The 144,179-nt window shown below is 38.0% G+C and overlaps 4 protein-coding genes across 6 annotated transcripts in view; 1 reads left to right on the top strand and 3 right to left on the bottom strand.

The window, feature by feature from the left end:
• The first annotated feature begins 10,931 nt into the window (after positions 1 to 10,931).
• LOC112862739 (uncharacterized) lies at positions 10,932 to 15,682 on the top strand. Its single transcript, XM_086708395.1, has 3 exons — positions 10,932 to 10,970; positions 11,717 to 11,727; positions 13,848 to 15,682. The coding sequence occupies exons 1-3, from the start codon at positions 10,932 to 10,934 to the stop codon at positions 14,440 to 14,442; spliced, it is 645 nt and encodes a 214-aa protein (XP_086564521.1). The 3' UTR covers positions 14,443 to 15,682.
• Positions 15,683 to 18,120: 2,438 nt separating this feature from the next.
• Positions 18,121 to 24,716, bottom strand: COX7A2 (cytochrome c oxidase subunit 7A2). Its single transcript, XM_025925308.2, has 4 exons — positions 24,537 to 24,716; positions 22,983 to 23,072; positions 19,631 to 19,715; positions 18,121 to 18,319 (listed from the first exon to the last, which is right to left on the bottom strand). The coding sequence occupies exons 1-4, from the start codon at positions 24,699 to 24,701 to the stop codon at positions 18,261 to 18,263; spliced, it is 399 nt and encodes a 132-aa protein (XP_025781093.2). The 5' UTR covers positions 24,702 to 24,716; the 3' UTR covers positions 18,121 to 18,260.
• Positions 24,717 to 34,011: 9,295 nt separating this feature from the next.
• Positions 34,012 to 75,845, bottom strand: CDC50A (cell division cycle 50 P4-ATPase accessory subunit A). The gene is made up of 7 exons (XM_025925978.2): positions 75,487 to 75,845; positions 49,545 to 49,652; positions 46,544 to 46,651; positions 41,282 to 41,369; positions 40,019 to 40,162; positions 39,149 to 39,355; positions 34,012 to 36,693 (listed from the first exon to the last, which is right to left on the bottom strand). Exons 1-7 carry the CDS (start codon positions 75,721 to 75,723, stop codon positions 36,500 to 36,502), a joined length of 1,086 nt encoding a protein of 361 aa, XP_025781763.2. The 5' UTR covers positions 75,724 to 75,845; the 3' UTR covers positions 34,012 to 36,499.
• An 8,875-nt stretch (positions 75,846 to 84,720) lies between these two features.
• Positions 84,721 to 144,179, bottom strand: part of FILIP1 (filamin A interacting protein 1) — a 222,715-nt gene continuing 163,256 nt past the window's right edge. For 2 of the 3 annotated variants that reach the window (XM_086707253.1, XM_025925728.2), the window contains exons 5-7: positions 107,132 to 109,937; positions 103,045 to 103,268; positions 84,721 to 88,546 (exon numbers count right to left, since the gene is read on the bottom strand). In XM_086707253.1, coding sequence (XP_086563379.1) covers positions 103,062 to 103,268; positions 107,132 to 109,937 — 3,013 coding nt within the window. In that variant the 3' untranslated portion in view covers positions 84,721 to 88,546; positions 103,045 to 103,061. The remainder of the gene's footprint in view (positions 88,547 to 103,044; positions 103,269 to 107,131; positions 109,938 to 144,179) is intronic. The other variant, XM_086707254.1, reaches the window with a different exon arrangement.

Below are 144,179 nucleotides of genomic sequence, written 5' to 3' on the forward strand. Positions count from 1 at the left end.
TTATCCTCCTGAATCTCTTTTTATCAAGGAAGACAGCTTTGCCCAGAATATGCTACCTCAAAATATGACTGTAGAAGTCCGGGACGTGTCACCCCAAATCTGCTACTTTGGTACATTGATTGTTTTGAGTTATAAACACTTGAAAAATAGCAAATGCAGGGAGAGGCTTTCTCTGAACTCCCTTTTCAGTCTAAAGACACATGGTCCAAAAGGAACTCAATTGTTTTAAATTTCCTCCTTAGGAGTTTCAACAACCATGAAAAAATGGTAAAATTAGACACCACACCCAGACAGACTTTGTCACAAACTACCATACCTCCCATCTATTCTTCTAAATGTCCATTTGTCTTTCCTAAAAATGATTTACTTTCCCCTAAGAGGCCTACATTCCTCCTCTTTGCTGATTAAAATGGTATTTCAGCCTGAATCTTAAGCCATCTCAGGGAGTTACTCATGTTCCCCTAGTTATTTTCCATGTATACATGAGGTATACATAATAATCAACATTTGTCTATCTTTCTATGTTGTTTATTATAGGGGTCTCAGCCAAGAACTCAGAAGGGTGGAAGGAAATTATTTTTCCTCCCCTGTAGTCCCAACCTCCCCTAAGGCATCCCTGGTACAGAGAAGTGGAATTTACTCCATTGCTTTTCACACAAATACACAACAGAGATGGTCATATGCCAGAGAGAAGTGCTTCCTAACTAATTTTCTTACGAGAGCAACATCCACTTCAGCAGGAGTGGAATTTATTTGCATTTCACCTGAATCTTTGAGAGAACTTGAGTTTATCAGCATTATTCTGTTTTAGTGCCTTGTTTCAATTATCTAATGCTGAAAACATGGCTTAAAAATAGTATTAATTTCTTTTGCTGACTGATCTTGGGCTGAGTGGACTCAGCTAAGCAGTCCTTACTTGGCTCTCTGTGCAGCTGCGGTCAGGCAGCAGGGGCAAGGGTCACCCTGAAGCTTTCACACGTAGCTGGCACTTGGGCTGAAGTCACTCAAACAGCTATGAGTAGAACAGCTGGGGCTCCTTGGTCATGTCTCCATGTTTCTCTCTGGGAGACCTCCCCACATGGTGACCTTAGGGGGACATTTTGCACAGCAGGGGAGGCTCCATATGCAAGTGTACCAAGAGGAACGATCAGAAGCTGCATCGACTTTTCTAACCTAGCTTTGGAAGTCACACAGTATCGCTTTGGCCACATTTATTCGTCAAGGCAGCCACAAGACCACCCAGATTCAAGAGGTGGTCTTGAAAGGAGAAGTCTCAAAGAATTGGTGGACATATTTTAAATACCACCACACACCCCTTCAAGATTGGCCCTCCCATCATCTATTCAGCTGGACCACCCTCAGTTTACCTGTGAGTCCACAGAACCTGCTTTCCATGGCCATCTGCACCTCTAGGCCCTCATCTCTCATCACTATCCTTGTGGACAGTTCCCACTTTCATTTCACACACCTCCCTTTGCAGGATGGACTGTTTAGAGAGTAAGGTCTTTGTGAAAAGGAACCAGGATTTCTGGTTATCCATAGCTAAGACAAAGACTCTCATAACCAGTGTTTCAAGTTAAATTTTAGTCCTTATTTCCTCTCATGCTTTTTGGTTTCCAAAGAAGGAAAATGCAGAGACAGCCAACTAGCAGTGGGGAAAGCTCTCCTATGCCAGCGAGGCCCAAGCCGACCAGCAGTCAGTGGATATAAACACAGAAACAAAAAGCAGTTGGGGTAGTGTGGAAGGAAATGGCTGCCTGTCCTCCTAACCCTCTGAAGGTGGACTGCTTGTATATAGCTTTGCCCACCTGAGCAGAAAAGATGAGCATCTGGAATCTTAGCTTTCTCCCTTGAATGCCTCTCCACTCAGTATCAGTCAAGCTGACCAACTTTTCCTTGAATAAAAAATTCGAGTGAGAGCCTGAAGTAATGAGTATTCTTCAAAAACAATTTCACCAAGACATATTGAATGAAATTTCCAGTGGCAGCTTAACCATTTTAGGAAGAAAAGAACCTTATATAATTTACGCATGTTGGTAAAAGGAAAGGAAAGAAATTCCGTGATGCTCAATCTAGGACATAGAGTCCATTATGTGGAAATAAATTCCTCAAGACCCCAAATATCTTTGGTTCAGTCTTAATTTATATGAAAGTTACCTTGTTTGTTCATTTGTTTGTTTTGTTTTGTTTTAAGCAGGAAACATTGAGGGATGTGTTAGGAAGCTGTTTCGGTGAGCACATTTAAGAATGCAAACCACAAGATTTACAACTGGCTTTGTTTGGATAAAATAGAACTGAGCATATATACTTGTCAGTTACCGTAAAATATAAGTAAAACTTACAGTTACTCTCTATTTTGTCATTACAAAATTGAGTTTCTGTGTAACTGACTATGAGGAGGAAAGAGTTTTCCTATAATCTTCAAAAAATTATCTTACTAGTTTTTAGGACTTCTACTTGTAACCTTTAGGTTATAAATATTTGTTTTGAGAAACTGCATTCGTTAAAGTGTTGTAGGGAACTGTTCATGCAGAGTTATAAACTCTGCCAAAAAGGTTGATTTTATCCACCAATCTTGAACTACTGGTTCACTACTTTTTGACCTTGTTCAGTAGTAAAACAAAAACACTATGAACAGTTTCTTAAAATTACGAACATTGCCAAAAGCATTCTTATTTACAAAAACCGTATTGCAAAATAACTTTAATAGGCCAACTTTAAAACACGGTGTAGAATCCTGATTTGTCATAACCTGAGCATGGAGCCCTGGCGAGATGCCCTTTGATTTCCTGACATTCCACCTAATAGATGTCAAACTCTGAAAAAGAAGCATATTTGGAGGATTTGGGGAGAATCAATGTCAAAAGAAAAAATGGGTATGGAAACCTCAGAAACATGGTATAAAGTGAAGAGATAAATATAGGGAGTTAAATTGTGAAATGTCATGATCCTATTTTTTTTTTGACAGCATAAAACTCACATCAAGATTAAAACTGAAAACAAAGGAAATTCGTGTCTCATAGAAGGTTCCTAACCACCCTGTCAAAGGGTGCTCCCCAGTTCCAACCCCAAGCATTGTAGTTACACCGAAGTTTAAGTTTATGGGTGTTAAGAATATTTGATTAAAAAAAAAAACGACCGGATTGACAAAAGAAAAATGGGGAGGAGGAACACTGTTTTAGCTTAATAACAGTGTTATTATATTAGGACATAACAAACAGATACAGGATACGGTCTTTGGTAACAGCCTGACTTGAAAAAACATATAAAAACATTTTGGGGTCACTTGAGGCAATTGAAGATAGCCAGTATATTAGGAAATAATTAGGAGTGATAATGGCACCATGTGATATAGGATTATATGCTGACATATTTTGGAGTGAAACTTCATATAGTCTACAATTTAAAATGGTTTGGTGAAAAAATACATAGATGAAGTGTATGTGGTAAGACAACAATTGGGTATAAAAGTGTTGAGTATACTCTTTCTTCCCATTTTCTTTATGTATGAAAAATTTCAAATTAAAGTTTTTAAAGTACATGGATGTTACTCCTGTCCCCAGATTTTTTTAATTCTTAAAATAAGAAGGAAATGTGTGTTAAATTTGGCTTAAGAAGATGGGACCTGTAAGTTCAAAGAGCTAGCAAATATAGCCAAAGTGCTGTTGTTCAGATGTGAAGGTCCTCACCATTGAAACAAGTCTAGAAATGTTGCATCACCCTTTGATTTCTGTGGACAGTCTTATGCCAGCTATGCTTGAATTTCGGGCTAAAAGGTAAAGTGTTGTTACCCCAGGAGCCAAACAAGTCCACCAGAGATCAAAAGGGTGCACTCTCAACATGGATGGAGCTAGAGGCTAAGTGAAATAAATCGGTCAGAGAAAGACAAATACCATATGATTTCACTCATATGTGGAATTTAAGAAACAAAACAAACAAAGGAGGAAAAAAAGACAAGCCAAGAAATAAACTCTTAACTATAGAAAACAAAATGATGCTTACCAGAGGCAAGGTGGATGGGAGAATGGATGAAATAGGTGAAAGGGATTAAGGGGCACGCTTCTCATGATGAACACTGAGTAATGTATAGAATTACTGGATCACTATATGGTACACCTAAAACGAATATAAGACTGTACGTTCACAACACTGGAATTAAAATTAAATAAACAAATAAATAAATAAATAAATAAATAAATAAATAAATAAAAGTGTTGGACTCTATTGGTTTCAGTGTTTCTGTCTCTCAAACTAAATGAAATAATTGGTCAGAATAAGCCTCTGTGTTATGATGTAACAATAATAACAATGAATAACACTATAAATAATAATAATAATAATAATAGTGAATTACTGGGACCTTATGAAGATAAAAAGCTTCTGCACAGCAAAGGAAACAACCAACAAAACTAAAAGGCAACCAACGGAATGGGAAAAGATATTTGCAAATGACATATCGGACAAAGGGCTAGTATCCAAAATCTATAAAGAGCTCACCAAACTCCACACCCGAAAAGCAAATAACCCAGTGAAGAAATGGGCAGAAAACACGAATAGACACTTCTCTAAAGAAGACATCCGGATGGCCAACAGACACATGAAAAGATGTTCAGCGTCGCTCCTTATCAGGGAAATACAAATCAAAACCACACTCAGGTATCACCTCACGCCAGTCAGAGTGGCCAAAATGAACAAATCAGGAGACTATAGATGCTGGAGAGGATGTGGAGAAACGGGAACCCTCTTGCACTGTTGGTGGGAATGCAAATTGGTGCAGCCGCTCTGGAAAGCAGTGTGGAGGTTCCTCAGAAAATTAAAAATAGACCTACCCTATGACCTAGCAGTAGCACTGCTAGGAATTTATCCAAGGGACACAGGAGTACTGATGCATAGGGGCACTTGTACCCCAATGTTCATAGCAGCACTCTCAACAATAGCCAAATTATGGAAAGAGCCTAAATGTCCATCAACTGATGAATGGATAAAGAAATTGTGGTTTATATACACAATGGAATACTACGTGGCAATGAGAAAAAATGAAATATGGCCTTTTGTAGCAACGTGGATGGAACTGGAGAGTGTGATGCTAAGTGAAATAAGCCATACAGAGAAAGACAGATACCATATGGTTTCACTCTTACGTGGATCCTGAGAAACTTAACAGGAACCCATGGGGGAGGGGAAGGAAAAAAAAAAAAAAAGAGGTTAGAGTGGGAGAGAGCCAAAGCATAAGAGACTGTTGAGAACTGAGAACAAACTAAGGGTTGATGGGGGGTGGGAGGGAGGAGAGGGTGGGTGATGGGTATTGAGGAGGGCACCTTTTGGGATGAGCGCTGGGTGTTGTATGGAAACCAATTTGACAATAAATTTCATATATAAATAAAAAAAAAATAAATAAATAAATAAAAATTAAAAAAAAAATAATAATAATAATAATGCCTAACATTTCTTAACCACTCAGGGAAAGGCACCATAAATTGGTTTGGACATTACAGATGATGCTTCAATATTATGATAGATAAAGCATGTTGCACACACTGAGCTATGTGGTCATTATGAATAGTCTTTCCTTAAGCCAGGTGTTCAACAGAAATTTATTAAAGTCTTTCATAGCATCTAAATGGGCAAACTCCCAAGGTTCAGCACTATTGGCCAACTGTATAGGGGTTATATGGGCAGCTGAGACACCCTTCCCTCCTTATACCTTTTTATCCTCTAACTCCTGCCTGTCCTGACTTCATCCTTCTGCCTTCCAGAAGGACTTCCTCCATTCCAAGCTGGCTGAGGCTGTCTACATACTCTCTTACTCCACTTGTAGCCCTTATTATACATCTAATCCTTTGAGCCACTCCACACAGTTCAAGACCAACATGTTCAGATCTCTATTAATTTTTTTTCATATCTCTACTGATTCATCAACTTATCCCTCCTGCCCTCACTAGCCAGAAATACTGTGTCTTCCTTCTGGGAACCTCCTTTATGCACAAATGCTCAGGAACAGAAGGAATTAACACAGTCTGAAGAAAGGAGTGGGGGTGTTCTTCAGTCTGGCCTCCCCATCCAGAAACCAGACTGAGTCAATCCCTGAGGGCTGTGGCTTCTCATAGACATCTGGAGCCACCAGCTCAGCTCCCAGGGTTATTAGGAGGATCAAATGACTTAAAGTAGGTGGCAAAACTCCACAAAGAAATAACTATGGCTATGTGACTTGTTAAATAGCCCATGTTGGGTTCATTATGTCTTCCTTATTTAATACTTTCTACTCTACATCAAAACTTCAACATTTTATTTTTATAAAACTTTTTTCAACTGTTAAGAACCTGGCATGTCTTCAGGAGGTGCTCATAAAATATTCACCTATTCAAAAAATATTCTATAATAGACTAAGGAAGCATAAGACAGTCATCTCCAAGGAACTTGCAGTTGAATGGAGAAAATAATGGATGTAAGACATGCTTGCTGTTACATGGAAGTACATGTAGGCAGTACCATCGGAGTACAGAGAAGAAGTAGACTTCTGACGGGCAAGAGCCTCTTAGTGTAAATTGAGGTTTACTGAAACGTTATTTCAGTCTACAGTGATAGGAGGAAAATGTGAAGTTTTCCTTTTTCTCCCTATCCAACACTGCCTCCTAGTGGTGCCATGGCCCCTTTGCAGTGCCTCTCAATTCCTCCCAAGGGGGTATAGGGAGGGAAATGGAAACATCGCATCAACAAGTGGTTATAGAATCTGAATCGATTTGTGAACATCACTTTTAAGTTGAGCCATTGTAAGTGAAGCCTTCATTTCTTTTGTTCTTCCCTTCCAGGAAAACTGTGTTCTACCATAGAAGTGTCACCTACTATGGGTCCTGGCATTTTTATCACAGGGTGCACTGGGAGAAGCAAAGCACCCTCAAAAAAGGACATAAAAAGGAAAAGGAGAGCTCTTCCACTGCCCTCATGGAAGGGCCAACTCCTGTTCCCAAGCTGCAATGAGAGAAGCCTCCTCGTGGAGACTGCTCAGGGGAAGAGGAAGGTCACAGTTCCCTGAGTTTGAGTCTGGGAACTGAAATATGGTCCCAAGAGCATTGAAATCTTGATGCATGTATCAAAAGACAAAAATGCTGTCATGTCAAGAGTGGAACTGTTTTCTGTTTTGGAGGAAGTGATGGCTTAGGCACTCTTTGGGGGCAGGCTGTTACTTGCCCTGGAAAGACCCCCACGATAGGCCAAGTGACTGTTCAAGGACAAAGCTGAGGCTCTAGAATCATGTGAAAGGTTGTCAATGAAGCAGATGGAATTCCAGCTTTGAATACTTTCTGTTCCATCAACAAAACAAAAATGTTGACATTTTCTTTCTAAATATGTATGGGTTGGGACATTGTGTGCCTGAAAATGGTTATTTCTTTTTGTGGCACGTGAAGGTTTTATTGGAGAGGCACTAACAGGAGCCCAAAGCTGGAGAAGTCGTCTTCACCAGAAACTTTGCAACACTTGGTGCAAGTCTTGCACCAGAATTGCTGCCTCCAGGCCTCACTGAGGAAGTGTGGCTCAGAATGTAACTCACTGAGAGCAGGAATTTTGTTCCATGGATATACACTCCAGGGACTAGAACCTTACTGGGTTCATAGTAGGCATTTCAATGTTTGTCGAATGAACACATGAAGGAAAAGTGCTACCCGTTTCCCATGCAAACCAGTTCTGCCCTGGGACAACAGGGAAGGGTAGGTTTGGGAACAGAAGACAGAACCTTAGGCAGAGCAGTGCCTAGCTGAGTTGAATTTTCGTGGTATTGGTGAAGTAGTCTGACAAGAAGGGCAAAAGGGAGGAATATGGAAAATCATATTCCTGGTCATCTGTGAGGGCCTGATGACACAGAAATGAACTAGGACACCTTGAAGTACAGCAGTGCTTCTATGTGGACAGGTGGGAATTTTGGTCATTTGGACACTAATGTAAATGTGGCCTCCATGGGCTCCCAAGCTGGGTGACCAGGTTAATTGGTCAGCATAACTAGCACAACCCAGCACTAGCCACTTCATGTGTCCTGAGCAGCTCTCTTCTGGTCTACTATTCCCATATTTTAAAATTGGAGTGCATAGACATTGGGTCTCATTTTTGAAGGAACATGCTGTAACTATAAATTATAATTTCTGGTCTTAGATTATCTCCACCATCAGCTTTCTTTTTACCTGTGATTATTGAAGGTAGAAATCTAAGAATAATGTCGCTGGCCCTCTTCACAAATTCACCCATTCTTCTATTACTTCTGCTCTCTTCATGGTGCTTATTCTGCTTCTCTCACAAAACGTGACTCGTAAGACTTTAGGTTATTATTAATATCCTTACTAACACCTCCTGCCACCTTTAACTTACTCTCACCCCAATGACCCCCATGACAATTCACTTTCCTCAATATTTTTATTTTTTCAATGTTTATTTATTTTGAGAGAGAGAGTATGAGCAGGGGGAAGGGCAGAGAGAGAGGGAGAGAAAGAATCCTAAGCAGTCTCCTCACTGTCGGTGCAAAGCCTGATGTGGGGCTCAATCTCACGAACCGTGAGATCATGACCTGAGCCAAAACCAAGAGTTGGATGCTTAACCGACTGAGTCACCCAGACATCCCTTCCCTCGATATTTTTTAATCTTGCTTAGTCTACAATAATATCCTCCTTATTAACCATTCTATCTCCACTCCGGTCCATCTTCAATGCTACTGCTGAAACCTTCTGAAGGTCCCCAGTCATATCTCCTTCTGCCCTCAGGTTTACCTCCTAAAAAAAAAAAAAAAATCAAGAAATCCTGCAATGGATCCTTGGATACCAAAATATCATAAATTTCAGATCCCATACATTTCAGAATTTCTCTTTTCCTGCCACTAAAACTTTGAGCAGAATATTCTACACTTCTAGAATTAACTTACTTATCTCATATCGAGATATTTTTCATCTCTCAGTTACTCTTGAGAAAAAGAACCATATACTTTTAAGTATGCTTACCTCCTACGCACCCTTGATTGCACACACCAGGTGCATACAGTATCAAATCTATAATTCTATATTTTTTGAATACTACATGTTTAATCCATGAGAACCTCTTCAGAGTAGTATTTCCTTAAACAGAAGCTATTGATTGGCAAGGAGTGAGCCCTAAAACAAATAGGGTCAATTATGATACTTTTCAGATTCACTTGATGAATGCTGGACTAGTCAGAGCCCTTTCCTGAAATTTTTGAACATGGAACCAGAAATAACCCTCATTTTCTTTCAGGTGTGTTTCTCAATATTCATATGTTTAAGCCCTAACCTTCAACATGACTATTTGAAGAGAGGGTCCTTATAGAGGTAACTAAAATTAGATGAGATCATGATCCAGTAGGATTAATGTCCTTATAAAAGGAAAATACACCGAAGCTCTCTCCACACCACAGAGGAAAGGTCATGTGAGGATGCAGCAAGAAGGGAACCATCTGCAAGCCATGAAGAGAGCTCTCACCAGAAGCTGACTTGGTCAGCACCTTGACTCCTACCCTCCAGAATTGTGAGAAACTAATTTCTCTTGTTTAAGCCACCCAGTCTGGTATTTTGCTATTACATCCTGAACAGACTAACTGCAGGCGGTAAGACTGGAAAGTACGTGTTAACAGAAGACATGTTTCTGCCATAGTGAAGAATGGATTCTGAAAGGATAAAGCTGACAGAGAGAGTCCTAAAAGGATAAAGAGATAGAGATAAAAGGATAAAGAGACAGAGAGAGTCCTAAAAGCACACCTGTCCTCCAGTTATTTATACATAGAACAAAGATTAGAACATTAACAGAAGCATTCTTCTTTATTCTTTTTTGTACTTAGTATACATGAATTGGTTTCATATCAAGAAAATGTTTCTGGGGCACCTGGGTGCCTTAGTTGGTTGGGTATCTGATTCTTGATTTCAGCTCAGGTCATGATCCTAGGTTCATGGGATAGAGCCCCACATCAGGTTCCATGCTGAGTGTGGAGTCTGCTTAAGATTTTCTCTCCCTCTCTCTCTCTCAAAAAAAAAAAAAAAAATTAAGAGAAATAAAGTGTTTCTGAAATGGTAATATAATACATTGTACTTGTATAATGTATAATACCATTATACATTATACATTATACATTATACATTATATTACCAATGGTAATACAATACATTGTACTTGTATAATGTATAATGTATAATGTATAATACCATTACTGTAATGGTAATATAATACATTGTATTAAGTGTTCTATACATATCCATTTTTTTCTTTCTCATCATGTTTAAAATCATCTATAATAAAAACAATTCTACCAGTTAAAAAGCTTGATTTGGAAAACAATGATCACAGATGTGTTATTTATGCTAGGCTGCTGCCATTTTGAGAAATGAGGCTAGGGTATCTTTTAAGACTTGAGAAATGAACTGATATTTAAAATTGCTTCTTGAGGGGCGCCTGGGTGGCGCAGTCGGTTAAGCGTCCGACTTCAGCCAGGTCACGATCTCGCAGTCCGGGAGTTCGAGCCCCACGTCAGGCTCTGGGCTGATGGCTCAGGGCCTGGAGCTTGTTTCCAATTCTGTGTCTCCCTCTCTCTCTGCCCCTCCCCCGTTCATGCTGTGTCTCTCTCTGTCCCAAAAATAACTAAACATTGAAAAAAAAATTTTTTTAATAAAATAAAATTGCTTCTTGAGAAATGTATCATTTTGTTTTGTTTTGTTTGTTTTTACATCTTTCAATCCTATGGAGGGATTTTGTTAGCTGCTTTTTGTCCAGATCTTTATTGATAAATACAGAGTTAAACAAAAAAGAGACTCCTAGTTTCTCATCTATGACAGGCATTTCTGGCCTGTTTTTTTCTAAACGTGTTACAGCTAAATTGGAAAGAACCCTTTAAAAACAGTCATCCTGATAGTAGGATAGAATCAAAGTGGAAAAATTACTGTTGTATGTACGATGAAAGTTTTAGCTCAAGTGCATTAATTGAGGTAAAATGGTCTGGAGAGATGTAACAAGGCCAAGCAAGAACATCAGCCAAGAGAATATTTTTAGCAACTCCCCAGAAGGAAGATGATGGCCTCCTATAAGAGGTCAATAAAGATCTGACATAGTCTCAGAATTCAAGGAAAGAGCCCATCTTTGATAATATATTAATGACACATTTATAATTGGAGGCCAATACTCAAATCCAAATTTATTTACACACACACACACACATTATATTTGGGCATGAAGGCTACAAAAATGTAATATAAATTCTTCTTCCTCATGTAACATAGTCCATATATGCTTTGAAATTACCATTTCAATACAGAGCTCTCTACTTCCAAGCAATCTAATTGTAAACATGTAATCACTTTTTTCACTGGTATATTACACTAGGACAAAAAATTGGAAACTGTCTTGTGCTTTGATCAGTTTTCTGCATTAATGAGATGAATGCTGCAAAATATCCTTGACTTGAAAAAGTTGCTTTAAACAAAACATAAGTAGCAGCTATGAAACTATAATTTCAATAGAGGTAGGCAATTGGAGTAGATACGTGGCTAGATTCATGGAAATCAGAAAAAAAAGAAAGGGAATAAAAAATTGCCTGTCTGTAAGACACAGATCTATCAAACATAACATAATATTGAATCAGTAATGGAACAATGTTCAAAGACAATAAAGTCTGTGGGGGGGATAAACCAGTAAAGTTTTCCTAAGTATTTTTCTTTCTTCTTTCCTCATGTAGGAAGTACCAAGGTAAGTAGCAGATGAAGAATTGTTTTTGGAATAAGACACATCTATATTTAAAGTCTAGTTCCAATGCAATTGCTGTGTGTTTGATCTCTCACTATTTCCTCAGTTTCTAATTCTTGCTAATAATAGTAACAACAACTGGCTGGGATCAAACGTCCATGTGTTTGTTTATGTTTAAACTTCTTGTTAAGTTAGTTGTATGGCTCTCAGATTGTATTGCATTTTATGAAACCAAAAAAGACCAATCTAGGGACTGTATGTAGGGACATGGCCATTTGTTGTGTTAGTCTCTGGAAAGAGATCACAATTGCTGCTTTCTCCATCTCCTATGTTCCAAAAACATTGGTCCTCTTTTTGCAATTCAACCATGCCAAGCAATTTCTTTTCCTTGGGATGCTTTTCTCCTGACATTTATCACACAGCTGGCTCCTTGTGTGTGTGTGTGAGTGTGTGTGTGTGTCAGTTCAAATGCTACTTCCTCTGAGGCCTTTCTAGCTTTCACTCCATCATTTTTCCTAAGACATCACACTGTTGATTCCTTTATGGCAGTTCCCACTATAGACAATTATCATGCTTATTAATTTATTTACTTGTCTGTCTCCACTGACTAGAACAAAGTAGGCTTTCAATAAGCAATTGATGGTTGGATAGATGGATGGAGAGATGGATGGCTGATGGATAGATGGATGGATGGATGGATGGATGGATGGATGGATGGATAGATGAGGAAGGACACAGTCTGATAAAGATCCTCCTCCTCTGTCCATAATCTGACCACTTCTGATTACCTGTATGACTAACACCTACTCATTGTCTCCAATATTTCCCTCCTGGGTGATTACAGTGGGCTTCTTAATGGATCAGTCTGCTTCTACCCCTGGGTCCTACTTCAACACAACAGTCAAGCTAATCCCTTTTATAATATATGTACATCTGTATTCTATAAAAACAAAACAAAACAGGGGCACCTGGGTTGCTCAGTCAGTGGGGCAACTGACTCTTGATTTTGGCTCAGGTCATGATCTTAGAGTCCTCAGATCAGGCTCCACGCTGAGCATGGAGCCTGCTTGGAATTATCTCTCTCTCCTCTCTCTTTGTCCCCTCCCGTCAAATAAACAAATAAATAAACTTAAAAAAAAAAAAAACACAAAACAAAACCTGCAGTGGTTTCCCACATCCCTCAGAGTAAAAGTCAAAGTCCTTATAACAGCCTACAAGTCCCTTCTTAGTGTGGTCTGTCCTTTTCTCTCTGACTTCCCCTTCACTCTTAGTGATAACTGCTATTGCCTTCCTGTTCCTTGAACATGCCAGGCACTTTAGGGCATTTGCTCTAGACTGTTCCCTCTTCCTATAATGCCTTTTCCTCATATATCTAAGTGACTAACTCCTTCACCTTCTAGTCTCTATTTAAATATGACCTTCCCATTGAAGTCTATCCTCACACCTTATTTTCTGCTGCAACCAATCACCCCAACCTCATGCCAGCTCTCCCTGTTGGTCTTGTTTTCCATAGAACTTACTGCCTTCTGACATATTATACAATTTATTTTTATATTTTATTAACTGTCTTCCCTGCTACCTCTCACTATAATGTAAACTCAGTTCATCCATGATTCCCAGGTACATACAACAGTGTCTGGCACATAGTAGGCACTCAATATCTGTTAAGTTGAATTATTAGTCTCAGTGCATACAAGTCCTGATGAACGGATTACAAAATGTTGCTCTCTGGGTGGATGCATCCAGGACCCAGGAAGAGGGAGTCCAAGTTAGATGCCTAGAGAATTGCCAGCTTTGGGGAACTTGTGCAAAACTCTCAAACAGCAGGAATGGGTCTGCAAACTCTAAACCAAACTGCCTATAGCAGCAGCATCATTCTTGTATTCTCCACATCTACTTGCATTTGTGTTCCCTAAGGAAATCTTTTTGAAACATTCCTGTCTGCTGTAAGACACCAGTAATGGCCACCATTTATTAATCCTCTAAGTACTGTTCAGGGTAAATGGTAGAGTTTACCATTGGATGGTTCCAGTGGTTCCACTGGATGACACAATAGGTGGGAAAGTCAGGGAACCCTGCTTTGGTTGGCTCCTGGCTGCGAAGCCTACGTGAACTAATATAAGCAAAACGGGAAAAGATATTTGCCAATGGAAGCCTAAGTACAGGCACCGATGTGCGTCACATCAGAAATTAGAGCCACGAACGGAAGGTTCCTACAGTGTTGACTTTGTTCTTTTAAAAAAACAAGCTAGAAGCGCGTCCCCGTCACTCCGAGCAGAGTCCCTGCGGGAGCCTCGGACCGGACCGCAAGGCCCTGTTGCCGGAGCAGCCGCCCGCCTACCACCTGGAGGCCCGGCCGGGGGACTTCGCCCGCACAGCCACAGGACCGTCGCCGCCGCGCCCCCGCCGCCGCCCTACACCCACCCGGTCACAAGGATACCTACCCGCCGTCCCAGGGTCTACGTTTCTATCCACCGTCGAAATGTCACCAGGTACCCTGCCCATTCCATTGTCGTTGGAGGCCACCCCAGTCTGCAGAGTCGGGTTTGGGAGGACTTCTTCACCTTCCTGGGCATCTTCCTGGGCATCATTTTGTTCCCATTTGGGTTCGTCTGCTGTTCTGCCTCCAGGAAGCAAAGATACCCCAAAGGCGGAGCAAACCTTACTTTAAAGGGAACGATACACCTGACTTTCCTACATCCTGACATCTTTTCGTAATGTAAATGTGTACAACAGCTTTGTTTGATTAAACTTTCAGGATTGTTTTGTAAAGTGAGGTGGGATAGATCTGGCTAGTGTGAGCTGAGGTTTCGTGAGCACAGGAGTCATAGCCGTGGACACGCAGCAACACTGCTCCCAGGGTAAATGACAACCCAATAAAACACTGCTTTTATTTTTTGCAGTGTTCAATTTGAGAAAGGTGAGAAATAACGTTTTAAATAAACGAGATTCATACCATTGTGAAACACACACACACACACACACACACAACAAAACCACACCCTGGGGAAAGACTCTTAGTTGCTAACTTAATACCTGGTCTCCTCTCCTTACTATATAGAACTCCAATTTTACTTGGCCATCTGCCCAGCTAAGACATTTCTTGGCCTCTTTGAATCCAGGCATGAACATGGGACAAAGTTCTGGCCAAAGACATCTAAGCTGAGGTCTTTGGAGCTTCTAAAGCTCTTTAAAGAGTGCTCACTTATTTGGGATGTTCTCTTTCACCAATCTTTCTTCCTGCGGAAAACAAAGAAAATGGCTGGAGCTTCAGGAGTCACCTTACAAGAAACAAAACCACACACTGAGGAGAGCTGAATGACAGCTACACTTAGGATGTGGGTGAAATTGTGAGCCTGCCCTACCAGCCCTGACCAGCCATAGACCCTGCTTTGTGTCAAGTTGTTATGGATATGAGATGAAAAGATACATTTCCTTTTCTCAGAGAGCCAACAAGAGAAGCAGCTACCATTGCACACTTGGTATGTACCAGAAACCATTCTTTGTACTTTACATGCATTAGAATAACCATGTGCATTAAGTATTTATACAGATGAGGATACACATCTAGCAAGGTTAGCTATTCATGGTAATCCAAGACTTGAAGCTGGATCTTCTATCATGTGTGTGATTAACTACAATGCTCTACTGGTTTCCAGTCTTATCAATTATAATTCAAATTTGAACTCAAATTCAAAGGGATAAAAGTCTTGATAAAGAGGAGTACAGGGAACATAGGGGACAGAGGGGAGAATGTCAAAGTTTCCAGCAGAATCTTGGGACTTAACAGGGTGTCAAAAATGAGTATGCATGGGGCACCTGGGTGGCTTAGCTGGTTGTGTCCAACTTGGGCTCAGGTCATGATCTCACGGTTTGTGATTTGCAGCCCCACATTGCCTTCTCTGCTGTCGGCACGAAGCTCATTTTGGATCCTTTGTCCCCTCTCTCTCAAAAATAGTTTTTAGGGGCGCCTGGGTGGCGCAGTCGGTTAAGCGTCCGACTTCAGCCAGGTCACGATCTCACGGTCCGTGAGTTCCAGCCCCGCGTCAGGCTCTGGGCTGATGGCTCAGAGCCTGGAGCCTGTTTCCGATTCTGTGTCTCCCTCTCTCTCTGCCCCTCCCCCGTTCATGCTCTGTCTCTCTCTGTCCCAAAAATAAAATAAATGTTGAAAAAAAATTAAAAAAAAAAAGTTTTTAAAAGTGAGTATGCATTCACCAAGAAGCAGAGCAATATGAGATGTGATGAGAGTGCTTAGTTTGGATCTCAAATATGAAGACAGATGTTAAATAGGTAGATTTTCAATTATAACAATCAATGTGAAATGGACAACGGACTTAGAGGCTGTACTGATCGCTCTTCCAAGAAACTTGACTGTACAGGTGAAATGGAAATAGGGTATTCATATTTGTAAAGTATTCATATATACACTGCTATTAACAGTGTATTGAAGCTATCCCAGTCAACATTTAATCAAACACGGAAGATAAAGTATACTGGAAAGTCCATGAACTTTAAGAATCAGGTAAAACTGGATTTGAAACCTTGTGCTGTCATTTATTTGTAGCTTTGTGTAAATTGCATGCCTTCTGTGAGCTTGTTTCATCTGTAAATAATTCAACTTCATATAGAACAGCTACAGACTACAAATGTGATTTTGAGCATTAATATGAATTATAACAAAATTTCACTTAAATATATCTCAAATGGTCTTTATTAATGGAATAACATCACGGAATTTCTATTTAGTAACAGATACTAATCTCAAAGAGATACTGTATGGTAAAGATTAAAAAGGAGATTGGAATGAAGGTTTTGTTTCCTGATGGCCACATTTCAACACTTCTAATGGACTCTGTTCATGGGACTTTTGGATAGGTCTTGCAATCTATCAGTAACTGTTAACAGATCTCTCACTAAATTGTTAAGTATAGCAGACATTTTCACTAAATTCTGTCCAGCAACCTCTATCCTGGGATCTTGCCCCTCAACCCCTCCCCATCTCCACTGCTAGTTACAATGCAGATTTTTAAAGTGAAGGGCAAATATTTAAACTTAGCATCAATTTAAAGAATTTTTCAAGTATCTTAAGCATTCAACCTTTTACTTTATCCCATCTTGCCATGGTAACATAGCCCAAACATAACATTTTCACATGGAAACTGTTTTATAAATTGTGTTATGTCAGAAATAGTAAAGCACCTCTCAATATTGAGATGAAGGCTATCAGAGGATATCAGGCTGTTTTTCTTTTTACTACAAAACAGTATCTTTCATATCATGTCATAAAAGCATTTCAAATCACTTTATGAAATTTGTAATGGAAGTTAAATTCTCCTCTGTAAAATGCTGACAGATATAGCTTGTTTCAAAATATCAGTGATTGCTTTTTAGCTCCAAATCATCAAATTGGACCAAACTCCAGCCCAACTTAACTTTCTCAACATTTAGAAATGTCTGATATTTATTCCACTCCCTTCCAAAGCAGTATTCTCTGCTGTTATTAGTAATAAGATGCTGTCAGAAGTTGGGAAGATCCCTGTATTTAGTGGCAGGTTAGATGTGGCTACCAAGATCCTTTCAAACCTTCAAGATTCAAGGCTGAGACATCTTTTATTAGGTACCTTTTGAGATAGATTTATACTTTAAGCCTCAATGTTTCCACATGAAGACTTCGATTGGCTATTTCAGATTTGACTCATTTTTTTCTACATATACTTTTCTCAATTTTATGCAAAAATTGAAGTTTATAAAACCATTACTCATGGATTTCCCCTAGACTGAATTGCACCTAGACTAGTGTTACAAATGTACACCTAGTAGAGGTAACAAAGTATGACTCCTTAAGTTCCCCTAGAAGATAGCTTTTAGAAATGAATTAAGTGTTTTAAGAGAAGTTACACTTTATGTTATGGATTATAGTAACATAATAGAAGCCCATCGTTAGTGTAAAAGAACAAGTCGTAAATTATTTTATAGTTTCTCTACTGAAGCCTAACTCTAAGCTGTGGAATAAATCCGATATTTGGACATATGCTAACATAGCTGAGAGAAAAAAAGAAACTCAAACCCCAGGAACCAAAAAATGACCTGTGTCCACTAACCCCAGGTTCTAGCATATCCTAAGAGACAGTACAGCAGGGAGGGGAGGGATTCGAAGGAATATGCTTTCAAGTGTTACATTCATTCACAGCTGAAAACCATCCACGGTATAATTCTGAGCTGTTCTATTACATAATTTATTTATAAAAATAAAATTTCACCAGTATCACAATGGTATTTTATACAACCCTAGTGACTAAAGAACCATTTTTTTGCTCCCTACCTAAGAGTTACAAGGCTGATCAAAAACTGAAATTATTGGTATAATGTATCCTAAAGTGATAAAATAAGACAAAGCATGGTAAAGACTGCTTTATTGGCGGCAGTTAGAAGTCAATAAATATTGTTCCCCGAAGAACTCAGTTATGTATCAATTATTGGTCCAGAGAGAGCTGAATGAAACTGAACCAACTGCCTGCTGAGATGATAAACTGAAGTCAGTCTTGCTTCTTGGGAAATGAAGCCATAGCTAGCTGATATATGGCATACGCTGTTCCTGAAAAAGAAACAAAAAAAGAACTTACAAGAAATTCTGACATTTACATGTATAGACATAATATTCCAGGTAAAAGTTAACAGAAAGGGAAGTGTGGCATTAAGACTACTTTTATGGAAACACAGAAAAGTATTTTGATAGGTGCTGGTAAAATTTAAAATAACTTCAAAGGAAAGTATTAGATACAACACAATAATTTATTTGTCAAATTGACAACATGTAAAAAGTTTTTAAATAAGAGTAAGAACATATATAAAAGTTATTTCCATACTAAACTAAGATGGTCTGAAAAATGCTAAGAATGATTCAAAAACCAAAAAAAGAGCTCAAGATATACAAGCACTCCCTAAAGTATATTATTAGTATTAAACCAAGAAGAATGAGACATCATTTTTAAATTATCAAATTTGATGTAAGAATAGCCAATAAGTGAATATTTTTAAAAACTAATTACCAAAGAAACAGTCATACTGACCAAAAGAATTTAGGACTCTAACAGTCACTATCTGATTGTTGTCTTCATCATAAATGCCTCTTCACTGTACTCAACCCAAGGCAAAGAAAGCACCTTGGTATCAGCCTGGGGACTTTGTAATTAGGGTTGAAATTCCAGCTTTTCCACACAGAGGCAATATTACCTTGGGTAATTAACATAATTTCTTCGTCTTTAAAATGAGGACACATTACAGACTTAATAAAAAAGGTTACAGAAATCCATTTATGGGCACTTCTATCAATAAGATGAGCACACAGTAATCAAATAGTTCCCTTCCTCCCCCAGAGAGCAATCATTTAAAATCTTAACTCTGCTCCTAGCCTACCAATTTGTAATATTACATTGCTAATACTGAACAATGGACCTGCCTAATCCACAGAAAAATCTATCAAAGCACTTTGTGTACAGTAATAGGTACTGTTCTTTCCATAGAGGTTTTGTTTCTGTCATAAACATGTATGTTCAGAGTTTAGATGTAAAGTGTTTTTATTATGTATCACAGTAAAAATGTTTAAAAAGCCCCTGTTATAGGAGATGGTGTAGAGAGATGTGTAAGGCCACCAGTAGCACACTCTGAAAGCCACCTCTATCATAAATACTCCTATCAAACTTTATTGGTTTAATTTTTTAAGACATTAAAATGCTCTTCTACAATATGTATCGATCATCCTCTTGAGTCCTTATATGTAAAGCAGTAAGATCTCAGATGCTGGAGACAGTCTTTCTAGTTAAAATACTGACATAGTAAAAGGAATGAAGTTGTTAGTAATCCTTATTGTTACCTATCTGTAAGTCAAGCATTCCAAATATCTTACCACCAACTGTAAGCATCATAGTGGCTCTATACAGAAGGGCATCAGCTATTCCACCCTTTAGATGCACTGGAATTCCATTATCCTCCTAGATTAAAAAAACAGTAATAATTACTATATGCATCATTTGTTTTCAACTAAGTTCAAAAGACTAATCCATTTATATAAAATTAAGCACCTCCTCAAACCCCTGGAATTAAAATATTGTCAATATCAAAATTAAAAGACTACAATTTTCCTGACTCTGTACCTACCACCACTAAAGTATTAAAATAAGAACTCCTAAAAATCAACATTCTTTCTCTCACATTTAATGAGATCCAGTAAAGATTTGCCTTCCAAGGAATATATAAATGTTAAAGCTGTGAAAATATACTGATTGAGTCCATCAGCTGAATTATTAAAAAGATCAGGAATCCTCACACTTTTTTATTTCTTTATTTTGAGAGAAATAGAGAGCAAGCAGGAGAGGAGCAGAGACAGGGAGAGATAGAATCCCACGTAGGCTCTGAGCTATCAGGGCAGAGGTGGAGCTCGAACTCACAAATTTTAAGATCATGACCTGAGCCCAAGATCAAGAGTAGGACCCTTAACCAACTGAGCCACCCCCGCATTCCTCTCCTCACACTTTAATCATAAGGTAGATTTGGTTCAACTTACGATTTCTCAACTTCACATGTGAAAGCAATACACGTTCAGGAGAAACTGTACTTTAAATTCTGAATTTTCATCTTTTGCCAGGCTAGCGACATGCGGTACGATCCTCTCATGATGCTGGGCAGTGGCAGCCAGCCACAACTCCCAGTCAGCCACACGATCACCAAATTTAACAACCAATGTACTTATCACCATTCTGTACCCATAAAACCATTCACTTCACTTTCAGTGCAGTATTCAAGAAATTACATGAGATATTCAACACTTTCATTATAAAATAGGCTTTGTGTTAGATGATTTTGCCCAGTTCATGTATGTGTTCTAAGCATGTTTAAGGTAGGCTAGGCTAAGCTATATTTGGTAGGTTAAGCATATGAAATGGATTTTCAATTGAACATATTTTCACCTTATGATGGGTTACTATTTTATGACCTAACTCCATCATAAGTCAAGGAAGATCTGTATAGGATACAAAATTTTATTTGGGAAAACCAGGTATTACCACAGTAAAACAAAAAAAGCACTAATAATGTAACTACTTATAAAGGTAAACAACTCTGTCCCACCATCTTTCCTCATAAGAAAACCATTATTAACAGCATAGTTCATATTCTTCAATATTTTTTAATGCTTACGTTGTCTTACCTTCTAATTTACACACACACTTGTTTAATATACCAAATGAGATTACGCTATATAAGGGTATGCTATATTCTATTTTTCACTTAATGCTGTCTTAAAAACTTTTGTTACTCCCTTTAAAACTACCTTATCCTTTTTAATGGCTACATAGAATGCCACTCTGCAAAAATATCAGAACTGAATAAGCCAGTCCTCTATTAATGGGTATTTAGGTTGTTGGAGTTTTAGTGGTATTAAAATTCTATGACAAATAACCTCTATCCTTTTCTTTATATATTTAAGCTACTGTGTCTGCAGAAAAGATTTTTAAAAGTGGTAGTCCCCAGGGGCACCTGGCTGACTCAGTCAGTGAAGTATGCGACTCAGTCTCAGGGTTGTGACTTCAAACCCCACGTTGGGCATGGAGCCTACCTTTAAAAAAAAATAAAAAGTGGAAGTCCCTGATAACAGGGTATCTGGTTTATTTTTAATAATACTCTCAAACACTCTTTATAACTTTTATACCAATTATACTACTAACTATTATGTATGAAAGTACTGTGTACGAAATTAACTATCTCCCTTATGTGGCTTACATAGCCTATTTTAAATCCTTCTATAATTCTAACAATCAAGTAGGGGGAAAAAAGTTGTAATTTGTCATTTTAATTTGCATTTCTTACTGATCTGTAGGACCTTTTTTTTTAAAATTTATTTTTAACGTTTATTTATTTTTTGAGAGAAACCGAGCATGAGTGGGGGAGAGGCAGAGAGAGAGTCACAAAATCTGAAGCAGGATCCAGGCTCTGAGCTGTCAGCACAGAGCCCGACATGGCCCTCGAACCCACAAACCGTGAGATCATGACCTGAGCCGAAGTCAGACCCTTAATGGACTGAGCCACCCAAGACGCCCCTGTAGGACCGCTTTTTATACTGGGGATGTTAATCTTTTGTTATATTTTAAAATTTGCTCTCAATTTGTCACTTGAACTCACAAATGCAATTTTTGTCCTTTACAGCTTCTAGGCTTTGTAAAGACTTCCTTAGGAAGACTTCCCCACCCCTAAGATATAAAAAATACTCTCCTATGGTGACTATAACTAATAGTACTGTATTGTACACTTGAAATTTGCTAAGAAAGTAGATCTTAAGTACTCTCACCAAACACACAAAAAGATCAAGTATTTGAGGTAATGGATGTGTTAATTAACTTAATTACAGTAATTATTCATAGACACATTGAACATCACACTGTATGCACCTTTTTAAAAATAAAACCCATCAGGTACAACCTAAATATATACAATTTTTATTTGTCAATTGTACCTCACTAAAACTGGAAAAATATATTTCATTTTAATATTTTTTGGCAGAAAAAGCATTTATATCTGCAATTTACTTTTTAATACACAATATAGAGGGACAGAACTTTACTTTCTTTAAAATAGACAATTTTTCGGGGCGCCTGGGTGGCGCAGTCGGTTAAGCGTCCGACTTCAGCCAGGTCACGATCTCACGGTCCGTGAATTCGAGCCCCGCGTCGGGCTCTGGGCTGATGGCTCAGAGCCTGGAGCCTGTTTCCGATTCTGTGTCTCCCTCTCTCTCTGCCCCTACCCCATTCATGCTCTGTCTCTGTCCCAAAAATAAATAAAAAACGTTGAAAAAAAAAATTAAAAAAAAAAATAGACAATTTTTCTAACGCCAATTTATCGTATCCTTTCCACACTAATATGAAATAGCACCTTTAACGTATATTAAATTTCTACATACATATTTGTTCTGTTTCTGGGCCCTTTCTATGGTCTATTTGTCTATTCTTATGAAACTACCCATAGAGTGCCAACCCAATGTAACTTCTCCAAACAAAGTGTCTTTGACCTACACCTTTTCCCTCTCATTTCTTCTACTTCCCCAAAGTCCTCCTGGATATAGGCCCAAGTAACTATCAATAGGCGGTTTATTATTTTGCTAATACAACAAGATGAGTAACAACCAAACATCTCCAGATTTACTTCTTATCTCCAACTTTTGGTAAATATTATTACAAGTAACAACCTCCTATAAAATATTTCAGTACCTGAAATAGCTTTTGCTTCTCTGGAACCTTATTTTCAATCTGCCTGCGTGAAGCAGTACTTATGGTCCTCTGGGCAATCTGACGAAGAGCCTGAAATAAAAAAAATCCATATATACTGAGCAGATTTAGGTCTTAAAGAAACTTTCAAAACCAACTATTTTCAACTTCTATTATTACAGAAGAGGGAAACTGACAGTTAAAAACATACCCGATTTGTCAGTAACAGAGTCCTAACTAAACCAACAGCCAAGTTTTCCAACTTGTTGTCCATCCAACTACTCTTTTTTTTTTTTTTTCAGTTTATTGGGGGGGGGGGGGGGGTTTTCCCAAGCAGGTTCCAAGCTGTCAGTGCAGAGCCTGATGCAGGGCTCAATCTCATAATCTCACGAACTGTGAGATCATGACCTGAGCAGAAATCAAGAGTTGGACGCTTAACCTAAGTGACTGAGCCACCCAGGCGAACACATCTACTACTCTTTACATTAAAATTCTACAGTCTCCAAAGACCACATTCAAGTAGCAATTCATACAGATTCTGAGAAAAAAAACAAACAAACATCTTTACCTGAATTGAACTAGTAGTATCATATAATCCTTGAGTAAAACATACTGACATACAGATATTATGAGAATAAAGAATGGTTACAAAATACACTAAAAGTTCCAATGTTTTCATTTATAACTTTACCATATTATTAAAAGATCTATTCGACACTAAAATAAACTGACATGATTCCTACTTAATCAAAATGCTTTCCCCATTGCATTTTTCCTATAAAGTAGGGAATAATTAATGGCGTACAATTCTTTTTAAAAAGTGAGTTGCATTATATATCCAGTTGAATTAAATAACGAAACAAATATGCACTCCACATTCCAAAACAAATCATATGTTGAGAGCTAAGTAAAACCTTATTGAATAATTACAAAAGAGAATGGTCACTGTTACATTTTCCTTCTCTTGTTCGAAACTTTGGGAAATTATTTCACATGCTCAAAGCCGATGGATGGGTGAAGGACACTGCAGGACCGCCTGATTGAAGCAACACTACACTTTCAACCATGACGGCTCCTGAAGTCCCAACAGAAACCGAATGACTTGCTTTTTAAACAGCATCCTGATGCTCACAAAGCTCAGAAACGTTGAAACTTTAGGCCTTTCAACGTACCAGTGAACATACTTCTATCTGAAGCTTCCGGGTATCAGAAACGTCCCACTTGGATCTTGAGTTTACGCATATCAAAATTAGCGACTTCATCAATAACCCATAGGGTTAGAGGTGACCATTAAGAAACCAAGGCTGTCTAACCCACCATCCTCTGGTCATTTCCCCAGCCTCTTCATTCCCTATATCTACTCAGCACAGCGGGGAGCAAGAGGAATAGTTAGAAGGGAAAGTAACGTCAGGCGAAAAGGACACGGACCAAGGTGACCTCAGAAGCCGCCTTCTCCCACCCTCCTTCCCTCTCAGGAGAGGCTTTTCAGTCATCCCTTAGCCTCCGCTCCCAACCTTCCCGCCCCACATCAAGAATGCAAGCCGAGAAGCTCCTTACCAGCAGATTCCGCAGCATCTTGGCTCGGTTACTACCCACCAACCGCAACAACCGAACACCAGGAACGAGAACGGCAACACCGGAACCGGAACTGCCTTCTGGCCTTGCGCAAGCGTCAGGGAACTTAATACTTCGGGCGGAGGAGGGGCTTGAGCCTCTAACCATAGAGAGCGAAAGACAAGCGAGAGCGGCCGTACGGCTGTGGCCGCTCTAGCCGACCGGCCGATTCCGTTCCTTGCTCTCGTTCCTAAGCTGGCCGATGCTATTCAGGGGGCTGGCTCCTGGAGCTAAGGCTTGGAGAAGTAAACAACTTTTGAGACCGGAGAGGCAAGGAGTGACGTGTTATGTACTTTGTAACTAGCTTAGATGAAATTAATGTGAGACCAGGCTATCATAGAAAATTAGTATATTTTGAACGAGAAGGTATTTTAAAAACTTCTGAGCAAACTTTGAACCATTGTTTAGATGCTGAAAGAACACTGGGTTGGTCTAACTGTAAGCTATGAAGCTGGATGCAATACAAAACAAAAAGGTTAGCTCCTCTTACACGGATACAATCAGTTTTTTTCCGTAGAAGAAACTTTGTGAGGGCGTTATTGTTCCTTGTGCTGAGAATATGCTGTAAAGAGCTGCGTCGGGGTATCGTCTTGTACCTTTGGATGCTGCACAACTCCCCATGCAAGAAACGCTACCAGCGTCCTGAAATTGTGAAAGCTGTTCGCTCGTTTCTCCGTGTCTGGGGAAAATGCTGAAAAGAGGGGAAAATTTTTAACTGTGGGACAAGAAATGGGATGGCACATCGGTATTCTTTAAGTCTTGCTGTCCCAGGGCACTTTCCATGATTGGAGTCGCTAGGCAGAGCAAATATTGGATAGGCTGCCAGTGTACCTTGCTTCTAGCAGTCTTGCCTAAATAATGCCACTTACAGAGATCTTTAGTCTTTGTGCCCACCGAGTGTGTATAAATGTAAACATAAAAATACTTATTCTATACTAAAATAAATCTTTCCACCTTTTTTAAACAAATTTTTTATAATTATTCCATTGTCATTTCAAATAGAAAGTGGATGATGTATGGGTTCAGCATAGGTGAAATGTGTAGATAAAAATTAGTAATATCAAAATCACTATTCCTTCTAATCTTTTGGGTTAGATCCACCAAGTTATCTGTGCTCAGTCTTCCTCACCAAGGTTTGTAAATACCCAATTCATCTCTTCTCTAGATAGGGACCGAAAGTTTCTGGCTTATTCTCCCTTCTGCATTATGCACTGTGATGGAATCCTTGAGGACAATTACCAGGCACCAATAGTTGGAACATACCAATTTTTAAAAAGTGTACTCTGAACTTGTTAAAGCTGTATGTGCTCTCTTACATTTTCTCCATCTAGACAACTAGATTGTAAACCTCTCAAGAACAGAGATTATTGTAATTTTTTACCAATCCCCTAGTACTGCTTAAAGGGTTATAGGTTAACCAGCAGATGAATTAATGACATATATTGGGTGATTGATAGATCTATATATTGGATAAAGGACATTTATGGCTCTGTCCAAAAAGAACCAAAGATTCACATAAAATAGATTCTGAAATAGATGCAGATCCTTATTTGTATGTTACCTAGTACAATTTTTCTTCCCTCTTTCCTAGATCATTCCATCGGCATATAAGCATATTCCCATATTAAACAAACAAGCCTTTGATTTCAGTTACCATACTATTTCTCTTCAAAAGAAAACAGATTTCTTGCGGCGCCTGGGTGGCGCAGTTGGTTAAGTATCTGACTCTTGATTTTGGCTCAGTTCATGATCTCACGGTCTTGAGATCAAATCCCCCATCAGCACAGAGCCTGCTTGGGATTCTCTTTCCACCTCTCTCTGCACCGCCCTCTCAAATAAACAAACAAACAAACATTTAAACAATAAAAATAAAACAGATTTCTTTATATTTGTCTTCTTCTCTTCCTCTCCTAATTTTTTAAATTCCATTTTGGGCAGGCTTTTATGGCTTTTCCTAGGATCCCCAATAGCTTCTACATTATTGAATAAACTGTCAACCTCAATTTTCATTTTTTCCCTCTATCAGCAACTAAATTTAACATAATTGATCATTCCTTCACAATATGCTTTGTTTTTAATTTGGAAATAAGCCACAAATGCCATACAGTATAACATACAACATGTATGTACAGTTTCATACATGGTCCTCCATCCACTACTCTTTTGATGGTTTTCCATTTCAGTAGTGTTTTTAGTCTCCTGAAACCTCAAACTCTCAATCTCTAAATTTCGGAGTACCACCTTTACATTCATCCCATCTGTGATTTCATCTACTGCCATGAAATACCATTTGTGTGCTGGCAAATTCTCTAGCCTGACCTTTCCCTTTGACTACAGACATCTCCACTTACATGTCTAATGAGCATCGCAAACTTATGACCAAAACTGAATTCTACTTTCCAGTCCTTTATTTTCAAGGCTTCTCCTCTGCAGTTTTCTTCATTTCAAGCCCCAAACTTTGACTGTTTTCTATCATGCCCTATAAACTAATCCATTAGAAAATTCTGTTGAATACATACACCTTCAAAATGTAATCTGAATCTGACTGCTTTTCATTTATCTCCACTGCTACCACAACTCCAGGCCAAGCCATCATCATCTCCTGTTTACATTACTGCAAAAGCCTTTTCAATTAGTTTTCCTACTTGTACTTTTACACTCAGTCGATTTTCCACACAGCAATGATCATTTTAATGATATAAGTTAGATAATGACTGTTTATAACTGTTTTCTTCATTGCTGTACTTGCAGCATCTAGAATAGTAACTGGCAGATAGAAAATATTCAGTAATTATTGGTTAAAGGAACAGTATGCTGCATAAAGAATGAACTTATTGGGAATAAAAATTCAAAATATCTTTGATACTCATTGTGCTACTTTCAAACAGCTTTTAGTCCCAGGATTCCTCACTCATTGTCTCCTTGCTCCTGTTCTATAAATTGTGATTATCCTGACAGAAAAATATACCTGAAATTTGCCTGGATGCCTATCAAACTTTATTGGATCATTTCAAGCACACTTGAAATTTGTTACTAGATTTGTAAACTCATGCTCTGCAGCAGAGCAGAAGAGTTCTTTCCTTTTTTTTTTTTTTTTTTTTTTTTTAATTTTGAGAAAGAGAGGGAAAGAGAGAGCATAAGCACAATCGGGGTAGAGGCAGAGAGAAAGTGAAAGAGAGAAACTTAAGCAGGTCCCATGCCCAGGGCAGAGCCTGATGCCAAGCTTGATCTCAAGACTGGGATCATGACCTGAACCAAAATCAAGAGTCAGATGCTTAATCAACTGAGCCACCCAGATGCCCCAGAAGGGTAATTTTCTAAAGTTTCCTTTCCAAAACATCAGTTTGAGTTTCTTTGTAATATTAGAAAATTATTATTAGATTATTGGAAATGATTAGGAAGTATTTCCTTCAGAAGGTTTTTGAACACTGTTAACAGAACTGGCAGTACTCTATTTAGATATATAGATGGATAATCTGAGATAAGTAATGGTTAACTAAAGCCTGAAATAAGTTTGCGTGAAAATAATTCACAATTACTGATGTAAAGTTGCCAAATGACATAGTTACTCCATCTTCCTTTTCCTTTAGAAAACAAACAAGATTACAACCCTTACTCTGATCCTGCCTATAGCATCTATAAATTTAAAAAGGAAAGCCAGAATAGTGTTTTGTGTAATTGGGATGTGTGTTTTAATTCTGGAAGCATGCTTAATCCATTTCCAGTTTTACAAAAGCAAATATAGTAGAACAGTTTCGTGTGAGGTTTAACGTACAAAAATTACTAGTCAGATAAAAGATAGCACATCACTATAATTCCATGTTCTCTGATTACAGCTAGGAATCATGAAACACTTGGCTATCACTTAATTGCTGTATTTATTATTAAATAATTTATGTAATTGCAAGCCTCATCTTTTCATCATTAAAGTTAAGGGGTGGCTTTGGACTAATAATCATCTCTGGCTCTAAAATCCTTTTGTATGGAAAAATAATATATACAATATATGAATGAGTCCACTCCTTGTTTAACAATAATTTATTGACCATTTAATATGAATCTAACACTTTGTAAGATGCTCTGGGGAAAACTTTTTAAATCCCTGACCTTCTGGAGCATAAAATCTAATTAGGAAGGTAATAATAAACACATAATAATAAATCATGATGTGGACATGAATGCGAGGTTTCCGACTTAACTCTTAAGATGGTTGACCATACCATTCACTATGTCAAAAAATGTAAGAGAAAGCTAGCTAGAATGGCTTGGTTTCTGTTTGGGCCTTACTAAGCTTGAGAAATCCAAGGACAATCCAAGAGATCCATACTGAACAATCTAGAACTCTGAAGAGATGTCAAGGCACAAGAAAAGATAAACTAGTGCAAAGATGGTAGTAGAAGTGATTAGGAACTTATGATTGCTCAGGGAGTATAATCTCAAAGAATTCCCACCATTTTATATGGTGAGCATAACCAAAGGATGTATAAAGGAGACTAAAGACAGGTAAGTATGAAGAAAATCAGGAGTTATCCACAAAGCCACATGCTAAGAATGAAGAGGGAAGGATGGTGCCAAATTATCAAATGGAGCAAAAAGCTCAAGGGTGAGTTTACTTCCTGTGACAAAAAAAGGGGGGTGAGAATTGTTCATTGTCATTTTCCATACTTTCTGTTAAATATTTGTCATCTATCACTTCCCTTATTCCTCAAAACAAAAATCTGTCAAGAGGGTATTAAAACTCCCATTTCACTGACAGGAAATGGTAAATGATTTAGGAGATAAAATAATCTGAAGGTACAGTTTACAGACATAAGAGCCAAGTCAGCCTCCTTCTAAAACCCATACTCTTTCTACTGTATCTTTCAGACAGAGATGATAGTAAACAGAATACAGTGTGACTGTGAAATAAATCCTTAGCTAAAACTGAAGATGACAAAAAATATAAATTACTCTTTTACAAGCTTTGTTGTGAAAAGGAAAGACAATACACCCCAGGGATTACTTCAGACCATTAATTCAACTGCAATTAACATGTATTTTTAAAGCCATTTTTTTCTGTATTTCTGTTCCTTAAAATAATGTGACACACAAATCTTGATAGTGAAAGTAATATACAATGAGTTCAATCTTCTTCATTACCCTGGATGAAAAAGCTTGTCACACATCAACAGACAAGCTCCCATTAATATCATTTACAGTAAATAACAAGTTTATCTTTTAATATTTTTAAAAATGCTACAAAAGCACCAAAAGGTACTTCAAGGTGTTTTCTGGTTTTAAAAAAGTGGATGGCCCCGAGTTTATCTCTTCTCCCTTTCACTCCAGTAACATGAAAGGGAATTGAAAAAGTAGGAGGTATTGATAGGCATCATTACCTTTCATTACCTTAGGTGAATCTCAAAGGCATGCTAAATGAAAGAAGCCAGATTCAAAAGATTAAATATGGTATAATTCCATTTATGACATTCTAGAAGAAAAACTATGGGGAAGGAAAAGACATCAGTGGTTGCCAGAGAAATAATGAGTATAAAGGAGTAGTGTAAGGGAGTTTTGGGGGGTAGGGGTGATGGTATTGCTCTGTATCCAATGGTGGTTACACAAATCTATGCATAAGTTAAAATGCACAGAACTACACACACACACACACACACACACAGTAAAGTTTACTTTATGATAATGTTTCTACCTAATTTTTTTCAATGCTTATTTATTTTGGAGAGAGAGAGGGTACCACCTGGGGAGGAGCAGAGAGTGAGAGAGGCAGGGAATCTGAAGCAGGCTCCACGCTGTCAACACAGAGCCCAATGTGGGGCTTGAATTCAGGTGAGATCATGTCCTGATCCAAAGTCAGATGTTTAAATGACTGAGCCACCCAGGCGCCACCTGTTTTATGATAATCTAAAACAATTTTTAAAAATTTACTTACCTGTTTTTGGAGAGAGACAGCACGAGTGAAGGAGTGGCAGAGTGAGTGAGAGAATACCAAGCTGGCTCTGTGCCATCAGCACAGAGCCTGATATGGGGCTCAAACTCATGAACTGTAAGATCATGACCTGAGCCAAAACCAAGAGTCAGACGCCTAACCAACTGAGCCATCCAGGCACCCCTAAAACAAATTTTTTAAAGATATGAGTCAAAAAGGATAGAGAGTTGATAGGGGGGAGAAAACCAGAAAAGCATTTTCAGCAGATTTCTAGAAAACAGAAAGCAGACGGAATATGAGCAGGACAGAGGAAGCTGTAATCTAGAGATACTGTAAGGGGGACACCAGTGAGAAGCACGCTGATTGGCCCACAGCCCCTGAGAAGTTCAGACTTGGATGTAAAAATTATAGCAACAAGGAATAGGCCTGAAAATGACTAGTTGAAAATTACATACAACAGAATGGTCAGATCCCAAAACCTCTGCCCTCCCCCTCTCAGCCAAATACAATCTCTCACCTCCTTCACTGTCTCCCATGGGTAAGAGATAATTTTTCTCTCTATAAAGTAATGGAAGACAACCACGCAGAAGGGATGTGCAGAGGGATAGGTATAAAGAAATATGTATAAAGTAGAAAACAGAAGGTGAGGTGGAGGACAAGGCAGGAGGGAGTTAAAAGCAAAACAAAAAAACAAACAAACAAAAAAAACCCCAGACCCTCCTTGGACCCCTTCCTTCTGAAGAGGACCAGTGAATTCCTTAGAGAGACTGAACAGTCCCTGTCAAAGAAAAGGCCTCCAGCCAAATGACTGGCTCCCTGACAATCATTCCCTAATGCAGTACTTCTCAACATTTGATCCCCTTACAGTTGCTGACCTGCCAACTCTTTATTACTTGTCTACGCTTTTCATAATGAATAGGAACAAATAATTCACTGAGTGGCATTTCTGAGTAGCACTGTGCTAGTGAAGCCCATCACTTGTCAAGCACTGGCCACAAACAAAGAACTTTCAATTAGTCTTTTGGGGGCCATCCATATATAACAGATGGTCAAGACTAGCCAGAAACACAAAAAAAGTCACTTAAATGATCGAGAAAAAAAAAAAAAAAACAACCTAAAACTTAAAACAACAACAAAAACCGATGCTAACAGAATAGGAAAGAAAAGCATATATATCCTCAAAAAATATTTAATTTTTTAACATTTATTCATTTTTTGAGAGACAGAGAGAGGCAGAACATGAGCAGGGGAGGGGCAGAGAGAGAGGGAGATGCTGAATCCGAAGCAGGCTTCATGAAGGCTCTGAGCTGTCAGCACAGAGCCCGAAGCGGGGCTCGAACTCACCAATGGCGAGATCATGACCTGAGCCAAAGTAGGACACTTAACCAACTGAGCCACCTAGGCACCCCCTCAGAAAAATATTTTATCTGTGAACTAAGATGAATATTTTTTAGAAACAGAATAGAAATAAAGGAAGCCTTAGAAATTAAAATACTTTTTAAATATACATAAAATTCAGTAGACGATAAGGCTGGAAGATCAAAATGAAGAAATCTTTTAGAAAGAACACAGACAATAGTGTTGAAACAACTGGAGAAAAAGAGAAGAAAATTAAGCATCAGTCTAGGAGGTCTAATATCTGATTAGGATAGAAACTGAGTTCTCAAAACCAACAATGAAACCTAGAAGAGGGTGGAGCAATACCTTCAAAACTCTGAGGGGAGGGGTGCCCGGGTGGCTCAGTCGGTTGAGCGTCCGACTTCGGTTCAGGTCATGATCTCACCATTGGTGAGTTCAAGCCCCACTTCCGGCTCTATGCTGACAGCTCAAAGCATGGAGCCTGCTTTGGATTCTGTCTTCTTGCCTCTCCCCTGCTCATGCTCTTTCTCAAAAATAAACATTAAAAAAATTTATTTAAAAAAATCTGAGGGTAAATTATTTTAAACTTAATATTGTATATGTAGTCAAACTATCAATGAGATGTGAAAATTGAAAAAAGACATTTTAGACACAGAAAATTTGCCTCTCAGCTACCACTTCTTAGGAAGCTTTAAGTGCTTTAGGTAGTGCTCCAGTAAACTACAGAATAAACTAGGAAACAGATCCAACATAGAAAGGTGACAAGAGGAGATCATGGGATAATGGCTGTGTAACTGGTCAAGAAAACAACCAGTTCAGATTGGCATAAAAGGACAAATACAGAATAGATCTCCCTAGTAAAAACAGGGAATCAGATTATCTGATATTTGGGGACAAAAACCCTTCAAAACTATTGATGAGAATATGGTGGACCTGACAGAATAACTGGAAAAAGCTTAAGATAGGTTTCTAGAAATTATGTGTTAAAAATGAGGCAATTATTAATTCTAGGATAAATAAAATGATGTGAAATGTAATCGTGGTGCAATGCTTTGCTCCACAGTCATAAGTAATAATAGCTGTGTTTCCCAAATATGATATAACTGTAATAATAATGGGAGAAGGAAAGGTATGTTAAAGAGCTTTAATCAGCAGGTTAACATTATCAAGAAGATATTAATGATGACTAAAACCATTAAATCAAGCAATAGCAGACTAGGCATATTGTTTAGATACACTAAAACAAATGCCAAAAGATAACTTTTGGACTCAAAGTGATTATCTCTAAGACTTAAAGAAAGTTGGGACAGGGACTACTGGTTTTCATCATAAGGCTTGTCGATTTTTTTTTAACTGTATATACACGTTACTTTGATAAAATATAAATTTATTTATTTACAAAGCTATAAAATCAAATAAGGTCACCGTGATCGATTTGATTTTAGACATGATGTTTATTTTGAAATTTTGAATGACATTAGGGGAAATATGATTTTTATGTTTATTGAATGGAGCATGGGCTAAAAAAAAGCTCTAAAACACTTCCTTAGATCATCCAAACTCTACAACAAACATTTATGCATCAAAACTCCTCTTGAAACAGCACTCCTTTACTGCCTCTCCCCTCCTTTCAAAAAACACATGTTTATAAATAAGAAGACTTTTCACCTTAACCAACAAAGGACGATACAAGAATTCTAAGGCATTGTTTCCATGAAGATAGAAGGTGAGCATTCATTAACCCTCCAGTCAGCTGTTCTCTTTCCTGGTCTGGCTTTTTGTTTCCTGTATGCCCCACCCTCTTCATTATTTCATCATCCTTACTTCTCTACCACTTCTTCCTTTTCTATTTACTAGACATTTCCTTGATCTAATACCAAATTTAGCCCATCTACCTATAACTCAGGTGACAATATGACCACCTCCTGGTAAGAACAGATGTTTCTAAGTAATATATACAAACCTTGCAGTTAATGCTGTCAAAATGATTAATATATATCCATAATGGCAATCAAATCTAGACACAGAAATGTTAAAACGTGGGATTTATTGACCTTGGGCTAAAATTTAGTGCTTAAACATTAACAACAACACTGAGGCATTATTATTTTAGCAAGACACTTGAACATAGCAAAGTTAATTTTGTTCATTTTTATTAATACAGAACATACTAACAGAACTTATCTTTAAATATAATCAAGGTTACAAACAAACTGATAACTAACCAATAAACAAAAAATATTCACTTGACTCTCCTCTTGGTTGAATAATTCTCCATTTGGTAGTACAATTATTTTTACCAATTCATTTTTAACTGCCTTATGATTTCAATGAAACTTCTTAGCTTTTACATATTAAATAATTCCTTCAATTGGGAAATGTCATATATCAAAATACTTCCTGTAAGTCAATGCATTCTTCAATGCCTTCTACTTAACCTGAATGCAATAAAATGCAGTATGATTCTCTAAAAGTTGAATATGACATTAATATTTCCAAAAGATGAGCATAAGCCCCATAAAAAAAGAAATGTTTTTCCTTCCCACCAGGCTTCGCAGAGGCCATATGAATGTTCCACATTCTTCATAATTAGTAACAGGAATCCCTTAGCGCTCAAACGGCAGGAGACGGGAAGGAAATTAGGCCATCGATGAACTTGTAAATAGATAAAACTCCAAATATATCTTAAGATTCTGTCTTCACCCCAGATGAGAAAGTGTTGGAAGGGTCTTCAACTTTTCTTTCGTGGCACCTTTGGTCCCCTAATTAGAAAAAGAGACGCAGGACGGCAGTCCTCCTTGAACAAAACAAACTCAATCTGGGAAGACTGGCAAAAACCTTCTCTCCCAGTGATGTGTCCCAGAAAATAAACTGCCATGTGAAAGAGGGTCAATGGTCAGAATAAATAACAATATTCTGAAGGACTGACAAGACAAAGAATATTTTTAGACAAAGAATACCCTATGCACTCAGAAATTTCAGGATAATCATACATTAAGTACCTCATGCAAGTGATATTCTACCAGTTAAAAGTAATTATGAATTACAAGTTCTTTTAACTAAATTTCATGTTATACAAAACTTAAGAAGTGTGGCACATTTCTATTAACCATTACATTATTTTTTGTTGTTGTTTTTAAAAAAAAAAAAAACATATATTAATCAAAACTGATACATTACCCAGACCTTTTGATTTAAAATATAACTGAACAAAATCATCACAAACTCTGAATAAACAGCCATTCTTCTATACAAATATAGGAGTTATTTTAGTTAAAAAAGAAAAGCCATTTCTATGCAATTAAGCCACCTCTGATTAAGACATACATTTTCATGCATGTTGAAAAAGTAAGTTTACATTCAAGAGTAAGTTCCATAGCAAACAAATTACAGCATTTATTCCATAAGGAATATTAAAATAATTCCAGTTAATAGAAAATAAAGTAACTTCAACCATATATATTATAATTTATCATGTGCATACTGCAAAATCTCCAGAATTTATTTAGGAAATTTAAAGAATTTATTTTTTAAGTGTCTTAGGAGAAACCAACCAAAAAAATTGGTACCTTAACCAAAGAGAATGTGCATACATCTCTATATTTGACCTATATGCAAAAATTGAATGAAATATGAAAGTCACTGTTTTCTAAATTTTCTGCAATACAACATTAGTACTTAAATCAAAACTTACCTGCAAAATAAAAACAGCCTGAGGTATTTCCAATGCTGAAGCAAATTTCTGAATGTTAAATACCACAAGAATGAAAACAGTTTCCTCTGAACACTTACATCTGGCAGAAGATGAAGGTCTGCCAAGAAATTTTCCCATCTCACCTATATTCTTTTGTCCCTTATGAAGTATAAGCTTCAAGGGAAATGATCACATGTAAAAACATATCAAGTGAGTTGGGGTTCCTGACTGCAACATCTTAATCAAATGGAAAAAGGAATTTTAAATTCTCCCACCTGAGACCCATCTGACCTCTTCAGACATGACCGTTAATTCCTATGCTAGACAAGGTAAGCATGTCCTTTCAAATCAAAGCTATACTTGACAAAGAACTGTACTGGATAAATGGAATACTTGAACAACCTCAACAAAGATGGCACTTTAAGCCTTTACACATGACACATGAAAATGATGAAGCGTTTTATTTAGATTTAGATCTTTTTTGTAACTCTGAATCCTGCAAGGTTAGCAAGGTGTTATATTCATACATCTTGTAATCCCTTTCTTCACACAACAGGCACACATATACAGCATCACATGTCAATATAATATTATCAACACAGCATAAATATTTAAGCAATAGATGCATTTCACATAAGAGAGACTATGCATCATATGGCCTGACCCAACAAAAAGCAAACATTAGAATGCCATTTCAGCAGTTACAGTGTTGATATGATCTATATAGTTAATTTGTTTCATACCCGTCATATAGTTCCATAAGACATCCATAAGGAAGAAGCAAAGGACAAAAACTGTTTTTTTTAAAAAAACCAAAGTTATGTGCCAACTTCAAAAATGACATACTAACCAGACATCAGCATTCGAAAGCTAGGTTGAATAGGACTGGCCTTGATGCACATGCAGTAAATCTGTTTTCAGAATATAAAATTAAATGGTAATGTCAGCAGTATTACTACTGTTTCTATATTTATGATTGATTACTAGCAGTACAACTCCTAGAAGGAAGGAGATGGATCCAATAGTGATGTAAGCAATCCCCAAAAATGGATTTTTTCCTCCCATCCATGAAATAGTGCTCAAGATCATCCGTTTTCGTCCATCAAAAGAGTGTACAGGGTAATCTGAAGAATGTATAGGAAGGCTTTTCCATGTCTAGTTACTTGATTTTTAAAACACAACTTAAAAATTTAGCATTTAATTGCTTGTAATTCACTGGTATAATTCTATGATACACAGGCACCTTACTCACATTTTCCGAACCACAACATAATTATATGACTATTACCTTGAAGCACTGATTTAGCAAGTTAAACATTAGTAGTGAAAACCAATATAGTTTACAAGCAAAAACAACCGAATTTAAGGGTTAAATGGCTTCTTAGGTACTTTTACTCTCATTACACAGAAGGGGCAAAAGACACAAAGAAATGTAATGTGAAAAAAATATTTCAGATGAACAGCAATAAAACCAACAGAGGAAGAGAAGACTGACAGACCAGAAGAAAAAGGAAGAATGAAGAGGTTGGAGGGGTCTGTGAGCTCAAAGAGCATGTGTAATAAAAGAGTAATTATGAGAATACAAGAGGGCTCAGAGCACAAGGTCAAAGAGTATGATATTGAAGTTTTAACTTGTTGATTTGGAGCAATGACAAAACTCATAGTGTGACACAGAGGTGATGGCTGAAAGAGAGTAGAAATGAAGGGTGAACTGTTAAAGAGATTTAAGAAATGGGACACCAGTATATTGGATGAGCTATCTACATGGACCAATTCTAAGATTTTGGCAAGAATTAGAACAGAGAACACAGAACTAAATCCCTATGTGAAAGGTTTACAACCTTTTCAAAGACATCTTTGGAATCAAGTTTAGGCCCCATTTGTTTCTCTCTGCAATTTCCCATCCCTACAGATGTGCCCTATTACTCCAAATGGCAGACACTGCCAGTTTCTTAAATCAACCCTAAACCTGAAGCAGGAATGATTATAATAAGAGTTCTAACTAATATTAACACTCTGGGAGACAAACTATCAAATCACTCATGCTAGCCTCTCTATATCCCAACCCCCCAAAATGGGCTTCTGTCTTAATTCTGGTGTCTAGTTCCCACTTGATACCTCATTTTTATAATTACCTTTGATGCTTCGCAGACCCAAATTCCTGTCTCGTCAGTCTTTGAGAGCCTACGTTCTTTGATTTCTCTTCTCAGTGTCTTGGATGCAAATAGTCTCTTAACTAAGACAAAGTACTAAGTACTCCAAAGACTTCCCTAAATTATGCTCTAGGCTACAGGGTGGTATCTGCCCTTACTCCTTACTAGATCTTCTGGATGCTGTAACAGAGCTGCCTTCTACTCTGGCACTAGCCTCAGGATAATTGCTCCTATGTGGGCCTCGTTTCCAAAACGTGGCTACTTTTAGTCTGTCATTATCAGGTCATATTCAGTTGCATACTCAGGTGCAAAATTAAGAGGCTAAGGATCCAAGAAGACATTTGTTTTGAAATTAGGTCTGTTAACCATTCACTAATACATTATAAAACTAAAACTATATTTAGTTTTAATAGCTCATTTGGATTATGAAAAATCAAAAATGCAAAGCATTAGCAAACATTCAAATGCTAATATTTGAGAAAATTTTCATTCATGATATATGTAAGCAATGGGCTACAGATTAAAAGATGTAAGGACTTTGTTTAGAATAAAGGGTAGTGTCCCATTATTGTCAGCTAAAGAAGACTTTGTAACCAAGCCAATATGGCTATGGCTTGGTCTGATTACTTGAGTGAACTATCTAGGGATGCGGCCTGTAGTAGTGGCAGATGGTAAAGTCATGGCCTTTGGAGTCAATAGCTTGATTAGGAACCCCAACTCTTCTACTTATTATCTGCATAACCTTGGGTAAGTTACTTAAATGCTCTATGTTCCTATATACGTGGCTACGCACATGGAGATGATGATACCCATCTCATAATGCTTCAAATAAAATAAAATAATGCATGAACAGTACTTGGTACAATGTTGACATATAATCAGAATGAAATAAATTATATTTATCAGCACTGAAAAGTACACCTGAATTATTAACGTAAAATAATACAGCTAATGATAAAAGTGTTTTGGTACCATGAACATAATAGTTACAAACAATTATATTGATGTGAACTAACATTCACTGATTCTTAATATCTAAAGAATATATAAAAGTATATATAGATACATATATCTAAATAAGCTGAATGCTAATTTAGCATCAGTTGTGTTCACTGGCCTTTGCATTAAGCTCAATTACAATTTCCATTGTAGAAATATCTAGCATATTAATAAATCTACCACCAGCATCTTAAATAATTTTATCAAATAATATGCCTGAATGCTAGTACAAAGCTTATAAAAATTTAAGACTTCTGGAAGATATAAGTGAAAAGATACCCTCTCATATGTATACACACATACTTTTACAAAAATGAGATCAAAACTAAAACACAGAATAGCATGTCACATAAATGAGATAAGACTAAACTATACTCTTTCTCTTTTCAAATCCTATGAATCTGTGCACATGGCCAAAAAAGGATACTGTATGTGATATTCAAATAGTATCGTCCAGCTGGCAATGTTGGATGTAAATCACTTTTCCGCTCTATTAGACGATATAACTTACGAAAAGTAGGTAATGCTGCAGTTCGCATCCAAACAATAAAATCCTCATTTATGAACCCATTATTATCTGGTTCAGAATCCAGCATGTACACTGGTTTAACCCAGTTTACTGGCTTTGTTGTATCTTAAAAAAAGAAGAGAAGGGTGAGGGGACAAAATATTCAATTCTATTAGGAGTTTCACTGAAAATTCACACTCAAATAAAATAGATATGCAATACACAATCTGAATATTTTTCCTATTCTCAAAGGTATAAATATAGGCATATTCCAAGAAAGTCTTGAAATCTAGAGACAAACCAATTCCTCATGTAATAACAAGTAATTACAAAGATTTGATGGCTATCTCCATTAAGAAAATACTAAAAGTACGCTATGAGGTACATACCAAAAAGCAGATGATTTAATGCAAAGATATAATGGTAAAAAACATTACATTGCAAAATTTAGGAGGCACAGAATCAAAACTAAATTTAAATTTATAATTATAATAAAAAATTGGGTCTTGTTTAAAAGAAACTTGCCTGCGATTTGTAAAGACAATGGCTGAAATGCTTATAAGAAAATACCAGAAAAATTCAAGATTAAATGTACATGCACATTTCCTTTAGAATTTCAGTACATTAGAACATCCTACATATTTTACCTAACTTGGTATGAAGTTAAGAAAAGTTGCTGTTTTTAAAAAAGCATAAAAGTTTTTAAGATTCTAAAGATAGAAAATTTTAGGTACTTCATTAAAACTCCTTGCTTATATCATATTTGAAAGAAATATTAGTAAATTTTACCTTTAAATCGTTCTTCTAGACTTTCTCCTCCAGGGGGATTTCTGAATTTTACATTTTTATCTGTCCACCAAGCAATACCTTTCTTTTTCAAAGGAATAGGTGTAGGATGAGATTCATTGCCAACCAGAAACAATTCTAATGTATCTAAACACACAAAAAAGAAAAACTTGCTAAGTATCTACTGAATATCCATAGGATCTACTATACTCTGAGAAATAAGGATCTGGTATCTGCTCCCAAAAGGGGTTATAACTGGGTAAGCAGGCATATGACATATATTTGCTCTTGACTACTTATATGTGAATTATCTATGGTAACTTTATAATCCTAGATGGACTTCTCTTCCCTCAATATAGTTATAAGTCACTTCTCCTATATGGCTAGCTGGTATATGATAAGGCGAAATGTTTTAGTATTAACCCAAATAAAATAATTTGCAGGGTAAATTTGCTTCTCTTCCTTTTCTTTAAAAAATGCACTCCTAAATAGTTTCTAGCTTATCCATTTCTCTACCTGCACTGTGCAATATGGTAGCCACTAGCTACATGGCCACAGAGCCATTGACATTATGGCTGGTCCAAATAAATATGTTTTGTAATAATATATTATTATATTTTTGGAACAATACATTTCAGAAATTAAAAACTCAGTACAAAAAAAATAAAGTATCTCAACTTGAATTTAAATTAAAAAAAGAATATAAAATATCTCACTCATATTTTATATACTGAACACAATTTATACAGTAAAAAGGTAATAATATTTGGGGCATATTGGGTTCAATAAAGTATATTAGCAAAAGTAATTTTACTTGTTTCTATTTAGTGTTTTTTAATGTGCCTATTATAAAATTTTAAATTATGTATACATGTCTCACAATGATGGTTTACATTATATTTGTATCAGACAGTGCTGCCCTAAAAGATCAACTATAGCTCCTTTGTAATGGTATAAATATTTGAAGTTGGTGGAAAAGGCAGCCTGGCTTTTATTTTATCATATATGAAATGTGAAAGTTAGCAGAATGTCTCCGTTCCTTTCTTCCCAGAGAATTCATTCTTAAAGTATAAGAATTCTCAAAAAAGTCCCAAATCATTATGACATTCCATTGAATAACTAGTTGATATATTTATTTTAAAGTTGCTGAATTTTTCAATTTCATTCATGTTTACTAGACTACCAAATCAGTATCAATAAATTATGCAAAGTTTTGTAATTATATATATTTATAATCCATATCTTTTGTTTATAACTATATCATACCATTAAACATGCTGTTGGCAATAGCTCCACAAGGAGCAATTGGTTTGTCTTCGTTTCTTCGATAAGGCTCACATTCTTTACTGGGATTCTGATGTTTGAAAGGAAAAGAAGAAAAAATTATTACACAGGCCTCCAGGAGAACTATGAGCTAGCCATACTTACTGATTAAAAATTCAATCCCTACATGTGTCTCACCTGCAATGCATACAGAATAGATCTGTATTGTAAAGACTATAAATAACACCACATTTAAATACTCAAATTATTTCTTAACATAATTACCTTACATAAAGGTAATAATTGTATTACCTTTATAATGTAACCCTTCCTTGCATATATTTTGTCATACATGCATATATCAAACTGACTTTTTAAAAATTTTCATATCAATACAAAAATCATACCACAAGGAGTTTTCTGTGCAAGAAAAATTAACAAGCAGTCTGTTGTCAATCTTAAACCAAAAGTAGACTGGAGGCTCTAGGTCCAGCTATATACTACATGCCTTTGGGCAAGTTCCTTGATTTCCCTGGGCCTCACAAAATGAACATGTTAAAACTAGATAATCTCAAATTGTGTAATTCTAGGTTAATCCCATGGTCCCATGTCAAAGGAAGGAAGGAGGGAAGGAGGGAGGGATGGAAGGGGGCTAAGGTAGATTCATTCCTAGAATATACCGCTCTTCTTTAAATTGTGCATCCAGATACTAGGAAAACAAAAATGTTTTGACTTAGTCCCTACTGAAGATTTCAAGGAGATGTAGCAGTTACAGGATTAAACCAGAGATTCTACCAAGTCTGAGATTAGGTATATGTCCGGGTTGTTCTGAAACTCCGAAGCTACAGTAAGCCATGTCTCAAAACACATAAAAAAATTAAAAATAAATAAATAATAAAATAAAATAAAATAAAATAAAATAAAATAAAACAAAACAGACTAAGATATTCTTGATTGGAAATTAACTAGACCCTAGTTAGTCCTTTTAGGGCTATTCTATTACCAACCAACACTGGCTTGTATCCAACATTCTTTGTGTCTAGACTGGATAAAGAACTGCCTGCATGGGAAAAAAGGCTAAAGAAACATGTGGCAGGGATCTCATTAAGTCTCTTTAATATCTGACTTCTCAGCTTTCTGTTCCCTAAGCCTTCTAGATTTATAAAGTTAGTACACTGAGACCTTGAAGACAGACAGTATATAACTGGCTTATGACTACTGGAATGTTTTGATGGACACTGCGATTTCGAAAAAAAAAAGTTTTAAATATAAATAAACTCTCAGAAGGGAAAATATATCCTAGTCACTAAATTCTTCAGTAAGTTTTAAAAGAAAGGAAAATATTATTTACTACCTATGCATCAGGTACTGAATGCTAGATACTTTCCAGTAACTGGCTTAGGAAAGCCATGTAATGAGTACCTAATATATCATGTACCATGCAAGGTGCTAGAAACAGAAAAAAATTTTTTAAATAATAAAGTCACAGTGTAACAGAGGAAACAGACCCATACACAACCAATTATTATATGAAATAAGAGTCATGATGAAGGTGTCAATATATGTGTCTATATTCGTTCAACATATATTTATTAAATGTCTTCCATGTGCTAAGCTCTGACAAGGTGTTTGGTATATGATGGTTAAAGAAAGTCATGCTCCCTGCCCTCATGAGCTTACAGTGTAGCTGAAAAAACAGAAGACAAACAACTAAATATATAATTACAAATTACAGTAAGTGTTATGAAAATAGTGTGCAAGTGATTGTGGGGGATGGCAAAATAAATTACTTTGGAATCTATGATAAGGAAAAGTTGGCTCTGGAGGTGGTATCATATAAGTTAAGACCTAAAGGAGACAAGCATGTGAGAAGCAGGCAGAAGAGGGTTTTAAGCAGAGAATAATACATGCCACTGAGAAAAAACTGGATATTTCTGAGAAGGTAAAAGGTAAATGTAGTTAGAGTATGGGAACAAGGAGAATGACATGATGACACTGGAGAATTATGCATAGTTCAGGCCATCCTGAGATTTACTCCAAGTGCTAGTAGACCACTGAAAAATTTTAAGCAGAAAGTGGCATTTACATTTTTTTTTTTTTAAAGATCACTATAGTGACTATGTAGAAAATGACCTCAAAGTAGGGCCAGAACAAATGATGTGGAGAGAGTTTGGAATGAATGATATGGAGTTTGTTAAGCAAGGTGAGAAGTGACTTGGGATAAGGTATGAATGAACTAAATATGTAAAGAAGTTATTTTGTATCAAAGGGCACTAGACAATAGCAGGCCTCCAGATGAGAGGGCCTCCAGGGGAAGAGTTAAACCAGCATCCTAGGCAAATAAAATGTAAAATGGGCAGATTACTTGGTCCCAGGAATGGTTAGGGAGCGGCTTACATTGCCCAGGGCAGCCAGGTCATAGGTATGTTAAAGACAGAGTATGAGCGGCTGCACCAGGTTCCTCAAAAAATTAAAAATAGAGTTACCCTATGGCCTAGCAATAGCACTGCTAGAAATCTACCCAAAGGACACAGGAGTGCTGATGCATAGGGGCACATGTACCCCAATGTTTATAGCAGCACTTCCAACAATAGCCAAATTATGGAAAGACCCTAAATGTCCATCAACTGACGAATGGATAAAGAAGATGTGGTTTATATATACAATGGAATACTACTTGGCAATGAGAAAGAATGAAATCTGGCCATTTGCAGCAACGTGGATGGAACTGGAGGGTATTATGCTAAATGAAATAAGCCAGGTAGAGAAAGACAGATACCGCATGTTTTCACTCATATGTGGATCTTGAGAAACGTAACAGAAGACCATGGGGGAGGGGACGGGAAAAAAAAAAAGTTAGAGAGGGAGGGAGGCAAACCATAAGAGACTCTTAAGGAATGAGAACAAACCAAGGGTAGATGGGGGTGGGGGAGAGGGGAAAGTGGGTGATGGGCAGGGAGGAAGGCACTTGTTGGGATGAGCACTGGGTGTTGTATGGAAACCAATTTGACAATAAATTATATATTTTTTAAAAAAAGTATGAAACAATGAAGCTAGAATAGCAGGTTGGTAGCAGATTGTGAAGGATCTTACATATAATACTAAGTAACTTGGACTTCAATCTGTCCACTCTTAAAATCTTTAAAATTTTTGAAAGCCACCTGGTTTTAAAATCATGTATTGTTGGGGCGCCTGGGTGGCGCAGTCGGTTAAGCGTCCGACTTCAGCCAGGTCACGATCTCACGGTCTGTGAGTTCGAGCCCCGCGTCGGGCTCTGGGCTGATGGCTCAGAGCCTGGAGCCTGTTTCCGATTCTGTGTCTCCCTCTCTCTCTGCCCCTCCCCCGTTCATGCTCTGTCTCTCTCTGTCCCAAAAATAAATAAACGTTGAAAGAAAATTAAAAAAAAAAATCATGTATTTTGATCTAGCTCAGGGATCAATAAATGATAGACTGCAGGACAAATCCAGCCCACCACCTGTTTTTACAAATAAAATTTTACTAGAACACAGCTACACTACACCCATTCATTGTAAGTACTATCTATGGCTACTTTCATTCCGCAGTGGCGGAAGGGGGTAGCTGTATCAAGAGACTGTAAGACCTACAAAACCCAAAATATTTACTATCTGGCCCTTTACAGAAAAAAATTCATCAATTCCTAGTGTAGTCTAAAAGCTTTGCTTGAAGCCTGTAAGAAAAGAATCAGTCTCCACTTCTTTTGCCCTCACTAAAGACAGGGTGTATCTAAATTTAAAAAAAACTATAAACTATAAATCAACCCCCATTTTCTGGGTCTCTGAACACACCCAATTCATAATCCCAATCAACAAATTCAGAAAGGACTAGGAACCTGGTGTGTCTCACAGAACACCATCTTCTCCAGATTTGAGTCCTAACCCCACATGGATTGCAGAATATTGCACACTTAACCAGAACCTTTCTTTTTTTTTTTTTTTTTTTTTAATTTTTTTTTCAACATTTATTTATTTTTGGGACAGAGAGAGACAGAGCATGAACGGGGGAGGGGCAGAGAGAGAGGGAGACACAGAATCGGAAACAGGCTCCAGGTTCTGAGCTGTCAGCCCAGAGCCCGATGCGGGGCTCGAACTCACGGACCGCGAGATTGTGACCTGGCTGAAGTCGGACGCTTAACCGACTGCGCCACCCAGGCGCCCCCCAGAACCTTTCAATAGATTCACTATTTCTTAAGATCTCAAACATCAGGGACCAACAATAAAACCAGTAAAGATAACCTAGAGCAGCTATATGGTCACAGGACTATTCTGGTTACAATATAGTCTTAAATTGCATTCTAAGAGATTCACTGTTTCTTTTTTTTTTCAATGTTTATTTTTTTCTGAGAGACAGAGCGTGAGCAGCGGAGGGGCAGAGAGAGGGAGACACAGAATCCAAAGCAGGCTCCAGGCTCCGAGCTGTCAGCACAGAGCCTGACGCGGGGCTCAAACCCACGAACCATGACATCATGACCTGAGCCAAAGTCCGATGCTCAACCGACTGAGCCACCCAGGCACCCTGAGATTCACTGTTTCTAAGAAATCCTCAATAGCTCTGGAACTCTGAAGATTTGCTGCATTAGCAACAATTACATAAAATACTTGGGCACCACCCACCACTATGAAAAGTTGAACAACAGTCAGGAAACTAAGATCCTCTAGCCCAAATAAGGCTGGGCATCAGAAAGGAAGCTTGTTAAAAAGATATTTTAGAGCTCCACCCCTGCAGAGACTGGTTTACTACACTTAGGAGAAGTCGGGAATCTGTATTTTCAAAAAGGTCCTCAGACAATTTTTCGGTAACCCATCCTTTGAACTTTACTACTCAGGCTTACCACAAGTTAAAAAACAGACAGCATACATGTTCAATTCTAAAACATAACCTCAGAAACTAAAAGTAGTTTATTTATACATTCTTACCGAGTATAACAGTAATGAACAAACTCAAAAAAGAACCAATTATATACCCAGAATACTAGACTCATCAAAATTCCATTACAGATTAATAAAGCAAAAATCCAATGGCAGTACTAGAAAGAAGCAGGTAGTAAGAAATTGTAAGAAATCATTAATCTGTGCAAATTACAGGCGAAAAAAAATTTTTACTAAAAACCCTCACTAAACAAGTATAAATGACAAGTAACACTTTAATTTCATCCTAACATTATTAAATTTAACATTTGTAACTGAATAATTATTCCACATTCTTATTTACATCTATCACATTTTCATATTTCATCATTTTACTTACAAGCAAAGCACTAGCATCTCCATTTAGCTGACTGTCATCTCGAGATTTCACATAACGACGATGGTTTTGATAGAAATTAGACAGTCCATAATACATAAACACATTACCCTAGAGAAAGAGAAGGGAAACAATTTTCATATGCAACTATTAAGTATAAACTTGTTTCATGCATACTTAAAGGCTATGTCATTTGGACTATATTAGTTGAGAATTTGTGGTAACTTAAAATAAGCACTAGAGTGAACCCTACCAATCCTTAACAATCTAAAGCAGTACAAATTGTAAACAAAGTTATAGAAGGTATGGTACAAAAATCAAAGAGTAAACTTTGAAAATATCCTTAAAGACTTCAAAGAAGTACTATCTGCATTAAAAAAAATACCTCAGGGAACCTTTTAGCCTATTCTCTACTTTCAACTTCAAATTTTTTACAATTCAGATTGGTTTTCACCCAGAGTCAACTTTTCATTTTTTTCTTATAAAACTTTTTTAATGTTTATTTATTTTTGAGAGAGAGAGAGACACACACACACAGAGCACAAGAGGGGGAGAGGCAGAGATGGAGGGAGACACAGAATCCGAAGCAGGCTCCAGGCTCCACATTGTCAGCACAGAGCCCATCGCAGGGCTCAAAACCACGAACCGTGAGATCATGACCTGAGCCAAAGTCGGACGCTCAACTGAGTCACCCAGGCACCCCCCCCAGAGTCAATTTTTCAAAGGGACAATGGTCAACTTTTATTTATTGCCCAAGTAAATTCTGAACTTGAATTGAGACATAATATATTTCTCAACAAGATACTACATATAATATAAGTAATTAATAAATTAATAATTAGTAAAGTATCTAAGATAATGAGTCAATGTGTAACAATAAAAAAATACTTTAATATAGCTGGAGGAGCCAATTAGAATAACTTGTGAAAGAAGGGTAATCTATATACACTACAATTGTTGAGAAGGTACCACAAAACCATCTTGAATGACTTAGGGTTATATACAGGAGGTAGCAGAAACAGTAAGCTATTTTCTCATTTCTGGTTGCCACCTCCATAGTCTATAATCAAAAGTAACTCAATAAAAAAAGATTCAATAACATTTCAAGTATGCTTTATTTGATTTGCTATTTTCACATACACAATTATTTATTTAAAATTTGATTTTCAAATGTCAAATTATGCAAACTTTCCCATTCTGTATAGAGAAAATGTTTATATACATAAAAACTCTTTTTTTTTTGGTTATCAAAAATATCACAGAAACAAAGAATATGCTTAAAAATATCTCAACTAAGAAACAGTATAGTAAATTCAACTTATAAACTGAAAAAGAAATCGTTTCAATGAATACTAAGGCAAAATAACTTTGAAAAGGCTGTTAATCCAATTCAAAGTTTGGTCTTGTGAAGGGACACAGAGCCCACAAAAGAATGCACTTTTCAGAAAGAGAAGCTCTGAAATAAGTGTTTTTGGATGGGGACAGAAACTACTGAAACTACTAATCATTACAAGTCTGTTTTATCTCCTTAATTCTGTCTGTTTTGACAAAAGCAGAAATTAATGCACCTATCTTTACAGTTTTCTTGATCACAGTGAAAAAGAATAGAATTTTTATGTTTTAAATTTATATGGAGGCGCCTGGGTGGCTCAGTTGGTTAAGCGTCTGACTTCGGCTCTGGTCGTGATCTCACAGTTTGTGGTTTGAGCCCCATGTCGGGCTCTGTGCAGACATGCTCAATGTCTGGAGCCAGCTTCTGATTCTGTTGTCTTCCTCTCTCTCTCTGCCCCTCCCCTGCTCACGCTCTGTCTCTGTCTCTCTCAAAAATAAAATAAAACATTAAAAAGAAATTAAATTCATATGTTATTTCTGCTGAAACATAGTAAAATAATTAGGGGCGCCTGGGTGGCGCAGTCGGTTAAGCGTCCGACTTCAGCCAGGTCACGATCTCGCGGTTCGTGAGTTCGAGCCCCGCGTCGGGCTCTGGGCTGATGGCTCAGAGCCTGGAGCCTGTTTCCGATTCTGTGTCTCCCTCTCTCTCTGCCCCTCCCCCGTTCATGCTCTGTCTCTCTCTATCCCAAAAATAAATAAACGTTGAAAAAAAAAATTAAAAAAAAAAAAAAAAAAAAAAAGAAACATAGTAAAATAATTAAATTACTGTCTTCTCCCAAATTTATTTTCATGTTTTTTAAGATAGTGTTATTATCCTTTATCTCAGTGCAAGAGCATCTACAACCACTAGATGGCAACCATCTACCAGAGACTATAAAAGTCACTGAGGCCTTTAAAAATATTTTAAGTGTGAAAAAATCTAAAAAGTTGACATGTATTAAAGTAGTTTGGCTCCCTGAAGAATAAAACAATAATTTTTTAAGCTCAATTTTTAGGTAAAGGAAAGCCCAAACTGGTCATATAATGCCTATTCTAAATCTTCATGTCTTTTATAGCATCTGCTCAATTTCCAATGACAGATAAGTATGAAAGCAAAAGACACACTGACAACTACACACACACACACACACACACACACACACACACACACACACACACACACAGTGTTCTAACTGCTTATCAAGACATAAAAGATCAATAAGGTTTCACTAATTGTTTGCATTTATGGTTATTCATATCGGATACAAAATAATACAATTAAATGATGAATGAATTAGTAAATGTTCTAAAGTAAAACTTGCTTTAGAATTAAAAGTAGGTTAAACTATTTGATATAAACATGATAAAGCCTTGATTGTATAGTAATAAAATTTTCCAGGGAAAAGATAAAAATTTTAAATTTAGTTTATAAAGTACTAACTAAACTACTTAAATAAATACATGTATTTAATTACTAGAGAGCATAATGCAACAGCCAAACAAAGCAATCTTGCTCAAAAGTGTATGCACTTGAAAAAATTTAAGTGATTACAAAAAAATGAAATAACTAGTAAAAAATTTTTAATGAAGTATTTTTTAAAGCAGGCTTTTCTAACACATTGGGAATACTGACCTCAAATGACTGTTCCAGTGTGAAGTTAATGGTACAAATACAAGGTGTCACATTCGGAGACAAACATTTATTGCAGGGACTGGAAGGGTCTGTTCCGGTATAATCAATCTGTAAGAGAAAAATGTAGGTAAGCACTCCCTTGAAGAAAGTGGATACACTCTGAAATAAATTGCTATTCAAAGGAAAAATGAGTCCAATGAAACAACTTATAGTAGAGAAAAAAGTTGTTTTTAAGGTATCTGTTTATATTGACAAAGTAAGGTAATAAAAACTGGAAAGAGTCCTGTATTATTCTACTGGCTCATCTTTCCTAAATTCATCTCTCCTTTTTACCAAGAGAAATATAGTTCTACATAAAATCAGATACAAAATTCTTTAAAAAAATTTTTTTAATGTTTATTTATTTTTGAGAGAGAGAGAGAAAGAGAATGAGTGGAGGAGAGGCAGAGAGAGAGGGAGACACAGAATCTGAAACAGGCTCCAGAATGTCAGTGCAGAGCCTGATATGGGGTTTGAACTCACAAGAGGAGAGATCATGACCTGAGCCAAAGTCGGACGCTCAACTGACCGAGCTACCCAGGCGTCCCAGATATAAAATTCTAACTACATGATGTATAAAGATTTACACTGCTATATAAAGTCTAAACAATTAAAATACCAAACTGATACAGAGATCAGTAAGCCAATCATTGCTCTCAAATCTTCCCATCTTCAATACTTTTCAGTCACCTCAGCTTTCCATGGTACATTTTCAAAAAAAAAAAACAAAAACAAAAAAACTTGGTGTTGTAAAATAAAGAATTTGTGTTGTCTGTGTCCTGGTTTTCTGGCAGGGAGCTTCTAAAACCCTTGGAATTTCCTGAATGACAGGAGTATACTTGTTTTTGATAAGCCTCTTGATTCACACACTAGAGTTTGTGCTAAAGAGATGGCTCAAGATGGGGGCTGGTCACCAGAAAGACTGTATGTGGTTAGGGACTTTGGCCCAGCCCGACCTCTGGAAAGAGGGAGAAGGATAGCAATTTAGTTCAATCATGTGGGCTAATGTTTAATCAATCATGCCTGGCCATGAAATGTCAATAAAAACTCTGGAAATGGAAGCACAGGGGAGCTTCCTGGTTGGTTAACCACTGATGTGCCAAGAGAGTGTGATGTGCCCTGATTCCATAGAAAGGCAAAAGATTCTTCTTTCAGGATCGTCCCAGACCTCAACCAATGTGTCTTCATTTAGCTAGCCCTAATTTATGTTGTTTACAGTAAGAGTGCAATCCTAAGTATAGCACTTTTCTCAAATTGAGTCATTCAGACAAATTATTGAATCTGAGAAGGGTCATAAGAACCCCAGATTTATAGTCAAGTGCATATGGCCTGGAGACCTCTAAACTTGCAACTGACATCATAAGGACAGTTGTGTGTGTGTGTGTGTGTGTGTGTGTGTGTGTGTGTGTGTGTGTGTGTGTTGGGAGGGGAGGTCTTAGGAAACCCCCGGATTTGTGCTAGTTAACCAGAAGTGTGGGTAGCCTGGGGACCTGACTTGCAGCTGGTGTCTAAAGTGGTGGCGGTTTTGTTGAGAACCATGCCCTTACACCTGTGGAGTTTGATGCTAGCTCACAATGGTTAGTGTCAGAGTTGAATCCTCTGTACTCTACCTATACACCCCTCCTTCCCCTAACCACTGGCAACCGCTGATCTTTTTACTGTCTTCGCAGTTTTGCCTTTTCCAGAATGTCGTACAGTTGTAATCACACAGTATGTAACCTTTTCGGATTGGCCCCTTTCACTTAATATGCATTTAAGGTTACTCCATGTCTTTTCATGGCTCAACAGCACATTTCTTCTTAGTTTTGAACATTATTCAATTTTCTGGATGCACCACAGATTATTTATCCATTCACCGACTAAAGGACACCCCAAGTTTAGGCAATTATGAGTAAATCTACTATAAACATCCTTGTGCAGGTTTTGTGTAAACCTATGTTTTCAGCCAACTTGAGTAAGTAACAGAGTAGGGATGCTGGATTGTAAGGTAAGAGCACACTCCATTTTGTAAGACTGCCAAACTATCTGTATTATTTTGCATTCCCACCAGCTGTGAATGAGTTCCTGTTGCTCCACATTCTTGCCAGCATGTGCTGCTGTCAATTTTTTGGATTTTCACCATTCTATTAGGTGTACAGTGGTATCTCGTTTTAATTTACAATTCCCTAATGATGTTATGTTATCTTTCATATACTACTTGCCATCTGTACATTAAGGACAAAATATATCCTCCCATAATTCACATGTTGAGGCACTAATTTTAAATGTGATTATATTTGGAGGTGGGACCACTGGAAGATAATCAGGTTTAGATGATGTCATGAAAGTAGGGCCCCCATGATGGGATTAGTGTCCTTATACGCAGAGACCAGAGCTCTCTTTCTCTCTCTCTCCTGTAAGAACAAATTGAAAAGGCAGCATCTGCAAAGTCAGGAAGAGGGTCCTAACGAGGAACTGAATCTACCAGTACCTTGATCTTAGACTCCCCAGACTCCAAAACCATAAGAAATTAATGTCTGTTGGTTAAGCCACCTGGTCTGTGTTTTTTGTTTGTTTTTTTGGGTTTTGGTTTATTTTTATTTGTTTGTTTTTGCAGCAGTCCAAGCTAAAACAGAGTTTGGTACTGAAAGGTGGGGTGCTGCTATAACAAATACCTACAAAGAAAGAAGTGGCTTTGGACCTGTATAAAGGGTAGAGGCTGCAAGAAACTGGAGATCGATGCTAAGAATATAGACATTAAGAGTAATTCTGCTGAGACCTCAGAAAGAAATCTGAAGAGTCAGAAAGAAAGCTACCATCCTCTAAGAGAATGCATAAATAATCATGAACAGAATACTGGTCAAAATAATAGATGGTAAAAGCCATTCTGATGAGGTCTCAGACAGGAACAAGGAACATGTTACTTGGCAATGGAAAAAAAAAAAGTGATCCTTATTATGACGTGGCAGAGAACTTGGCTAAACTGTGTTCTAGTGTTTTGTGGAAGGGTATTTTGTGAGAGATGAAACTGGATATTTAGTTAGAAGATTTCTAAGCAAAGTGTTGAAGGAGTGGCCTGGTTCCACCTGACTGCATATAGTTAAATGCAAGAAGGGAGAAATGAATAGAAGCTGAAATAATGTTAAGCAAAAAGGGACCAAAACTTAAAAGATTTGGGAGATTCTCAAGGCTATCCACGTTGCAAAAAATGAGAAATGTTGTACTGAAGAGAATACTATGGGTGTGGCTGAACAACCACTAGGTAAAGCTGTTAGTGTGGGTGTGAACCATGGACGTAAGCAGCCACGCCAGCAGAAATGATACCAGTTTGAACCAAAGAGGAAAGAGTCGGGACAAAATGAAGAGGGCTGTGGGACTTCTTAGATCCTACCGGAATGATCGATAGAACCAATTCACTGCAAACATGTGCTATTATTCTTCAAAACAAGGGAAGAACTACCCCAAAGATGACTCAGAGACCATCAGGACTTCATCCTCAGTTCAAAGATGAAAAAGGGTTCAACAGGCCAGATGGCAGCAGCCAAGAAAGAGCCTTGCAGCAAGACTGACAGCCTGGTGGATCCTGAAGGCAGAGCATCAAACCAGATGATTACACTTGAGCCTTAAAATCTAATGGTATTTGCCTTGCTAGGTTTTGAAGATGTGCTTAGAACTTGTAACCCCTTTTTTCCTCTCATTTTCTCCCCTTTCATATAAGAATGTCTATGCCCTATCAGTTCCTCTACTGTATTTTGGAAGCACAAACTTCTCATCTGGTTAAATAGGTTCATAGTTGGAGAGAAATTTTGCCTCAGAATGAATGAAACTGAAGTGTCACCCATATCTGACTGAACTGATATTCAGATGAGACGTTAGAGTTGATGCTGGAATGAGCTGAGACTTTGGGGGACTGTTGGGATGGAATCAAAGTATATTTTGCATACAAGAAAAACATGAACTTGAGGAGCACAAGGGTGGAATGTATGAACTGAATTTATCCCTTCCAAAATTTGTACTGTGAAGTCCTAACCTCCAATTATGATGGCATTTGGAGGTGAGCCTTTGGGAGGTAATTATGTTTAGATGAGGGTTTTAGGGTGGGGTCCCTATGACAGGATTAGTGTCTTTAATAAAAAGAGGAAGAGAGACTAAAACTCTCTCTCTGCCCTTGTAAGGACATAGCAAGAAAGTGACATTCTGCCAGCCAGAATGAGGGTTCTCACCAGAAAATGAACCTACCAGCACCATGATCTAGGACTTCCCTAGTTCAAGGACTGTGAGAAATGATTATCTGTTGTTTCAGCCACCTAGTCTATGGTATCTTGTCATAAGAGCCCAAGTTAAGATATTGTATACTTTCCTGGGTGAGATATCTCTTCAGGTCTTTGCTCATTTTTTAATTGGGTTTTCCATTTTCTTATTGCTAAATATTAAGAGTTCCTTGCATATTTTGGATAATAGTCCTTTGTCAAATATATCTTTAAAAAATTGTTTTCCTAGTCTGTGGTTTGTGCTCTCACTCTTTGGATAAATAAGAATTTAATTTACCTCAGTAAAGTACAAAAATAGCCGTTTAATTTTTATTTCTGAAACTGAACATTTAAACTTTACATATGGATGTTCATTTTTTCTTTATAATTGGGAAAAGGTTAAAAGCAATATATAGAAAATAGAGCCAGCATCTAATTGCAACATCTGACTGCTTTTCAAAAAACACAAAACTGCTTCATCTTGGTTTTGTCAAATTCTGATATTGAAATGTTCTCCATCAAGCTTATTTGTTTAATAACAAAACTTTGTTTAGAGAAAATTTTTTTTAATTAAAAAAAAATTTTTTTAACGTTTATTTATTTTTGAGACAGAGAGAGACAGAGCATGAACGGGGAAGGAGCAGAGAGAGAGGGAGACACAGAATCAGAAGCAGGCTCCAGGCTCTGAGCCATCAGCCCAGAGCCCGACGCAGGGCTCGAACCCACAGACCACGAGATCGTGACCTGAGCTGAAGTCGGACGCTTAACCGACTGAGCCACCCAGGCGCCCCAAGAAAATTTTTATTCACTGCAAATATCTAGGAAAAGTTAGGCACATAAGCTAAAACACAGCTAAAAACACAGGTCTCCTAAATGAAAAGAGGCAAAGCATATGTAATTTAGCACTAGACCTATTGGGCCACAACCTTTCATTCAGGGCCTCTACATGCACAATATTCCATTGAAAGCCAAGTTTTATGATACTGAAAAGATGAGACCATTTAGAAGACAGAACTGTATTTTATTTTATTTTATTTTATGTTTTTAATGTTTATTTATTTCTGAGACAGAGAGAGAGAGACAGACAAAGCATGAGTGGGGGAGGGGCAGAGAGAGAGGGAGACACAGAATCAGAAGCAGGCTCCAGACTCTGAGCTGTCAGCACAGAGCCTGACGCAGGGCTCGAACTCACAAACCGTGAGATCATGACTTGAGCCGAAGTCGGTCACTCAACCGACTGAGCCACCCAGGTGCCCCAAGACAGAACTATATTTTAAAATCTGTATTAAACTTCATTAATTTTTTTTCAAATTTTTATTTTAAAAAATCTCCACACACTTTCTCTCTTTTTTAAGACTAATTTAAGGATTTAAAAAAAAAAAAGTTGCCAGCTGGGCATACTACCATTTTGTATGCCTTTGAACAAAATCCTCTCAAATCACTCTTTCAAATTAGTTTCTAGGACAAAGTAGGAAAGAAGGATCATTAGCTGTGACTAACCAAGGGTATACATTATTTATTTATTTGAACAAACATAATATGATAGAATGTTAAATCTAATCAATTATACTACAGTATATTAAAACTGAACATTTTATTGGAACCAAGAATAATTGCTGAATATTAAGTTATACTTCAACAAAATAAAGGGATAGCCAAAACATTTACATTACAATCTTTTGATTACAGTTTTCAAAATGTACAAAAAAATTGCATGTCTTTTGAGTTCAGGAAATCTGAAAGGAATTTTTAATTTTTTTTTTTTTAATTTTTTTTTTTTCAACGTTTATCTATTTCTTGGGACAGAGAGAGACAGAGCATGAATGTGGGAGGGGCAGAGAGAGAGGGAGACACAGAAACAGAAACAGGCTCCAGGCTCTGAGCCATCAGCCCAGAGCCTGACGCGGGGCTCGAACTCACGAACCGTGAGATCGTGACCTGGGTGAAGTCGGTCGCTTAACCGACTGCGCCACCCAGGCGCCCCTAATTTTTTTTTAATATTTATTTATTTTTGAGAGAGTGCATGCAAGCAGGGGAGGGGCAGAAAGAGAGGGAGACAGAGAATCCGAAGCAGCCTCTAAGCTCTGCACTGACAGATCAGATCATGACCTGAGCCAAAGTTGGATGCTTAACAGACTGAGCCACCCTGATGCCCCTGAAAGGAATTTTTTAAAAATCACTATCATTAACATATTAAGCCTTACTACACGCAAGGCATAACATATGGTACAAAGTAGATACAAGTATCTTATACTTCAATACATTTTACACATTCCTTTCTATTATATACATACTGTATATCATCTGATCCTCACCAAAATTCTGTATTGTTATCTCCCTTGTATGCAAAGAGAACACATTGAGAAACCTGCCCAAAGTCATACAAATAGCAATAGCTGGTGGTAGACTAGAACCGAAGATTTCTGACTCCAAACCCAATGTTCCTCCCACTAAATTTTTTCTGAAGACTCATCAGTCCTCTTTGCCTCTAGAAGACTACTTTATCAAAGGTATCATGTGAATACAAAGAAAACTACTATAAATGCTAAGTGCCAACTGAATGGTAAAGAGGACAGTGAGTACTAGGTGAACCAAAACTTTCTTAGAAGAAAAAAGAGGGGCACCTGGGTGGCTCAGTCAGTTAAGCATCCAACTTTGGCTCAGGTCATGATCTCACAGTTCGTGGGTTCGAGCCCTACCTTGGGCTCTGTGCTGACAGCGCAGAGCCTGGAGTCTGCTTCGGATTCTGTGTCTCCCTCTCTCTCTGTCCCTTCCCTGCTGGCACTCCCTCTCTCTCTCTCAAAAACAAATAAACATTTAAAAGAAAAGTGAGAAGGAAAAAGAATTTGAACTGAGCCATTAAAAAAAAAGTAAAAAGAAAAAAAACATTTGTACAAGTGAAAGAGGGGGAATAGAGAAGCAAGAAAATAGAGAGCACAGACACTATAAACACTTAATACACACTGTCTGTTAAAAACTACAATAGTCCTGGCAAAGTCTGTTTTTATTCTCCTTATTTTAACCTAGGAAACTGTTATTTAGGAAAGTTCAATAATTTTCACAAGATTACCCTGTTAGGAATGATGAGCAAGAATTTGAACCCAGCTCTGCTTTTCTCCAAAATCTATGTTCTTTTCACCCTAGTAGGAAAGTAGGGTGCACTGTGTGAGTGACAGAAGTAACAGGGGTACAATAAGGCAGCAGGGTATCCTTACAGCACTGAATAATATATTTTCAAGTATTTAAAATGTTTTATTAATAGGTAATATATCACTATAGACAAATTCCTGTCAAAAATGCTCACCAGATAAAGGGAGTAAAGGAAAGAAATAAACATCCATATTTAAATTATTTACAGCCTCTTAAAAGCAGTTGAATGATTTTTTTTTAGGTTCAGTCACTCCATTTTAATCTTTTCTGAAGATTACTTTTTAAAAAATCAAAAGCTTAATTCTAAACTTACAGCTACAAAACAATTTAGTCCTTTATGTCTTAATCAAACTGTATGGATCATATGAAATCTGTTATATGTTTCTATAAATTAGAGAACCTAAGTAGGAACCACAGACAAGGATTTTACTACTAATTCAATCAGTAAGTTTCAATCTCACACTTGGAAATGATACACTGATGAAGTAGGTAATAAATAATGTAAATTATGTTTGAAGAAAGGACAGCAATATCAAAACTAGCTTATTAATTCCCAAATGTCTTCTCCATGCCAATACATTCTTAACCTTTTACAGAAAAATTGAGATTCAGAGGTTAAACAGCTGTTATGTAACTATATTAGTTTCCTAGGGCTGCTATAACAAACAGCCATAAACTGGGTGTCTTAGAACAAGAGAAATTTACTCTCTCACAATTCTGGAGGCTAGAAGTCTGAATTCAAGGTATCAGCAGGGCAATGCTCCCTCTGGGACTCTGGGTAGATTCCTTCCTTGCCTCCTTCTAGCTTCTGGTGGTGACCATCAATTCTTGGTGTTCTTGGACTTGCAGCTGCATCACTCCACCTCTGCCTCAGTTGCTGTATGATTCTCCCTATGTCTGTGTCTTCACATCACCTTCCCTCTATGCACATCTGTCTGTTCGCATAAGGTCACCAGTCATATTGCATAGGAGTCCACTCAAATGACCTCATGTAACTTGATTACATCTTACTCTATTTCCAAATAAAGTCACATTCACGGGTTCTAGGAGTAGGATTTCAACATATGTTTTGGGGGGGACAAGATTCAATCCACAACAGTGATAGGTTCATATCTGTCCAGCTCCAAAGTTGCTGTTCTTTCCATTACACTGCACTGCTGCTGCCTATAACCCTGAACAGCATGCACCACAGGACAATTTACAAATATGGAAGTCAATTAAAAAAAAAAAAATTAAAATATTTATTTATTTTTGAGAGACAGTGCATGAGCGAGGGAGGAGCAGAGTGAGAGGGAGACGTGGAATCCCAAGCAGGCTCCAGGCTCTGAGCTGTCAGCACAGAGCCTGATGTGGGACTCAAACTCACCAATCATGAGATCATGACCTGAGCCGAAGTCACACACTTAACCGACTGAGCCACCCAGGCGCCCCGGAAATCAATTTTAAAGTCATTCATTGTATTTTAAAATAAAATTGGTTATCAATTGTGAATACACCACTGTTTTAAACAGTGCTACCAAATCTTCATACTTTGCAACTAAAATATAGATTAAAAACAACTTTGCTATGATAAGTAGATATTGTAGGGGCCAAGGGCAGGCAGCCCCAAGATGGGTCACTTTGGCATGAACATTATTTTAAGTTAAAAGCAATCAAAACCCAGCAGATTGAGGAAATGCCCTTCACTTCCCCCTCAAATGCTTACTTATACCAGGAAGAGAGCCTTAACAGAGATTCCTCTTTACCTAAGAAACTTACCTACACAACAGGGCAACCTTTGCTTTCCCAACACCTCCTTTCACCTTCCTGCTAATGGTTTTTTTCTCCTTTGTATCCTCAGACCCCTATTCCTCTCCTTCGCTCATATATAAACATCATGTTGCTTGACTGCTGGGATTTCGATGACTGTATGCATTCCCTGTAGTATATTATCAAATTTTATTTTCTCTTGTTAATCTGTCTCATGTCAATTTGATTCTTAGTCCAACTAGAAGGACCCTGAAGCGTAGCAGAAATTCTTCCTCCCTGACAATATAATACCAGGACCATCTTAACTTTTAGAGTTTGAAATAGAATTTTATAATACAAAGTTTTTATGTATGGCATTTAATCCATTTCTACCAACAAAAAAAAATTACTTTCAACAAAGTTTTAGTGTATACCTTAAAAGTCTTACTAAGGTATCAAGTTACAAAAATTGCCTAGGAAAAACTAATGAAAAGGGCATTGCTAATTATGCTCCAACCTATATAATAGGGTAGATTAAAGGAACAGACAAACTAATATGAATAAAGCAGACCTTTCTATTTTGAGGAAACACATGATCACCTCTATATAAAATACTGTTTTTGTATAGTCATACAACTGATGTCCAAACATTAGTGGCTTTTACCTATGTCTCAAGCGCTATTTTCTGACAATAACCTCATGCTACCTTGTATCATGTGGCATCCATTATACTCCCCTCTCTAAATTGTCACTGGTCTTATCTCTACCCCCAGTCCCATTTTATTTTCATAGATGTTGAGTTCACTTGGTTGTGTTTCTTCCTTCCTACTTGGAACTCTTAACCATCTCTATTCAAATTTATGGTGATCTTTTGAAAATTAACCCATACATATATGATTTTTTAATCCTTTTTGGTTGTGCTTCCCTAAAAATTTGACTTAAAAAAAAATCAATACTGATGATTCATTGAATCCCTTAATCTTACACCCAACTGTTTTTGTTTGATGTCTGTAAATGGTACTGAAAAAGGACTTCAACTACCTCCATTTTGACCTCAGTCTGTACTTTCTAATTGATTAAGTTCTTTCCAGCTTATCTCTTAACTCAAGCAAAAGACCCTCTGGGAAAGCATCCCCAAGATGGGAACTGAAACGACCGCCCTTTAAGCAATAAGGAGTGCCCTGAGCAAGCAAGAGTCTGTAAGACTGACTCCAAGACAATGACTGCCAGACCTTTACTGCCCACCGGCATGTACCCACTGACCTTTGTCCCACATTTTCCTTATAAAAATTTTTTTAGGGGCGCCTGGGTGGCGCAGTCGGTTAAGCGTCCGACTTTAGCCAGGTCACGATCTCGCGGTCCAGGAGTTCGAGCCCCGCGTCAGGCTCTGGGCTGATGGCTCAGAGCCTGGAGTCTGTTTCTGATTCTGTGTCTCCCTCTCTCTGCCTCTCCCCTGTTCATGCTCTGTCTCTCTCTGTCCCAAAAATAAATAAACGTTGAAAAAAAATTTTTTTTTAATTTTTTTAATGTTTATTTTTGAGAGAGAGAGAAAAACAGAGAGAGAGAGTGGGGAGGAGCGGGGGGGGGGGGGGGTGGGTGGGACATGGAGTCCAAAGCAGGCTCCTGATGAGGGGCTTGAACTGAGAAACCCCAAGATCATGACCTGAGCTGAAGTCAGACGTTTAACTGACTGAGCCACCCAGGTGCCCCCCACATTTTCCTTATATAAACCTAGAAGTATTTTCAGCACTTTCGGAAACTAGTCCACTATCTCCCCAGTGTTGATCACACTAAAATAAATTGCTCTCTTATTTCACCACCACTCATTTTTCTGTCTTTGGATTTTGTCAGCAGCCACTGGCTGAACCTGATCTATTTGGGACCCCTGGAGCCAGGTGTTCTTGCACCCCTGTGCCCTGGCTAAAGCATCACCATTGTCCCAGGCATCTAAACTCAAAATCTCAACTTTGGCATTAGCCCCCAAGTTCTGCAAATTCTTCCTTAACAATATATTTAGCATCCATGAATTTGACTCTCATTGCTTCCACTACAGATCAAACTTGAGACCTCATGCTAATTTTTTTAAAGGAAGGGGGAAAAATTACATTATAGCTTCTAAAAAATTAAGTAAAAATAAGTCACAAAATTTTTTTCAAAACTAAATATAATCAGGGGCACTTGGGTGGCTCAGTTGAGAGTCCAACTCTTGATTTCAGCTCAAGCCATGATCTCATGAACCATGAGATCAACCCCACCATAGGACTCTGCACTGACACTGTGGAGGCTGCTTGGGATTCGCTCTCTTTCCCTGTCTCTCTGACCCTCCTGCCACCCCTCCCCCTCAAAATAAATAAATAAACTTAAAAAGAAAAAAAAAAACTAAATATAATCGTATATAATGTGAGACCTGAGAGCTGAGAACAACAGCCAACTTAGTGTATTGATGAACAATGTTATTAGATGCTCTAATGTCATATAATCATCCTTAAATAAGTTTCAATTAATTTTAGAAATCAAACTACAAATCCATGTAACTGGTAGTTGGTCTTTGGCTTCCAAATTTTCAGAACTAATATGTATACAACAGCACTTACTTTTTTTTTTTTTTATTTATATATGAAATTTATTGTCAAATTGGTTTCCATACAACACCCAGTGCTCATCCCAAAAGGTGCCCTCCTCAATACCCATCACCCACCCTCTCCTCCCTCCCACCCCCCATCAACCCTTAGTTTGTTCTCAGTTCTCAACAGTCTCTTATGCTTTGGCTCTCTCCCACTCTAACCTCTTTTTTTTTTTTTTTTTTGTTTCCCTCCCCCATGGGTTTCTCTTAAGTTTCTCAGGATCCACATAAGAGTGAAACCATATGGTATCTGTCTTTCTCTGTATGGCTTATTTCACTTAGCATCACACTCTCCAGTTCCATCCACGTTGCTACAAAAGGCCATATTTCATTTTTTCTCATTGCCACGTAGTACTCCATTGTGTATATAAACCACAATTTCTTTATCCATTCATCAGTTGATGGACATTTAGGCTCTTTCCATAATTTGGCTATTGTTGAGAGTGCTGCTATGAACATTGGGGTACAAGTGCCCCTATGCATCAGTACTCCTGTGTCCCTTGGGTAAATTCCTAGCAGTGCTATTGCTGGGTCATAGGGTAGGTCTATTTTTAATTTTCTGAGGAACCTCCACACTGCTTTCCAGAGCGGCTGCACCAATTTGCATTCCCACCAACAGTGCAAGAGGGTTCCCGTTTCTCCACATCCTCTCCAGCATCTATAGTCTCTCGATTTGTTCATTTTGGCCACTCTGACTGGCGTGAGGTGATATCTGAGTGTGGTTTTGATTTGTATTTCCCTGATAAGGAGCGACGCTGAACATCTTTTCATGTGCCTGTTGGCCATCCGGATGTCTTCTTTAGAGAAGTGTCTATTCATGTTTTCTGCCCATTTCTTCACTGGGTTATTTGCTTTTCGGGTGTGGAGTTTGGTGAGCTCTTTATAGATTTTGGATACTAGCCCTTTGTCCGTTATGTCATTTGCAAATATCTTTTCCCATTCCGTTGGTTGCCTTTTAGTTTTGTTGGTTGTTTCCTTTGCTGTGCAGAAGCTTTTTATCTTCATAAGGTCCCAGTAATTCACTTTTGCTTTTAATTCCCTTGCCTTTGGGGATGTGTCGAGTAAGAGATTGCTACGGCTGAGGTCAGAGAGGTCTTTTCCTGCTTTCTCCTCTAAGGTTTTGATGGTTTCCTGTCTCACATTCAGGTCCTTTATCCATTTTGAGTTTATTTTTGTGAATGGTGTGAGAAAGTGGTCTAGTTTCAACCTTCTGCATGTTGCTGTCCAGTTCTCCCAGCACCATTTGTTAAAGAGACTGTCTTTTTTCCATTGGATGTTCTTTCCTGCTTTGTCAAAGATGAGTTGGCCATACGTTTGTGGGTCTAGTTCTGGGGTTTCTATTCTATTCCATTGGTCTATGTGTCTGTTTTTGTGCCACAACAGCACTTACTTTTAAAATAAACCCCCCCCAAAAAATCTGTGTTGGTGTGCAGAGCAGTGAGTGTATTTTATGCCATTTTTAAAATCATGCACCCCCCTCCCTCGCTGCAACATTTGCCAATCAACTTGTTTGCTAAATTTTCGGCACTATCTAAATACTGTTCAACAGGCAAATGTGTTTTGCCTTTAGATATAGATGGATGTAGAGAGCAAAATGGAGTTTCTTATGACAAGCAGGAGCCTGTGTCAAGCAATGATGCAAGTAGTTAAAGGTACTGCAGCTAGGAGATATCGCCAGGACCAGCATCAGCTGACACCCCAGAACTGATAACAAGCAGAACCAGAGGAGATATGCAGGGGCCCAAAACTGATTAAATTCCTTTAAAAGGGAGAGGATTTTTGCAGCAAAATGTCACTCTTTAGACTTGACCTCTATGTCTGACCACTTAAAAAAGGCAACTGCCACCAAAGGCTCTGCCTGATTATCTCTGAACAGAACTGAGATCCTTCACTGCTTGAACATAATAAGCAGCAAGTGCCCAGAGCTGACCTGGACCAGATGAGGTCTTATCTCAACTGCGCATCCACAGACTGACTTTTTAACTTCCTATACCCTTCTGTTATCTTGTTTGTTGTATGGCTTATCTTATGTTCTGCTCTGTGTGCTGTGTAAGAAGTCAGGTTTAATCACATGGTGAAATGACACTGAGTTTGGAATCCTGAACCTGCTTTATAATTGTGATTAACTCTGTTCTATTATTGAATAAAGCTGAGATTGTGGAAAGAGACAACTCATGTGTGTGCCGTCATAGAGTGCTCTTGACAATGGATATCATATCATACAAATTTCATCTTCTACTCTATAACATCTTCCTTGGCTAATTTCAAGAATTCCTTCAGACCCACAGTACCATTCAGATGATCAATAAACTGTTTTAAAATTTGATTGTACTTATTCGGTTTAATGAATTTGTTCATTAAAACGTCTTACCCCCTATTAGATGCCAAGCATTGTGCCACAGGATGGAAAAACATAATGGAAAAATACACTATTCATACTACAAAAAAATGTAGACTAGTGAAATAGAAAGTCATGTTAATAATTACAGGATATAATTTGATAATGTTATGTCAGGCCATAAGCTAGTACTTATGGAACCTGAGAAACATATATATCAGGTGGGAAAAGGGAGGAACCAGGCACACTTTCCACAGTGTTGACAGAAATGAAATTTGAAACAAATGGCAGAATAAGAAAAGGAAGGACATTTCAGGTAGACCTGGCAGCATGCCACATTCCAGAAACTACAGTAGTCTGCTATGGCTAGAGCAAAGGGTCGGGGAGTGGTAGGAGGTGAGGTTAGAGAATAGAGAAGTATTTATGATAGCATAAAGAAAATTACATTCGTTAAGGGGTCTGAACATTAGCCTGAATACTAGAGGGGGCCATAGGAGAAACTTTAAGCAAGAAAATGAAATATTAACTAGTCTTTTAAAAAGTTCACCCTGCTAAAGAAAATACCAGACTAGGGCGCCTGGGTGGTTTAGTCTGCTGAGTCTCTGACTCTTGATTTCAGTTAAGGTCAAAATCTCACAGTTCATGTGATCAAGCCCTGTGTCGGGCTCTGCACTGACAGTGAGGAGCCTGTTTGGGATTCTCTTTCTCCCTTTCTCTCTCTGTCCTCGTCCCACTCCCCCCTCAAAATAAAGTAAACATTTTTTTAAAACAAGGAAAAGAAAATATCAGACTAGAAGCAAAGAAAACAGAATGTCACCGCAACAATCCAGGTGGGAAATGTTGAGAACACAAACTAAGAAAAGGGCATTGGAAATGAGGAAAAGACAGATTCAAGATACATAAAGTAGAATCTAGAATCTACAGAACTTTAGTACCTAGAGATGGGATGATGACAAATAAGTTTAGTTTGACTTCCAGGATTTCTGGTGTGGAAAAACCCGGTAGATGGTGACAGCATTCACTGTAAGGCAGGTGCACCATGCTTTTTATGTTGCTAATACAAAGGTCAGCTCTCAACACTCCCTTCATATGAACTAGCAGCAGCAGCAGCACTGGGCATTGCTGTTCACCTACTCTTCCTCAAAACTGGTTTCTAGGACACCACACTTACCTTGTTTTTCTCCTACTTCACTGGCTGCTCCTTTCCAATCCCCTTAGCTGTTCATCCCCATCGCCCCAACCTCTATATACACTGGAGTGATTCAGGGCTGTCTAGATGCTCTCACTTTTCTTTGACCTATAACCACTCTCTTGACTTCATTTTATCTTGTCTTTACTATCATCTGTGTTAATTAACCTTCAAAATAGGTAACCAAAGTATTAACCTTCCCCCTAGACTCTTATATTCAATTGCCTGCTCATTATTTCCAACTTGGATGTCTAAAAGGCATCTCATCCTAGCAAGTCAAAAATGGAACCCTTTTTTTTCAGCCTCTCACACTCACACCCTTAGTACTACACCAAAACTTCCTCTATAGTCTTCCACCATCTCAATAAACTACAACTCCATTCTTCCAAAGTAGGTCAAAATATCTTAAAGTTATCTTTGATTCTATCATTTCTCTCACCACCACCCCCACAAGTCTACTACCTGAGAAAATTCTATTAACTCTATTTTCATAATATATCCTAAATCTAACTGCTTTTCACTGCAACCATTCTACTGTGGCCACCATCATCTCCTGCTTGAATTATTGCAATAGACCCTTATCTCTTTTCCCTGTGCAGGAGCCAAGGGCAAGCTGCTCCAAGATGGGTCACTTTGGCATAAAGATTACTTGGAGTTAAAAGGCCATCAAAACCCAGCAGATTCAGGAAAAGGTCTTTACTTCCCCCACAACTGCCTAAAAATAATTTAAATAGAGGACCTGCTCCAGGAAGAGAGCTATCATCATAGATAACTACATTATACTATGAACTACATATGGTAGACAGGGAGGAACCTACCAAGGCCTGTTTGATCAAAGTCTTCTATGCCCTATTGTTTCTGAATGGCCCAGCAAACATTTGTTTACCAAACAATTATGTCCCTGTGAACTACATTTCTTCCCTTTAAAGTTCCAAGCTTCTATCCCTTCTCCTTAGTTTATTATGACACATATATCTCATTTTGCCTGTTTTTGGAATTTCCATATCTGTATGGATTCCCCACATGTACACTGTTAAATTGGATCATCTCATGTCAGTTTGATTCTTAGTCCAGCTAGAAGGACTTTGAAGAAGACAGGACACTCTTGCTTCCCCCAAACCCACTTCTACTCTTATCCCCACAGGTAATATTCTCTGTATCATGGCCAGAATGACTCTTTTAACCATAAGTAAGATCATGTCACCAATCTGTGTGAAACTTTTCAATAGCTTCCAAAATCCTTATCCTTACCCATATGATGTGCACCCCATTACTATACCACTCAAACCCTATCTTCTACTATTCTTTCCCACTTCTCACTCTACTCCAGCCACATTGGCCTCTCTGCTGTTCCTCAAATATCCTATTAAACACACTCTTCAAGACTTTTGCTCTTACTATTTCTTCTGCCTGGAACATCCTTCCCTCAGTTATCAATATGGCTCATTCCCTGACTTCTTTCAGATCTTTATTCAAATACCACTTTACTGAGGCCTTCCCAGACTATTCTATTTAAAATTGTCAATCATTCTTCAACCCTTCCTATTCCCTTTCCTTCCTTTATTTTTCTTCATAGCATTTTACATCCAACTATCCAATATACTTCAGATATGATAAATTAAGGAGCAAGTTAATGAAAGATAAGAATGGACATTATCAACAAGTGTGGACCCTTCTTTTCAAACAGACTGTGGAGAAAAAAAAGAATACAGAGCAGCAACTACAGGAATGAAAACAAAGGGTAAGAGTGCTAGGATATGAATTCTAGCTATGTGATTAAGCAAACAACTTAATCTCAGAGTTAACATCCCCTTCTTAAAAAAAAAAAAAAAAGTAATAATAACATTACCATGTATCACTATATCAAATGACACATGGATGTAAAATTTTTAGCAGGGTAAACACTCAAAGTTAAGTCATTAATATTTTTATTACTACACAGAATTAAGATAGGACTTTTCATTTTTTAAGAGGTAGAACTAGAACACACTTACATGTTGAACAGAAAAGGAAAAAAGAGAGTCTGAAGAAAATAAGAGGGAGGTAATGATATTCAATATTCCTTCTATTAACATATTTTTAAAAAATTTATCAACAAAGTGATACACCTGATTTGCATTTCACATATAAAACAACACATAATGGCTTTTACTATGAGATCAAGTTCAACTCACAACTATAATCAATATAAAAATGCAATCTATTTTTCAGTGTCTAAGCTACTAGACTCATACAAGATGATTTAGCTCCATCTAGCCAACATATTACTACCAGACAAATCTTCCTATATATAGCCCAATTTTGCAGAGACTCCTAACATCCTCCAACCTCAAGCTCTGTGCTACCTTTCTTCCATAGTTGAAAACTCAATTACTAACTATGGAGAACAAACTGATGATTACCAGAGGGAGGGCTGGGTGGGTTGGATGGGTGAAATAGGGGATGGGGATTAAAGAGTACACTTATCATGATGAGCACTGAGTAATATATAGACTTGTTGAATCACTATACTGTACACCTGAAACTAATAAAACACTTTATGTTAACTACACCAAAATTAAAAATCTTAATTAAAACACACACACACACCCACACACACCCACACACACAAACACACATACACAGGGGTGCCTGGATGGCTCAGTCAGCTGAGCATCTGACTCTTGGTTTCGGCTCAGGTCATGATCTCGTGGTTTCATGAGTTTGAGCCCCACATCAGGCTCTGTTCTGGCACGGCAAAGCCTGCTTGGGATTCTTCTCTGTCCCTCTCTCTCTCTGCCCCTCCCCCGCTTGCGTGTGTCTGTCTCTCTCAAAATAAACTTTAAAAAAAAAGAAAAGCAATTTCTCTAAAAACAAAACACACACACACACACACACACACACCCCAATCTTATTATCAAAATAAAGACCACATTTCCAGCCTCTAGCCTCCTTTATAGTCATGTGGTCTTGTTACTAAGTGGAGGAGTACGTGGCAGCTTCCATGAACCTTCTTTAGAAGGCCTATCCCTTTGTTCTCTATCCCTTCTTTCATACCTCTGTCCGGAAAAGGATGTGACAACAGAATTTTCTCCTCCATTCTGGCCTGTCAGCACGGGATCCAATCCCTAAGAATGGCAGAGCAGTAAACTAGACAGAATGAGGACCCAGTAAAACAACCTCTACAACTAGCCAGAAACCAGGTTTCTAAGGGATTTTTACATGAGAATGAAAATCTTAATTCCTCCTTGTTGAATCCAATCCTAATGGATACACACTGTATCAATCACTGTCACTTCCCTAGTTCAATATACTCATTATCAAATACTCAAGTCTATCCACAACCTAGCACTGGGTTATTTGCCCTTATTCCGATTTTCTCTATACGTTTTGATTTCCTGTCACTACATCTCTGTTCATACTAACCTTCTTTCTTGGAAGGCATCCAACCTCCCATTTAGAAGTGTTATTTATCCTTCCAGTTCCAGCTCAAAGCCCACTTCCACCACAAACCTTTCCATGGTTATTAAAGACAGATGTGATCTTATCTTCCTTTGAAATATTAAGGCATATTCTATTTGTGCCACTCAGCTAGCAATGCTTAGTTTTCCTTTTAGGTGTATAATCTCATCTACCCGCCCCCTCCCCCCACCCATCCCAAAGGATTCTAGGCGCCTTAAGACAGGCTCTCTGCATGAGAAAAAAAAAAAAAAAATTAAGAGGCCCTGTCCAAACATTTTTCTAACATTCACTATATCCAGAACAGCACTTTGTGTACAGAATGTGTTCAATATCAATTAAAACTCCTGATAAATTTAATTCAGCCTATAGAGTTTTTACCACCAAAACCCATTATGTCCTTTATCAGCTAAAATTCAAGGGTAGCCTGTCCTAATGTCCAGATTGTAATAAAATCTGTTGGATATAAACACAGTTTGTGAACATGGGAGTGTAGCTATCTCTTTCAGATACTAATTTCATCTCCTTTAGATATATGCTCAGTAGTGGGACTGTGGGATCCTATGGTAGTTCCTTTTTTAATTTTTTGAGGATCTTCCATAAAGGTCGTACCGATTTACATTCCACTGAGTTCCTTTTCTCTACACCCTCTCCAACACTTGTCATTTCACATCTTTTTGTTAAGAAAGTGGACCTTAAGTGTTCTCACCAAAGTGTTTACACTAAAAAAAAATTTTTTTTAAACAGGTAATTGTAGGTGACAGATGTGCTTATGAGCTTGATTACAGTGATCATTTCACAATGTACACATATATATATCAAACCATCACACTGAACACCTTAAAACATACAATTTTTATTTGTCAACTATATACCTCAATAAAGGTAGGGAAAAGGTTTATACTAAAGACAATAGTCCATAACTTATCCTAGAAAGAAAGAGGCTACTGGGGGAAGAGGAACTACATACAGTTCCCCTATTTTAAAAAGTTAATATTAAATGTCAAAAGCATACAAAGCACAGTACAGAATACAATGATAAACTGTAGACCTGCCCATTAGCTTAAATACAAAACACAAAGAATCAGAGGTAAAACAGAACAACAGATGTAGATGACTAGATTAGTTTAAGAGTTATCATATTTCTCAGCTTTGTTTTGCTACCACTATAATTGTTCCTCTAAATCAAACTTCCACTTCTTCTTAGTAATTCTAAAAATACATCCTATTCCTAAGAAACAAACTGAATTTAATGTGCTGGGAAAGGTGGAATTTGAAGGACATGCAGTATTTACACTATATAAGAAGGACTGGAAAACTTCCATTTTTGAATGTGAATTTGTCTTAAAGGAAATCAATATTAAGACCTAAACAGGTCACCCAACAAAATGCTGAGTAATAAGGTAAATCATTGTAGGTATTAATTAGATTAATTTTTTTTAAATGGCATTTTAAGTACCCCTTTGAACTAATAATTACATGCTAAAGAATTTATCTGAAATCCTTTCTTCAAAGTAAAAATTTCAAAAGCAATTTTTTTTACCTTGCTTGAACTTAATCTGACTGTGACAAAAAAAATGAAAAATGATACCACCTGAGTCAAGATTGTTAAGTTTAGCTAAGGTATTATATATCTATTAAATGTGTACAAAGAAGACTGAACACAAGCAATTATCAGGGATCATTATACCTACCTTGAAAGATTACTGAGGACTAGAATGTATAAATTAAACACTGCTATTTTTGTAACAAATGCTAAATTTGCCTGTATGTTTCTTCAAAACTTGAAGTCAAGGGCAGGAAATTCTTTTCTGTAAAGGGTCAGAAAGTAAACACTCGACTTTGCAAATCAAGAAGCAAGGTCAAGGATATTATGTAGGTTCCTATATAACAAAAGAAAACAACTTTGCACAAATTTTTATTGATGAAATTCAAAATATAATAATAACAATGGCATACAATATTTTGGTAATACAGGTCTACTAATAAGAATGGAATTATTTGGGGGAGGGAGGGGTAACATTTCATGTAAGTGACGTCCAAAATTAGTGTTCCCTATCATCAAATCAATTGCAATTGTTCATCTATAAAACCATTCATTCTCAGTTCTTGAGCTTTACAAAATGGTCTGGGCCAGCCATATTTACTTTGTCATATCTTGCTCTAAGTACTAAAGTTACTTGAGAAACAAATTAAAACACTACAAACTTTTTTTTTTTTTTAATTTTTTTTTTCAACGTTTATTTATTTTATTTTTGGGACAGAGAGAGACAGAGCATGAACGGGGGAGGGGCAGAGAGAGAGGGAGACACAGAATCGGAAACAGGCTCCAGGCTCCGAGCCATCAGCCCAGAGCCCGACGCGGGGCTCGAACTCCCGGACCGCGAGATCCTGACCTGGCTGAAGTCAGACGCTTAACCGACTGCGCCACCCAGGCGCCCCTACAAACTTCTTAATTTCCAAGAGTCAGCTTCTAAGCAGCTGCAATTCATTTGAATATCAAAATTTTAAACTTCTTAACATAAAGTGCCTTATCTCTAACAATCATTTCTACACAGCAACTTATTCCTCCTTGACTCTTAGCTGTAAGTTAAGCATACACAAAGAATAATACTAAATGCAGAAGAGAAATCTAATCATCTTAAAAATCTTATTATGGGGGCGCCTGGGTGGCTCAGTCGGTTGAGCATCCGACTTCAGCTCAGGTCACGATCTCACGGTCTGTGAGTTCGAGCCCCGCATCGGGCTCTGGGCTGATGGCTCCGAGCCTGGAGCCTGCTTCTGATTCTGTGTCTCCCTCTCTCTCTCTCTGCCCCTCCCCTGTTCATGCTCTGTCTCTCTCTGTCTCAAAAATAAATAAACGTTAAAAAAAAAAAAAATCTTATTATGTAAGAATCCAAGTTACACAGGAGTACAAACAACAGATAAAAAATATTTTTATCAGAAATTAGGGAAACAGAAAATAACCAGAATTAAATAATTGAGGGCAGTAAATGACATAAGATAAAGTAGAAAAGAGGTGGAATTTCTCTATCAAACATGCTGGCAGCAAGGGCGTAGTGGGTGGGAGGGTTCCTATCCCACTAAAAGTTAATGAAAACATTAACTTGAACCTTTTGGCACTATTAACTTGAAGTAAATAGTTAGTTTTTAAATTTACTCTGAATATTACTTTGAAAAATGTCTTCATCTGATTCTAACCATTAATTTAAAACAATATAACTTCACACTGATAAATACCTTTGCAAAAGTTAAGAATATTTCATTACCTTTCTCAAGTTAACTCTATTCAAGAAATATCTCAGCCTCACCAACAAGGTCCCAAGACTAGAAAATCATTATTTTTGCCATAAAAGTATGTGACTGACTCCTACAACTGCCAAATTAAAGGAAATATTCATTCCTTGCTGCTAATATTAAATGAAGATATTAAACCTTAGTGTTGAGATATTAAATATTTAAAATATTTTCTTATGAATGATAAAATTAACAACTTTAGTTTTCTAACAACTTCATTGAATTAGATGGTGGAAAATCTAAAACCCAACTAAACAAGATATACAAACCTAACAGGATGGAGCTGGGAAGATAATACGGCCACATAGAAGCATTAAAATTTAAAAATATCTTTTCTATACCCTTTTCAGGGGAGTCCAATGTGCTCTGTAAGAGTAATTTTTTAAGATAACATTTCTGGGAGAAGGGTAAAGACCCATCGATTTTTGTGTCTCAAAAATATGGATTTCTGATCTTATCAGCACTTTAAACTAAATTACAAAAGCATTCTTATTTGACAAGTCTCCTCTGGCCTAGTAATTTGATATAATACAGCAAAGAAAGTTCTTAAAATTTCAAAATTGAGGGGTGCCTGGGTGGCTTAGTCAGTTAAGTGTCCCACTGCAGCTCAGGTCACGATCTCACAGTTCACGGGTTCAAGGCCCACGTTGGGCTCTGCACTGACAACTCAGAGCCCGGAGCCTGCTTCAGATTCTTCATCTCCCTTCTCTGCCCCTGCCCCACTCACACTTTGTCCCTCGCTCTCAAAAAGAAATAAACATTAAAAAAAATTTTTTTTTTTTAATTTTCAAAATTGAGGGGCGCCTGGGTGGCGCAGTCGCTTAAGCGTCCGACTTGAGCCAGGTCACGATCTCGCGGTGTGTGAGTTCGAGCCCCGCGTCAGGCTCTGGGCTGATGGCTCGGAGCCTGGAGCCTGTTTCCGATTCTGTGTCTCCCTCTCTCTCTGCCCCTCCCCCGTTCATGCTCTGTCTCTCTCTGTCCCAAAAATAAATAAAAACGTTGAAAAATAAATAAATAAATAAATAAATAAAATTTTTTTCAAAATTGAGGAAATAAGCTAAAGAGGTGTAAACAACTTACAGTGTAGAGACTGGCAAGAACTTCTCATTACCCATTTACTTTTAATAACCCTCAACATATTTTTTTTTTAATTTTTTTTTCAACGTTTATTTATTTTTGGGACAGAGAGAGACAGAGCATGAACGGGGGAGGGGCAGAGAGAGAGGGAGACACAGAATCGGAAACAGGCTCCAGGATCTGAGCCATCAGCCCAGAGCCTGACGCGGGGCTCGAACTCACGGACCGCGAGATCGTGACCTGGCTGAAGTCGGACGCTTAACCGACTGCGCCACCCAGGCGCCCCAACCCTCAACATATTTTAACCTAAACTAGTGGCTAACAAAAGGTGGAGAGCTGGCAGAAACAAGCATGTATGTTTTGGGAATGTTCCCTAGTTTTTCTAATATTTCACATTGGTTCTAGTCCAGAACCACTTTTCTACATATTTAACAGCCAAATTAATTTTTAAAATTCTATTTACACAACTATCAGCATTGGTACAAAATTCCTAATCATTACCAATTTTCATTTCATCTGGTTCTAAAGGTGATACAATTCAAATATGCAGCATTTTTAAAACTCATGTTAAAGCTCGAAGTCATAGATTTTTAGAGTTGAACAGCATTTCAGAGATCATCTAGTCTGAATCTTTTGATTCTTCAAGAAAAAGAAACTGCGACTCAAAAGTATGCCTATGATCACAATCTAGAGAGTAACAGAGCTGAGACCTCAACTCTAATGCCTTGAATCTTCAGTGCCCTTTTCATCAGACCAAGGCGCAGGAGATTCCTCAGCCCCCCCGTGATTCAGAATCACATATATGAGAGCTAGTTAAGAAATTTCCATTTCAACAACTGCTTACTTATTTCAGAACCCAAAAGTCTTAAAGAAAGTAAATATTTATTTTCATAGTATATTAAACATTAACAGAAGTTAAGTTCTGATAATTTAGCAAATACCCATCATATAAAATTCTAAATTATTGCTACTTTCATCTTATTATCTTAAGTTTAAGTAAAATGATCAAATTTCTAACGTTAAATTCTTTTCTTCTACTTAACTACAAACATTGCAGTAGGATTCTAGTGTAGTGTACAAGATCAAGGCTGGGAATCAAGACATCTAGGTTTTTGTCTTAATTTTACAACACTCTGATAGCTTAGTGACAAATATCAATCCCTCTGACTCCATTTCTCATCTCCTGATCAGTGATTATCATATTGAAAGGAACTACTTATTGTAAAAACTTAGTGCCAGGAATATTACCTATATTGTTTCTAATTCTCGTATTTTAGAAGAGAGGCATCATTCACCTATTTTACAGGTGAGGAAACTTAGGCTTGGAGAGATTAAATTTTCCAAGAAACTGAGCTAGTTAGTTAGTAGATGAGCTGGAATTTAACCCTACCTCTGCCTAACTCCAACCTAGAGCCCATGGATCCCTGCATTACACTGTTTTTGCTCAGATCCTAATATGTATGATCCTACTGTGGTTGGGTGAACAAGTACTATCTACATATGCAGGACACTTAGGGAGGTAAAAAGGATAAAACAAAAATACATGCTGAAGAAACATACTGTAGCACTTTCTCCTGTTACTAAACAAAAATGAATTTTTAGTAAAACATTTAAAAACTATGCTACTGATACTATTCTTATTAGTATTATTAACATCAAAGTGAGCACTGTACAATTAAAAGACAAACGGATTTTGCTTTTAGAAGTAACATCGTAAATTATACCATAAAATAGGTATTTTTGTTCCTATTCCATTAATTGAAATAAAATTACTCTGAAAGACCCATTAAATCACATGCACATATTTAAAGTATTTAATAAAATTAGAAAAAAAATGGCATAACCTAACAGAACAGAAGGAATCATGAGAAGATACCAGTTCTTGCCTTTCCAAACAGATAACTATACCCTTCGATATACAAGAGGATGGGCAGATTTTAATACAGGGCATCTCTACAAAGCATTTACATTCCAGTATCAACCTATCTTCACCACTACAGATAGATGAAGATACTATGATACGGCCCCGACAGTCAAGATGCTTTCCCAAGTTTCTATGTCATGTTTATAACAGTAAAATGTTCAGTAGATAGTGTACAACTAATTCTCTGCGTAGAGCCCTTGACTCTTTTCCAAATTTAAATTCGGGGGGGGGGGGGGGGGGTACCAGAGCGATGTATTTCACAGTGATTAAGCGTAGGTTAAAAGCAAACCAGAATTGAAGATTCTGGTTACCTTTAACCTATATCATGCCTTACAAGTAAGAGCATTTATTAGCCCCAAATGAAAACTTCTGTGCGCACTTCGGTTACGTGTCCGAATATGTGACCTGATAACACGACAACTTTGCATAAAAATCATCAATACCTCTATGACTCTGGCTCCTTTCCTAACAATGGCCAACGTGTTAATCTCTGTAATCCCTACACGAGTAATGACTCTGACCACATCAGTTCTTCCGGAGTTACATCCAGATCTAACTTCTCCCCCCCCCCCCCCCCCCCGCCCTTTTTTTAAACCTCCGTTGGAGGCGAAAAACCCGACCGAACCACACAAACCGCGCACTGAAGGGGCGGGCGTTCTTCACCTGACCCACTCCCTGCATTAAACATCCATTCCGTCCGTAACCCTGTAAATCGCAAGAGGAAACTCGGACAAAACTGCAAATATAGAAAACAACACAGAAAGAAAAAGAAGAAACAGAAGAGAGGGAAGACGCGGGGGAGGGCGGAGCCCGCCTGTCAACCTCCAGGGAGCTGAGGTTGGAGTGGAGCGGACCGGGAGGACCCCGCTCCAGAGCAGCGCCAACTCCCACCGCCGCTCCCTCCCCTCACCTCGATCTCGCGGATGTTGTTGGAGGTGACGAAGATGCCGATGCCAATGGGGATGAAGATGAGGCCGATGATGAAGAAGGTAGGTAGCACCGTGCCAGCCGTAAGAATGGGCTGCCAAGCCGGCAACCGTTGCTGTTTGAAGGCCGTGTTATCCGGCCTCCGGTTCTTAGCGGTGCCCCCAGGAGCACACGGGGGCCCACCATCCACTTCATCCTTCGCGTTATAGTTCATCGCCATCGACCCCCACGGCGCGGCTCCGCGAAGCGCAGGTGGACCACCCAGGGGACCCGCCTGCTGACCCTGACAGAAGACGCGCAGGCGCAGGCGCCGCCGCCACCTCCTCTGTAAAGGCGGAAGAGGCGGGACACCCTTCCGCAGACTGCCGCCGACCGGAAGCGGGAGTCGGCTGGGGACGCCAGAGGGAGGGAGAGAGGAAGGAGGGAGAAGACTGAGGGACAGGGGGAGGGGAAAGGGGAGGAGGGTAGAAGGGGGAGGGAAGAGGCGGACGCACCCTGATCATCTGCCCTGTGACGACAAAGTGAGGGCCTCAATCCCCCAGAGCGTGGACCTACGTTGCGCCTGCGCCGCCCTGGGAGCGAAGAGGTCTCGACGCTTACGCCGTACGCTTGTTTTAGCTCCTCGCGCCGAAGCTTCTGCTCTCACTCACCTGACTGTTGCTGTGGTTATCATGGCGAGGGCCGTTTTGGGACGCAAGTCCAGCCCACTGGGCCCAAATCACCTTCTTCAGCCCTGGAGCTGCTGAAGTCTTTCTGGTGGCTTTGGCGCCAAACAGGTTTTTGTCTTGCCTCGAAGCCCTCTGAGGAGTATCGGAGCATTTGAAAGACCACACCAAGCCTGGTGGGATTGGCAGTATTTGCTTAAGTTATAAAACCGCGACTTTCTCTTAAATATATAAACCTCTACTCAAGGCGCAAACGTAAACGTTAAAGTGAGATGCGTGATGAGTGACCCTACTGTACTGTAAGAATAAATCCTACCAGATGGTGAACGCTATTAGCTTACCTCTAAGCTATTTTCTCTTCCATTAATGGTCTTTATGTTAACTTTTACCTTATTTTCTGTGTCTGCGTTTCTCCTTTGCACTTTAATAAGTTTCTTGTAATAAGCTGTAGCTTTTTATTTTACTATTGATAATAAAAAAAAAACCTCAACGAATTATGGCAACACTATAAAATGAGATACTATGTAGACACCTTAAAACTGCTGAGTACTTAATGACCCTCGGAAATATTACTGATATAAAAAATAACTAAATTACACCTAAATAGTATAAAGCCCAACTAAAAAGTAAATAGTGGTAATATCCATTGACTGGATGGAGGATACTTTTTCTCTGTTTTTTGCACTTTTGTATTTTCCACAATTCCTGCAATAAGCATAGATTTGTTTTTGTTTTTGTTTTTGTTTTTTAGTTTATTTATTCTGAGAGAGGAAATCCCAAGCAGGCTCCAAGCTGTCAGCGTAGAGCGCCCATGAGGGGCTCCATCTCAGGAACAGTGAGATCATGCCCTGAGCCAAAATCAAGAATCAGATGCTTACCTGACTGAGCCACCCAGGTGCCCCAATTTTTTTTTTTTTAATTTTATACAAGTCACATTATATTGGAGTCTTTGAAACCGAAACCAGAAAGTAAATTATAGTATCTGAAAACAAATACCCAAACTTTATTATCTGTTAGGCTTTGTCTGTATTTATGCCTTTTGTAAGGTAAGCCAAGGAAAGGGAAATGAAGAGTGTTTGGGCCTCATAATTTACAATTAAATACATTTTCACAATGACTACAAGTCTCAAGATGTGAGCCAATTAAGATCTGGCAGATAATTGGCTTGCTTGGTTTTGCCCTTATATGACATCCATTATCTCTCAAATTCTTAGCCCTGTTGACATAGGTGGGTCTATTTTGTTTTGATCTGTGCAAGTTTACTTTTAACCTAAGGCTCAAATGGAAAACATTCGTCTATCACAGTTAATGGAGAAGGCATGGAATGCCTTTATTTTGCTAAGTCCTGTCAGTAAAACTGTGTATAACAATATTAGACATACTGCAAAAAATAAAGCATGAGGCACATTTTTTTTTCTCCCCGTTTTGGCCTATATTATCACATCCACTAAATGTCATAGTTCCTTAAGAGTTTTGCTATTTCAGCATTCTGTGTAAATGGTCAGTTATTTTGCCCTAAGATTTTTGTTGTTCTGTTATGGAACCTGGTCTGGATCACCCCACGGAAGAACCAAGCTACACTTGGATATCTTGGAAGGCAGGAGGTTTATTTTATACCGGTGGGCTCAGAGATCATTCTTCAGAGGTCTGAGAGCATCAACAGAGGGGACAGTTGATAGTCTGTTACTTCCACATTCTTCATTAGTAGTAATTTGGCGCCAGCCACGAGCAGGGTGGGAAGAAAAACCCAGAAGGGGAGTCTTCAGGCAGGGACTGCAATTCCCCTATCAGTCCTGTTGGCCATCTTATAACAGGTTTTTCCCTATCAGTTCTAGTGATCTGAATGATGGCAATATGTTTATCTGCTTTTTTTTTTTTAGTTGTGTTTGTCATAGCAAAGATTAACAACTTGTCTTTTTTTTTTCTTATTAGAAATTCTATTTTGACTGAAACAGTTGTAAAACTGAAAGCTTCCTTAGATTCCTTACATTTTCCTTTTTCAAAATCTCTTGATGATAACCTTAGAGTTCCTTCCCTCCCCCCTTCCTTCCTTCCTTTTTTAATTTAAATTCTAGTTAGTTAACATACAGTGCAATGTTGGTTTCAGGAGTAGAATTCAGTGATTCATCACTTACATACAACACCCAGTGCTCATCGCAACAAATGCCCTCCTTAGTACCCATCACCCATCTAGCGCATCTCCCACCCACCTCCCTCTGTCAACGCATAGTTTGTTCTCTATCATTAAGAGTCTCTTGTGGTTTGTTTCCCTCTATTCTTTTTTCCTCTCCTTCCTGTATGTTCATCTGTTTTGTTAAATTCTACATATGAGTGAAATCATATGGTATTTGTCTTTCTCTGATTGACTTCACTCAGCATAATACATTCTAGCTCCATCCACATCATGGCAAATGGCAAGATTGAATTTTTTGGATGGCTGAGTAATATTCCACTGTGTGTGTATACACACACACACACACACAAACCAACATCATCTTTATCCACTCATCAGTTGATGGACATTTAGGCTCTCTCCATCATTTGGCTGTTGTTGATAATGCTGCTGTAAACATTGGGGTGCATGTACCTCTTTGAATCTGTACTTTTGTATCCTTTGCGTAAATACCTAATAGTTCAATTGCTGGATTGTAGGGTTGTTCTATCTTTAGTTTCTTTAGGAAACTCCATACTGTTTTCCAGAGTGACTGTACCAGTTTTCATTCCCACCAACAGGACAAGAGGGTCACCCTTGCTCTGCATCCTCACCAACACCTGTTGTTTCTTGTGTTGTTAATTTTAGCCATTCTGATAGGTGTGACATATCTCATTGTGGTTTTGATTTGTATTTCCCTGATGACGAGTGATGTTGAGCATCTTTTCATGTGTCTGTTAGCCCCTCTGGATGTCTTCTTTGGAAAGGGTCTATTCATGTCTTCTGTCCATTTCTTAACTGGGTTGTTTGTTTTTTGGGTATTGAGTTTAATAAGTTCTTTAGAGATTTTGGATACTAACCCTTTATCAGATATGTCATTTGCGAATATCTTCTCCCATTCCACAGGCTGCCTTTTAGTTTTGTTGATTGTTTCCTTCACTGTGCAGAAGCCTTTTTTCTGGATCAAGTCCCAATAGTTCATTTTTACTTTTCTTTACATGTCTAGTAAGAACTTGCTCTGGCCAAGGTCAAAGAGGTTTCTGCTCTTACAGTTCCTTTTCCTCCTTGTGCTGTGCCATCACAATATGCTGCTTTACCGAGCTAACATTTTTTTTATATCCACATCATTATTTCAGGGGACTCAATTTTATAATTTCCGTAGTTACACATTGTTTTATGATACTCCTTACCAGGTAGGTTTTGTTTGTTTGTTTGTTTTTGTTTTTTAATTTAATCTGATAAAGTAGAAATTCTTTTTTTTTTTTAATTTTTTTTTTTTAACGTTTTATTTATTTTTGAGACAGAGAGAGACAGAGCATGAACAGGGGAGGGTCAGAGAGAGGGAGGCACAGAATCTGAAACAGGCTCCAGGCTCTGAGCTGTCAGCCCAGAGCCCGACTGTGGGCTCGAACTCACGGACCGCAAGATCATGACCTGAGCCGAAGTCGGCCGCTTAACCGACTGAGCCACCCAGGTGCCCCATAAAGTAGAAATTCTTAAAGGAAAATGTTAGTCAGCATTTCTAGCGTAACAAAAGCCGGTGGTTGTTCTCATAGTGGATTACCAGTATATGCATTTCTCACTGTAGGTATGACTGTGTGTGTGTGTGTGTGTATGTGTGGGTATTGATACATTTAGATAACATTTGTGTTGTTCAAATGATTGTTCACTTGCTGATTCCTAGTAAAATAATTTATATGGCTAAATGATTTTGATTAATGCCAACTACCAGATCATTGTAATAAGTATGCAATGATTGCATAAGCCCAAATATAAAAGTAAATCCAAAACAATAAAGCAGTCAAACCCCATGATCTGAAAAGATGTATGTAAATAGCCTTTGGCAGGGTAGTTTTATAATATTTTTTTTTTTAGCTCAATTGCTCTGTTCAAGTTACTGAACTAGTTAACCAGAAACATTAAGGTAAAAAATATTGAATAATTATTGAGTAATTTAAAGAAGAAGAGGAAACTGAAACTGGGCTTTTTACTGTTTAGCCAAAGTGCCAGATTTGCTCATTAGACTCTTTTGAGTGTTTGAGTCTGCTTTAGCTCTCTAGCTTCTAGCCATATTTAAGCCATTTCATTCCCATGTGTAGTATAACAGTGTTCCAAGACCTCAAGTTAAAGAGACCTAAGAAATGTGCTATAATTTTTACCAGCATGAATTTAAGAGAAAGTTCTTAGAGACTGGAAGTGGTTTGAATTGTTTTTAGTGACTATGTAGTATTTTTGCTTGTTTATTTTTGAAGCAAAAAAATTTTTTTTCTATTCAGTTAATGGCAGCTTACTTTAGAGAACTTTGGTGGGACTAAATATTCATTCATAATTGATAAGATTTTTAGGAAAAAGATCATATAGAATTTGTAAAATAAATTTAATTTGTTATATTTATTGCATCAGAAATTGATTCCAACTGACATTGAAAATTACTACTTTTAAAGTTGACTTCTTCCTGCCTTTTTTGTTGTGTATTTATTAAACCTTTTCAGTTAGGCATTTAAGAAAATTCTTTTGTTTTCACACTGAGAGATCTGGTTAGCCTGAGGTCATTGTGCTGAAAGCTTTTGCAAGTTCATGAATAATAATCATAGTAGTCAGAAACACAGTCAAACAAAATATTTTAATGGTTAGTCTCATTAGAAGAAAGAGTAGACAGCCTAAGAACTTTGTTTAGGGAAGGAAATAAGGTTTCATTTCTCATAATTCCACACTTTATTTAAATGAAAAAATATAACCCTAGTAAGATTTCAGACTTTAGTACTCCCACTGTATAGACTCTCTCAGTTGATTACATCCCATGGGATATATTTTCCAATAGGTGCCATCAATTATAGATAAGGTCTTTTCCTTCAAATATGACATTACCATCTCTCAGTTGACGGCCAACTGACAGATGTTACATGTATAATAGTGAAATTAGTTTTTAAAGGAGACAGTCAAAAGAAGGAAGAGACTTATTACTCCATGAGAATAGAGAGATACGGGGAAATGTTTAACCTCTTGGGCTGCCTGGGTGGTTCAGTCGCCCTGGAGCCTGCTTCGAATTTTGTCTCTCCCTTTCTCTGCCTCTCCCCAACTCGTGCTCTGTCTCTCTCTCAAAAATAAATAAAAAAACCTCTTACAAATCATGTTTGGGCTATTTTTAGACATACCTACATTTTTCTGTTTTTCCAGGTTTTAAATTATGGGAAGTCTGAGGGGAGGGAGAATTAGCAGGCATTTCATTATTATTTGTTTTTTTAAACACTTGGGCCACGTCTTTAAAATAGCTCTAACATATTTTTGAAGGATGACTTTCACAAAATTAACTTAAATGTGGAAGTCAACTTCTATTGAGACTGAGAAGTGAAACAATTTTTTTTGTCAATGGAACTAAATATTTATGACAACAAGTAGCCAAGACCTCCTAGGACCTCCCTCTGATCAGTGCGTGGTGAGGGACAAGGTAGGGGTTCAACAGACTGTTCACAACATTTTTTATTTTCACTGAATCTTCTGAGAAGAATCTGTACTCACTGTCTTCAATTCCTAACCTGTCCAACCTATTGCTCCCCCACTTCAGACCCCACTTCTGCTGAAGCGGCCTTGCTAACTAATTCCTACTCATCCTTCAAGATGCAAGACAGTAGCCAATTTGAGGAGTCTTTCTTTGTCCCTCAGGCTAAGCTAAGAGTTTCTCTCTGAGTTCAAGGCAACTTGTACATACCTCTATTCTTGCACTTAACTGTAGTACAGAAAAATATGTTTTTGTCTGTCTTTGCTATTAGATTATAAGCTGCTCAAGGTCAGAGACTTTTTATTTGTCTCGATATTTACAGCACCTGGAAAAATGCCAAGGTCTTAAAGGTATTCAGTAAATCCTATTGAACTAACCTGACCTACGCTCAACTCACATTTTAGTGGAAGAGACATCTTGGCAACAAACAACTGAAAAATACAGAGGTCAGTGCCATATAAGATGTATGCACAAGGAGTTACAGGAGATGCCATACCTCATCCTCTTTGTGATGTCAAAAGTTAAACTGTGAGGAAGTGGGTCCTAAGGCCTGAGTGACATTATGGCTCTCCATGCAGGAAAGAATAGGATCAAAAATAAAAGAACATAGAGAAAGTTGAACCTTATACTACACTCATTATTAATGATTTGCAGGACTCCATACCCTAGCTGATCATGTGCTTTTTCTCAGGGGCTTAGGTTGTTTCCCTGGAAACCAAGATTTCTGGTACCCTCCATTTTGGGGAAATACTCTGTTAGCTTATGTAGTCCATTTGTCCCACTTATCTACTTGCAACGACGCTCCATGTGGGAACAAATGCTTGGCCTCTTTGTGAATTGAAAATGACTGAACACACTTTTCTTGTTAAAACGGCATAGGCCATATGGTAGTCTGATAAGATGAAAGCCCTTTGTCTTTGCAGAGAGCCTATCTTCCCTTAAGATCAGTGATGGAGAGCCTTGTTTAATACTCTGCATCTAAACTCTGCATCTAAAACCTTCAGTGGGCACAGAGGTTTCTACAAGTGAAGGATCAGCAGGCAGAATAATTTGGTAAGGAAGATCTGGCACAGAATACTTTGGCTAAGGTACTACTCCTAGAGGAGCAACCCTTTGGAGTTAAGTAAGTAATTGGGTGCCTACAAAACACCCTGCCACTTTGACTAAATATATCCTGCTGTCAAAGAGGAGAAAGAAATGTGTCCTAGGAGCCAGAAGCCAAAAATGAGAATGGTGATGGCCATGGAAAATGTCTGTGAAGATTGGGGAAAAGGAGATAGAGCATCTGGAAGAAAAGTGGGAAAAGGCCTCTCCCTAGAAGGAATTATATTGCCCTTTGCAAACATTTATCCAGTATCTTAGATTCACTGTGAGGAATATGCAAGTTCTGTCTTTAAGAAGCTTACAGGCCAACTGGAGAATAACTTTGTACACCAATACCAGTCAATATAAGGCAATATAAGAATGGGAAAATGGACTACTGAAGAGAAAGGAAAAAAATATTTTCTTCTTAGAGATGCTTATCTCTGAAAGAAATGCTGAAGATAATTCCAGGGGAAATTAAAGAAGGACTGATTATCTTTAAAAAAAAAAAAAAAAAAAGTTATCTGGGAACTCCAGGGAACTGGGACCCAACCATTATCTGTGGATCAGGTAGCTATCCCTGGAACTGTGCAGTCAGTGAGGGTTGATCTCAAAGGGAATTGAGGGGAGGTCTCAAAGCTTGACATCTTTTATAGGTTCCGTGGGATACTGTTAAATACAAATTTCAAAAGTAAATTTTAATGATATGCAAAAAAAGAAAACAAGTATGATGCAATGTACCCTATTTCCAACATGCATGGAGCCCGGGGAACTTGTTCCAGTTTCTGTGTACAGGAGAATAGGCTGGTGCTCATTAAAAGTGACTTTAGTGGCACCTGGGTGGCTCAGTCGGTTGAGCTTCTGACTTTGGCTCAGGTCACAAGCTCACTCAAGGTTAATGAGTTAAAGCCCCATGTTGGGTTCCCTGCTGTTAGCACGGAGCCCAATTTGGATCCTATGTCTCCCTCCTCTACCCCTCCCCTGCTCTTGCTTTCTCTCTCTCAAAAATAAACAGTTAAAAAAGTAACTCTAGCCCAGGGCTCAAGGGGAACAAATTTATTTAAGCAAATATGGTAGAAAGCTTGAGACCTTCCTTCTCCTGGGAAGTCACGAAATAAACAGACGATGACTTTTGGCCAGTGCTCTTAAACTATGTGCACCAAAGGGCTCCACTCCTCCAAAAAGGGGCCACAGAGCTGCTTTTTGGGTAAGACCCCTAACATCTGCAACTTTCCTGTAGAAAGCATCTTTGTTTAGACATCATCCTTGCCTGCTTTTTTGATCTTTAAATAATAAACAGGAGAAAACCATTCCTTTGTTCCAAATAAGGCAAAGATAAGTAGAGATTGGCTACAGACCACCATTTCTGACACTATAAAAGGGGCCGGAGAATAGCCCCACTGTCCCCCTGGCCCACCTTGCTGAAAGCATTACCCAACTGCCTCTCTGGAAGAGGGGCTATGGATTGCTGGCAAAACCTCAGGAGCATTTGCTCTACTGAGCAATCTACCTTCAGATTGACAGCAGAAAGTAGTAGAGGAAAATCTGAATATTGACTGGCATTGCATTTGATGAGGATAAAGGGCTGAGGGAAACCCTATAACCAGTTCCATCTCTTGGTGTCTTGCAGTTTTCATCTTACTGAAGAATCAGACTATGATGTAACTCAGAGGAAAAGTATCTCATTTTGGCAGATCTGCTGTACCACTTCTGCTTATTCACAGTGAAAAACATCATATTTTTAAGAAAACATGAAATGCAGAAGTGAAAACTATCTTAAAGCAAATAATTTTAAATAAAAATAAGGTGAAGGTTGAATCCTCGTTTTAAATGATTTTAATTTTACGAATATTATGTTCCAACTCAAAAAAGAATATTGCACGATGTTTTTATATCACAATTGTTCTTTTTCTCACTCTCTAGTGAGACTTGGATAAACATGGTTGACTTTGGAAATAACACAAAGAGAACACCTTAGTTGGCTAAATAATTTCAATAATCTTTGAAGAACTGAAAGCAAGATATTACATTCATATAAAAGACAAGTAGATACCCATAAATTCACTTGGCTGTAGTGAAAAATAACAAACTTCTCATGTACTTAATAAAACTTAAAGGAGACAAAATTGATAATGCTGTGAAAATATAATGTAACACCAAAATTTTTCAATGCACTTTTTTGCTTTCGTAAATCCATTAATTAAACTGGAAGACTTGTAAGAATATCTGATCACAATGTAAGCCTCTTATAATGGAGAGGCTGACATCTGATATTTTTTAAACAAAATCTAAATAAATACAATCTGCACTGGTAAAAATAACAAAATCTGTGAATGGTAAGGCAAAATTACCTAAACGATATAAATGAAAAAACAACACCAAAAAATAAACGTATTATGTGATGGCACCTATAAACATTTCTATTCAAATTTATTAATCTATAACATTTTCCCTATGTATCATATGTTTCCCTATGTTATCATATAGTTATGGAGTAAATGTTGACAATGTAAGACAATAAAATATTAGTGGTCACTAAACAAAGTTAATTCCAGGAAAATTTCCTAATTTTTATGAATTTATTACAATAATTTTTATTGTTTTCCTCTTTGCCTTCTAATTAGTATTTTTAGCAGGAGCTTAGCACTGGAGTCCAAGGGGGGTTGTATGCCTCAGGTGCCAGTTGTGGGATTTTTTTAACTTCCATTTTGCATTGTTGTTATTTTAGAATTGTTCCTCATCAGATTCATAACACACCCAACTTTTGCTGTTTTTTATTCACTTCCAGGAAAATTCAACCACAGCAAAAAGAGAAAGAACAAAATATTGCCTGAAATTGTCAAAATATTGACAAAATATTGTCTGATATTATCAAAATATTGTCTGTCATTTTGTCTGATCCAACATTTACTCTTGCTCTACCACTGGTTTTTAGAACCTGTGAATTATTTCAATAGCGCTAGTGTCTTTTTTAATGCTTAAGCTAGGTATTCCACATCATGAATTTTTTTTTTATGGTTGTCCTAAGAGACAATTAATTCACATTTTGTGAACATTCTAGGCATCTATCATCTGGAAAATTTATCCACTGTCTGCAGAAGATACCTCAAAAAATCTCTACAGAAGATACCTCAAAAAATGCTCTTATCAAAAAAAAAGGGTAAAATAATGGGTAGTTCAATTGTTGCACTTTAAACTGGAATCATTTCAGAAAATACAATTCTTCCATTCAAAACTGATTATCTTTCATATTGATGATTGGAGATTTACTTACAATGAAAGATATAGAAATTATGTGAGTCTAGGATGGTTCCAGGGTTGCACGTGGAGGCAATTTTTTTCAACTGGATGTGGATATTGGGATAAGACTATTTATGATCTTATTTGTTTATTCATTAGATAAGGATACAACTAGTTGGTGTTTTCACTTTTCTGTTAATTTTTAATATTTTTTTATTTCAGAACAATTTTTTTTATTAATTTTTATTAGTTTTACTCATCTGTCACTCAGATTCCATTTAGGTTTGCATAGAGGACTTAATCACAGCATGAGCAGAAAAGGTCTCAGCATCCGTCTAAGTGACTCTGATCGCACCACCATACTTTGCATCGCAAGTACCAAATTTTATTATAAAGTCAAGAGAAATTAAAACTTCAGATCCAAGTGATTTACTTGTAATATTTTAAATTCCAGAGGTAAAGTCTCATTCTCTAGCCTTTTCACTGTTAGCTTAATAAAATTCCCACAAGTTGAGAAAAAGTTATTGCTTCAAATGCTAATTTGTGATACATCAGAATATTTTGCCATCAGAAGTATAACCATGGGCAAATAGGTAACTTAACTGTGTGTCAAAAAAAGATAACAATACAAGATAAAACGCTTTTCTAATTGAAAATGCCTTTACAGTTCAGAAACATTTTCAGAAAACAAAATTCCTAGCAACAGTTTTTAAAATCTTCACACATATACACTCTAGTTTGCTTAATCGTTAATCAAAAGCTCTGAAGGATATGTGATACTTTCACAATCATTCAAGCTAGGACAAGCCTACCATAGCATTTCTTTTACTTACAAAAATCAAACTAATTTTACATAAAATATAATTTAATTTATAATATCTACAAATATGATTGCTAATTCCACAAAGTATACCTTAAAACCTTCCAAAGGTACCTAGGGGGAAGAAGTCAAATTAATTTTTCTATTCCAGGAACTCATTGTGGACTCACCTCTATGGGCTTATAACCTGGATACAACCTGTCAACCAGAGAAATGAGCCAACAGTGTTGTTTGCATGGTTTTTAGGTATTAATGTGACACTGGGAAGCGTTCTTTGTTTAATCTCAGTAGAGTTACATGATATATGATTTCTACATTCAGAAACTAGTATGTCAATTCTTCATTTACCTTTAAAGTTATCTTTTTAAACACCTTATTGAAAACATATCCACGTTAGCAAAGTCTTTTTTTAAAAACCTGTGTTATTCGGGTTTCAAGTAGACTTTAGATGCACATTTTTCCATAAACCTAAATTCGACAGCAGCTCTGACACTGAGATTTGAGTAAAGCACATTGTGCTTTTATCTTTAAAGAATAATTCTGCAACCTATATGCAGTTATGAAAAAATATCTAAATCCTACCTATCAAGAAAAAAAAAATGTTATCTATCATGAGATTTCTCTTACCATTTTTTTAAAAGATGCAGATATTACCTACGTCATTTTTTATTTTTCGGGCTTTCATTTGGGCAGACTGTGAGAAATATCTTGATATCACAGTCCTTAATATAAGTCTTGTATATATAAGCAAATAATGAAAACAGAAATATAATTGAACTGTCAGTCAAAGCAATTCCCATAACGCTTACTGGTTAAACTTACATATCTCCTTTTATTAATTTGTTCCGTATGAAATTCAATTCATCCAGGGATTTTGGCACAGAACACTAGAAAGAGCAACTTTTAAAACTGGCTCTAGGTATTTAAAATTAAACTCTTAAATCAGCGTTATTACTGTGGAGCCATGATCAGACACAGTATTGTACAGCAATAATAAAATCTCTTCTAGAATCTCCTGCTTCTATTTTATGTTTTGAATTTACCCCAGGAAATATATAGTGTTGTACTTTCTTTTTCTTCAGAAAAATAACAAATTGATAAAGGAAAATACTTATAGGTTTCCATTTTGAATGCACCAGTACCAATACTTTGAATAACTGACAGTGTATTCTACAGGTATATGTGCCATAGACTACGAAAAAGGAAACACTTTAGGAAAAAAATCACATTACAGAGTATATTATAAAAATAAATTACATAGCATGTGCCCATGGACCTGAAAGCCTTACAAAAGGCAGAGAAATTTATTTTGACACAAAGAGTGAATTGCTCTTGTTACCTATTTTCATATTATCAGCAATGCCATTTTCAGCTTTTGCATTATATCTTCAAAAAAAAAAAATCACTGGAAGTAGAAAATTATTCCCAGTAGTGATCAGTAGCACAGAGGACCTTAGTGATGATGAAGGGCCGTAGAAATACTATTCATTCAACAGGGATTCAGAGGAAGTACACACACCCAGTATGTGCTTGGTTTACCATTTCATCTGGAGTTCATTCGTAACTGGTGAATGACGATGCTTTCTATAAAGAGAAGAAAGACAGTATTTTCAATTAAACTGAAAACTCAGTAGTTTATGTGGGATCAATACTACATTATCTCACTTAAAGACTAGATGTTAAACAACAAAACAAACAAAAACAGATACATGAGCCCAATAGCTTCTCCTGCAGTTCTTTACTAGTCTTGGGTAATTTCTTTATATTGACATATGTGCTTTACCTCCAAAATTCTCAAAGCCTTTTAGAAACTATGTCTAATATTCTAATAATATTAGGTTGATTTTACCCCCAGGAAAGAACTGAACACAAAGATATTAATTACTGCATATAAGCCCCATGCTGGAAAGCTAGACTATTTTCCAGAAATAACTATACTCCTCTAGCCATACGTTTTCTTCTTTTTTTTTTTTTTTGTAATGTTTACTTATTTTTGAGAGGAAGAGAGACAGAGTGTGAGTGGGGGAGGGGCAGAGAGAGAGAGGGAAACACAGAATCTGAAGCAGTCTCCAGACTCTGAGCTGTAAGGACAGAACCCTACACGGGACTCGAACTCATGAACTGCAAGATCATGAGCTAAAGTTGGACTCTCCATGAACTGAGCCACCCAGGCACCCCCATACTCTTTCTAATCTGAGCAATATTCACATATTTTTTACTTCTTTTTTTATGTGTGTGGATTTGAGTTTTAATAAGGAAATAGTCATTATCTACTCCTAAGAAGTCACTAAACACAGACAACTCACATTTGTCTTGGACTAGTTCTTTTTGCAAAGTTATGTATATGCTTTTAAATCTAGATTCATTCTTATAAGGGTAAAAAAAAAAAATAGCTTGAGATAGTACCAGCCATGTTATGGATGTGTGAGCCGAAGTCAGACGCTCAACCAACTGAGCCACCCAGGTGCCCCCAACGATTGCTTATTAGGCACTACTATGTGTCCATTGCTCTGCTAAGCATGGAACTATATAAGTGATCAAAATGGGAGAGAGTCCTGCCATTTGCTGAGATTATAAAGAACAGAGCACAGAAATAACTAAGCTTCAAATGGTTCCTTCACCTGAAATATGTAATACCTCCCTGTCAGCATACGGCAGTGTGGTAAGGGTAGAAACTAATGTCAGGGTTAGTCAATGACAAGGACATTTTCATCTATTATTTTCACTTTAATATCAAATAATTAATATTTACATTTTATTTTTACTTAAGTAGTTAAAATCTAAGTAAACATTAATTAAAGCACATTATATCATAGACATATAGATTTGTGCTAATTATATACAGTGGAGGATCCTTTGTCAAAAAGTTTAATTTGATTTTATTAACTTGACTTCATGCTGACCACTAGATGGAGATATTCCCATTCCTTCCCTCAACCTTTCGATTTGAATTTGGGATAAAACAGATGGGAAAGCAAAGTAGAACGAAATCGATAAAAGTTTTATATATTTAATAATATTTAGCAATGAAGGCTTTGTAATGCTTTTAAGACCCACATATGATTTTTCACAATGAGAAACCCTTAAAAATCATCTCATTTTTCTCATTGGAAAATTGCTCTATCTCTAAATTTTTTCAATGCCTAAAAATATATTGAAATCTTCATCCAAAAACTAAAAGCACTAGTTAAAATACTATACAGTCAAAAATCAGGATCTAAGGTTCAAATTCTATTTCTCACTCAACACTTTTCCTTTTTAAAATTTCTGTAGAAGTTTTCAAAGAGTGAAAAGACAGATCTCAAGTCTCCCTAAAAGAATTAAAGTATCTGGCCCATTTTCCTCCCTTAGGAAAGCATGGAGAACTTAAATTTAAAAGAGTGAAATCCAGAATTGTTATTATCCTAGATGTGATTTAGAACGGGCATGTCTTTGTTTCCTCACCACAAAATGAGGGTATTAGAGATCGTCACTAAAGTCCTTTGCAGTGTAAACATTTTGTGTTACTAGAATACCTTCTCTCACCTTGAGTGTGCAAACCTCAAAATTCCTAGAGTTGCCTTAATCTTAACATTTTGCAATCCTCATCATAATAATAGCTTTGCAGAATTAGAATTTTCAGAATTCGGAATTTTCAGTAATTGGTGAAAATACATATGGCAAAAGGGTCCATACATAGAAGAAACAATGTCTTGGTTGGACCATTACATTTTATTATTACATTTAAATTAGCAAACTAACAATCCCGCATGATATATATACTAACGCTATTAATCAGTCTGCTTTCTAAAACGACTATCTTAAAAATACTTGACAATGCTAAGTAACAGTTTATTTTATTCTACTTTAATAATAAAAGAGGATATTTTATTTTTATATACATAAGCTTTATTTAAAGGAATACAATCAAGCCCAAGTTATTTTGTTTTATACACATGAAAACATAGTTCATCTTGTTTCTAGCGATAGTGAAAAAATATCTATATAATAGAAGCTCTATGAATTGAAATGTACTAAACATATTTATTAAATCTACATCTGCTTATTATCTGTTTTCCCCAAGTCTGTAAACTGACTCAGAAAATAATCACCCTGCCACTACAGCAAATTGTGAAAGATAAAAACATGTTACTTCTCTCTCTCTCTCTCTCTCTCTCTCTCTCTCTGTCTGCCTCTCCCATGTTCTCTCTCTCTCTCTCTCAAAATAAATAAACAAACTTTAAAAAGAAATGTTGCTTTAAGCCAGTAGATTTTGAGGTGACTCATTACACAGCAAAACTATCTGGTGCATACAGAGTCCTTGGTTGTCAGCAAAAAAAAAAAAAAAAAAATGCTTTAGGGATGATGCCATTATTTATGTTTTTTTTTTTAAAGGGCAGAGTTTCAAGTCTTTCCTTGGCTTTTTTTTATGGTTCAGTACAATAAAATAATGATATAAATTTTACTGAAGTTACAAAGTCAGTGAGCAAATCTTATTCCATTTCCTGCTCGTCTTCATTTCATCTCAGAATTAGACCCAAATACAGGTCATTTGGGGCCTCTGAAGTAACCTGAGTAAAATCAGGTATAATTCTTCAATAAGGTTTCTCTTTTTACAGACAACATTTTTCTGACATTAGTAATTTGTAGAGAATATAATAGACAGGTTGAGACCAAAGGCCATAGTTAATTTCTACTTCTATCGCAAACTCAAAATAGCAAAGTACTTAAATTTAGGGCCTTCTGATGTGCCAACAGTTAATAACATCATTTCCTTTTTCCTAATTGTAAGAAGGAGAAAACTGTAAATCTTAATCAGCATATGGGGACATTGGATTTTTATGTATTTTTGACATTAACAGTTTACCAAAAGCCCTTACAGACACTTTCCTCTGTATGTTTCTTTCAAGTGTTATCTTGATGTGTTCTCAGGTAACACATTACTACATTATTTGTAATTATGATATTACTGTGAAAAGATGTTTCACAATAACATGAATTCATAACATGAACACACCAGCTATTAGATGATGTCCATGAAAAGAAAGTTCAACATATTATCAATTCCTAATTACACTTGATCTTACTCTTCATGCTCCTTGGGTGGTAATCCCAAACTACTGGCCAGCCAAATGACTTGAGATCCAAAGTTGTATATGCAAGACGGGATTTGGGGAGAAGTTTGGGGGAGATTCTCTCTTGAGTGCTAGAGTGTGGCAACATGGCAAAAAATTGCAAGTTTGATTCTTCCCAGGAGAGCTCCTTGGCTGTGGAGTAGGAAAGATGTATTCCCTGGAAAGTCAATGTCTTCCTCCCAAGCAGTACATATGTTTATACTCTGCCAAACTCTCTGCAAGGGGACACTTGAGCTCTGAATTTTAAAAGTCTATTCTAGTAAATGAGACAAGATCGCTTTAATAGATAGCCTCTAAGTTCACACACTAAAGACTAAGATAGAAGTTCAATTTATAGCAGGACTTTCTTTCTGCAAAGGAGGGCTGCTTTATCCACAGGAAACTGCACACCAAATTACTACAGAAAACATTTCCTCTTGGATTTTGCTTCAGTTTGGCTGGCTTATGACCTGTTTCCCTTGTTTCATGGCTCCCTACTCCCTGTGGGCTCTGCCTAAAGGGCAATGCACAGGCTTAGGGCTGTGCTGTTCTTCCTCTCCACTAGGACCCAACACCAGCTTTAACATGCTGTCTGCAGAGTGATTTATTCACCTAAAAAATGTCCTAGACCTTTTAGATATTGTTTTCTAAAGTGCCTAGATATTGTTTTCTTTTAAGGTTCTCATTTTAATAAACTATTTCAGTATTCATTCCTGTTATTATCACATTCAGAAATTAATCAGAGTTCTGAGAAAACATCTGTTTTAAATAGGAAGTCCAATAAACTTCCTCTGTTGACTTGGACTTGTATTCCTTCTTTTCTTTTGGATTCAGCTCAGCTAATTAAAAATACTTCCGCTAATCAGTTCTGTCATTTGCTTGAGGAAACTTTTGAACCAGATGAAATACACTCCCTTGGGGTTTCTCAACCATCTAATAGTTTATTTGCTTCCTTCCAAAACATTTCCCACTCCATCATCAGCCCAAACCATCCCCTTACCTCTCCAGGTTGCAGAGTTACCAATATCAGTTATGACTGGTAACTTCTTTTTTAGGCAACTTAATTCTTATCTCTCACATAGTTTACTATTTCTAGATACAAGTAAATTGGAACTAATTATCTCACATATAACATTAACTATAAGTCAAAGTTCAATGGTGGAAAATAGTTAAGCATTTGAGTTAAGATTGCTTATGTTCTACCTTTTTGGACACAAATGCTAAATGCCTAGGTTGATCTCAGTCTATGGCCGGTCACAGAATAGCATAGAAAATAATATTATATGTGAAAGTTGGGAATGGCCTGTGCTTTTTAGATAAAAACAACAATATTTATCAAAGTACTGTTATGGAAACTTTGACACATATAGCTTCTACATAGCTATCTCAATATCTCAAAATCCTTTGGCAATATTATTTTGGCCTAGTGAGTGTGGATGTTTTAGTCTATATATGAAAACATACTTCGCTCACCTGAGGTTGTTTCTCATATGAAATAATGAATAATGCACGGAAAACCTGGCACCATCACTAATAAGATGGTTGGACGCCTCTAAACCTTGGAGTTTTTTTGTTTTGTTCTTGGTTTTGATTTTGTTTCCATCTTTAATCATAGAGATAATTATCTTCTTGACCTCTAAAGTCTGGTTCCACTATTACCAGCACTTGATTTTGCAATTCTATCATACATATATAACATTAGCACAAGTAGAAAGGCCAAAACTACATTTACCAGATAAGAAATTTTTTATTAGTTTTTAGGAAAAGTGCTATGGTAGAATGTTTTAAGTTTCTTGCTAAATAGTGAAGCCTATCCTTTGACTATAAGGAGGAATGCCAGAATCATAAATGGTTATAGCTAAATGTTAAACCATAAGCTAAAGTAAGGCAATTTGCCAAAGGTCACACAACCTTACTCTGATCTCCAGGTTTTCAGGTCTATATCAGGTATCTAGTCCATTGTTCAGCAATCCACTTTCTCTGGGTGTTCACCTTAATATCTATCCTAAATCTAAATCCTGCCTATTGGTAATGTTGTTCGGTCCTTTAAAACAAGAGCCTCTCCTGGCCTATTTTAGAAGGTCCTTCGTGAACCTGAAGAGCGTGACAAATCACCTGAAAATTTCTCTTCCCAGAAGTGTCTTTCATGTGCCTCTGGGAGAGTTCAAGAGGGTGAGGAAAGAGCAATTTGTAATTCATTCAAGTATCTGTCTATGTTAGAAAGCTCTCAGTGCTCCTAAGTTCTCCACATGTAGTGTGATGGCTTCAGAGATGACAACTCCCCAGTCCAGGATCCCTGGCTGTTCTGCACCCATTATGGGCCTATCATGACTTTGAAGGGAAATAGACATAACTCACACTACCCAGAATGGCAGTACCTGAATTTCCTCTAATTTCACCATCTCTTTATGTCCATGTTCTCACGCATGATTTGTCAGGACCCTCCACATTCTCACAGGTTTGCGTTGCAGACAAAGGCAGGAAGCGAGAACACCTCTTTCTTCTGCAACTTCCAGCCATCCTTCAACTTCTGGTTTTCTTTCTCTACAGTAAAGTGCCAAGTTTTTTACGAAGTGGACAGGCTTTAAAACCCAGGTTAGATTCTGAAATAATGGCTTGTCTTTCTAGTAGAGGCAACGTTTTTAAAAGAAATTTTAAACAGAGATGGCCACAACCACCAGAAGGAAAAGTAGGGAGAAGGGACAAATTGAACAAGTCAAGGAAAGGTGGACTGGCCTGGTATACAAGCCATTCTGTCCAGCTGGGGAACAGGAGTCCAGGCAAGGGAAAGGGAAGGGGAGGGATGCTCAAAGATCAGGGAGGGATAGAGCCGGGTCGCAAAGAGCCTCAAGGGCCATATGGAGTTGTTGGCATTGTGTTCTTTAGGTAATGAGGAGCCTTTGGAGGGTTTTCAAATAGAGGAGTGATATGATCAACTTGAACTTTGGAAAACAAAATGAAAAATGAATCTGAGAGTTTTGAAGCTAGAGATTTTGAGACCAGTTAGGGGCACATTGGAGGAATCCAGATGAGAAGTAATTAAAACCTCAACTTAGGCAGTAGCAGGGGAAATGGAGATGTGAGTCCAGCTGATAGAAGTGATAGGGGATCAGACTGTGAGAGACTTGCTGAATGAGTCTACTTGATGGTTGTGGGAGAAGAAGGCTAGAACGGCTACCAGGTTTCTTGTGTGGGTGACTGAGTGGATCAGGATATCCCTTCTGAAATGCAGAATAGTAAGGAGAAGAAGACTTGGAAGAAGGATGGAGGAGGTGTTGAGAATTGCTTTTTATTTTTTTTTTAAGGTTTAGTTATTTTTGAGAGAGAGAGAGAGAGCTCAAGCAGGGGAGGAGCAGAAAAAGAGGGGGACAGAGGATCCATAGCAGGTTCCTCACTGAGAGCAGCAAGTCTGATGGGGGGCTTGAATTAATGAACCATGAGATCATGACCTGGACCGAAGATGGACACTCAACCGAATGAGCCACCCAGGTACCCCAAGAATTGTTTCCAAACAAATTAACTTGGAGATATATAGTACAATGTTGGATAAGCATTTGGAGATAGAGGATTGGTAGCCATCAACATATGGGTGATTAACTGAAGCCATGGGAGTGCATAAAATAACCAGAATGAACATGTATTGTAGGAAATTGGGAGAGATAAGGAAAACAATGACATTTAGATTGTATGCATAAAATAAGGAGCCAGGAAAAGAGACTGAGGTGGAGTGGTCAGAGAGATCAAAGGAAAACCAAAAGAGATTAGATGTCTTAGTCACCTGACCAGAACCCAAGGTTTATTTTTCTAGGAAAAAAACCAAAAAACAAAAAACAAAGAACAAAAAACTAACCTAGGAAGTTCTAGACCTACGCATATGAAGAGAAGCATAGACTAAATGCAAGGGAATAAAAATGTTTGCACACTTTACTGTGAGATTCTTCATCTCACCTTCCCTGATCTATTCCCAGAATACATGTAGCCTGCCCCAAGAAGGTTACCGAGGGATTTTTTTTCTTCAAAAACTACTGGAAGATGTACAGTTGACCCTTGATCAATACAAGTTTAAACTGTGCAGGTCCACTTCTATGTGTATTTTTGTTCATAAATACAGTACAATACTATAAATGTATTTAATCTTCCTTATGATTTTCTTAATATTTTCTTGTCTCTTATTGTAAGGATACGATATATAATACATGTAACATATGAAATATGTATTAATTGACTGGTTATGCAATTGGTAAGGCTTCCAGCCAACTGTAGGCTATTAGTAATTAAGTTTCTGGGGAGTCAAAAGTTACACTGCACTAGAGGTCAATGCCATTAACTCCTATATTTTTCAAGGATCAACCGTACTTCAATAGATAGATATGCAGATAGACGTGTAAGCAAAATGCTAAGAAAAAATGCAGGAAACAGGATTCAACTTGGGCAAAAGAACAATAGGACAATAGCATAACCTGGCCTAGAGCATGACCAATCCAAGGCTAAGTAGGGAAGCAGAGAGCTAAACTAGGAAACTAACGGGCTGAACTAGGAAAGCCCCAAGGCAAAATTAAGAAACTTATGTGTTTAAGTGTTTGGAAAAATCATTGATGGGTGTTTGGCAGGTCTATAGGAGCATTTTAAAAAAAGATAGATACATAGAAAACAAAGTAGATGAAAAATTAAAATAATTATCCTATTGATGGGTGAAAAGTGGCAAGAGAAAGGAAACACAAGCATAGTATACTATATGCCTCACCAGGGAACAATATTTATTTATTTATTTATTTATTTATTTATTTAAAGATTTAATTTTTAGGCAATCTCTACACCCAACATGGGGCTCGAACTCACAACCCTGAGATCAAGAGTCATGAGTTCTGCCAGTCAGTTGCCCCAACAGGGAACAGTGTTTAAATTTACACTGTAAACATATAAATACATAAACATATAAATGCTGACTGATAATTTATCAAAAAATTCGTGTTGTAATCATACTGGGAGGATGGGGAAAAAGGACAGAGGTGACATATGAGAGCATCCTCAACCATCAAAGCAATAATGGGAAGACAGAAAATAATGTCTACATTGACAAAGAATACAAGTATATTATTTAGAAATACGTAGATAAACACCAGAAAAACAGCTAAGAGTTAGAAATGATGTTTTCCAGGGAGTAAAACTGAGGGAAAAGGGGAGTGAGATAAGCAAGAATGGTTTTAATTTTCTTTTAGTGCTGGCTGATAGTTTAACCTTGTATATGAATTACCTTTTTTTAAATGTTTATTTGTTTTTGAGAGAGAGAGAGAGAGAGAGAGTATGCACTCAAGTGAGTGGAGGAGGTGCAGAAAGAGAAGGAGAGGCAGAATCCCAAGCAGGCTCCTCTCTGTTAGCACAGAGCTGGAACCCATACACTGTGAGATCATGACTTGAGCCGAAATCAAGAGTCAGATGCTTAACCAACTGAGTAACCCAGGTGCCCCTGTATATGAATTATACTAATAAAATTTTTAAAAGAGGGACATCTGGGTGGCTCAGTCAGTTAAGCATCAGACTTCAGCTCAGGTCGTGATCTTACAGTTAGTGAGTTCAAGCCCCGTGTTGGGCTCTCCACAGTCAGCACAGAGCCTGCTTTGATCTCTTGTCCCCCTCTCTTTCTGCTCCTCCCCAGCTCATTCTCTCTCTCTCTCTCTCTCTCTCTCTCTCTCTCTCAAAATAAATAAATAAACTTTTTAAAAAATTTTTAAAGGAGTTGGAGCACCTGGTGGCTCTGTCAGTTAAGTGTCCAATGCTTGATTTCAGCCCAGGTCATGATCTCACAGTTCATGAGTTCAAGCCCCACATCAGGCTCTGCGCTGACAGTGCAAAGCCTGCTTGGGATTCTCTCTCTCCCTCTCTCTCTGCCCCTCCCCTGCTCTCTCTCTCTCCTCTCTCTCTCTCTCTCTCTCTCTCTCCCTGTTTCTCAAAATAACTTAATTAATTTAAAAAAAAAAAGAGTTAAGGAATAAATGGAAATGTGGAGGTGGAGGCAGAAAAGGTTGAGTGTTTGGTCTGTGGCTTAACTGGGCAGAAAGGAGACAGGGCAGCAGCTATAGAGGACTGCATGGCTGAAGGAAGAATTGTGCTCCAATGGAAGAGTCCAGAGCATATTTATATCCTGTGCGGAAGTAGCAGGTAAAAAGGAGAAACTGAAACAGCAGAGGATGAGGACATAACCAACAATGAAACCCTAGAGGAGGTTGTGGAGGGGAAACCCTGAATTCCATCTGGGTTGGGGAAAATTTGGAATTGTGTGCTCCTGTTTACTGGGAAGCCCCCTCTGTGTCCATCCTTCTCTCTGCCCTTCAACCTCCCACATAAGCGCAGTCTTCTTATCTAACATCCCTGGGTTTTTCTTTTTTTTTTTTTTTTTAATTTTTTTTTTTTTCAACGTTTATTTATTTTTGGGACAGAGAGAGACAGAGCATGAATGGGCGAGGGGCAGAGAGAGAGGGAGACACAGAATCAGAAACAGGCTCCAGGCTCTGAGCCATCAGCCCAGAGCCCGACGCGGGGCTCGAACTCACGGACCGCGAGATCGTGACCTGGCTGAAGTCGGACGCTTAACCGACTGCGCCACCCAGGCGCCCCAATCCCTGGGTTTTTCTGATCAGGGAAGTCTCATGCTTTCCTCAGTGTTCTAAACCTATGAGGAAATAAGAAATTCAAATCTTTGTACATCTTATATTCTTGGATATGTTTTCATTTCCCTGCAACTATACTCTTCCCACATGACACATCAAAGCCATTCTTTCACTTCTTTCTTGAAGACATTCAAGTAAGAGATCTAGTAAGACCTGCTGTTAATGAATACGCTAAAACCTCTGGAGTCTGGTTGCTATCCATTAACTTGCCCTCACTGAAAATGTAACAAAATTACCAGCAGAAACTGAATGAGTCTGTTTAAGCAAGTGACCTAGACAGAAAGGTCATTTTCAAGAAATGATAAATACCCTTAGGGCCATGTCCCATACAGGAACATGTCTTTAAAAAAATTTTTTTTAATGTTTATTTTTGAGAGAGAGAGAGAGAGACAGAGCACAAGCAGGGGAGGGTCAGAGAGAGGGAGACACAGAATCTGAAGCAGGTTCCAGGTTCTGCGCTGTCAGCATAGAGCCCGACACAGGGCTTGGACCCACGAACTGCAAGATCATGACCTGAGCTGAAGCCTGATGCCCAATGGATTGAACCACGCAGGCGCCCCAGGAACATTTCTTATACCATGCATGCTAAATGGCCACCATCATAGCGTGCTGAAATAGTCAACCCATAAAAACTATTCTCTGGAGGGGAAGACCAGTGCTTCCTGTGTAGCTGTGCAGATTGTGCCCTGCACAACCCCAGGGGGAGCCATCACACTCCCCCCATCCCTAGGGTGGGACCTGCACGGCAGCTGTACACAGCAGCCTTGGTGAGGCCCTGGAACAATACTGTGTTCCAGGACAGGGAAAAGACTCTAACCTTTTAATCCCATTCATTCTTATAAAGGCCCATCAAGTTGCACTGTAAAAACATTATCCTCACAAATGGAAGCTGGAATTGGAGTGCATTTAATCCTCTACTTCCTATTCTCAGTGGATTTCATTTCTAATATGTGGCTTAAAACAAAGCTATCCTGGGGCGCCTGGGTGGTTCAGTCGGTTAAGCGTCCGACTTCAGCTCAGGTCACGATCTCGCCGTCCGTATGTTCGAGCCCCGCGTCGGGCTCTGGGCTGATGGCTCAGAGCCTGGAGCCTGCTTCCGATTCTGTGTCTCCCTCTCTCTCTGCCCCTCCCCCGTTCATGCTCTGTCTCTCTCTGTCTCAAAAAGAAATAAAACGTTAAAAAAAAATAAAAAAAAATAAAAAAAACAAAAACAAAGCTATCCAATAAATGTAGAATTGGTTCTAAAATAGGGGCGCCTGGGTGACTCAGTCGGTTAAGCGTCTGACTTCGGCTCAGGTCATGGTCTCATGGTTTGTGAGTTCAAGCCCCACGTCAGGCTCCTGGAGCCTGCTTCGGATTCTGTGTCTCCCTGTCTCTCTCTCTCTCTCTCTGCCCCTCCTCTCTCTCTCTCTCAAAAATAAGTAAACATTAAAAAAATAAATAAATAAAATAAAATTACGAAGAAACACTGCCATGGCTGCTCTTTACCATTTCTTAAAAGTGAATGTGCTGTTCTGCCAAGTTTTCCTAGCAGTTGTACTTTGTAGATGCCTCTATTCCAGCATCCAGATGTATAAACATCCTGTACATGCACTGCTAAGCCTTTCAGGGCACTCTCCCTGCAGATGGCAGGTATGGACTTCCAGGCAGGAATGAAATAAGCATGGTATGAGTGGGTAAAAGCAAAAAACAGCATCGGTGACAATAGATTATAATAAAAGTCATTGGAGAATGACAGGTAGAGTCAGAAGTAATATAATGTCTCAGTTTTCATTTTTGACACCATTTGTTCACAGTAACACTAAATATCCTAAATGCCAAAGAAGCATTTCAAAAGAGTGAATATCCTTTTTTTCTTTCCTCAAAGGGGTGGTTGTGCACTTTATAAAAGGGAAAATTTTCCTTTTAAGAAAATACAAGTCAGTATTGGAAATGGAAAGATATCTTGTTAAAAATTACGTTAAAAAATTTTTGTTAATGTTTGTTTATTTCTGAGACAGAGAGAGACAGAGCATGAGTGGGGGAGGGGCAGAGAAAGAGGGAGACAAAGAATCTGAGGCAGGCTTTAGGCTCTGAACTATCAGCACAGAGCCCGACGCGGGACTCGAACTCACAAACCGCGAGTTCATGACCTGAGCCGAAGTCGGACGCTTAACCGACTGAGCCACCCAGGCGCCCCCCAAAAGTCACATTTTTTAAAGTTTATTTATTTACTTTGAAGAGAAAGAAGGCTTGAGTGTGCAAGCAGGAGAGGGGCAGAGAGAGAGAAGTAGAGAGAGAATCATCCCAAGCAAGCTCCACACTGTGCTGTCAGTGTGGAGGCCACCAGGGGCTGGGTCTCAGGAACCATGAGATCATAACCTGAGCAAATATCAAGAGTCAGACCGTTAACCAACTGAGCCGCCCAGGTGCCCCTCAAAATCACATTTTATAAAATCATTTTTCTCAGTCTCTCTCCTGCTACCTTGAAATCCCATTATTATGGCATGTTAGCATGGTTACTCAACATCTTTTAATACATATGCTGAGAACTGATAAGCCACAGGCAATAAGATACCTGATTAAAAAGAATATGGGGCACCTGGGTGGCTTAGTCAGTTACGCATCCGACTCTTGATTTTGGCTCTGGTCATGATCCAGGGTTGTGGGATCAAGCCCCATGTTGGGCTCTGTGGTGACAGTGTAGATTCTCTCTCTCTCTCTCTCTCTCCCTCTCTTTCTCTCTGCTCCTCTCCTGCTTGTGCTCTCTCTCTGTCAAAATAAATAAACATTAAAAAAAATGTATGAATTCTGTGAGGCATCTACCACCATCATATATAATTCAAGTCCAAGTTCTGCAAGAGATAGGAAATTGGTATGGAAAGAACTCAAAGAACAGCCTCTTTATCATGAAGCATGATGATTTAATGATAAAAGCTAATCAAATATCTTTTTTTAAAAAATCTATCTTTCCCCAAATATCAACAGCAGGGACTATACAAATAATTTTGGAACCCTCACAATTCAGAAGTGGAAAAATAACAACCTGTAACTTTATAGTTGTTGTATTTTTATAAAGTTCACTCAATTGGCTTAAAAATTTTGACAAAGGTGCTGCCTACATGAGACCTCAGATGCTAAGCTGCGGGTTATTAGCCTTGAGCTCATTTGTGGTTATTTGACCAGGAAGCACAATGTCCACTTTAATAACATGGTTAATCCTCTCACAAAGACACCTGGCATTTTGCATTCACACAGTTTCATGCTTATTAAAACATGCTTGAAATTAATGAAAATAATACAAATATAAGTAAAACTGACAGGAATAATAATTCATTTCATCACACCACACACACCACACACACACACACCACAATCATGAACTGGTTCTGCATTTGCAAGTAAAGTCCACATTCAACTGAGGAAAATATTTGAATTCAATTAAGCTGTGCATGATGTCATTTTTTTTTCTTGGCATTAGTGTATCACAATTACTTTCTTCTATTTTCTATCCATTACAACCTCTGTTGAGGTTGTAATGGATAGAAGGGCCATTTGGCAGCTCTATTCAAACTGCTCCACAATTTAAATCAATTGCACACTTGAATAGAGCATGAGTTTGACATTAGTGGTTCTAAAATTATCATCTCTAAAATTCTGGGAATGTTTTGGAGATGGCCAAAACCTCTTTAGTACACACAGACACACACAAATAAGTAAAACTCTGTTTTTAGGATTCCATATTTCATTTTCATTTTATTTCATATTCAAATTATTTCCTGAAATCATCCCAGAGGCTTTAGTTTTGCAAAACTTTAGAGGTCCAGGCCCTGTGAGAGCTAGGAGATGTTTTTTCCAGCACATGAAGCAAACTTGGGATCTGATAGAGGCAAATGACAATTGTTAAACTATTTCCTATTTCATAATAGAATATCTGAAAAATCAATTAATGTGGAGATAGGCCTATTAAATCTGATTTACAATTAGGAAATATGGGATCTGTCTTTGGAGATGATGAGATCCAGCTCACATATCTTACTGACAAAGAGACTGAGGTTCAGATGGATTAACTGGTGGGTCCACTTTCTAGAGCAAAAATGGGACTAGAAGTCAGGCCCTGCCTCAGGCCCAGCATCCTCAACAAAGCACACAGCAAACTGTAGCTCTGCTGGTTAGTTCTTTTCTCTAGCATCAAAACAAATTTACAAAATAGGAAACACACATGGCTATTAGTCGATTATTTTATAAACAAGATATTTAAAACTTGTTAGTACATGTAGAGAGTTGGCACAAACAGACGAAGGTCCGTTTTCACGGCAGCAGTAGCATCTGCACAACATACCCCCTCAGCCACTGCCCTCAGCCCTTCCCCCCTCCAAGAGAGGTAGCGCTGCCGGCTGCCGATTTCTTCAGCTCTATTTTCATAGACTGAGTCTCAGCTCGAGGCTCGAATTTGGTCAGATTTCCTGCTCCTGGGGCTGCCACTACTGGCTTTCCTGCTTTCATACCTTTTGACATAGGAATGCGGGTGGGTGTAGGTCGCTGGGATGACCCGTCTTGTCCTGACTGTAAGAGAGAAAATATAGAGACACAGGGAGATACTGGTGAGTTTCTGCCTGGATTTGCCGTCAACCTGAGCATTAGCAAGACAGGAATGCCCACAGATGACACCTGCCCAGATAAAATGGTTAGAAACTTGGAGTCGGGATCTAATCCACTCTGATTGCCTCCCTTTTCCATGTCCTGAAACACCTACGCCAAACTTCCTTCTCTTCTCAAGCCTCTGACCCACTTTATCTACCCTTCCAGAAGTGACCTTAACTCCTATTTCACAGAGAAAATACAGCCATCTGGCATAAACTCAGGCAACTTTACTCCCACTGTCCCCCAAATTATCTGCACTTTCTTGGAGTGGATGAAGCAGCTCTCCCTCCACCTCTTAATGATGTTGGATTCTCATTTTCTTTAAAGATTTTTTTATTTTTTATTTTTTTATTTTTTATTTATTTTTTTAATATTTTATTTATTTTTAAGACAGACAGAGACAGAGCATGAGTGGGGATGGGGCAGAGAGAGAGGGAGACACAAAATCTGAAGCAGGCTCCAGGCTCCGAGCTGTCAGCACAGAGCCCGACACAGGGCTCGAACTCACAAACTGTGAGATCATGACCTGGGCTACAGTCAGACGCTCAACCAACTGAGCCCCCGGGTGCCCCTTACTTTTTTATTTGAGAGAGAGAGAGAGAGAGAGAGAGAGAGTATGTGAGCATGGGAGGGGGCAGAGGGAAAGAGAGAGAATCTCAAGCAGGCTCCACGCTCAGCACGGAGCCCAACGTGGAGCTCAGTCCCATGACCCTGTGATCATGACCTGAGCCAAAACCGAGAGTCAGACGCTCAACAGACAGAGCCACCCAGGTGCCCCTCTTTTCATTTTTTTACGGTTACTGCTGGCCATACCCTTCTTTTTGAAGTTCTTTTAAAACTCTCTTGCCCGTGATACCTTCTTCCTGGAGTCTCACACATTCACCTCTTGTCTGATGACTCCTATTCAATCTCTGGTTGGCTCCTTGTCATAGCTTGCCTTTCTTCTAAACGTGGGTGTCACCATGCTCCATTCTCAGCTCTCTTTTAATTTTTCACATTTACCCTGAGAATCACCTCATTTGTTACCCCATGTGTTGATGAGCTCCAGTCCCTTCAATGATCTTCTGGAATACACATCTATATTTCCCACTTGCCAGACATTTCCACTGTCTTGCAGGCATCTCAAATATCAATGCCCCAAACATGACTTATCTTGTCCCCAAAGAGTAGCTTCCTATGTTTTTCATCCTATCTACCCATAGAGCCACACCAGAAACTTCAGAGCCACCCTCTATACTCAGTTTGTCACAAAATCTTCGATCCTATCTTTAAGATATCTCTGTCCTCATTTTCACTACCACAGTTCAAGCCTACACCGTCTCTAGCCTGGAAGATTGCAACAGTATCCCTGTCCTCAGTCTTTGTCCCTTCCAATTTATCTTTAAATTGTTTTGGGGCGCCTGGGTGGCGCAGTCGGTTAAGCGACCGACTTCAGCCAGGTCACGATCTCACGGTCCATGAGTTCGAGCCCCGCGTCGAGCCCCGCGTCGGGCTCTGGGCTGATGACTCAGAGCCTGGAGCCTGTTTCCGATTCTGTGTCTCCCTCTCTCTCTGCCCCTCCCCCGTTCATGCTCTGTCTCTCTCTGTCCCAAAAATAAATAAACGTTGAAAAAAAAAATTAAAAAAAAAATAAAAAATAAATTGTTTTATAGACATGTTTCTAAAACATAAGTAATGTATTTTTTTTTTTAATCATCAATACCCTTTCAATGGCTCCCTTTGTCTACTCTATGAGATCAAATGTCAATTTCATAATAAGCCACATACCTCTCTTCAGTATCTGACTCCAGTTTGCCTCTGTATTTTCTGTTCTTGCATTATGTCCCTACACCCAACTGCTGCAGTACAATGGGAATGGTCACCTTTCCTGGAACATGTCAGGCTTCTTCACAGAGCCACACTTTTGCACAGGCTGTTCTCTCTACATACTCTTTCCCTTTTCCTTCTTAAAAAATTTCTCCTCGGGGCGCCTGGGTGGCGCAGTCGGTTAAGCGTCCGACTTCAGCCAGGTCACGATCTCGCGGTCCATGAGTTCGAGCCCCGCGTCAGGCTCTGGGCTGATGGCTCAGAACCTGGAGCCTGTTTCCGATTCTGTGTCTCCCTCTCTCTGCCCCTCCCCCGTTCATGCTCTGTCTCTCTCTGTCCCAAAAATAAATAAACGTTGAAAAAAAATTAAAAAAAAAAAAAATTTCTCCTTATCTGTGAAAACTTCCTCTTCCAGGAAGTCTTCTCTGGGTTCCTTTGTACATACCTCTATCATAGAACCACTAGGTAGGTTCCAATCCTGCCTTTCCCACTAAGCTAGGAACTTCTAAAGGTCCTCTTTGCAGTTGGGCACCAAACCCAGTGCCCAGAGTGTAGCTAAACACCCTATAAATGTTGAATAAATACATGCACAAATGAACTAGTCTCACTATTCTATTTCTAAGACAGGCGTCCCAAACTTTTTGTTATCCTTGATTTTATGGAATCTGACATATCTGAATTAAGTGGGCCATCCTTTAGGTCTATAAATCCTAAACAGTTGTTTTGAAATCTTGTTTGTATATGGGTTTAATCAGTAGCCAACAATGTTGCTAAAGAAAGTAAAGCTATTTTGATCTGACCCTTAAAATGGTACTAAGATGTTTCAGCAGAAAATCTGCTCTGAGCTACAACTTAAACCTCCACTATCTTTTTATAAAAATTATTAGAGAGAAGTGACCATGCACAAGCAAACTATGCTCTGTGTTGCTTAAAAAGCAATATTATATTGAACCATTCAAGAAGTGTGAGCAATTCTGAATGCTATTTGGCTCCTATAGAGCCAGTAATGAAAAGCTTTACCAACAAAGCAATTAGTAATTCACACTTTGAAGTCTGTCTTGAATCTGTGTTGGTACACAGAAAATTAAAGTAAATTTAATTGAGGATATGGGACAATACGCCACAGTTTCTATACTTAAATAATAAGCTTCCTGTCTTTCCTAAGAGTTTCTAATACATGGGACAGAATTTGTTCAGAATCTAGGAATAATAATTTCTAGTTTATTGGTTTAAATTAAAATCTAAACAGTACATGTTCTTCTATAATTTAATTTACTAATTTGTCCCAAGTAAATGAAGACAATCACTGGAAGTATTTCTAAAAACAGAATTTATTTTTAAGCTCTGGTTTTTATATCTGAGACATGCTTTTTCATAATCACTCATTTAGCCTTCTAGTTATTAAATAAATGTTTATCAAGCATCTGCTCTCTGAAAGATACTATTAATAAAATATAGTGCTTAGACATATAAACCCATTTTTTTACTTTTAAAAAAGTTAATATTAAGAACTTTTAATCTTATTTTTGGAAAAAAATGTGACTATGGCCATACATAACCACATATTGAATATTTTAGGTTATAGAAATATAACCCAGGAGGCAGTTTTAATTCTTCCTGCATATTGACCATTTCTCTCAGTCTCCATTTTTAAAAGTATTTTAAACAAAAAACTAAACTTTAAACCTGATTATTATCGTATGCTGACATTATAAAGAGGCCATATTTGCAAGAATTTGGGGGGTCTTCATACTTTACATAAAAAAAAGAAATTTTCCCTCAAAATGAGTTCAATTTATTAAAACACTAGGCCACTTTTTATTTTCATGTCTTGGTGTAGCTGGTCCTCTAGGAAACATCTGCTAGTGGGCTCAGGTAGAGCGAGAGGCATGTGCTTTTGTTGTACTTTGGGCACTGGGTGATTCTCACAAGTCACTTCTCCCTCCCTCAGCCTCCACTCTGGAGCCTCTTCTACTCACCACTGACTGGGTTCCTCGAGTAGATGAGGTTGTGACCGGTGTTATGGTGATAGTGCTCGTCACTTTGCTCGCACCAGGTCTCGATGAGAGATGGTTCCTAGGGGAGCGAAGGACGGTGCCTGTGGAAACCTCCTTTTCAGCTGTCACGTTGACAGGTCGGACAGTAATAACTGGACTTGCTCCTTCAGCTGAAGTCCCAGGGGATCGTTTAAACTGAGAACCTAAATGAATGTGAATTTTATTGTCTTCCGTGGTTATGATATTGGCATTGGAGTTATATTTCCGTAGTGGAGTTGGAACAGTCTGTTTTTCTGGGGTGACTTTGAGGACAGTCCTTCCCATGGGCATTTCCTGGGATTCAGGAGAGACTCCAATCTCAGCTGGTGCTGCTGATGTAGACACTGTCATTATCTGAATGGGGGATGTGGGCCTGTCTGCAAACATACCTCTTCCACTTTCTGGGGTCTTCTCTCTAGAAAATGTAGTAATCGTGACCGGGGACATGGCTCGTTCTGTGCCAAGAGTAGCATCTCCACTTTTTGGTTTTTGAGACATGACATTTGGTGATGGAATAATGGTTATCCTTGGTTTCTGATTCCCTAAGGTAGGAATGACAGTGGTACTAGAAAAAAATTCTTCAGATGTTGGGCTTGTTATTTCCAAAGTTGCAGTACTATTCTCATGGTCTGGTGTCACTCGAATATGCAGAGGCTGGCCTTGCTTTGGTGAAAGGACCAGTTCTCCTGGGTGCCCTGGACTGGGATTTGTTCGAGGCCCTTTTTCCTGAGTGATTGGGGGCCCATTTTCCCTTTTTCTCATCCATGGAATCCAAGACTTTCTCATAGTGAGCTCATTTGCTGCTGGAGGATACCTATCTAGAACAGAGGATCGTTCCATAGGTTTTTTCAATCCTACCTGTCGAAGATTGCTCATGATGTGATTTTCTTCTTGAAAGGATTTCCGTATAAATACTGCTGGTGTTTCCTCCTCTGCCGCCTCACTGCTCACCGCGTCAGTCTGCACTCCAGTTGACGTCACAGGAATATCCACCATTCTTCTCCCATTCATACTGGGTCGAAGAGCTCGGCTATAACGCTTTGAAAGCTCCAACTCTTTGGTCAGATTGAGGACCTCCTGCCCCATGTTTTTGTTCTTATTTTCTTCTTCCATAAATCTTTGTTGAAGGACAGAATAATCCACTTGAAGTTGAGAAAGTTGATCTTCTTTGTTCATTAATTCATGGATCTTCTCTTTAAGAGCTTGTACTTCGGCTTTTAAGTCTCGACTTTTAGCTTCTTCTAACCGAAATCTGTGTCTCAGCTCTGCTTCCTGACTCACAGCCTCACCTTTCTCGATTGCTTTATTTTTGGCAATTTGGTGCTTTATCTCCTCCAATTGTTGAGAGAGGAAATTAGCCTTGTCCTGCTCAGTTCTAAATTTCTGCTCTAACTGATCATACTCATCCTCCGTCTTCATCAGATCCCCCTCAACCACCTCCAATTGTTGGAGGCGTTTCTTCAGTCTCTCAATTTCAAGTGTTAGTTCCTTAATCTTGTTATCTTCTGGGCAGGTGAGCTCAGATCCTTTTCGAGACCTTCCTCTTGTTATTTCCCTTTCCACTTCCTCTATTCCATCAAGTCTCTTCTTTAATAAGTCAACACTGCAGCTCAATTCAGAGGATTTTTCTTCTTCGCTTTTCAGTTTACCTATTAACTCATCTCTTTCTTTTGTCAAGTTGTACACCTTTTCCTCCATTTCAGATTTCAGTTTTAAAAGCTTCTTACTTTCTTCAATTAGTTTTTCAGTTACATCCATAACCTTTCCTTGTTCCACCTTAAAATTTTTATTGAGTCCATCCACTTTTCTCTCTTCTTGCTTTATTTTTTCCATCATATTTTTCCTTTCATCAACCAGCATCACAGTAAATGACTTCAACTTTGTAAGGTCATCTTTTAGACTTAATTCAGCCTTTTCCAATCGACTTTCAGAACATTCCAGTTCTTTAACTCGACTCTTGACCACCTCCAGCTCATTTAGCAGGTCTTTGGTTAAGTTCTTTTCTTTCTCCAGGTTTAGATGTAGCTGGGTACACTCAGATTTACTCTTGCTAAATGCTTCCTCCAATTTCTCCAGTTCAGACATTCTCTTCTGCAACTTCTCGACTTCAAGTTTGAGTTCCCGACTGTGGTGTTCTTCCTCTTGCAGCTTCTTCCGCAATTCCCTGCACTGGGATTCAGTTTTAGTGATCTCCTCATCTTTACCCTCCATTTCTAACACGCGCTTCCGGAGATTTTCCACTTCAGCCATAAGGCTGGAGTTGCCACATTCCCCTTTGGCAATTTTATCTCTTAATTCCTGAAGTTCTTCCTCTGCCTTTTGAAGGTTTTTGTTGGTCTCTTCCAGTTCCTCAATTCTCTGAGTCAAGCCAACCAGCTTGAGTCTAAGTTGCCTGTTGTGAGACTCTTGATTAGCCAATTTAGCATTCATCTCTTCATGCTCTTGAGAAAACCTCGAAGCCTTGTGTTCAAAATCCACTTCCAACTTGAGCAGTTTCTGCCTGTCTTCTTTGGATTTGGAAGTAAGGGCTTTGAGCTTTTCTTCTTCTTCCCTCAGTTTCTGAGTAAGATCCTGTACTTTCTGGCTTTGCAGGCCAAGTTGTTCAATATGCATTTGCCTTTCATCCACCAGCATGAGTGCAAAGGACTTGAGTTTCACAAGCTCATCTCTTAGTTTATTGAGTCGCTTAGCATTTTCCTTTTCTTTTCGGGCCTGGTAAGCCTTTTCTTGTTCAAGGAGCTTTTTCAACCTAGGAAACAAAATATATTAAGATATTATAGTTTGTTATTATATTATACATATGTCATATATATTTATTCTTATACATATTAAAAGATTCATCAGCAAAAAAAGTTTGTCTTAGATATTAAATAAAAAGTGAAATGCTATTACAATAAGTACCTACCAACTGCTCCAATATCAAGGCTTTAACAGATGGTCATTAAGGATACTAATCCAAAGTCAGGTTATTTGTTCCCGTTGGAGAGGGGTAGTTACCAGAAGTGGGCATGAAAAGGACTCTTCAGGTACTGGTTTCTGTTTCATGACTTATGTGTTGGTTACACAGGATCGTTCAGCTTATGAAATTTCAGTAACCTGAACACTTATGAGTGCTTTTCTGCAAATGTATTATACTTCAATAACATAACCATTGAGTAACACTTAGGTTGTACAATAATAGTGGCTATTTAAATAGTGTTTTCTGTATTCTAAGCACAATGTGTGTTATGTGTTTATCTTCACAGCAATCCTCTGAGACATGTATTGCTACTGTCATCCCAATAAGGAATGTGAGACAGGGCTCTTGCACATTCCCACGGTCAGTAGGTGGCAATTCTGGGATTCAGACTCAGGAAGAATCCTTCTGGATCCTCAGGATCCAGAATCCTTGCTCCTCACCTCTACATCTTATGACTTCAAAATATAATTTTATTTTATGGGGCACCTGGGTGGTTCACTTGGTTAAGCCTCCTACTTCATCCAGCTCAGGTCATGATCTCGCAGTTCGTGGGTTCAAGCCCCATGTCAAGGCTCTGTGCTGACAGATCAGAACCTGAAGCCTGCTTCGGATTCTGTGTCTCACTTTCTCTCTGTCCCTCCCCTGCTTGTGCTGTCTTCTCTCTCTCTCTCTCAAAAATGAATACACATTAAATATATATATATATATATATATATATATATATATATATATATATAATTTTATTTTAAGTCAAAGGGAAGGTGCAGAACAAAAAGAACCTTGGGACTTTTTAATTATGTACGCAACTATCACCTGATAGGAACAAAGCAAGACAAGCTTTCTGATAGAAAGCTGATCTACATAAACTAGCTAATGAAGAACTGGCACAGAATTTTGGCTCAGTTTCTGGATTTAAACAAAAATTTTAAATAGAGAACTAGGTTGGGAGGAAATCAATTACTATCAATATACAAATGTGGCAGCTACAGGAATTATTATGTTTTACATGTATGAAATACATTTTCTCTATGGTGTTTATGTATAGCATTAAAAAAGTAGGAATATAAATACACCAGAATAACTATTTACTATCCTTGTGTTGATGAATCAATTTGCACCAATTTTTTTTTTTTATGGAAGTATAGTTACAAAGTTACATTAGCTTCAGGTGCACAACATAGTGATTCAACAACTCTATACATTATGCTGTACTCACCACAAGCGTGGCTACCATCTGTCACAATACAACACTATTACAATATCATTGACTATATTCCCTATGCTGTACCTTTTATTCCCCTGACTGATTCATTCCATAACTGGAAGCCTGTATCTCCCACTCCCCTTCATAACTTGCACCAATTTTAATAGTTATTTTCAGTTATCCATAAAAATGGAATTAAAATAATCATATGGGAATGCAAGCTGGTACAGCCAATCTGAAAAAGAGTATGGAGGTTCCTCAAAAACTAAAAATAGAACTACCCTACAACCCAGCAATTGCACTACTAGGCATTTACCCATGGGATACAGGTGTGCTGTTTTGAAGGGACACATGCACCCCCATGTTTATAGCAGCATTATCAACAATAGCCAAAGTATGGAAAGAGCCCAAATGTCCATCAGTGGATGAATGGATAAAGAAGATGTGGTATATATATACAATGGAGTATTACTCGGCAATCAAAAAGAATGAAATCTTGTCATTTGCAACTACATGGATGGAACTGGAGGGTATTATGCTAAGTGAAATTAGTCAGTCAGAGAAAGACACAAATCATATGACTTCACTCATATGAGGACTTTAAGAGACAAAACAGATGAACATAAGGGAAGGGAAACAAAAATAATATAAAAACAGGGAGGGGGACAAAACAGAAGAGACTCATAAATATGGAGAACAAACTGAGGGTTACTGGAGGGGTTGTGGGGGGGGATGGGCTAAATGGGTAAGGGGCACTAAGGAATCTACTCCTGAAATCATTGTTGCACTGTATGGTAACTAATTTGGATGTAAATTTTAAAAAATAAAAAATAAGATAAAATAAAATAATCATATTTACTTTATATAGTATAAGAATGCTTCTTAATATTAATATTTATATCAGAGAAGCAAGTTGTAAACAACCTGTATTTGTTTTAAGAATATTTTATTCTTTCAATATATTTTGCACCTTACTTATTTAAAGTGATTTATTTCATATTTATGACTAGATTAGCTGTTAACCAAGTAAATAGAAGCTAATAGTCTCACATTGCATTGTACAAGAAATGACTGAACATATATTGAAGCTATTTGTGGTGTTAAAGAATTATTATAGAAATGATTCTGATGATATAATTAAGATTTTTTATGGAATTTACTTTTACAAAACATATCCTTGTGTCTAAGCATCTATTAAATAAATGCATAATTTCCCAAACCCATTATGACTTTATTCTTACAATGGAAGAAAAAGATTGTTTTCAAATCCTTTGGGTTCACATGAGTAATACTGTAATCGCTTCATTAACTGTGGTTCTTACATGTGTAAAGAGAATTTTATTGATCATCTTTTTTACCTTAAGTCAAAACAACTGAAATAATGTCACAGAACTATAGAGTGGGAGATACTTTTGGGGATATTTTCAAATTCCTTAGCCTTAACAAGACTATCAAAGGTAATTCATTGAAAACATCAGTGCTTTCAACTCTAAGCTTAAAATGTTAAAATTTCTAAAGATATTTGTTTAAATATCCTATGCCTCTATGCTATTACAGACAGTGGGTTGGAGTAACTAAAACATGGGCTTTGGGGTCAGACAGCTGCATCTGAATTCTGGCTCTGTCATTTTCTGACTGTAACCTCTGGCCAATTGCTGAAACTCTTTGACCCTCAGTTTTTTCACTTGTAAAGCAAGGATGTTATACCTACCTCATAGAATTGTTCTCAAAATTGAGATAGTAGAAGTAAAGTGACTGACATACAGACTCTATACACAGATATAATAAAACACAAAAATAAATATAAGAACTAAAGAGTATGTATCTGAAAAGCCTGTCCAATGCTTTTTGTGTTTACACTGTAGATATTTTCATTTCAGTAACTTTGGTGTAAAACCTGGGGTATTAACTTTTCAGCCAGAGAAAAGTAGAAAGCTCTCTCATGAGTAGGAAATCCTGTGAGCTAGAGCATGACCATCGCAGGAATCTGGCTTCCAAGAAACCACGTTTTTTCATGTCCTCTTAGCTGTGATTCTCTCTCTCTCTCTCTCCTTCTCTATCTCCCCTTTCTCTTTGTCCCATTAAGCTTTCTCCTTCCCTCTTCTATCACTTCTTAAATTATTCCCATCTCTCAGTTAAAGTGGCTCTTACAGCAATACACAGCCCATTCTCTGCATTCTCCCAAAATTCAGTTACAGCTTTGATTTAGCTGAGGGTTAGATCCATAACCAAGGTAAAGTTGTGTGACTCAGTCAGGACAGCCTGCCAATAACCTTCTGTGCAAACAGACTTGCATTTAAATTTCTACAGGGAGAACACCGGGGATGGGAAAGATGGATGAATTGTGAAGACTTTGCAAAAGGTAACTGGCATGGGCATTGTGACTGTTCACTTGCTAGGAAAAAGGGATAGAGAAATTGAAAAAAATTACTTTGATGCTTTTAATCTGCACAACTACAAATAATACCTTTAACAGGAATGGGAAAAACTGGTGAGAAATAGTATTGGTAGAAAATTGAGGTAATAGCAAGATAGTCAAGTTTAAAAGTGTACCAGGCAATACTTAACAATACTGTATTGTACACTTAAAAAATTAAGAGGGTAGATCTCATGTTAAATGTTCTTTCCATAATGAGATAATTTTTTCAGTATACCAAGCAATTAGAAATATAGTACTTTTGGTGTAAATCCTGTAAATTTTACAGCTCATATACATCTTAACCCCATTACCCTAATGACTTCCTCCTGTCATTACTCCTGTCCAAAGCCCTGAGCATCTTCTGCTGATAATTCTGCAACAGCCTCCTAATGGGTCTCCTCACGAGCCCTGCCACTTGTTAGCTGTGTGATCTTGGACAACTTCTATAACCTATATGTATACCTCACTTCCCTCACTTATAACTCGGGCATCAATATAGTACCTGATTCATAGGGTTTGTATGAGATGCATATTGGTTAATATACGGAAAAGCACTTATAACAGTGCCTGGCCCATAGCAAGTGTACTTTTGGCTATGTTTATATTATAATAATTATTATTACTTACTCTCACCCAAATTTAAATATAATCACAGGCTATAATGGAACTCTAACTTCCCATGCCTTCTTGTTGCTCTAAGAATAGAGGTGAAAAATCTATAACATGGCCTAGCATGATTTGATTCCTGACCATGTTGGCAGCTTCTGAAGCCAGTCTTTCCCCCTGTTATCTAAGCTGCTCACATTCCTTAAATATGCTGTGCCTTCTGCTTAGTATTTCCTCCCCACTCCTCCATTCACTCTGGCACAATATCCAGCTGATTTTCATCCTTCCAAAGTTTCACTTAAATGTCACTTCTTCCAGAAGCCTTCCAGGACCAACCTGATTAAGTTATACATTTTTTTTTAATTTTTTTTTCAACGTTTATTTATTTTTGGGACAGAGAGAGACAGAGCATGAACGGGGGAGGGGCAGAGAGAGAGGGAGACACAGAATCGGAAACAGGCTCCAGGCTCTGAGCCATCAGCCCAGAGCCTGACGCGGGGCTCAAACTCACGGACCGCGAGATCGTGACCTGGCTGAAGTCGGACGCTTAACCGACTGCGCCACCCAGGCGCCCCTGATTAAGTTATACATTCTTACAGACTCCCATAATACCCTGAAACCTTTATAACATTAATCAACTTACAACTTTTTAAAAGACTTTATTTTTAAGCAGCCTCTACACCCAACATGGGGCTCAGACTCACAACCCCGAGATCAAGAGTCTCATGTTCTTCCAACTGAACCAGCCAGGCACCCCTTAACTTTGTTAACACAAGTTGCATGAGGATACAGGCCATGTCTGTCTTGTTTGCCCCCTAGCACAATGCCTGATACATCGGAAGTGCTCAAAAAATAGTGAGTGAATAGATAAATGAAAGAATAAATAAGCTTGATCTAGAAATACAGCTCAAGTCATCTTCTATAGAGATGTGTGAACTAAAGTCCCTCACAATACTGAGTATAAATTTTTGCTGAATGGATATCGTGGCTGTTATTGGGCCAGTAATTTGATATTAATAGTGGTTATTAGACGACAAGTGGCTCTGATCTAGTGAGCAGTGGCCTCTCTTGAAGACTGTGGTCATTCTAGTCATTGGTTGCCTAGGAAAGAGGTGTTATCTCCTAAGTGGGAAACCAAAGCTGAGAGATAGAGCCCTTTCTGTGTGGATGGGAAGGTATCACTTAATATCTCTCTTTAGTACCAGATGATGAACAACCACTAGATAACCTATAAAGTGCCTCTGGGAATATTAGAACCTTAAACAATACTTTGTAGACCAGACTAAAGGAAGGCTTTTGTGTCTCTCTCATAGGTTCTGGTGTGCTTTTTATTTATTTTGTTTGCTTGCTTGTTTTAGTTCTTTTTAAGAAAAGTTTCCAACCTCTGTTGCAGAGAAACAAGAGGAGGTATTTTACCCACAGCTGGACCAGAATGTTGGGGCAGTGTACGTCTGGAGTCTATTGGGAGGAATAGTAGTAGTTAAAGTGAGAGAAGCTTCAGGAAGAAAGAAAGTTATTGGAGGTCTTGGGGCTCTTTTGTCACCCATCCCTTCCTACATAGAAACTTGTATAGTGCTAAAGCTTGGTAATTCTTGGATTTTCATTTCAGTAAGTGGAGAGAGGAGGTGGTGACAGTGCCTTAGGTGTGGAAATAAATTTGATCTCCAAGGAGAAACTATGTGGAAAGAGAAAAAGTAAAAGATAGAGAAAAGACTTTGGGAAATGCCTAAAATTAAGGGGTAAAAAGGAATGGGGAGGAGGGGCTCCTGATTGGCTCAGTCCACTGAGCGTCTCTGACTCTTGATTTTGTCTCAAGTCTTGATCTCACAGTGTTTCGTGAGTTCCAGCCCTGCATTGGGCTCTGCACAGACACCATGCAGCCTGTTTGGGATTCTCTCTGTCCCCTTGTTTCTCTGCCCCTCCACCACTTGAGTGCATGCACACACTCTCTCACACACACACAAATTAATAAATATTACAAAAAAAAAAAAAGAAGGAAGAATGAGGAGGAGCTAGTGAAGGTCTGGCAGGAGAGATAAGAGGAGGGAGATATACTAGGAGCAACACTGGAGCGCCAAAGGAAGGAGCACTGTTTTCCATTCATCTACCTCCCTCCCTAGTCAATTTAGCCTTCTACTTCAGATGGGTTTTTTCCTTCCCTTCTATCTAAAAATCCTCATTTTTATATTAAACAAGCATTCAAAAGTATCACCACATAACTATTCACAATAGATAATGACTATGGCAGGTTATGTCTCCTTTTTCAAACAATTTCCTAATAGTTACAATGTCACTGTACTTAAACAATTCATTTGCTTTACATTACTGGGCACTGTTGCCATGTAATTATGCTATTTAAGGAGTAGAATGAAAGGGTGTAGGTGTTGTTTGTGCCAACTGGTCTTACCACCTCCTCTCTACCCATCTTGCCATTCTTCAACCATGCCCTGATTTTAGGAAGATTAGCATAAAAAGGAAACAAACCAGAAGACCAAGACTAAGATGAATTAGTACCCCGATTCTCATCAGCATTACAGGCATTTGATACCCTGAAATCAAATTTATTCTTGGCAAGTTCTTAATTTTCAACAAGCATTTTATCCTGTTTAAAGGATGAAAGGAAGACAAATACACAATCTAATAGATTTTCAGAATTCTATGGTCTTTCTTAATAACTATTCTTAAGTGTGTTCCTCATTTTTCTTTTCATACTAAATGAAACCATGATCTTTTTATTTTGAGAATTTACCATTTACAAATGTTCAGAAATTTAACTATTTTCAACTAGAAGACTTTAAAAGTATAAGCCCAAATGTTCTATGATTGTTTATGGTATATATATTAGTCAAGATGCATCAATTTGTGTAATTAAAACTGGTAAATTTTATTTTATGTAAATTATATCTCAATAAAAAAAATGTAGCAATAAAAAGAATATAAAAGGCCCTAGAAAGTGTTCCAAATGTCAGAGAAATGGAAAAAAAGTTGCAAACAAATATTATGAGAGTGACTTAAAATATAATAGAAAACATAAAATAGATTATTATTAAGCTTAAGGCAGAAAGATGTGAAAGCAGAGGTAGGAACACTAAAGAGAAGATGTCTAACATTTTCAGCTAGGGTTGGGGAAGCTGGTAGGAAAACACGTTCTGGGGCAAACATGTTTCAGGTACTAGAAAACCTCTAGTCCTAATATTATTTCAAGGCATTCTTAAAAACCCACCCCAAATCCCAATATGTATATGTATGTATGTATGTATGTATGTATGTATGTATGTATATGTATAAATATATGTATGTATGTATATAATATGTATGTATATATATGTGTATATATATGAGATTACATATATATATAAGATTAGCATGTTCCCACTTAAATTTAAAGTTGTTTTTCTTTATGGAAATCATCTAGTTAGTAAATAATGATAGAATGCCATTATTAATAAATAAAGAAGTAATTATAGAAGACCACTATTTTGCAATATCCAAAGAAATGATGGATGTAGGTAATGTTCATCAATGTCTCTGAAGAGAGCTAGCCAAACATTGTATACATGTGTACATACTTCCACCAAGAAATATTCCTACCCAAAAAATAAACCTGAATAAGATCAAGCCCCTATAACTACTTACTAGTTTAAGGAAAGACATGGGCAAGAAACATACTAAATGATACTGTGATGATACAATCAGAAAAATCCAAAATGTAGGGGACTACAGAGGATAAAATACCTAGTATTTTCAATAAATAAATTGCAAGACGAAAAAGAGTGGGGAGGAGAAGCTATAGATTAAAAGAAATTTATAAGATGTATCAACCAATTATAATACATTTGGATTCTTATTTAAGCTATTTTTAAAACAATAGGAAAAATTATGTTATAAGGAATTATTACTAAATTTAGGTAGTGTAAGGATATTGTTAAGAGAATTCCTACCATTTAGAAATATATATTGAAATATTTATGAATGAAGTGATATGTCTGGAACTTTTATAAAAATAAAATAATCCAGGGCCAAAAAAAAAAAAAAAAAAAAACCAACAAACTCAGGGCAATGGGAATAGATGAAACCAGACCAGTCATGAATTAACTGTTGAAGCTAAGTGACAGATATATGGGCATTCATTACATTATTCTCTTTATTCTTGTAAATATTTGAAATTTTCCATAATAAAGTTTTTTTTAACCCCCTTTAAGATCTTTACCTCCCCCCTCCCACACCAAGTTTCAACTCCTTTGATATCTGGTCATAATTTTTACTTTCTTTACAGTTCCATGTATCTCTCGTATTTGTCTGTAATTGTGGGTGATTCTTCCATTCATTTCCATATTTATAAAATTAAGCATATTAGAGACTTTTACCTTTTCTTCCTCACTGGGATACATTTGATGCTTAGTCAAACTTATGGTAAAAAAAGCATCCTTGCTGTGTTCTGTTCCACAGGTATTTATGAGTTTATCTTTCCTTTTAAGTACAATTTTTGTTGTTGTTTTGGGGAGAGGGGAAATGAGAGGTTTTTTTTGTTTTGTTTTGTTTTTTAAATCTTATCCTGGTTATCCATCCTTGAGACAAACAAACACCCTTCCTAGAACAGTTATAGATCCGTACTCCTAAAGACCCAGAGCCACACCTGACTATAACGATTCTCACTCCTTGTCCTCCGAAAGTAAACCATATAAGATTTCACAGGTTCTTTTCCCCAACTTTCTTTATACTCTCATTTCTATTATTTCTCCAAATTTATCAGCATTAGCCCCAGAGCAGCAATTTTCTCTTTGCTTTCTTTAGATGTCACTTGTTACCATCTTAATCCTTTGGAACCCATTTTGAAATGCTGATGTCATTTTAAAAGTTAGCTACATTTGTTTCTGAGCCAGATCATGCTAATTTCCCTTCTCACTATTTCCCTTCCCTTTCACTATTTTTATTCTCCTATTCTTCTTCAATTCCCCCTGTATGTATGCCTCTCTCTCTTAAAAGAGAAAAGGCAGGTTAAAACTAGCAAGGGCATGATAGTAATTAAAGATGAATGAACCTCAAAAGAGTCAAGCTTGCATGCAGTTAGAAGTCTTTAATCACATGCATTTTTTCCCAGCTAGAGCATAGAACAGAGCTAAGCAGCTTGGTAACATGATAGGACATGGTTTTACCAAATGACTCAGAAAGAAGTGTTAGTTTTTCATAAATTGCCCCAGTTCCTCAAGATGGTGTCTATTATAATAATTATTCAGAATTAATCTAACCTCCCCATATCCTGCATAGGACTGGGATTAGGGTGAGGCGAATAAGGCTGGGTTGTTAGATCTTGTCCTCATTTGAAATGTTGACATTTAATTCATCATTGATTTTTTTTTGCATTGATTTTTACCTTAAAAAATAATGCATTAAAATATTGTGTATCTTGCTTACTGAATTATTCGATATCCCCTTAAATTTTGTGCCTAAGGTGATAGCTTCATTTGCCTCACCCTAGTCCCAGCCCTGAGCTCGGAGTGCTAGATAATCATTTTCTTTATGTACAAGTTAATGGCAGATCCTTCATAGCAGGACACAAACTTTTAAGTTTTGTTTTTCTTTTGTGTTTTTTAAGTAGTGGGGGTGAATTTATAAAAGGCTTTGTACACTTTTTACTTTTTCCCTATTGTGAAAACCAGCAGTACTGTGGAATACCTGATCTCACACTTTTTTGACCCAGGTCCAGTAGAGTGGGACAGAGGTCTTTCTCACCTATTCTCAAGAAATTGGTGATAAAAATTTGAAAGAAAAGAAAGGATAATCAGTAAACTTTTTGCTAGCAGTTTTTATGAACTGCTTTTATTTTGCAAGTGAAGACCCTAATGTTATACACATGATTTTATACTATAAAACTATAGCCTGTAAATTTAAAAATAATCTAGGACTCTCATTACATTTACTTTGATGTTATAATCCAAGTAATGCAAACACACACACACACACACACACACACACACACACACACCGGGCAAGTTATCACAAATGAAGTTTTATTCTTCATCAGAGAGGATTAGATATAATCTTGCTCTAGAATGGGAACATTAATGACATGTCTTGAAGTCTAGCTGTTGAAAATCATAAACTAAGGATATGCATTATTGGCCCTCTGCGGGTTAGCCCAACAACCCATAACAAATTAAACTGATTATGAAGTTTAACCAATAGTAATTTATCTTTAAAAGGCACAGATGGTAGCAACTGAAAACCATGAAAAGCTCATCATGGATAATAAATTATTCTTCGTGAAGATTTTGGGATTTCCTACTACCAGGTGAGCACATGTTCCATGTTTGCCAGCATTTGGTAATAGCCAGACTCCACTGGAAAATACCCTCTTAGTCTTTTAGAAAATCTGACAGGTGTGCCTGGGTGTTTCAGTTGGTTAAGTGTCTGACTCCGGATTTCTGCTTAGGTCATGATCTCACAGTTTGTGGGATCCAGACCCAAATTGAGCCCCGCGTCTGGCTCTGCATCCAGCCCCATGTTATGTTCAGCACTAAGTGTAGAGCCTGCTTGGGATTCTCTCTCCCTCTCTCTCTGTCCTTCCCCTGCTCGTACACACATGTGCCTCTCTCTCTCAAAATAAATAAATAAACACTTAAAAAAAACCCAATAACATGCAAATTTAAATTTAAAAATGCTATATTTTAAAATAAATCATTTTGTATATTACTAGTAACTTGCTCTTAATCATAGTAGAAATTAAAGTCTAGGGAATTATTTGTCATTTGCTCATTTAAACATAGAAATAACTGTTTCTTCTGATAGTTTGCTGCCCATCAGGAGGTCTATATTTGAGAATAACTATTTGAGAAGGAGCTCCCTGATCATACACTCTAGTATGAAGCTCCCTGACTCTTAGAAATGTAACCATGATTCATTAATTCACTCAGCAATTCAACAAAGATGGGTTGAATGCCCCACCATTGTCAAATAGTATACTAGATACTTGTAATAAAAAAATAAATTGCAATGCTATGTAAAAAGTACCATTTATGCTTTAAACATAGGCTACTGAGGGTCACCCAAGGATGGGGATATGACTGAAGGAAGTGGTTCCCAATGCCATTCCCCTGCTATCAGGACTACAGCCCATATGACCCTTTGGAGAGAACTAGATAAGGGTTTCCCTCCTTAGAGAAACAGTCCCTGCCTGGCTTGATGCTCTGAATGAGAACAGGATTTCAGTCCTATTCTTTCATTAGATAGGTGCCACAGCAAGCTATAACCTACACAACCACACACAATAATCCTATGGGCTCTTCTTTTTCATCTTTCAGGTTTCATTCAGCACACAGGTCTCCTCCCCAGAGATGCATTCTCTGAAACTATTGAAAATAGTTTCCCCAGCTGCTCTCCATCATACCACCCCATTTCTTTCTTTCCCTTAACTTTTATTATCTGAAATCATCTCCTTCATTTATTTGTTTACATAGATATTGTCTGTCTCCCCACCTCTCCACAGAGCAAAAGCTCCATAAGAGCAAGGTCCATGGCTAAACACCAGCCCCCTAACAAAGTGCCTAACATAAAGTAGGTTCTCAATCAATATTTGGTCGATGAATGAATAAACAAAGGTTATCTAGATGAAGAATGAGGAAACAGTATGCCACATAAAGGGGAAAGTGACACAAGTGCAAGAAACAGAACAGCAGAGTCAATGGCAGAGCACACAGTAGGAGGTGGGAAAACACCAAGGCATAAGACTCCAGTGGAAGGTGGAGGTCAGATCATCAAGCAGTCTGTTTGTTATCCTAAGTTGGACTTCATCCAGAGAATTACACAAAGTTCTGTAAGGACTTTAAGAGTAGTGAAAATATCAGGGGCACCTGGGTGGCTCAACTGGTTAAGTGTCTGATTCTTGATCTCAACTCAGGTCATGATCCCAGGGTCATGGGATCTAGTCTCACATCAGGCTCTGTTCTGAGTATGGAGCCTGCTTAAGATTCTCTCCACGCCGCCCCCCCCCCCCGCCCCTCCCTGGCTCAAGTACACATGCACTCTCTCTCTCTCAAAAAATTAATTAATTAAAAATTTTTTAATAAAAAAAGTAGCAATAATTTCAAATTTGTATATTACAATGTTCTAATGACAATGTGGATGTATGGATTATGGGGGCGGGCAGTGCTAGAGGCAAGGAGATCAGTTATGAAAGCATTAAAATTTTCCAAGGCAAAAAAAAAAAAAGACTAAATTATGATTACAATTATAATACAAGAAAAGGGGAGGGGAACCTGGGTGTCTCAGTCAGTTAAGTGGCTGACTCTTGATTTATGCTCAGATCATGATCTCATGATTCGTGAGGTTGAGCCCCAAGTGGAGTCAGCTCTGTGTTGACAGCCTTCTTGGGATTCTCTCTCTCCCTCTCTCTCTGCCCCTCCCCCACTCATACTCTCTCTCTCTCAAAATAAAAATAGACATTAAAAGAAAAGGGGATTTTTAAAAATGTTTTACTTATTTTTGAGAGGGACATACAGTGTGATCAGGGGACGGGCAGAGAGAGAGGGAGACACAGAATCTGAAGCAGGTTCCAGACTCTGAGCTGTCAGCACAGAGCCAGACTCAGGACTTGAACTCAGGAACTGAGAGATCATGACCTGAGCCAAAGTTGGATGCTTAACCAACTAAGCCACCCAGACACCCCAAAAAGGGGATTTTAGGAATAATTAGGATATAGAAATATCTGGTTTTGGTGCCTGAATGTGAAAGCTAAGGTAGAAAGAATTATAGGGGCGCCTGGGTGGCGCAGTCGGTTAAGCGTCCGACTTCAGCCAGGTCACGATCTCGCGGTCCGGGAGTTTGAGCCCCGCGTCGGGCTCTGGGCTGATGGCTTAGAGCCTGGAGCCTGTTTCCGATTCTGTGTTTCCCTCTCTCTCTGCCCCTCCCCCGTTCATGCTCTGTCTCTCTCTGTCCCAAAAATAAATAAACGTTGAAAGAATTATATAAGATTATTCCTGCATTTTTAAAATGATTTTAAATGTTTATTTATTTATTTTGAGGGAAAGAGAGCACAAACAGTGGAGGGACAGAGAGAGAGGGAGAGAGAGAGAATCCCAAGCAGGCTCCATGCTGTCATCACAGAGCCTGGCGTGAGGCTCGTTCTTAGGAACCATGAGATCATGACCTGAGCAGAAATCAAGAGTCAGAGGCTTACCTGACTGAGCCACCCACGTGCCCCAAGATTATTCCTTCATGTTGATATGGGTAACAATGTGAATGATAGTGCCCTCCTTCACCATCATGGCCCCATTAGCATCACAATCTAGACAATTCATCTAAGTGGTAGCATGTGGAATCTTAGGGGAAATAGTTTTGATGTACTAACTGCCCAATTTTTCCTCAGGACTAATAACTTGAGCAGAGGGCAAAGCTATCTTGTTGAAAAACTCATCTCAAATGAGTCAGCAGAGGCAAGATAAACTTCTAGGTTTTTTCTAGAATTATGAGTTTTTGAAATGTGGTCTTATAAATCCCAATTTTATTCATCTTTGAAGAATAAGTATAGTTGTCTCTTACAAACTTGTGAGAGATGTAAAGCAGGACTCTGAGCCTCTTGGTAGGAAGTGTTTTTGAATAGGGACATCAACTCACTTTATGAGATAAATGTTATATACAGCTGTAAAAAAAAGTTATTGAAGTTACTAAATTACCAAGCTATTAATTTGTATATTGTATTATTTAATTTTATACTTCTACTTATTATCCTTTGTGCTGCATATTTTACATTTACCTCTCCAGTTCTACTGTCCACCATTCTCCATCCTGGGGGGCTGATCTTGAGCCATTGTATTGAAAGCCCCTTCTAGCTTCAAGTTTGGTTTTGTCAATAGGAGACATTGACAGGAGATTGGAGAATGAGGTATTAATTCCCTCCTGAATCTTGGATATTTGGCTTCATCTTTCTACTAAGGGCCATCGTCCCTTTAGGTAGCCTTCTCCTACAGATCCAGTTACTCTTGAGGGTTCCAGGAACTACTCCCTCCCCCCAATTAGTGGGTAGTAAGAGGTACACACTCCTGCACTCCAAATGCCCCTCCCCCAATTACTAGCCCTAGGGAAACATGGTATACCTTATTAGCTTCCCACCCACACATATACAACATTAAGTTACCCCATATGACTCATCTGGGATTTTTGCTGTAACCCTAAATAGATCAGACAATATGCAAATGTCAGGGCTCAGGATCATTTTTCCCTTCTCTACGTCCAACGCATACTTTATATGCATCATGATTTCTCTTAAGACAAATGTGTAGCTTGAGATAATAGGACAAATCTAAGAAGAAAGGAGTCACAGATAATTGGAGCTAAGAGTGGGCCAATAAGAGTTGAGAAAAAAGGAAGTATGACAGGCTTATAGCCACACATACACATTGCTATGAGTGGAAAGCAGGAACAAGAAATAAAGCTGAAGACAGAAGAGGGGAGACAGAATAGTGCTCCTCCTCTCCCTCAGACCAGACATGAATCGGTCTCTCCAGCCTCATTTTAAAGGTAGACTGCAGGGAAGGGCCTTGCCTTGGATCCCAGGACAACAATCCTAAAGCCTAGCTCTCTACCTTTTTCATTTTGCACTGAGGTTCTTTAGAGCTAGAAATTTTCTGGTTGATAAAAGAGAAAGACCACAAATACTAAAAGCTGAACGGGAATATTCAGGAGAAAAAAATGGGTAACTCCTGACAGAGGACCAAATATGAAGTCACATGTAATAATTTGTTGAGAAAACAAATCTCTATGTTAGTCAATCATGCCAGTCATTTTCATTGGCTGAAAACATGGGTATTTTTTTTGTCATTTCAAAGCTAACGTTCAGTGCTCAGTGTAGTAGTTCAGGTATGTGCTCCAGAGCCAGACTACCTGGTTTGTGTCTAATCCTGCCCCCTACCATCTTGGGCGAGTTTCTTAATTTAGCTCTTCCTCAGTTTCCTCCCCTATAAAAGTAGGATAATAAGTAGGGTCATTGTCAGAACCACAGGAATTATTCTATGTAAAAAGGCTAGGTTCTCAATAAATGTTAGATACTATTAATAATAATGCTAAATTGGAACTTACTGCCGATTTAATTAATTAAATTAATTAATTTAATTAATTCTCATTAGAATGAACTCTTCAAAGATAATGGAGAGGGAGGTACATCTACTGATGCCATGTAAACATAATCTCATTCTTAAAGTTGAAAAAGTTGTTGTTTATCTTGTGGGCATGGATGAGTAGTTTGTACCCACAATTAAATGCCTTTTTGTTGTGTTTTCATATCCCCTAAGTTGTTCAAAGTACTTCTCAAACACCCTCAGCTTGATCAGATGAAATATTTTTCAAAGAGTAGAAAGAAGATATTATTCTTTCTTTTTGATTCTGTTTTTTAAAGAATCAGCCAGATGAACAAATTTACTTAACGATTTTCATGAGAAACAGAAAAAGCCAGAAAAGTTTGTCACCTAAATATGTGGCCTTGTTCTTCCCAGTGGCGCCCTCACCTTCCCTTACTCTGATGGGAAGAGACCTTTCTTAGCCCATTCCCAAAGAATACATCATCCAAGCTCATCACACCTAATTATCAGATGCTCATCTAGGTAACACTTGTGCATTATCGCAAGTAACTCTCTCCCTCAGAAAATAAGCTAAATGGGGGGTGGGGGGCAGAGGGGGTTTCCCTTGGGAAGCCAGAAAGTGGGAGGATATTTTGAAGCAGGTGGGTTTTTAGGTCCCTGCAATCACAATGTGAGGGTATCCTCCCATGTGTTTAAGTACAGAGGCCTCTCCTCTGTGAGCTGCACTTGTGGTGGTACAGAACATGAGGGGAGGAGCTGGGAGCATGAATCAGATGTGCTAAGACTATTCAAACAAGTTGAAGACAGTCCACAAAGGTGCAACATACCTCATTTTACTCTGTACATGCATTTATGGAGTGCTGGTCAAAAGTCATTTTTCAGCTTATATATTAGGCTTTTAAGCTTATACATTATGGGAGCTCACAATATAAAAACATACCCTTTTGTAAAGCCTTTTACTAAGATATTATTAAGCTAATTTGTCTCTTGGGTAAATTTATTTTCATAACGAAGATTTGTTTAGTGTAAGTAAAATTACATTTGTTACATAAGTAATAAATTAAGTATACAAACCACTGATAGTACACTCCCTTGCATTTATTTACTCAGAAAAATAACCCTCTCCCTCTTTAAAATGGCATTAGAATTTATTGCCCTTGTATCTAGAGGTCTTTTAAAAAGCTTTTAAATATAAACATACTTGAAATTTCACTAAATACTTTTTAAATTATTACGTTAACATGTATCTAACAATCATTTTGTCCAGTTTTTGAACAACTTTAAAGCTAATGCAACATATAACAAGCCAAAACAATAAACAAAACTCCAAAACCCCAAGACTTAATTTGTATTGACGCTGACTATTGTTAATCTAGAGAAAAAGAAATGCAAGCACCCTTCCGTTGTGGAAAGAATATTTAGTTTTACAAGTAAACAGAAGCTCAGCCATCACATGGAATTAAGAATCTGGGCAGATCAATGTAATGGACCCAAGATTTTCATCTCAGTTGAACTCAAGATTTTCATCGCTTTAAACACAGACAAAACATTATTAACAATCAATGTTACACAAAATTAAACCTACACAAATGAAAACCATACCATCTGCCCTTATGTTCAAATTTCTATAAAACAGGTCATGTGAATATGAAATCATGCTATAAAAATTTGGTTTTGGCCAAGTGAAGTTCTTTTGTGAAAGACTCACACTACCCTCCAGCCCTACTGAGCGCTAAATGCAAGCTATTTATTTTGATACACTCTACTGAACTCAATGTTTTTTTTGGCATTTTGAAAAATTACTAAAGTTGAACTTTTTACACAACTGTTTAACATAGTAGAAACTTTAATTCCATTTCCACTTTGAAATCAAACCTCCTAAATTCTGTATTATTCTTGTTATCACGGCCACCCTGTTTCAGAACAAACACGGCTTTCTTTGGATCACTATGCATTCTAATTCATTGCTAACTTTTACAAGCCTTCTCCACATATGCAAAGAGATCTGCAGACAATCCACATAATGACCACAAATTTTGAAAATAATATTTCTACCTTCAATTAATTTTTGCTCATCAAGAAATTATTAATTAGAGGATACATTTACAGCCCATGGAAAGGCTGTTCTGTTAAAAGCCTTCAAAACACATTAGTACGACTGATGGCAGCACGAGATCTTTCTATTCTTATACAAACTCCCCAAGTTTCTGTAGGATGAGATTACTTTTCCCTCCATAGAAAAACAGGAGCATGCCTCATACCACAACAAGGTGCATCTTGGCCATTCCAATCAAGGATTCTGAGGTACCAAGGAAAGTCACAATAAGCTGGTCATTTTCAAGGGTTGTCACCGTCCACACTCAGTAAAACCTGTAGTCAAGAGCTGAAAGGTTGTCGGGTTTTTACAGCCCTTGTCAGATTAGTCAGGCTGTACAAATGTCCAAACCCAGCTTCTAAGATGCTCTTTGCAATAACACTTAGAAATGAGTTTACTGCCAAGTAAGCCTATTAACAAATGAAATGCGCATGGACTAAAGTAATAACTAACGTTGCTTAAATCAAAACAGATCTTGACTTCCTTACCTTAATACTAGGAAGCATAGTAGCTTTTGTTTTTGTTTTTGTTTTTTACAAGGGGGTAATTGAAGTTTGTTCAACAGCAGCAGGCCCTGTTCAGCCCCCTACTCCACAGGGAATTAACCGTCACATTCCAGCCCTGTCATCAGAACAATGAAAGGTGAATGTTGTGCAAAACAGCTTGGGACCACTAACTGATGATGTCATTCCTCCCTTATATGGTTCATTATTGTGCAGATTTACTTTGGTCTGTGAAAAGGGGTGGAGCTGCCCGGGACTGGAAGGGAAGGCTGATCTTAAGAAGCACAGAAAGTGAACGGAATTATGCTCCGCACAGAGGAAAATGCACTGGGGAGGGGAGGAAGTTGGGGAGGAAAAGTGAGAAAAAGAAAAGATATGCATAAGATGTCAAATGGGCCTCACTCTTGATTTTTCAAACTAGCTAAATGTTTAGCACACACTGGAATTTAAATAAGGATCCCACTAGAGCCTGATCTGTGAGTCAGCCAACGGGACGGGATTCATGGTCAACCAAAGTGCTAGTTAACTTACGTGTGTCTAAATGAAAACACTGCAGTGTGGGCTGCAGAATGCAAGTACTCCTTAGTTTAAGGATCATTATGTCTTAAAAAAATTTTTTTTACCTGAATTTATTGCTTTCCTAAAAGTGTTTTGAAATGGCAAAAAAAGTGCTGTCCACCCAAATGAACAAGTGAATATAGTCAGCCAAATTTCAAGGAATGTCTATATCGTCAATCATACAAATCTTCTCAAAATCCCCTATCGCCTTAAACTAGTTTTCTCTCTCTTTTTTTTCCTTGTTTCCTTCCATCATTCATTCTTTCCTGTGTGAGTCTGTGAGTAATAATTTAGTCAAGGTAACATTAGTTAGGTAACAGAGGTTCCTGTATAATTTTTTTCTAATACATATCCATATAATTTATGTATCATTTATGTTAAGAAATTCCATTTTTTAATTACTGAATATAAGCATAGTATCAGATAAATTAGTTAAATGAACTTTAACAGATTAACTTTAAAGTTAGCAGAATTAAATGTTTGGAGAACATGTTTAAGTCCTCAGATATCTTTCCTATTATACAAATATAAACCATTATGTTATGCATGGAAAAGAATTGGAAGGAAAAATAAGTTAAAGATAATTGCTTTTCTACATTCGTAATGTTCGATCACGTCTTGCCTTGTGAACATGTCTACCTTCTTAACAGTATGAACTTAGAACAATGATTAGTGCATGTTTCAGGGTTGCAGTTCTGAATACAGTGTTGTGATTTTGGTAAAATTTACATAAAACAACATTTCTTGTTAAGGTAAAATTACAGATATTGAGCCAATTAATTGATGCTTTTGGTTTTTTGGGGTTTTTTGGGGGGGAGTCGGGAGGAGTTTTTCCAGCAATTTTTAAATGATTGAGAAAAACCAAAACTGAGGAAGAAACTGCTGCCACCATGTGTTGTGTGCAAGGCTGCCCTGGTGTTGGGGAAAGGGGCTTCTTGGCAATTGAAAGACCCAAGATGGAATCTTGTCTTGGCACCTACTGGGTAGATAGCTAAGAGGATGCTTTCTAACTCCTCTGGCTTCAGCTTACTCCACTATCTAATAGAGATATGGATTTTAACTTGCAGAGTTAAGGCCACAGAGTCCGGCACATAGTGGGCCCGCAAAAATGCTGAATAATACATTTATACAGTTTATACATCTTGATAATGGTATGCACTTTGCAAAACTACAAATTTGTAGTCTCATTTTGACACAGACGATATAAATTCATGTTAAAAAAAAAAAAGAGAAGCAAAGGGTCAGGACTGATTCTATATAATCAAGGGGCATCTCGCATTCAGTCTGCTTCTGGTGATTCGAGCTTGAGGTACAGCCCCAGGGAGGCACTGATTATGTTCAAGGCCAATAAATCACTATTTAGAAACATAATAATAGCAAGAGGAAATGTTTCAGATACATTTGAAAACTCTTTAAAACAAATACAATAAATGTTAATCACAGGTGTGTTTTTTTTTCCTTCCCTGCTTAGTACTACTAAATAGCTACATTCAAAATTAACTTAGTCCTCCTATTAAGACTCACCTAAAATAGCTGTATTTGTCATAATTAGTTAAGATTCCCTGGCTAAATGACATCACTTATTAGGAGCCTCTTGGAACCCAGAAGAGATGATTAAATGGGTCATAGAACCCTCCTTAGAGTCTCAGTAGCTGCAAAGTTCCACTATTATATCCTGAAGCACAGGGACCACATCTTTCTGGGTCTTTCTATATTCAGAAATATCTTATATTCACCTTTTTTTTTTTAATTCCAGCTTTACTGAGGTATAATTGGCAAATAAAATTGTATGATATTTAAAGTGTGCACTGTGGTGATCTGATATGCATATACATTGTGAACGGATTCCTATCATCTAGTTAATTAATTAAGACACTCATCATCTCACATAGTTAACTTTTTTTTTTTTTTGGTAGAATATTTGAGTTCTACCATCAGCAAATTTCAATCACCAACTATATCAACTATAGTCACCACGTTTCATATTATTTCCTCCAACTTTATAGTCAAAAGTTTGTACCATTTTATCAGTCTCTCCCTATTTCCCCCACCCCCAACCCCTGGCAAACATTTTTTACTCTCTCTATCAGTTTGACTTTTTTTTTTTTTTTTTTAAGATTCCACATATAAGGGACACCAAGTTGTATTTGTCTTTCTTTGTCTGGTTTATTTTATCTAGCATAATGCCCTCAAGGTCTATCTGTGTTGTTGCAAATGACAGGATTTCCTTCTTTCTTTTGGCAGAATAATATTCCACTGTATACATATACCACAAATTTGTTACCCATTCATCCACTAATGGACATGTAGGTTGTTTCTATGTCTTGGCTACCATAAAAGAGGAAAGATTTATACAATCTGAAGAGAAACCAGAGTATATCTTGGCTATTGTAAATAATAGCTTCAGTGAACATGGGAGTACAGATATCTCTTCAATGTCCTGTTTTAATTTCCTTTGGCTATATACCCAGAAGTGGGATTGCTGAATCATATGGTTGTTCTATTTTTAATTTTCTGAGGACCTCCATACTGTTTTCAATAGGGGCTGAACCAGTTCTCATTCCTACCAATAATGCACAAGGGTTCCCTCTTCTTCATATCCCACCAACTGTATTGTCTCTTATCTTTTTGATTACAGCCATTCTAACAGGTATGAAGTGATATCTCCTTGTGGTTTTCATCTGCATTTCCCTGATGATTAATGTATTCACCCACTTACAATTGGCTCCCCATCAAGAACCAGGCATTAATAGGAACTGGGAATATGGTGTAAACAAGACAAAGTCCTTATCCTGGTGGAGGTCACACTCCAAGGATACATACCCTGAGGAAAGAGAGTAGGGTTTTCTCAAAGGAGGTGACTGAGGGCTGGGGACCTGCTCAATAAAGACCTTCTCTAAAGTAGGGACATTTGAAACTAAAGAATCAAAGGATCCATCCATGCAAAGAGCAGAGGCAGCAGGAGCAAAGGCTCTGAGTGGTAATGAGCATGGGAGATTCTAGGCACGAAAAGAAGTCCATTGTGATCAAAGCATGGAGAGTGAAAGAAGAGAATTACAAGATCCATTTGAATGATCCATTAACTAACATTTCAAGTATCCTTTTCTGGAACATGTGCTCCAGAGATAGCTCTGATAAGCTACCAGGGCCTCAATGTGTACTAGAGGGTCCTCTGTTCAGCATAAGAAAAGTGAAGAATCATTGTTTAATTGATGAATGAATGGTTGAAGATGTGTCAGCCATCCATCCTTGTAGAAATGAGATATAAGAACCTGATGAACCCAGCAGCCTGGTGTCCTCAGTAGTGCTGCTCTAGACCCAAGCCTCTACTTGGTTCCTCAAACTTAGGAGAGGATTCCATCACCTGATATAACCAGAAATGGAGTTGATCCTGCAGCTAGAATATTGCTGCATCTGCCTTTTCATGCACCAACCTTTCAGGTAGGGATCTTGTCAGCATGTCCACAGGTCAGGGGGCTGAGACTTTACCAAGTCTCCAAGTACTGCTTACTAGTAACTGTATGTGTGGCAAAAGTCAGTTGGAGACCTGCTTTCATTATGACCTATCATTTGTCATGAGATACCAATATCTTCCAATAAGATCTGACAATTGGAAAAAAGCAAGGTGACTTAGCCCAATTTGCCACACCATGGTAAAGAGCTGGATTTTATTCTGAAACACCTGATTTATATGACTAACATGTAGAGAAGGTACTTAAGGGCAGGGAGAGCAAGAGTGGAAGATGTCTCAAAGGGCTATTGTGGTAGCCTCAATACACAATGGGATGGTGGCTTAGATAAGAGTTTGTCTTGGACTAGGGCAGTGGCAATGGTTCTGGGAAAATGGACAAATTCCAGATATAATTTGGAAGCAGAAGGAATACAACTCACTGGTGGTTACTTTTGGAAGGTTGAGAGAAAGACAAGATTTAGGGTGATTGCATTTTAGTTTGAGTGATTAGATACAAGTACTGTTAACTGAGATAAGCATAACTAGGTTTTCAGAAAGTAACCAAGAGTTCCATTTTAGATACCTTAAGTTTGAGAAGCCTATTAAACATCCAAATGGGCTGGTCAAGTATGGACTTTCACTCAGTTATTACTCAATGAACCAAATAAAAATTTTTGTTTAAAGAAGACTAGTAATTTTCTTTTCTATGAATGACATACAATCAAATGGAGACCTTCCCTTTCTCAAAAATTTTAGCATGTCTTAACTGAACTGTATACTCCAATTTAATTTACTCACATGGAAAGTATTATTGTGATTATGGGTCCATAGGCCAAGTCCTAAGTCCACCATGAGTAGGGATCTCCTAAGACAGTCATAACTTCTTAGAGTGCTGCATCCCAGAGACAGAGTATCTAGGCTACCATCTAGGATGCATCCTTTAAGCATCCTGTTGCCACTGAGCACCGTAACCTGAGCAAGTGGCTCTTAAAATCAAATCTTCTCACAACTTCTTCTTATTCAAATTGATCAAGAAAAGGAGAGACAAAGAGGACATCTTTCCTGCACATTCTGAGAAAGATCTAGTCCAGCATATGGCAAGTGGGAAGTTTCTCAACATGTGGGCGGTTACTGGTCTTGCCAATTCCATGTGCTTTTATCTCAGGAGACATTTTTTGCTGCAGAGGAGGTTGTGCTCCAAAACTGTGAGAAGTGGGTGCACTGGTGAACTGGAGTGGGCAGGCAAGGACAAGTCATAGGATATGCTAACAGCACTACACTTGCGTTCCTTAGTTGGGGGCAGGGGAGGGGTGGAGACCTTTCTTCCAGGATCCCTCCCTGGAGGTTTGGTAATGGTGTATTAAGTCTGGGCAGTAGTTCTGCACATAATTATGCCTCTTTCCTTTAGTGAAATATAATCCCAAACTTCTCAAGTGTTATAGATTCCAGAAGTCGGACAAATCTGTAAGCATTAGAGAGCCAAGTAAATCAGAAAATATTGGAGGAAGGGATGGTAGGTGTAAATAAGTGGGAAACATAAGATCACTTCTGTGATCAGAATATAGGATTTAGTGACATTGTAACAAATGACAAAGACTAGGTAGACCAAAGCATTCCTCCCTTCCAACAGCACACTGGATACAGAGTAGCCATAGTCCACCATTTCTAGTTCCCTTCACTTTTCAGATCAGATACATATACTTCCCTAAGCATTTAAGAATAAAATAATTCTTCATAAGCTTCTCTAGGAAATTGAGAGGTAGGCAGAAAATATAAAGCAAATTCTTAAGGCACAGTGTTTCTGAAGTCAAGAGCAATGAGTTGAGATTAAATAAAGTTGACCTCTGGTGTGTTTGCAGTTGAAGCTCACATTCAGCCCCTGAATAATTTGAATAGTTTCTTGGCTAAGAGTTCACATCCAAGAGCTGAATATGTTATGCACTGAGCACAAAAGACCCAACCTTTGATTAATCTTTTCTGTTCAAACTTTTCACCACCACAAAGTACTTTCCAAACACAAGCATTCTTGGAAAAAGAGTGCATACTCAGTCAAGGAGCCAGAAAGGAGCAATCTCCAAACACTGAAAACACCACCTTCCCAAGTTCCAACTCCCTCTCTGGAGTCCAGGATTTGTAATGCTAATCTGAGTACCTTCTTCCATCCTGGAAAAAAGGGAAAAATATCAAAGTGATGGAGTTGAATATTCACTGTGGTGCTAAGAGACAACACATTTTTCCAGCACTTTCCTTTCTTAACTCTTTCTTGGTATATAAATTTGTGCAAAAATAGCATTTGCCTGGTATTTAACATGATGAAAAATGGCTGCCAATTTAGGGCAGCATTCCCAAGGTTTTTCACTCTGGAAGAATAATCTTACTTATTACTTTCCAATACCTGATTTTGTCCATGATGCCGTAATAAACCATCAGCTTAGTGAAAAACCCAACCCAACTAGTTTGGAATCTAGGGACCAAAAACTCCCAATCATTTGTTAGAAATTCTCACTTTGAATTCAGTTGCTTTTGCAACCTAGATTCAATCATTTTCTCTGAAAGTTACATATCTCAGTAATAACTCAATTAGTTCAAAAAGGATCTACAAGAGACTCTGGTTTTGTGTTTCTAATATACAGAAAGCCTATCAGACTTGATCAATTGCCTGACATTACAATTGCCAGTAACAGAGTACTGATAGATCAGAAAATTTTTTTTTAATATGTCACTATAAAGCACTAGTTATTAACTGTATTTTTTGCCACTTTGGTAGATTCTGAAGCTGTAACTACTGACTAAAAATTTACCTGTTAAAGTGCCCTTCTAGCTGGCCTAACTATTTGTTATTTCCTAATGATCTTCACTGTGTGTTTCTTAAAACTTCCCAGGGGCGCCTGGGTGGCTCAGTCGGTTGGGCGTCCGACTCTGGCTCAGGTCATGATCTCACAGTTCGTGAGTTCGAGCCCCGCGTCAGGCTCTGTGCTGACCGCTCAGAGCCTGGAGCCTGCTTCAGATTCTGTGTCTCCCTCTCTCTCTGACCCTCCCCCGTTCATGCTCTGTCTCTCTCTGTCTCAAAAATAAATAAACGTTAAAAAAAAAAATTAAAAAAAAAAACAACTTCCCATCTGCTCCAGTTCCTGAGGGCTCTCTGATTAATACTAAAAATAGGCATACATTTTTATTTGCATACGTATACTGTGTCCCTCACTATTAACTTTTTTATCCAGAAGTTATAAAGTAAATCTGTGTTAGACTTTCTAAATAAATGAATTTGTATCTATACTTCATTTCATAACCTGCAATAACTTCTGTGCAAAATACATGCATTTAAATCCTTCAGTTTGGTACACTAGTACGCTTCAGATTCTTTTTTTTTTTTTTCTTATTCAAAGTAGTTTGCTTTATGCAGCTGTTGGGAAAAGAAAATAATTATCCCCAAGACTATTCTATAAGTCAGTCCAAACTGAGTTTAAACTTTTATTCTTTTCAAGATATAAAATGTGTTCTTTCACTTCTTTTTAATTTACTGATTTTTTTGAATATGCATAGTTGTAGAAATACAGCAGTAAATTTATGAAGTTAGCAAAGTTACTACAGCAGTTTTTCTTCCATAAGATGCCTATATTACTAGATGTTTCACTTCTCATAAAATTGTATATGGATAAAAATCATAATACTATTATTTTTGTAGAAAGAAAGTCATCCTTTTCCAGATGTGTATTTCATAGTTACATTCTACTCCTCAAGTATAATTTATTTTATATGTAAGATTTATCTGTCCTTTGGAAACTTAAAACATAAATGCTAAATCTTCCCTCACCATAAACCACACTGTTATATTTTTGGTTCTCCTAAAATGGTAGAAATCAAATGAGGCCAGAGAGAAATGACCCTGATTAAAATAAGGTCAGCTGTCTCACATAGTTATGGAAGATTACCTGTCCTATACATAAAAATGACTATAATAAGCATTACTAAGAGTCCCAACTTTTTCCAACTGATTTGGAATGCCATCTTTAACATATATTAAATTTCTATACCTACTATAATCTATTATAATAATTCTCTATTATAGAGAATTTTTATCGGCTCCATTGACCTACCTATTAATGTACTAATACAATACTGTTTTACTCACTATAATTTTTAAATGAGTTTTTGTTTTTAGTAGGAAACTTTTCTACTACTTTTCATTTTCAAAGTTTGACTATTCTTGCTTGTGGATTTTTTTAAATGTTTATTTATTTTTGAGAGAGAGAGAAAGAGGGAGAGAGCACAAGTGCAAATAGGAGAGGGGCAGAGAGAGGGAGACAGAGGATCCAAAGCCAGCTCTGTGCTGACAGCAGCACGTCCAATGAGGGGCTTGAACTCACGAACAGGTTGCGAACCCTGAGATCATGAGCTGAGCTGAAGTCCAACGCTTAACTGACTGAGCCACCCAGGCGCCCCTTGCTTGTGTATATTTTATACAAACTTTAGAATCACTTCAGTTAGTTCCCACATCTTAAGAAAAATCCTAATGATATTTTTATTAGGACCACATTAAACTCGTGGATTAATATAAGAAGAGAGCTTTATGATGTTGAGTTCCCAGTCCTACAATATGGTAAAACCTTTCCATTGGTCCCAGACTTTTTCTTTTTTTATTTTTAAAGTTTTTTTTTTTTTTAACGTTTATTTATTTTTGAGACGGAGAGAGACAGAGCATGAACGGGGGAGGGGCAGAGAGAGAGGGAGACACAGAATCGGAAACAGGCTCCAGGCTCTGAGCCGGCAGCACAGAGCCCGACGCGGGGCTCGAACTCACGGACCGCGAGATCGTGACCTGGCTGAAGTCGGACGCTTAACCGACTGCGCCACCCAGGCGCCCCGGTCCCAGACTTTTTCATATCTCCATGTAGCATTTAAATTTTTTCACATTCTTTTTTTTTTTAATTTTTAATGTTTATTTATTTTTGAGAGAGAGACAGAGCATGAGTGGGGAAGGACAGAGAGAGAGAGGGAGACACAGAATCTGAAACAGGCTCCAGGCTCGGAGATGTCAGCACAGATCCTGACACAGGGCTCAAACCCACGAATAGTGAGATCATGACCTGAGCTGAAGTCAGACGCCCAAGTGAGCCACCCAGGCACCTCCAAATTTTTTCCCACTCTGTAGATGAAGAAACCAAGAATTAGAGGCATTAGAAAACCCGTCCAAGGTTACAGAACAGGAAGTAGCAGAGTCAGAATTTTAAGTCAGAGCTATTTGCCTCCAAATGAAATGCAGGAGACTGAGAAAACATCTGTCTCTAGGTTCCAGATTTTGAGGAGCTCTGGCACTCTATAGCTAGAGTAACCCAGGGAGGAGTTAACCATAGTTAAAGAGGTTAGACTTAGCTCAGATGATCCTCTGAAGGTCATAAACCATTTATAAACATATCATAAGCACTCTGGAACCCACCACAATGCCACATGATTTCTCCTTAGCACACATCTGGATTATTTTACTAATAAAGAGGGTGCAAATTGCAGGCCTCAAGCTTATACGTGCAAGAAACACAATTGCCTTCATTTTTCCAGATCTCTTATAATTTTCAATACGGGTTCCCATTAAACTTTATCTTAGTTCATTCTGGGTAAGCTCAGTCGAGTCTGGTTTCCCTTAATAAATTTAAAGATTCCTCATTCAAGTCTGGGTCTCCTGAGTTAATTCTAGGGCTTCAGGACCCCATTTCTGGAGTTAAGATTAAGTACCTTGACCATCAGGAAGGTGGCTAAGAGGTCATCTAGTCAGCCTTCTGCCACCTGGCATACTCTGAGATGCACATTGTTGTCTCTTGTCACAGGTGTCAATCTGCTCAGATTGCTGATATAAACGAGTCACAGTTCTATCCTCATGGCCAGCCATGGCTTCAGCTATTCACATGGCCTTTCAGGGACATGGGAAAATCTACATTCCTTTTAGGGTTACATATCAGACACCAATTTTTACCCTATTTCTCCTGAATTATTTAGTAGAAGGAGAGCCACAAGTTTTGCCATGCTTTTTGCAATGAACTGAATTGGGTCTCCCAGAATTCATATATTGAAGTCCTACCCCCCAAATGTGACTATATTTGGAGATGCAGCTTTTGAGAGGTAATAAAGGTTAATAAATCATAAGGGTAAGTTTCTAATCCAAAAGGATTAGAGGCTTTTCTAAGAAGAGGCCTTATAAGAAGATCTCTCTCTTTCCATATACGTGCACAGAGGAAAGGCCATGTGAGCATGCAGAGGGAAGGTGGCCATCTATAAGCCGGGAAGTTAGGCCTTACGAGAACCCAACCATGCTGGCACCCTGATCTCAAACCTCCAGCCTCCAGAACTGTGAGAAAATAGATGCATGTTGTTTAAGCCACCTAGTCTATTAGTTATGACAGTCAGGCAACCTAAGACACCCTTGGACTCAACCTAGTAACCTCTTTACTCTCAAATTCTCCACACCACATCTATCTGTGGTTTATATTACTCTCACCTTCCCTTCCTCCACCCTCTACTCCCCCAAAAAAGCTCAGAACAGAGCCTCTTCTTTTGCACTACCTCCTCCCACAAACAACATAGACTGTTCTTGCTTTCTCGCTTCCCCAAGCATCTTATCTAACAGAAAAGAAGAGGTGTGATAAAAACTGGATCCACTTGATTACATATTCTTTCTAAGGCTATGTCTAGATCTTTGCTTCTGAAATCCAAAGACAAGATATTGAGTTCTCTTCTCGCTTTCAGCAGTGGCAACTTTTCCTTGAGGCAGTGGTTGCTCTTGGCTGGCTGTTCAACTAAGGACAGGACACAGGATAATAGAAAATATTAGGTTAGAAAATCTAATTATTATCATACTCTAGTAAATTTTTATAATGGAGTATAGGCAGGTGAAAATGTCAAAGCTATAACAATATTATAATTGAATTACTTAGTCTTTGAGGTTGTAAGGGACAGGCTCACCCAGACTACCTAAGAGGATGGAGTTATTAGTGAGAATACCTCATAGTAAATTAAAGCAGAAAACTGTCTCCACAGCTGATCAGACCTGGAGAGAACTGGAATATTATGCATCATTTTGTGTCATATACCTACAGTTCTAGTAACCCGGCAGCAATGAATATGATCTAATGCTTGTCATCCTCTCAAAAGCAGGTGTCCACTGCAACCCCAGTCCTGTGATGTGGGCTCTTCTTCACTCTTAGAATTTCTCTGTCTCTGCTGGGTTTTTCTTGGTTTCTGTGGTCTTTATGTCTTTCTGTTTCATATGCCCCGAGAAAGTGTCTCAGTGGGTTAGTCAGTCCCCATCAAACAGAGCTCACTATTTGGCAGTGTTCTCCTGCCAGGCTACTTCATAGGCCTCAGCCTCCCTGATGTCTAGGTTATCAAATGCTGCAAACTAGCTGCATTCCAGAATACATAGCCAACAGATGAATTTTGCTTACTGCACATTGTGTTATAAATTTGAGGCAACATTGAAAAACCAGAAGATTTTACTAAAATCAGATTTCTGTCTTTTCCCTAAAATTCAGAACTGGCAACAATGTGGCAACTGAATCACAACCTGAATCTGAGTCAGTCAGCCTGAGCTGAATTGAATGGACTTTCCCTGGTGTCACAGTTTGCTATCTCCAGCCCAGTGGTCCACCACTCATGCAATGTGTGCTAAAGGATCTGCTTTTTTTTTGATGACTGCTTAGCACTGCAGGTATTTGCGATTGAGACCTTTGTGACCTCTGTCCAGGACAGTTGACCTCTGGTCAGAAAAGAAAGAATGACAGTTATGTGAAAGGAGTTGCCTCGATTTCTCTCAGAAGAGGCCTCTTCTGTGAATCAGGTGCTCAGAGTTTCAGGAACTGTCTGGCAATTTCCTGAAAACTTTCTGAAAGAGAGCAACCCAACGATCAGTTCAGATCTAGAGAGACTCTGACAACCTGATCACCTCCCATTGCTGGGTTCTCATTCTTTACCTCTCATATTTAAATTCTAAATACTGTCCTCCATTCTTACTTCTAGGATTTTTCCAGAATAAGGGATATCAAATACCAGGACTGAAGCATTCTTATGTGTTAAAAATCTTGAAACAGTAAAGTGTGATTCTTGTGTATTGTCTCTCAGGCTCTCCCTTTCAATGCCTTTCCTTTTCAGTGGCCAGTTCTCTTTGATTATTACCCCACCCCTTTGTATAATGTTAGAGTCTTTCTTGGTTCAAGTTCTGTTCTTATTGTTGTAAAAGTTCAAATACATTGAATCTAATTAACTAAAACTCTCAGCTAGCCAGGTTAAGCCTTAAGATCTGGAAAATATCTTCACCATCCTTATCTACAGTAAAATGCAACAGGAATTAACATTCAGGTTTGAATATAATGTAATAGGCTCTAAGGTTGTAAAGCCACCCACATAGCAGCACTACAAGATCCTGAGTCATCAAATATGATTTTGTACTATACTTAAAAATTTTACAGGAAATTAAAATGCATTTGAGACATATTTTCCATAACAGTAAAAGTAAGTTAATTTATATTATAACCTTTGATTAATCAGAAAATTTTGTTGATCAGAAAACCTGTTTTCCTAGGCATGTCTGTTAGTTATAATACTAAGACTCTGAAGAGTCTTAGATCAGAGGCTGCTAACTTAGTGACCTTGAGAATGAGGGTGCTATGAGGTTTGGGAGGATCATATCCACCTAAGACCCAGCATTTATGTATAGTGGGATCTGGTGAAATGAACTGCAGGGGCATTTTTTTTTTTTTCAACGTTTATTTATTTTTGGGACAGAGAGAGACAGAGCATGAACGGGCGAGGGGCAGAGAGAGAGGGAGACACAGAATCGGAAACAGGCTCCAGGCTCTGAGCCATCAGCCCAGAGCCCGACGCGGGGCTCGAACTCACGGACCGCAAGATCGTGACCTGGCTGAAGTCGGACGCTTAACCGACTGCGCCACCCAGGCGCCCCTGCAGGGGCATTTTTAATGGGCCCAGTCATATTTAATCCAGGGAGCGCCTACTTCAGAATGAGTCGCATGCCCCTACTTCTACAGGGCTGAAAGTAGATATGTTAATACCCTGGGTCTATTAAGAGGATTAACTTCTTCTAACTCCAAACTTCCAACCCTAGGAAACTGTCTGAGTCACCAATTTTGTGGACCCTTTAAGATGCAACAACGCTTCCTTTATATCATCCTGACTTATCCCATCCTCCAATACAAATACCCAGCTGTGAGCTAGGAGTAACACTACCTCACCTCGCCTCTTTCATTTCAGTCACATTTTCCAGTAGCAAGTGGGACTTGCATATTGCCAGGGTAAGAGGAACTAGAAGGAGGAGTTTGATCCTGGCATTCTTTCAGAAAATCAACTGTAAAACATATTCCTTCTGTGATGGAATCTCTAAATTCTAATTCCTCTCCTTTCTTAAAAACTGTTTATTCCTAGCAATTGTCTTGGCCGGTAGGATACTGATAGTTGATGGCATATCTCGTGACCAAGTTAAGGTCTGTTACTCAAATTCTGAATCTGCAACATTAGAATGGATGTGCAGTCCACAAAGTCACTGGCAAACTTTCCGAATCATCTTTTCTTCCTCCGTTGCATTGGGGAAATGGGGAAGTGAAGCATTCACTTTAATCAAAAGGTAAGAATTTGAAAGTAGAAAAGATTATTATTTTTTACTGTAAACTAAGTTCATACATTAATTCTTCCAATTAAGTATTGGTAGTAACCTAAGGAATCTAAGGAGCTTAAGCTGTCTGCTTACCCACATACCAAATAGGGACAGTAATTATGCATAACATAGTTTTGTAAGTATTAAGCAGGATGTATATGTGTCCAGCATATTGGGGAAGTTAATAAAAACTAACTCTGCTATTGAGTGGCCTCTAGCAAAGTGCTAAGCACAGAGAAGAGGGCTCAGTTATTTTTTGCTAATATATTCCATCTATTGATTACTTTCTGCTTGATAAGTCTTGGTCTTTTTATACATCATTACCATCTTTTCTTACAAAGTGCTTTGTTATGACTCTCCAAGCTACCAGTGAGTAAAATCAGTTTTATTACCATATTTTAGGGATAAGACATCTAAATCTAAAAAATCTTAATGGATATTATGCCAAGGAATCAAGTGTGGATCTTTTTCTATAAAGATGACAGATAGTATTTCCCAGGATTCCAGGCCAACAGAAACTTTCCAAAAGCTTGCTCTGATTGGTCATTTCCCATCTTAGGCAAGTGTATTAGTGCAGCCTGGTCCACAAGTCACCAGGCGAAGCCCATTCCCCTCACGTTGACAAAATGGGGCTTGAAAGCTTCCCTTCCATTCAAGCCCCCACTCCTGCATTCTCTGCTTCATAAGTTAAGAGATTTCTCTTGAGATGCTGATTTGTACTAAAAAAAAAAAAAAACAAACAAAAAATGAACTTATACTTGGAAGGCTTGCTGCAATATTATATGATGATGTAATTATTTATGTAGTCACAGCTGAGCCTATAGAATCCAAAAGTTTTAAAATCTACAATTACAGTTATGGATTTAGACAGCACTCCCCCACATCATTCACACACACACAGACACACACACACACACACACCTCAAATATTTAAGTTTCAGACCACTTTTTGATGTAACTGTGTTCTCTCTATTTTGACATTCTTGAAGCAGTTCTAGTGAAGCTTAAGATTAAAATCACAAGTCTTGCAGTTCAGACAGGGAGTAAAGTATAAACTCTGAAGGTGATCTCATGTGCTCAGAATTAAGCCTTTAAAGGTCAAGTTAACTTAAAATATGGACCAAACAATATAGCATTTAGAAAGGGAGTTTTCTTTACCCAATCTTAACTAATTCAATGAAGGATATTCTCCTCTTTATTATTAACAATGCTAGTTAAGCAATGCATTTTTTCATGCTATTTCATCCTTTAAATTTGGGAATATGACTATTTGTAAAAATAAATATGCAGTAAATGATGGTAATAAATTATGATCACAGTCTGCAGATTTAAAATGAAGGAAGCCCAGAACAAGATGTTGCCCATTTTAGGTTCTTAATTTGTGGAATTTTTATATAAGATGAATTTCATAACTCCTGAAATGTTAAAAAGTAATTTCTGTTTCTATTATTTTTACACTTGCAGGGTCTAGGTCACTGGCAATAACAAGGTCGTGGCTTGGGGGTGGGGGTGGGGGCTTTATTTAGCCTCCTCATAACCATCGTCAGCCTCCCATCATAACGACCCCAAACAGAATCCAACCAAAGTAGAGGCCTGTGTATGCTATTCAAACCCAACTCCAAACAAGTCCCCCGGCTGCTCCTTCCAACAGACGCTGTCTCAAAGTTTCTCCTATCTTGACAGTCTAGAAACCACTGGTCTGAATATCTCTGTTTATATCCTCCCAATAACCATCATTCTGCCTTGTAAGAGTTTATGTCATAGTTTGGCCATGAGAGCATGGAGGTGGGAAGCCCACACACATAGAGAGAACACAAAAAACAAGCCATTTTGCACAAGGGACTCATTTGCACAAAAGTGCTATACTACTATACACTGTGATCTGAGTTGAGCTGCATAATTTTTTCTGGGACTCAATTTCTCCATCCATAGAATGCAGGACTCAAAAGGACTGATCTCATAAGTCCTTTGCAGTGCTCAGAGCCTGGGATTCCTGGTCTCATCCAAAGTCTGAGTTTGGATTGCTTCTCAACACTTGCTACTGATCCCGTAGACCTGGCTCCTTTTTGCTATCTTTAACCATTCTCCCTCAGGAAATGAAAAACTCTAGCAGGATAATTACAGAGAACCAAGCCTAGATGCTACCCCAGGTAGGGGGCTAGATGGCGGGGGAAGCCCCAAGCTTCCTCCCATCCGCTCTCATCACTCCCACCCACCAAAGGAAAACCTGTCTGGGGCGGAGACCCCCTGCAGAGTTGCACACTCAGTGGGAGAAGGTGGATGAGATTATACCGGGCAAACCACTTAGGCTTATCTCACTTTCTTCCTTCCTTTTTTCTTGCTCACGGTAGAAACAAAGGGAAATGATTCCGAAGTAAAGTTCTTGGCTACCCCCCTCCCCGCCCCCCCCCCCCCCCCCCCCCCCAAAAGGGACTTTTGACTTTTCCGGAGAGGGGGAAGGGAATG

Source organism: Puma concolor, chromosome B2, assembly GCF_028749965.1.
Source record: "Puma concolor isolate L17-30 chromosome B2, mPumCon1.1.hap2, whole genome shotgun sequence".
Lineage (NCBI taxonomy): Eukaryota > Metazoa > Chordata > Mammalia > Carnivora > Felidae > Puma > Puma concolor.

Excerpts from the sequence above, each read along its gene's own strand:
- LOC112862739 (XM_086708395.1), top strand. The coding sequence starts at position 10,932 with ATGTACGATGAAAGTTTTAGCTCAAGTGCATTAATTGAG.
- COX7A2 (XM_025925308.2), bottom strand. The coding sequence starts at position 24,701 with ATGGTTAGAGGCTCAAGCCCCTCCTCCGCCCGAAGTATTAAGTTCCCT. Across the intron at positions 23,073-24,536 it reads AGATGCTGCGGAATCTGCTG|GCTCTTCGTCAGATTGCCCA; the intron begins GTAAGGAGCTTC and ends TTTTTATTTCAG. Across the intron at positions 18,320-19,630 it reads TATGATGCTTACAGTTGGTG|GAACAGCGTATGCCATATAT; the intron begins GTAAGATATTTG and ends TTTCTTTTTCAG.
- CDC50A (XM_025925978.2), bottom strand. The coding sequence starts at position 75,723 with ATGGCGATGAACTATAACGCGAAGGATGAAGTGGATGGTGGGCCCCCG. Across the intron at positions 39,356-40,018 it reads TCTAGAAGAACGATTTAAAG|ATACAACAAAGCCAGTAAAC; the intron begins GTAAAATTTACT and ends TCTTTTTTTAAG. Across the intron at positions 36,694-39,148 it reads CTATTTGAATATCACATACA|ATTACCCTGTACACTCTTTT; the intron begins GTATCCTTTTTT and ends TACATTCTTCAG.